Below are 144,179 nucleotides of genomic sequence, written 5' to 3'. Positions count from 1 at the left end.
CTCTCTTTCACCATACACAAAGATAAACTCAAAATGGATGAGAGATCTAAATGTGAGACAAGATTCCATCAAAATCCTAGAGAACACAGGCAACACCCTTTTTGAACTCAGCCACAGTAACTTCTTGCAAGATACATCCACGAAGGCAAAAGAAACAAAAGAAAAAATGAACTATTGGGACTTCATCAAGATAAGAAGCTTTTGCACAGCAAAGGATACAGTCAACAAAACTAAAAGACAACCTACAGAATGGGAGAAGATATTTGCAAATGACGTATCAGATAAAGGGCTAGTATCCAAGATCTATAAAGAACATATGAAACTCAACAGCAAAGAAGAAAACAATCCAAACATGAAATGGGCAGAAGACATGAAGAGAAATCTCACAGAGGAAGACATAGACATGGCCAACACGCACATGAGAAAATGCTCGGCATCACTTGCCATCAGGGAAATACAAATCAAAACCACAATGAGATACCACCTCACACCAGTGAGAATGGGGAAAATTAACAAGGCAGGAAACAACAAATGTTGGAGAGGATGCGGAGAAAAGGGAACCCTCTTACACTGTTGGTGGGAATATGAAATGGTGCAGCCACTCTGGAAAACTGTGTGGAGGTTCCTCAAAGAGATAAAAATAGACCTGCCCTACGACCCAGCAATTGCACTGCTGGGGATTTACCCCAAAGATTCAGATGCAGTGAAACGCCGGGACACCTGCACCCCGATGTTTCTAGCAGCAATGGCCACAATAGCCAAGAGTGGAAGGAGCCTCGGTTTCCATCGAAAGATGAATGGATAAAAAAGATGTGGTTTATGTATACAATGGAATATTACTCAGCAATTAGAAACGACAAATACCCACCATTTGCTTCAACGTGGATGGAACTGGAGGGTATTATGCTGAGTGAAGTCAGTCAATTGGAGAAGGACAAAAATTATATGTTCTCATTCATTTGGGGAATATAAATAATAGTGAAAGGGAATATAAGGGAAGGGAGAAGAAATGTGTGGGAAACATCAGAAAGGGAGACAGAACATAAAGACTCCTAACTCTGGGAAACGAACTAGGGGTGGTAGAAGGGGAGGAGGGCGAGGGGTGGGGCTGAATGGGTGACGGGCACTAAGGGGGCCACTTGACGGGATGAGCACTGGGTGTTATTCTGTAAGTTGGTAAATTGAACACCAATAAAAAAATAAATTTATTATAAAAAAATAAAAATAAAAATAGCCATAGACTATATATAAACAAATGTGCATGTGTCAGAAGGTGGGAGAGGGACAGTAATTTATCCCCGAAACTGAGAAGGCACTTTGATATCAGAAAACAAAGCAGGCAACTCTATACAGTTTACACAGAGTTTTATTCAGGGTGATTTACTGATGGGGGCAAAGTAGACGGAGTGGGAATCAGGCAGACGAACATTCAGCTACAGAGTTATTCTCTGCAAAGTCTGGACTTTAGTCCACAGATTTTATAGAGCAAGGGGATGCACAGAAGGGCATGGTAATGAGATCATAGGGCTTGCCTGCACCTACTTGACAGCTAACCTTTAATTAGATCTTTGTGACACCACCTGTGCAGCAGAAAGGGGAAAGACTTTGTCATCTCTAACAGATTCATGGGAGGCCAAAACAAGCTTTCCCCTATCCTGACCTTGGCAGGCATTTCTAAGGTAGGTATATGTTAATCTCCGAGGGACCTGGAACACGGAGCCCCAAGAAAGGTCATTGAGCAAACATGAATAAGGTGGAGGACCAAAGATATAGTCAGTATTATCTGCACACCCAAAGTATGATTGTGTTTCAATAAAATTTTATTGACAAAAACAAATTGGGGGTCAGTTTTGGCCTACAAAGTATCGTTTGCTAATCCCTGAACTGGATCATAGGATTTCCAAATCTAGGAGGGTTTTGCGTAAGACAGTTTTGCAATCCGAAGAATCAAATACCTTTTAGATGAAAGCTCTGGCTGAGTTTTAAAAGAAGCTAGTTAAAACAAACAAACAAAAAAGCTATTTAATTTTAGGGGTAGTTAGGGGCACCTGGGTTGAGCAGCTGCTTTTGACTCAGAGCATGATCCTGGAGTCGGGGATCAAGGGACTGGAGTCGGGGAGCATGATCCTGGAGTCGGGGATCATGATCCTGGAGTCGGGGATCAAGGGAGAATTGGGCTCCCTATAGGGAGCCCAATTCTCCCTCTGCCTATGTCTCTGCCTCTCTCTCTGTCTCTCATGAATGAAAAAAAATCTTTTTAGAGGTAGTTAATTCAAATAAAGAAAAAAATCAACCTATGCATTAAATCAAATAGAAAATGTAACATAAGCCTCGCATGTTTTAAATATGGCTTGAAATTATTTGTAAATTCCAAAAGTGCTAAAGAGGTAAAGATCATGAACAAGTGTTGTAGAAAACAATGTTTTACCATGACGTTATACCTAACTGCTGATGGCCTAAAGTGCTTTAAAGGAAATTTTAGAATGAATGTAAAGGTCAAGACTCATAGTTTACGAGATTTAGGGGAAAAGTAGTATATAATAGTATAGGTAAGTGTAAACTAGTTTCCATTAGCTTTTTTTTTATATAGTGTACACTTAATACCTCACTTCTTTTTTTCTTCTAAAACCATTCTTCAATCCATGGTGCCATTTTACTATAGATGACATCTAAGATCTGAAGAAAGAGAGTATTCCTTTCATAAGGAAGTTTGCTTCAACAACAATTCTGTAAAAGTAGAGTTAAAGCTTACGAATGCATTGATGTTTATCCAGCACTGTTAAAAGCAGAAAAGCTGATTCTGGCATACGTGAGTATTTTGGTGCCTAACACAGTAATCTCAGTAATGGAAGAGAATACTCTTCCAAGCTTAAATAAAATATTCCATAGAATATCCCATAAAAGAAAAGAATATCCCATAAAATAGCAAATCTTTTATCAGATTTGCTATTTATTAAACTACCTACTAATTACTCATATGATTTTCCAGATAGTAGAAAGACAGAAATAGATCATGTTCCCATAATCTTCATTAATAATAGTAACTACTACTTTTTGAAGATTGACTATAACTCTAGCCCCATAAAAAACACTTTCTGTGAAGTAAGTCATGACAATTTGATCAAATGGGGCTATTATCTTCGTTTTATAAATGGAGAAACCAAGGCTTAGAAAATTGTGTAAGGTTACACAGCTAGTACGTGATGGACCTTAATTTAAATCCAATCCCTGATACCTATACTATTAACCGCTGCTTATTCTTGCCATAGGAGAGAAATAACCACCCACAAGAAACTATTTAAAAGTTTTTTGATGTGAAAAAACTCAGCTCTCTTGAGCTTGGCTGATGTGAACCAGTTGCTAAGACTATAAAGTTAGGAACATATCTTTGAACACCAGATGTCCCAACACTGTGAGTGCCAAAAGACTGACCCGCAAACTTTCTCCTCAGTCAAATATCTACCAATTTTCATTATTAGGGGTTGTTTTTAATGTTTATAAAGGGTAAATAAATACAAGGTATATGTGAGCATAAATTCTAGAACCAATTTGCCTGCACTCATATCCCATTATCCCTACTTACCAGCCACATGATGTTGGGCAGATTACTGAAGCCTGAGCTTACTCATCTATAGAGAGGATTAAATGAGATCATCTATGTAAAACATTTGGTATAGCACTCGGAACACAGTTAATGAGAAACAATCAGTATCTTTAAAAAAAAATCATTCAGGTAGCTGATTGGCAGTGTTCAAAAGCAATCTTTTACAAGTTACCCTCTACCATATCAAGGCCAAAATGATTGACTGCTTTGTTTTGAGTAACAGACCCACACCTACGGTAGAGTACATATAAAGGTAAACATTCTGATTTTTCAAATGACCCTCATTTTCCCCTTGACATGTCTAGTAAATTTTAGACTATATAGTAAAATGCAAGGTGGCCTTTCTAAATGGCATTTCAAACATAAAACCCAAAATTAAGGATTTGATAAGCCAACCCAGTTTCTGCCCACTTAATAACTGCTCAGTCATTTCCATCCTAAGGTTCATTGCAAGATGCTTTTCAGTACTAGAATTATTTAAATATGTTGGAAGCTATCCCTCAGGACTCCTTGCTTCGGTCATGGAAACCAGAAGATGGATTACCCAGCTGAAGCCACATAAACAGTGTTCTGCAAACTTAGGCCGTGCTTTTAAAGACTAACTGAGAAGTGTGCAATACTACTCCCAGCCCACCGTTTACACTACAATGACTCCCCCTGATCACATCACCTTATTCTAAAACCACATGGCAGCTCTATCATATACGCGGATGAATGTTTTGTGAAAATGGTAATAAAATGGCTGTTAGTGAAACCTGACAGCTTTGAGCTTTCGAAGTCAAGCTTCCAGATAAATACAAAATTAACCAGACTCCTGCTCTAATCTGAATCAGGCCTTTATGTCTGATGATGTCTGTTTCTGATATCTTTTTTCTAAATATATGCTTATAAATGCCAGTTAGAACATATGGGCACTATTGCAAGTGATGTGTCTTTCTCGCCTCTCTAAAACATTATAGCCTAATCCTGAGTTTTATGAATGAAGCATCACAAAATTATTTCACAAATAAAGACAGAGAAATGATGGAAGAGCCACGTGGCATTTGAAGGTGTCACATTTTTTAGATTCTAACCAGATCCCTTACAATTAATTTCCGGCTCTGAGTAGGCCACAATGCAAATATTATTACAGACCAAAAACTGCAAACTCAAATAATTGCCTTCTCAAAAAATAAAATTAAAAAAATAAATAAATAAATAAAATTAAGAAAAACTATTTAGGACGTTTTTTTCCTCCTGAAGATGTTTATTAGTATATAAATTTATTAATATTAAAAAGGTGCTTTAGGTAGATTTATCATCTACCGCAATTTTTAATTTACTTCTGCTGTGTTTTAAGGTTTCCTTTTTCTTCTTTTTCATTATAAATATTCTCTGGAGTATCAATTACAAGTAGTTCAGTAGATTCAATGTACTATAATAAGTATTAATGAAATATTTGCAGCTTATGACACTTTCTATGCTTCTGAAAGCACTTTCATGAATAATATTATCGATCACTAGACTAGCAAAATTTCACTCATCCTTTGAGGCCCAATTTAAATCCAACCTCCTCCATAAAATTGTCTCTAATCAACCCAGCTTAAAAGACACCTAATCTCTTTGAGTACATATTTTCTGCCCATGCATTTGTTTATCTTTTATTCTCTATGACCATCAATGACTTAATTATCTGCTCCTTTGTACATCTGTTCATCTGCTCATTCATCCATTCATCCTTTAATAAATGTTTCCTAAGTACATTCTACATATCAGTCATTGTATGACAATCTGGAGGTGTTAAATTGTATCTATCATGATTGCTTATAATAAGGGTATCATGTATGATATGACAAGAGAGCTAGAGGTCAAAAAACCAAGCTTTGTTCAGAGGAATCAAAGAAAGCATTGCGGAGGAAAAGATGCTGGGACAAGGTCTCTCAGGATGCATAACAGCTTGCCAAGTAAAGAAGAGATCATTCCATATAAGACAGACTAGAAAGTCATAAAATGGGATGGGGGTTTTCAAAAGTGGACACAGTTTCATTGGCATTTCATCTCATGGCCCAGATCCATTACTTCCCAATGGCCACTTTCATAGAAGCACCAAGGCTTTCTCCGCTCAGTTTTCAAAAGAAACATAGTCACATAAGTGTCTGTCTGGAAAGGACACTGCAAGAGGACTAGAAGTTAGTCTTCCAAATGTCAGAGTGATTAAATGCCCCTCTAAGCAAGACACCCTGTTTAGACAGAATGCCTTTATGTGGAAGGCAAGGAAGGGATGAACTAATATTATTTGACACAGAACTATAAAATCTGAGCCTCCAGAAAAACATATACAAAAGATTTCAGGACCAGACACTAACCTTTTTGTGCAAGATGCATGCAATACCATATGAAAAGACATCTTGGTTTACCAGAAGGCTTAGATTATCCATGTAGATGGTTACCTAGAAAGTCCTTTATTTCACCACTTCCAGTTGGAAACTTTAAGTTTACTTCTTCTTTTATGGATTGAAGTCTACTAAATGTTCCTAAACCTTTGGGTAATCTGTAGAGATCTTACCTTGTGTTCATATTTTTGCACCTCAGTTACTACGGGATACTACCAAAAATGTATAAAGGAGATTAAGATGAATGGTCACTGACCTCAACAAAAGAAGTTGAATCCCTGAGGAAATCACAAATAAAATCCTATTGTGTGAATAGGAGAAAATAAAATTTGGAGAAATGGATTTCTTCTAATTTATTACAGATGGGCAAGGGAGAGGGAAGTGGAGTGAGAAGGTATTTCCACCATTAAGCTCCATCCTGGTTAGATTCAAAATATTATCTTTCATAGTTGTTTTAAGCTTTACCTGTAGTTCTGGTGGCAATATATTTTTCAACTAAAAATATAGATGTATCATCTGGCAAAGGAATTTTTGGTGATTGAAAAATGTACTTAAATAAAGTGTTTTTTAAAATATTTTTAAAGTCACATTTCATTACTTGCCAATTTAACTTTTTAACAGTAGAAGCTGTGTTCTAAGAGAAATAGTCCCAAGATAAAAAAATCTGTGCTCAAGTAATTGATTAAGGAAGTTCCCAAAATCCATGGAAGGGAATGGGGGAAAGAACATGAAGGAGAAGAAAGAAGGGTGCCATCTCAAAGATAGCGTCAGACTGATTCTGCAGATGGTGGACTGTGAGGTCTGCCTCTGACATGACAAAAACAAGAAAGATGGGCTTTCATAGCCCAGCACTCATTGAATTACAGCCACCTGAGGGCACATAGAGTTTTCCATGACTATTGTGGTAATCTGAGGGCAGGCCACAAGAAAAAGACAGTTGTTGGCTATTGGAAACAAAGGAGTATGTTTCAATAAAAAAAAAAAAAAAAAAAAAGACAACAGAAAGGAAGAGAAACAAAGAAATCAAGCAGAGAAAAGGAGAGGAAACGAAAAAAGAGAAGAGAAAGAAAAAGAAAAGGAAGAGAAGAGTAATAAGAGAAGGATGCATGAGATATAAATGCAGCACTTATAGAGGGTCACAGAAAATGAGAAGAATCAAGAAAAATGCCAGATATGTAATCTGATACCTATTTTAACTTTCCTTACCTGCCTCGCTTGTCACTTAGGGAAACTTCGTTATTAACCTTCTTAACCCCAGTATCCAGGGAAGCCCAAGTACTTAGATGGGGCAGAGATAAGTGCAAATCACTGCACTTTGTTCACATTCAATGCACCATTCTCCCTTTGGATACAACAGTGACACCCTAGTAACATACTCTGAAGACATTCTGTCCAAGTCAATTAGCACAATCGTGTAACATGTTTTGGTTGACTCTTGCTTGTCATTTTCTTTCGCATGCTTTCCGAGCTTGAGATTTTGTGACCCACGTTGGGTCCTCCTGTCATTAGTGTGAGATGAGAGATTATGCGTCTGTATGAAATAGGCAGGTATGTATTAGTTTGATTTCTCATCGGGGGAGAGAACCGTAAGGTAATTTGCATGCTCTGATGCTCCAAGATAACTTAAAAGTTATCTCTGCTTTCCTTGACATTGATGAAACAAGACGATACCCACAGGCAATGGCTCAAGGTCACACTTTGGATTTCCCTTCATCTTTGATTTCCCTTCATTCGATCCCTGCAAATTTATATTGGTGAAATGAGCTCACTTTGTACTGAATGACCCATCTTAATGAATACTGATGCTGTGTAACTTCTCATATGTGTAGCTCTGTCAGACATTTATATGACAGTCTCTAGTGGATAAAACAGGTTAGAATATAATAGTTCTATGAATTCCTTTCTGCCTGTGAAGCTAAATATTCCTACCAGCTTCACTGAGATTCAAACATTCTGATAAAGATCTGTGCCTCAAATCTTTTCTGTCATCTATATCCTCAAAGCATATCTCTTGGTATCACTATGTTTTAACACATGTGAAAATGCTACATTATATGTAAAGTTTTCAATTAATTTAAAGCATTTATTGTTATGCACATCAAAGGAAGCAATCAAATAAAACTTGAAATCAATTTTATTTTTCAAACTCTTATATTAAGAAAAAGTATTAGTTTTTCATTTTTTTCAAAAAATACTTTCATGTACGTTGAAAAAAGAAAGTAAAACTATATCCCATTCTCATTGTCTGGCAAAAACACCACTAAAGATTTCTGTGCCTGTAACAAAGCCTCATGACATGTGCTTGCAAGAATATGGATATATCTATTTTTTTTTAATTAACTTTTATTGGTGTTCAATTTACCAACATACAGAAAAACACCCAGTGCTCATCCCGTCAAGTGTCCACCTCAGTGCCCGTCACCCATTCCCCTCCAACACCCGCCCTCCTCCCCTTCCACCACCCCTAGTTCGTTTCCCCAAGTTAGGAGTCTTTATGTTCTGTCTCCCTTCCTGATATTTCCCAACATTTCTTTTCCCTTCCTTTATATTCCCTTTCACTATTATTCATATTCCCCAAATGAATGAGAACATACACTGTTTGTCCTTCTCCGATTGACTTATTTCACTCAGCATAATACCCTCCAGTTCCATCCACTTTGAAGCAAATGGTGGGTATTTGTCGTTTCTAATTGCTGAGGAATATTCCATTGTATACATAGACCACATCTTCTTTATCCATCATCTTTCGATGGACCCCGAGGCTCCTTCCACAGTTTGGCTATTGTGGCCATTGCTGATAGAAACATCGGGGTGCAGGTGTCCCGACGTTTCATTGCATCTGAATCTTTGGGGTAAATCCCCAACAGTGCAATTGCTGGGTCGTAGGGCAGGTCTATTTTTATCTCTTTGAGGAACCTCCACACAGTTTTCCAGAGTGGCTGCACCAGTTCACATTCCCACCAACAGTATAAGAGGGTTCCCTTTTCTCCGCATCCTCTCCAACATTTGTTGTTTCCTGCCTTGTTAATTTTCCCCATTCTCACTGGTGTGAGGTGGGATCTCATTGTGGTTTTGATTTATATTTCCCTGATGGCAAGTGATGCAGAGCATTTTCTCATGTGCTTGTTGGCCATGTCCATGTCTTCCTCTGTGAGATTTCTCTTCATGTCTTTTGCCCATTTCATGATTGGATTGTTTGTTTCTTTGGTGTTGAGTTTAATAAGTTCTTTATAGATTTTGGAAACTAGCCCTTTATCTGATATGTCATTTGCAAATATCTTCTCCCATTCTATAGGTTGTCTTTTAGTTTTGTTGACTGTATCCTTTGCTGTGCAAAAGCTTCTTATCTTGATGAAGTCCCAATAGTTCATTTTTGCTTTTGTTTCTTTTGCCTTTGTGGATGTATCTTGCAAGAAGTTACTGTGGCCGAGTTCAAAAAGGGTGTTGCCTGTGTTCTCCTCTAGGATTTTGATGGAATCCTGTCTCACATTTAGATCTCTCATCCATTTTGAGTTTATCTTTGTGTATGGTGAAAGAGAGTGGTCCAGTTTCATTCTTCTGCATGTGGATGTCCAATTTTCCCAGCACCATTTATTGAAGAGACTGTCTTTCTTCCAATGGATAGTCTTTCTTCCTTTATCGAATATTAGATGACCGTACATTTCAGGGTCCACTTCTGGGTTCTCTATTCTGCTCCATTGATCTATGTGTCTGTTTTTGTGCCAGTACCACACTGTCTTGATGACCACAGCTTTGTAATACAACCTGAAATCTGGCATTGTGATGCCCCCAGCTATGGTTTTCTTTTTTAAAATTCCCCTGGCTATTCGGGGTCTTTTCTGATTCCACACAAATCTTAAAATAATCTGTTCTAACTCTCTGAAGAAAGTCCATGGTATTTTGATAGGGATTGCATTAAACGTATAAATTGCTCTGGGTAACATTGACATTTTTACAATATTAATTCTGCCAATCCCTGAGCATGGAATATTTTTCCATCTCTTTGTGTCTTCCTCAATTTCTTTCAGAAGTGTTCTATAGTTTTTAGGGTATAGATCTTTTACCTCTTTGGTTAGGTTTATTCCTAGGTATCTTATGCTTTTGGGTGCAATTGTAAATGGGATTGACTCCTTAATTTCTCTTTCTTCAGTCTCATTGTTAGTGTATAGAAATGCCATTGATTTCTGGGCATTGATTTTGTATCCTTCCATGCTACCAAATTGCTGTATGAGTTCTAGCAATCTTGGGGTGGAGGCTTTTGGGTTTTCTATGTAGAGTGTCATGTCATCGGCGAAGAGGAAGAGTTTGACTTCTTCTTTGCCAATTTGAATGCCTTTAATGTCTTTTTGTTGTCTGATTGCTGAGGCGAGGACTTCCAGAACTATGTTGAATAGCAGTGGTGAGAGTGGACATCCCTGTCTTGTTCCTGATCTTAGGGGAAAGGCTCCCAGTGCTTCCCCATTGAGAATGATATTTGCTGTGGGCTTTTCGTAAATGGCTTTTAAGATGTCGAGGAAAGTTCCCTCTATCCCAACACTCTGAAGGGTTTTGATCAGGAATGGATGCTGTATTTTGTCAAATGCTTTCTCTGCATCTAATGAGAGGATCATATGGTTCTTGGTTTTTCTCTTGCTGATATGATGAATCACATTGATGGTTTTACGAGTGTTGAACCAGCCTTGTGTCCCAGGGATAAATCCTACTTGGTCATGGTGAATAATTTTCTTAATGTGTTGTTGGATCCTATTGGCTAGTATCTTGTTGAGAATTTTTGCATCCATGTTCATCAGGGATATTGGCCTGTAATTCTCCTTTTTGGTGGGGTCTTTGTCTGGTTTCGGAATTAAGGTGATGCTGGCCTCATAGAACGAATTTGGAAGTACTCCATCTCTTTCTATCTTTCCAAACAGCTTTAGTAGAATAGGTATGATTTCTTCTTTAAACGTTTGATAGAATTCCCCTGGGAAGCCATCTGGCCCTGGACTCTTGTGTCTTGGGAGGTTTTTGATGATGGCTTCAATTTCCTCCCTGGTTATTGGCCTGTTCAGGTTTTCTATTTCTTCCTGCTCCAGTTTTGGTAGTTTGTGGCTTTCCAGGAATGCGTCCATTTCTTCTAGATTTCCTAATTTATTGGCGTACAGCTGTTCATAATATGTTTTTAAAATCGTTTGTATTTCCTTGGTGTTGGTAGTGATGTCCCCTTTCTCATTCATGATTTTATTAATTTGAGTCTTCTCTCTCTTCTTTTTAATAAGGTTGGCTAATGGTTTATCTATCTTATTAATTCTTTCAAAGAACCAACTCCTGGTTCTGTTGATCTGTTCCACAGTTCTTTTGGTCTCGATATCATTGAGTTCTGCTCGAATTTTAATTAACTGTCTTCTTCTGCTGGGGGTGGGGTCTATTTGTTGCTTTTTCTCTAGTTCCTTTATGTGTAAGGTGAGCTTTTGAATTTGAGATCTTTCCAGTTTTTGAATGGATGCTTGTATTGCGATGTATTTCCCCCTCAGGACTGCTTTTGCTGCATCCCAAAGATTTTGAACGGTTGTATCTTCATTCTCATTAGTTTCCATGAATCTATTTAATTCTTCCTTAATTTCCTGGTTGACCTTTTCATCTTTTAGCAAGATGGTCCTTAACCTCCACGTGCTTGTGGTCCTTCCATACTTCTTGTTGTGATTAAGTTCTAATTTCAAGGCATTATGGTCTGAGAATATACAGGGGACTATCCCGATCTTTTGGTATCGGTTCAGACCCGATTTGTGACCCAGTATGTGGTCTATTCTGGAGAAAGTTCCATGTGCACTTGAGAAGAATGTGTATTCAGTTGAGTTTGGATGTAAAGTTCTGTAGATATCTGTGAAATCCATCTGGTCCAGTGTATCATTTAAAGCTCTCGTTTCTATCCATATCCTATATCTATAAGTTTTCTATTTCTAGCCAAATATTGGATGATGCTACACATACTTTGCAAATCATATTACCACTGAATAATATATCATCAACAGCTTTTAATACCCGTCCATAAGATCAACTTTATTCCTTTTAAAATCTTCATGGTAGTGCATGAAGTGGAGATACTATAATTGCCTTTATCTAGTCCCTATTCATGAACATTTGCTTTATCTATTAAAAGAAATTTACATTATCTCTAAATGCTTGCTCCAACAAAAAATACTCCAAACACCTTCTTTGCACCTTTACACTTACAAGTATAGATGTCTAAAATGGAATTGCTCGGTGAAAGGGTAAGCACATTTTAAATGTTGAGAGATATTGCTAAATTATCTCTCAAAGAATTGTACCAAATTCTACCTCCCCTACTGGTAAGAGAGAATCACCTTCAGCCCTTATCACTATAAAATTATATTAATCTTTGAATTTTTTCATTTTGATTGTCTTTTCTAGTATCTCTGTGAATTTCCTGTTCTTCTTGCACATTTTAAAAAATTGGTCATTTGTGTTTTTCAAATTGATTTATAACATGTTTAGAATATTGTTTGGGAAAAAAAAGAATAGTATTTGGAGAAGTATAATTTATACACATTTTATCCCAGTTTCTTCTTAATGTTTTGCTCTAATATCACTCCTTGTACAGAAGTTTTAAATCTTCAATCTTTTTTTCTTTTATGGTTTTGGGGTTTGTGATTTTCCTTTTTAATCTATATTCATCTCTAAATTTTTAACAAATGTATGTTTTCTTCAATGAAAATCACAGTTTTAAAATATTTTTGCATAAGATATGAAATAACAATATATTTTTCTCTTTCCAGTTGGAGAAAACCCATTTACTGAATTGGTCCAAAACCATTTATTGAATAATTCATCATCTTATACCAACTTGAAATATCGCTCATCATACAGAAGAACCTATTCTAGAAGTCATTCTTATACTATTTAATAGTTGTAAATAGTATGCCTTGTTGACATTATTCGATATTTTTTATTTATATCCCCCTTTATTAATCTTTTAAAAATTGTATTTGTCTCTCCTGTTCCAATACTTACATTTACATTACTCTCACATTTCTCTTTTGTGTTATTTATCTTAGCCAATTGAATAAAACTTCCAGAATGATGTTAAATAGTGCTGCCAGGAAGTGAGCTGCCAGGGTTTAATAGTGCTGTTAAATCTGTGCCTTTTTCTTAACTCTAACTGGACAACCTCTAATGGCTCATTGTTTTTGTTTGTTTGTTTTTTAAAGATTTTATTTATTTATTCATGAGAGACACAGAGAGAGGGAGAGAGAGACAGAGACACAGGCAGAGGGAGAAGCAGGCTCCCTTCAGGGAGCCCGACATGGGACTCATCCCAGGACCCCAGGATCACACCCCTGGACTGAAGGCCGCACTAAACCGCTGAGCAACCCGGGCTGCCCACAGCCCACTATTAAACACAGTGTTTGCTATTTTGAATGGCCTTTGTCTTTGTCTGTCCAGTAACTCCTCCTATCCTCCCAGCATTTTGGTAATAGGCCCCATCTCCTGACTCTATTTCTGGAAATGTGTTCTCCCTTGAGACAATTATAGCATCCATCCCCTGGACACACTGATTGGTTTAAAGATGAGCACATGACTCATGCTCAGCCAATAAAAAGCCTTCCCTAGAACTTTTTCCACCCATACTTGCAAGGGAAAAATCTCTCTAGCTTTTCAAGTAACAACACCAGAGGTATGTGAACCTGATATTGCTGCCATCAGGATTTATGTCACATGTCAAATCCTGAAATAAACTGACAAAGATTGAAGCCCACAACAGAGATGAAAAGAGAGAGAGACTGAGCACAAGCTATAATCATTTGTTCCTTGAGCCAGCCACATCAGAAAGAAGATCATCTCCACTCTTGCTCTCTTCAGGAAACATGTATTCTTAGAACTATTTCAGAAAATCATTTTCAGTTAGCGCCCATAAATACTCAGTATCATCCTTATCAAGTGAGTGGTTCTCAATCCTAGATGAACATCGGGATCACCTGAGTAACTTTTTAAAAATACAACATTCCCTCCCCACACCTCCCTGGAGTTGAGGCCTGAGTGTCTGAAGTGTTAGAATGACTTATACATGATTCTAAGTCTAAAACTTTAGAGACTTCTCTATTTTTTTCTGGACTTTCCCCCTCAATTGTATCTCTCAAGTCTTATTTCTCCTTTTGTGGAATTCTTTCTATAGTGAAATCATTTTATTGGTCTGGAATATTTGCCTTTTCATACATCTATTCTGATAATCTGATTCTCCTTCTTCTTCGTAAAATCTACTTTTTTCTGGTTCCAGAAGTTTAAATATCCTTATAAACTCCATTATATTCCTAAGCTCTAACCTAAAGATCTATTGCATGTTAGAAGTCTCAGTTGGTAACAAATTCACAAAATTTTCATTTTGGAATTCCCCTTAAATTTTCCTTACTCCAATTTATTGTTGCAATCTCAAGGCAGCATGGAGATAACTAACTCTCCAGCCTGTTCATCTACTGGGTTTGAGTCTGGAGCTCTACCTACCAAGAACCTCCATCACCCTGGCAACCCTGTTATACCTACCGGCCTAGAAGACCTTGGGAAAATCATTAAATTTGGTTCAGCTTATCCATCAGTAAAATGAGATCATAATCATTACATTACAAATTTTTATAAGATGAAAGGAGATTGTAAATGAGATTGCACGCATAGAGCATGTACATGGTACATAGTTAGCGCCCATAAATACTCAGTATCATCCTTATCAAGTGAGTGGTTCTCAATCCTAGATGAACATCGGGATCACCTGAGTAACTTTTTAAAAATACAACATTCCCTCCCCACACCTCCCTGGAGTTGAGGCCTGAGTGTCTGAAGTGTTAGAATGACTTATACATGATTCTAATGGATGTCTGATTTATGTAAAAACCTCATATGAGCCAACCAGTTTCACCTTTCCAAAGCTCCAATTTCTAGAAAGATCTTCCTCTCTTAGTAAGCTGAATTTAACTTCCTACTCATATTTTTATTTTGATTAGATAGAACAGTGTGAGAAATAGAGAAGTAGATAGAACAAAAGATAACTTTTCCTCCTTGAAAGTCCAGCAAACACATGAAAGCATTTTTTTTCTCTCCTCCTGTGTCTTTTCTCCTCCTGGCTAAACAGTCTCAGTTTTTCAACAACTCTCCTATAACATGATTTTAAGTGTCTTCGTCTTTCTAACATGCTAAGCTTTGGTGTCTAGAACAAAATGCAGCACTCCAGATTTCTTCTGATCAGCTACAAGCAAAAGCGTACTATTACCGCCCTAAGTTGGCATTCAGTTTGATTCATATTGCTGAGAGGTTGGGAGCAAAGTGCTATTCACCACCTTTGACTCACATTGTGCTTATTGTCACCTAAAACTCCCTATCATTACCTACAGAAAGATCCCCTTCTCTCTCCTTGCACCATGTCACCACTTCGGGTAGCTGTGGTTCTTGATCCATGAGGAAGATCTGATATTTATCCCTTTTGTGCATCCTTGTGTTAGATTCAGTCTGTCCTGCTTCTTATTTTTTACTTAAATCCCAAGCTGATTACCCAATGCAATTGCTACATTTCTACAGATTTATGATATCAACACTTTAACACAACATTAGTGAAAATATTGAAGAGGACAAGAATAAAGTGAGAGCCTGGCAGGATCACTAAAAAAAATACGTGGTTTGTTTGTTTGTTTTGTTTTATATATGTGTCACTAGACTGAGAGGGAGACTCTGAAGTAGAGTATCTGATTCCAATGGCAGCTTCTCTACTTGCTAGTGGCATGACTTTGGGAAATTTTCAAATTTGAAAGGACTTTTTCAAATTTCCTGGGCCTCAGCAACCCCACCTATAAAATGGGAATAAAAAAAATAATAGTACCTGACTCCCAGGGTTTTTATGAGGATTCAGTAAGTCCTTTAGGTAGAGCAAGAGCTGATCACTGGTAAAGTCGGGAAGCATTGGTTAGCGGCATGCATTTAGATTCAGGTTGTGCTCCCACTTTCCATTTAAGAGTCATTTGAGCATAAGCAAGCTATCTAACCATCTCCGAACCACAATTTTCCTCTGTGAAATGAAGATAATAATCATACCAACTTCACAGGGTCATTATGAGGATTACATGAGATGCTGTGTGTAAAGCACTTAGCCCAGGACCTGGTAAGCAGAGATCACTAAATTAAGTGTAGCATCACTGCTATTACTATTGTTGTTATTTATAATATCATTCGGTTCTTCTATTCCTGTGCATTGTTCTTTCCATTATTTTGTGCTACCCAGGTCCTTCTTTTCAAGACCAAACTACTTGGCCATCAGTGCCTAAATAAATCTTTGTTCTTTTAAAGGAAATAAAATAAAAATTTTCATATGTAATCTCCACCCCAATTTTTACACCTTTCTCTACAATGGACTTTTAAACATACTGCTTAGAATGGCATTTCAAAGAGTTAATGAATCCTTGAAGCCTTTTATTTTTCTAGTTGTGTTTCAAGTTTCTTTTATTACAGGTAGAAATTCATGCTTTGACTTTAGAAGAGTGCTGCTGTTAATTCTGCAGTCTTGAATGGCCCTTGAAATAAGGCTAAGTCTTCTCGCAGTGTTATTATTGCAGTATTCTCAAGTTAGAAAAAAAAAAAGTCAGTGGATTCGAGGACACTTACCAACACCTCTTATTGATTCTCTATCTGAGGACATATGAGTTTCACACAAAATCTCCACTCAAGTGCCAGATACAAATGAAAGTTCTGATATGGGGAAATAATGATTGATGTATTCGATTACTTGCTGGGAAGATCTTCCCTAGGGCTCTCCTGGTAGGCATAGTAAAGAAGAGTGGTTGTCTAAGCTCCACAGCCATTTGTCACACCTCTGCTTGCTAGTCCTGACTCCTGCTCATGTTACTAGACCTACATCTGCAGATACTCAGGTTCAAATTCTCCTCTCAGTAATTATTTCCTTGGTGCCTGACTCAAGGTTGGCCCCCATCCTTCTGCTACAGGGCTCTGTGGACTCTCCTGATCTCAGAACTCTCATTCCTGTGATCTTTTCTTGTAGACTGACCCACATGAGCCTGCAATCTTTTCCCCCATCTCTCCCAAAACCCCAGACACATGTAATCTTTTTTTAAAGATTTTTTTAAGATTTATTTATTTATTTATGAGAGACACAGAGAGAGAGGGGGGCACAGACATCATCAGAAGGGAGAACCAGGCTCCATGCAGGAAGCCCCATGTGGGACTCGATCCCGGGACTCCAGGATCATGCCCTGAGCCAAAGGCAGATGCTCAACTGCTGAGCTATCCAAGTGTCTGACACATGTAATCTTGAATTCTATGAACTACTTGGTTGTCTATTACCTTGAGAACTTGGTATAAATACAGATGATGGACTTACCAATTCATTCAGCGTGTGTGCGGTATAGAAATCTGTCTGAATAAAAAGCTTCCTAGCTAAACCTAATGCACATTTAAGTTTGGGAGCTACATTTTCCATGTCACCACTGCATCAGTTTTATGGTTCAGATCATGCCAAGCTCCTGCCCAAAATACTTTAATATTCCACTGATGCCTATCAGTTAAATTCAAAATCCCCAATCTGACATATAAAATCACCATAATTTGGTGATAATCAAATTTATATATTATATAATATTATATATTATTTATGCTATAATCACCAACAATTACCTACTTTTCTTTCCATCACTGCCTCATCCTGTACCATTTACCCCAGCCAAACCCTGCCAAGATGTTCCACAGATCTTGGGGCCTCCGTGATTTAACAAAGACCTTGCCCTCCACGTGGAATACTCTCATCCTACCTCCATCAGCTACCGACAAACCTTCACATCAGAGCTTCTCTTAGCCTTCCTCCTCCACCTTCACCCTCAGATGGAATCTTCATTCAGTCAACAAGTACTTACTGAGAAGCAATCATGTGCCTAGTGGTGAGGAAGTCACTGGGGATACAAAGCCTCACGAAAAAGAGCCTTATGGAGCTTCATTTTAGCTGATTATGCCTTTGAACTGTTAACCACACTTGATTTATGCTTTCCTTATGACACCAACTTTGAATATATTATTTGTGTGCATGTCCTGTGTCCTCTCTGAAACTGTAAATTCATCTATTGTGCCCTGCAGCATCTGCCATAGGGCTGTACACATGGCTGGTGCTCATCAAAGTGTTATTGGACTGAATTGAATTCCTCCACAGGGATGAGCACAGAGTTGATGCTCAACATTGATTGACATTAGGCATTTCAACTACCGCAGATTGTTCTCTGCAATAGAAAATATGCTTTATGGATACCAAAGCAGAGCAAAACAGGCAAAATATAAATGTGTTTTCCCAAAATATCCTTAATTCCTGAATAAGAAGTTGGAATACTTTGAATTACCCTTCAGAGGAAAGTACTGAAATAATTACAAGCCCATGTATGATTTATCAGCGTCGTTGGTGAACCGCGATAAGAGACTATGCACAAGGTGCCCATGTCAGCTTAATTCTCAGGAATAAAGCTGAAGAGTTTCCTTTCTTGAAACCTCAAGATAGGCAGACCTAAGAAGAAATCATAGTAATAAAAAAGCCTTGGAGGTATGTGACTAGCCTCTAAATTCTGCAATAAATGTGCTTTGTCGAACATTAGTGTCAGCGTGTCATAACGTCAGCTCATTCGATGTGACATAACTCCTGTAAGTCTTCTTAAAATGTCAAAATACAGGCTATAGCTCTTTTTTTCCTGTGGAAGAAATAGAAAATAGTAATAAATTTCTCTGCTGCATGCAGGCTCCTGGACAGGTCTGTTTCCTGGCTCCCAGGCTGGTTGTCAAGTGGTTATACCCCTGAGGAAAATGAAATGTTGTTCTGTGGGTATCCAGTGACTGGTCTCCTGTATTTACTAAAAGGCTAAAAGGCAGGATTCCCAGTGACAACCAAGGAATGGAGGCAGCGAAAACCTGGGGAAACTCTCCTGTTCAGAAAAAGCTTCTCCTTACATGGTACTTCCATGCCCAGTACTGTGTTGGGCAAATAATAGACAATAAACGCTCAATCATAGGTGAATGTTGAATAAAGTCTGGTTTCTTATCACTGGAATGTACAGAGGCTGGAGCTGATCCTGAAAGGATACCTTATCAACCTAGGGGGCTTGGGGTGCCTGGGTGGCTCAGTTGGTTTAGTGTTTGCCTTTGGCTCAGGCCATGATCTCAGGGTCCTGGGATCCAGCCCTACATCGAGCCCCACATCAGGCTCTGTGCTCAGTGGGGAGTCTGCTTCTCTCTCTCCTTCTGTGCTCTCTCCCTCTCTCTCTCTCTCATTCTCTCTCCCAAATAAATACAATTTAAAAATAAATGAAGAAATAAAAAATGAATCTATGGAACTTACCCATGGGAGCATCAAGTGATAAGGCTTCAAAAGAAGTCCAGAGAAACACAATTCAACATACACTGCCAACTTTCCTTCTCCAATCTCTCTGGCAGTATCCAGTTACACTAGCGTAATTGTAAGCGTCTCGAGGGCAGGGCATACAACTTATATATCTTGTGTAGCCTCCATCGCTCTTACACACTGCTGAACATGCTTGATGCATGCTTATTGGCTAATTAAGAGGAGGAAACGAACAGGCAAGAAGAAATGTCAACGTCAATGCATGTAGCAAACCCACAAGCTCAAGAGAAAATAAGAGTTGGACTTCCAGTGAGGCCTTGAGACACACATGCTTCCCTTCTGTCTGTTCCAGCTTCTCCTACTGAGTCCCATCTCTGCTGTGTCGCCGTTGGGGTACCAGCACTGTGCCTGATGGCAAACAGAAAATCAGCACACCTTAGTGTCCTTTCCCTGTCTCCTCACAGGAAGCTGACTTTTTCTTCCACCTATTGGATCTTTTTCCTGCATAATGAGCCCATCTTTTTGGCTGGCTCCTCCGTTTCTTGAAAGCATAGGAGGCCACCTCTTGCCACTTTATTAACCTCCTATATCCTTCAGGATAACTAACAAGAAATTTTTTTTCCTTTTCTTGTTTCTTTCCCACCCAAAATCTCATGACTCAAGGAGAATTCTAAATCAATCTAAACAGATTCAGATAATTCCTTCAGAGACGGCACACTCAAAAGCGTTCAAAGTCACATAAGCCTTTCTGAGAACAGGTGTCTCTTTAAGAATAGTCCCAACTACATTATACTGACGTTGTTGGCAAGATTGCAAACTCTGGTGGCCCAAGCCAAATCCTCACAATGGGCTATGTCCTCAACTTGCACTCCGTACCTCGACTAGCCAGGAGATGTATGAAGCGAGCATGGTACATCAAGATAGTGAAGTAGCTACCAGACTTGGCAGGAATTTTCAGGGTATGTAGCTTAGTGAAAAGACTCTCAGATTGAAGAGCAGGTCCTGCTTTCAAACCTGACAAGTTGATTATTAACTTAGTGACCCAGGCTAAGTCACTTCACCTGTGTATAATCCTCTTATTTCAGAGTGAACATGTGTCCCACAAATTTTCATAGACCAAAAAAAAATTTTTTCATAGACCTTCTGAGAATTTTTTGAGTTACTATACATGTAAATGCTCTGAAATGCTACCCACATATAAGACAATGGCTTCACTCTGATATTCACAGAGATAAGGCAACAATCTTACAACTGAACTCTTCCTTCTGTCCTCCCTTCCTTCCTTCCTTCCTTCATTCACTCAATCAGTCAACAAATATCTTCCAAACACCTGTGTGACAGGCAATATTCTAGATGTTGGAGATAAAGAAGAAAACAAAGCAAAGTCCTCATGAAGCTTACATGCTAGTGTAGACAGATAAGAATTAAGATAAATTATATGAACCAAAATGAAGCAATGTAGACGGTAGAACCTGATTTTGGTGAGAGCGTATGCTACTGTATATAGGGTGAGCAGAGAAGGGATCTCTGATACAGTGACATTTGGCCAGACCTCTGAAAGAAACAAGGGACAAAGCCATGGGAACATCTGGAGAAACAGCATTCCAAACAGAAAGGACAGTGCAAAGGTCCTGAGAAGGGAGTGTTCTCCGTGTCCTCAAGAAACAGGATGGTGGTTTGGTGTGGCTGGAGCCCAGCGACTGAGAATCATAGTGGTCATAGAAGCAGTCCAGTGGTAAAGGGACAGGAAGCACTCAAGGTATGAACTCAATATGTCTTGGGTATGAGGAAAAGGTATTGGAGAACTTCCAAGAGAGGAGAAACAATCTGTCTGTCTTTTTATTTTTTTATTTTTTAAATTGTATTTTATTTTAAGATTTTATTTGTTTATTCATGAAAGACACAGAGAGAAGGCAGAGACATAGGCAAAGGGGAAAGCGGGCTCCCTGCAGGGAGCCTGATGTGGGACTTGATGCCAGGACTCCGGAATCATGCCCTGAGCCAAAGGTAGATGCTCAACCACTCAACTGCTGAGCCACTGTCTTTCTTTTTAAAGGGAATTCTCTCTTTAAAGGGCCAATCATTGAGAGAGCAGGGATGCAAGCAGAGAGACCAATTAGAAGCATTTTGTAGCAATGTGGCAAGACTTTATGACAATTTGTACTAGGGAGGTAATGGTGGATATATTTTTAAGATAGAGCCAAAGGATTGTTGATACATTGGATATGAGGTATTAGAGAATAACACAAGTAAGGAATTATTCCAAGTTAAAGGCAGGTTTTCTTTTGGGAGAGAGATGTGGAAAGGGGAGGAATCAAAGAGATCTAACTTAACATTGTTTTTTTCCTAAGAACTTAATTATCAAGGTCCTAGTATATGTGACTTAATTTCTGACCTCAGAGGAACTCACAGTCATTTGGGTAAGCAAGACCCAAATGAGGAGTGGGAAAAGTTAAGCAAATGATATTTAAACAGAGAATTACAAATCTCACAGTTTAAAATATCTGTGCCTATTTTTGTTTTAAAAAAAATAAGCAGTGCAGTGTCTAATGAAATGATCTCTGACTGGTTTGTTGAGGCCAAGATTAAAGTGAGCAGTTGGAGCCAGATAACCACAGCAGCCATAACAAGATAATACCAAAGTTTGCTTTTCCTAACTTGGTTTGGTTTGATAGACCTGGGTTCAAATAACAGCTCCATCATTTATTAGCAGTGTGATATTAGGCAAGTGCCTTACATCTTAACTAATTACATCTGCAATGACCTTATTTCTAAGGCACTGTGGCTTTGGACTTCACCATATAGATATTGGGGAACCCAATTAAATCCACAGCACAGTTGTAACTGCGTGCTATTCTGCTCACTTTCTGTGTCCGGAACCTTGGCTTCCTCCTGCTTTCCACTCCTTATATATACGGTCCAGTTTTCTAACCAGTATTTAATAAGCCCATGCCCACATGTCGCCTACAGCAGAACTCTGTACCCTTATCACTGCTGACTTATCACCTTACAGTTCAGGCTTGTGCTCTAGAAGGAAGTTTTCTATTTGGAGAACATCCCAGATTATAAAAAATAAACAGAGCAACTTGTCTTGAGGACCCTTTGATGACCCACTCATCATTCCTACACTCATGGCTTTGCTTGTGTCTCCTTACTCACTGACCTTTCCTCTTGGCAAACTGTCAGACAGTTTCCCTTTCTGAAGCTCAGTTACCCCCCCCCCCCCACCTCAGAGGATCTTGCACACAGGCCATGCATAGAAATGATGAGCACAGGCAACCATGGAGCAAGGTTAATGAAGAGCAGTTTTAATTCTATGGCCATCTCCACTCCCCTCCTCTCCATTTATATTTTCAACATATGGTTGGCTTTTTAATGTCACTTTAATGTTTTCTCTTGTATTTAATTATTTAAAGATTTAATAACAAACTGCTGAGAATCAATTGCACACAAGGGACACATTTCTTTGAATTCTTGCTCCTTTTTTTTCTGCTTTTGCATAAAAGTTCATTTAAGTCACTGGAAACTAAAAGCACAAAGCTAAAAGGGGAAAAGATGAGAACAACTTAAATGCATTCGGGAAAGGATATCTGTAGGTGAAATCAAACTCTCAGCGACACCTGGTACGTGTCTCTTATCAGCAATGGGCAGTAGCGATAAACAAGGAACCCCAAAACAAATCATTTTGATTCCATTTTCTGTCTAATAATATTAAGCCAAGGATCTTCTTTTTACATTAAATTCTTTTTGAGATTGATTCCAAGTGTTAAGGACAAGGAAATGGAAGAAGAACTGCCATAAGACTCTAGTCCTCTTGATCAACAAAAACTAAAATTTTAAATATCACTTTTAAAATCTTAAGTAGTTTGTGGTCTAATATTTGGGGATCTCTTTTCCCCATTTCCAACTATTATCTGGATGAGCTAATCCATTTAGGAAGACATTTCTTCTTAACATACTCTACTTGTATGCTTTGAATAACCAAGTCTGCTAGACAGTGTGCCAGGTACTATGGATCCAACCAGAAGCAACGCTAACTCCCTCCCTGCCTTCAGAGCCTCTCACAGTCTTCCAGGGGGAACAGAGGTAACGAGAAGCCAGTTAGAACGGGTGTGCTCTGATGTGGGAAGTAGGACACCGTGGAGGCCCTGAGGAAGGCACCAAAGCCAGTCTTGGGGAAAATGGGAAACGCTCCCCAGAAGAAGAGACAGTTATTGTGAGACCTGGAAAATCACTAGGCATCTGACTGATGAGGTACAGTAAGAAGGATAAATTATGGACTTTATGGAGAATCCCCTACTTGAGTCACTTCCTACCTATGTATTTGAAATAAGAATTAGAAATTAAGCAATCTTTTTTTTTTACATTTTACAAATAACACTGGAAACTTTTTTTTTAAGATTTTATTTATTTATTTGACAGAGAGAGAGAGAGCACAAGCAGGGGGAGCTGCAGGTAGAGGCAGTGAGAGAAGCAGGCTCCCCGCTGAGCAGAGCCCAGATGTGGGGCCATCCCAGGAACCCGGGATCATGACCTGAGCCAAAGGCAAACGCTTAACCAACAGACACCCAGATGCCCTCACTGAAACTTCTTCTAGAGGCAAAAAAAAATCTCAGAGACTTCTTTGGAAAAGGACCCTCTGGAATTCCTGCCAAATGACTAGGTTTGATGTTCTACAAGCTTGCTCAGGCCAACACTGCTAAGAAGAGAAACCCAAGTCTGCATCTGCTGACCATGCGCTTCTCTGGAGCAGAACCCCTAAAACTCTTGGAATCCCAGCTTTTGGACCAGCCACAAAGGAGTCCAGAAAACATTCGAGTGGAATCACGCAACTTCTCCTGATTTTGAACTCAGGTTTCACATCCCTTGAAATTCACTCTTTGCCAGATTCCTTAGGCTCTCATATTCCATTTTATACCTATTTAAAACTGACACCTATTTGAAAATCAAAATGCAATTAAAAGTCTATACCAAAGAATATTGCATGCCATTGTGATTTTTTCCCTGGCTATAAAAAGGTCATTTCAGTTAACTTCCTTGTATTGGGGGGCATTGTTTATGAAATATATAATTAAAAAAATTTTTAAAGTCCGTGAGAAAAGCAAACTTTATTTTTTTAATGTTTAATGATGTTCCTCCAGGATCCAATTAATGAAAAAGCTTATTATCTTGAGAACTGTGACAAATCTTACCATCCTATCTCATAATGCACCTATTTTTTTTAACCAAAGGAGACCAAAGAAACATGCTGTTGGCTTTGCAAAATGTACCTTTCATAAACATGTGTTATTTCAAAATAATATTTATTCCAAAAAGATTTTTTGAACACCTACTATGTGCCAGGAGCTATCTCAGAGGTATAGAAACAAAACAGATGGAAACCAATCAACAACAACAACAACAACAAAAGTATATTTTACTTGGGGAGGGAAAATAAATAAATAAAACAAAGTATACAGTATATTAGAAAGTGATCAGAACTGTCAGGAAAAATAAAGTAGGTCAAGGAACAGAGAAGGCTGGGATGGCATCGCTCTTTTAAACAGGATGGTTGGCAGGTGACGCTTCAGCAGTCCCTTGAAGGAAGACTGAGAACAAGCCACGTGGTTATCTGTAGGAGGAATGTTCTAGGCAAAGGAAACACCTCGCAGAAAGGCCCCAGACTGGCCCAAAGTGTTCCTGGAACCCCAAGGAAGGTAGTAGCTAGAGTGGAGTGAACAAGAGTAAAGGAGGGTCAGATTATGTGGGACCCCACAGGCCTTGGAAGGACATGCTGGCTTCTACTCTGGGTAAGAGGGGAAGCCCTTGCAGGGCTTTGAGGAGAGGCATGATGTGCTCTGGCATCGCTCTGGCTGCTGTGTTGAGGATACAGCACGGGGTGACAAGAGTGAACACAGAGAAGAGGCAACCACAAGAGGTCAGGCAACAGAGGATGGTGGCCTGAGCCAAGCTGATGGTGGTTGAAGTCGTGCCCAGAGACCAGACTTGGGGTTAATTTTAAAAGCAGATCCAATACACATTGCCCATCAGTTGAAGTCAGGGAGACCCTGAAATTTTTGACTTGAGCATCTGGAAGGATTGAGCTGCATTTCACTGAGCTGAGTAGACTTCAGATAGGGCAGTTTGAGCCAATTTTTCTTGGAAGAACACAAAAAATAAGCCAGTATGCTTTCTTATATATCTCCTTAAAACTATGGTGTAAATTTTCAAATTTTCAAAAATGCATTTTTCCCTAGTACAGATTGTTGTAGATTAACAGCATACTTATCAGAAAGAATTTACTGACAAACTTACCTGAGGGGAAAAATGAAAAACAAAACAAAACACCTCCTTTAACACAAAGATGATTTACTCTTTCTTTATTCATTGCTTCTGCCCTTTTGCCATTTGTCATTTTTGGCTAAAACTGAAGAAATGCAGACATTTTCCTAAACCTAGAAATTTCTCTCATCACTTGGACATGGGCATTTTCAAAGCTCACTAAGGGGCTTAGCCTGGCCTATGCCTTCTGGAATAGAAAAAAGGTATCCTATCGCTGGTCCTACCTTCCCAATTGACCTCAATTTTACTGTTTTCTATTCCCTCTAATCCTACACTCCTCTTGGAAAATAAATCTAAGGACTTAAACAATCCTTTGTTTTCTTGCAATCCTTTTCTCCAATTCCTTTCCCTGATTACTCCTTCCACATTTATTCCTCTCTTTGTGTGAAATTGTTGTGCCTGAAGTATCCATTTACTTTTATTTTCTGAAATAAAATTATTTTTTTAGACTTCTGTTCATCAAGTTCTCTCATAAATCTGAAAATCAACATCAACATGATCTTTATCATCTTGTTGGAAGATGTTAACAAGAACCCAGACCACATAATAAACTGCAGCAGAGTAGCCTAAAAATTCCATCAAAGGAATAAGTTGTCCTTTGAGAGACTAAGGCAGCAAGAAGAGTATTGGAGAAAGGATCTTTGGGTTGAGTAGGGGGTTAAATAATAAATTACTACTATTTCAACTTTATAGATAATATACTTGAGTTTCATATTCCCTATAGGGTCATTGTAAGGATCATTTGAGACATATGTAAACAGTATAGACCAGAACCTGGCAACTAAATATATTTAACAATTGGTGGTTGTGCTTGTGTAATAGAAGTGGCAGCAATAGTAGTGAATAGTTAGAAAAAAGAGGGAGGGAGAAAATGCAGAAACACAAAAGAAAATCTAATATATCTTATAATATCTCTCCGCAGAGAAAAACACTTCAGATTTTGATATCTTCTTTTGGTCTAGATGAATGGGTGGGAAAGAAGCAGGGAGGGAGAGAGAGAACAGCAAGAAGAGGGGGAGGGAGGACAAAGACATGAGTGATGGGCTTTGAAGGTTTACTTTTTGCCGTCATACTTGAATGATAAGTTAGTGGATAGAGGGTCCTCAGTCCAAATACATTTTCCTTCAGGGGCACTTCAAGTGGTTGAGTGTCTGACTCTTGATTTCCACTCAGGTCATCTCAGGATTGCGAGGTCCAACCCCACATCAAGCATCAGGCTCCATGCTGGGTGTGGAGCCTGCTTAAGAACCTCCATCTCCCTCTCCCTCTGCCCCTACCCCCTGCTCCCCACTTGCTGTACTTTCTCTCTCTCAAAAAGAAAACAAATTTTCCTTCAAAATTTTGCAGACATTGTCTCATTATTTTTTAACATCCTGTGTAACAACTGAACATTCTGCTATTAGTTTGATTCTTGTTTTCATAAGCAAGTTTTTCTTTCCATTTACTTATAGGATTTTCTTTTAATTTTTGTTCAGAAGTTTCATAATCACATTCTTAGGTGTATCTCTTTTTCCATTTGTTTTAATTTTCTACCTTCTCTGTCAAGTCTTTGTTCATATCAGAAAATTCTTCTATTTCTTTTCCTTGCTCATTTCTCTTTTTTCTTTACTCCTTTTACTATAATTAGACATATGTTGGATATCTTAGACATATCTTCCATATCTCAGCAGAAGAGGCAATCATTTTTGTACCTTAGCGATAACGAGGTTGCTAATCATAAAAAAATTCGACTGCAGGAGATCAGGAAATGTGAGCAAAGATAGAGCTTGCCTCTGATCCTAGGAGTTACTTATCCATTGCTTTGTTCCATTTCTTTCCCTGGAATCAATACCCATGCTGGGTTTTCTCATTAATCAATTTCCTCATTTGTTTAAAGAACTGTTCCTGCATCGCTCAACTGCAGCAAATGCTGATTCAGCCTCTCCCATGGAGATGGGAGCAGTTGGGTCCATAGGCCTTTTCATAATCACCACCCTGACCATCCTTTGGCTTATTTCTGCTTACAAGCTTAAATCTCTGATTTAGGAATTTTTCTTGAATTCAGCTGGGAAAATTCACTCTTGAATGGCATCCAATTTCATTTTTATGGGCCACAGACACTCTATCAATCCAAGTCCATCTGCTATGTGTCTTCCAGAAATTCTTTAGCATTCCAGGCCTGCTAATGGTGCCCTTTCCAAGGACTGCCAAAAACAAGTTTGTGAGTTTTTTTTTTGTTGTTTTTTTTTTTTTTTTTACTGCCCAATGGTATGCAGTGGCTCTGCCTTTTTTGGGTTTCTAATTTCACTATGGGTTTATCCTTCCTTTTATTTTTTTTTCTATCATTTCAGTAGGATCACGGAAGGAGAAAAGGCAAATGGATTTTCTTAGTCAGGCATCTCGAACTAGAGTTATTGAATTGTATTTTAATTGTTCATTTATATGTTTGTCTATTTGCAGTATATTATAAGCCCCTGATGCTATATTACTTCATTTTTATATACCTGCCCCGACACACAGAAGATACAAAACAGAGGTTACATCAGGAATAACTGAATAAATTAGGTGGAATGACTATAAATGAATATTTTATTACATTATGTATACATAAGTAATAGAAGAGTCATCTCTTGGACTTGCTGTAGAATGATATGAGAGGAAATTCTTGCCCTGTCTGTTGCACTTCTATTGTGCTATGCAGAGAAGGAGGCTTTATAAAGAACTCAGAACTTTCTGGGAGCTCAAGCAAGGTTCCTAGAGTGGCTGGGAAGGAGGGAAGATGAGAAGAAGAAGTTGAGAATTAATTCTCAACTGCTTTACTCAACCAGTGTTTATAAGAGATTCCATTTCTATCTTGCGCCTCCTGCACTACTAATCAACACTTCTCCTCTCTGAATTCATACTTTGCTGCATTTCTCTGGCCACAGTTTGGTTTTCTACCCCACTCCTTTGATGTTAAGTTACTTCAGTGGCATCCAGCTCTAGCTAAGGTCAGTCCTCAGGGTGGATTCCTTTTACTGTCCTTCCAGGCTGCATCACAGCTACACCCATCCCAGCTGCTTAAATAAGAACTGACACATTTGTACATATTTTCCTCTAACTTTTCTGAGTTTTATATTTAATCCTAATAAAATTAGTAAAATTATCCCCTCTCTCCCTCAGTCCAGGGATAATTGGGGAGCTTAATGCTTCATCATTTATTTTCAGAGGTTCCAGAAAGTATAAAGAGTGCCCAGTATGCAAAAGCCATGGTGACTATGAGCAAAACAGATAAAGAAAAAGTTAAGGAATTGAGGTTTCCTAAACTATGAGCCATTTGTCCCATTGCCCCCAAACCAAAAGAAATGATAAAGAAGTCAAGTCAAAATAATTAAACCTGGTTTTTCAAATTACATATAACAAGTAAAGAGAGCAACAAAGATTAATGTAGCGCCATACAGCAAGGAGCTTATCATAGAATAAATTTACACATTTTATTGTTAGTCATTCTAGCAGCTAGTAGAGCCAACTGTTTCCTTCTCTGAAAAAGAGGTGCCTCTTTCAGGTCATTTTGAGGCATTGAGCTTAATGAGCTGGAAAGCATATACTGTGAATTTCTACTTGCATTGAAGTATTGCATGTGTAATTCAGGATCGAATCTTGATTTATTGTTTAGATTTGTGAAAATGGGCCAGTTTGGGAGGATAAATGGGATGCATGATAAAGTAGCAAGATAAAATAAGTAGCTTATTTCTCTTATTTCACTTATTTTAAAGTAAGTGAGAGAAAATAATCATCAAGGGTAAAGTCATCATCAAGGGTAAAGTCACTGGAGACAAAGTCAAAAGTTTGTTTTATCATATGCACTTCTTCTGGGTCTATGATGATCAATAAATTTGGGAATTTTCAGATCTTAGAAAAAGGAACTCTGGAGAAGCTGACTGGGGCAGAAGCTGACAAGTTTTCACAAAACCTATTTCCTCTTCTTCTAGGACCACACTGAGCCTACCTTTCCCAGCCACCTTTGCTTTGAGGCATAGCCTTGTTCTAGAATGTGCATATCACCACTTTCATTGTAGAACCACAAAATCTTCCTATGGGTGATTCTTCCCTTTCTGTCCCCATCCTCAGGTTGAATGTGGAGAACTCTGAGGTCCTAGAGGAATATGGAACCAGAAGATGGAAGGAGTCTGGATTTCAAAAGGTCAAGTGTTAACAAGGAAATCCGATAAGAAATAAGAAATAAGAAATCACACAAATAAGAAATCAGACTCTATTGTGTTTAGCCACTGAGGATTTGGGATTTGGTTGTTATAGCAGCTAGCATTAGGCTTACTGACTTATAATACTCACTTATAAATTACTGGCTAGACTTTCAAAATTATAATTGGTCACTATGGCAAAGGAATTTCAAATAACCTTAATGACTATGGAGGTAGAACTAGAGCTAAATCGATGATGGCAGGTAAACCATAAGCCTGGAATGACAAGCATCTTTTAACTCACTTCAGTGAAGCTGGACTCTTCTGAGTCTTCCCATCATATAGAAAATCATACTTCCTCAGAGGGCTTCATTCATCAAATTAACCTGAACTCACATCCCTGTTACCTGTTTTTCTCCATAGAAACAACCACTTTTCATTTTAAAGGATCTTTGACAACTATTTGTCAATTTATTTTCTGTCAGCCTCCTTGAATGTCAGTTCTATGACAGATGAGAACTTGCTGGTCCTGTCTCTCCTTAATACCAGGAATTTGAACACTTGATCTATAATTAGACACTCAGTGGTAATTTTTTTGAATTAATGAATGACTCCTGGTGAAAAAATGACTCCTGACTGAAAAACTTTGTATCATTAGATTCTTCCTCCAGCCAACAAATATTAATGTGCCTTAAAGCAAGTATAAGACATTAGTTGGTGTCCTCAAGGAGCCTACGGTCCAGGTGGAGAAAGATGGAACATGACAGAAGCACGACAATAGTGAATGATAAATGCTGAACCTAATTAAAGTGTTAGAATCCAAGTGTTTGTAGCACTTCAGAGCAAAAGAGCAAGTGGCTGAGAAAAATCTCATAGAAAAAGCATCTTGAGTCAAACCTTAAAGACTTAGTAGAAATTGACAGCCAAGACCAGGTATGATGTGCTTACCTTCAAGGAGTGGACAATGAGGTTCACAAGATATTTGTCAAAGTGGAGAGAGAAATCATTAGAACATTCATCTTCATGTGTATTCACTTTTCATATTAAAAAATGATACTAATACTATATGAATTAATCATATTATGTATATAATTTATAAAATAAGCATGCATTATGAGGGCATGCTTATAATCAGACTGTCTAAAGGTTGCTTATATTAAGAGGAGATTTTACCGAGGAGATGTGAGCAAGGCATGGGTGCAAGAATGTACAAAGGGGCATAACTGTACGTAGGCTGGATAGCACAAAGAGCGTGTAGAAGGGAAGTGTCAGCTCAAGTTAGAAGAGAACGTTGTAGTAAAATTATAAGGAGCATTCAATGTCAGTAAAAGCATTTATATTTTGATTGTTTATTCGTCCTCAACACATTCCCCCCATGTGTCTTCTCCATGATCACCTCCCTAAGAGAAGTTCCCTTCTGTTAGTCTCTGGGTGACTGCACCACTACCTAACTCATCTTCCCGCTTCTATGCCGGCCCCACCTCACCAATGTCTGCTCCCCACATAGGAGCCATCGTAATATTTTTAAAAATGTAAAGGAGAACATTCCACTCCCTTACTCAAAAGCTTTAAATGACACCATTGCACTTTTAATAAAATCCAGGGGCACCTAGGTGGTGCATCCTACTCTTGGTTTCCATTCAGGTTTGATCTTGGGATCCTGAGTTGAGCCCAACCTCAAGCCCCACCTGGACCCCCTCAGGGAGCCCTGTTCAGCCCAAGTCTGCTTGTCCCTTTCCCTCCCCACAGCCCCTCTTCTTCTGTCTCTCCTCACCCAGTTCTCTCTCTCAAATAAACAAATCTTTAAAAAAAAAAAAAAGAAGAAGAAGAAGAAAATCTAAATTTCTACCATTTCTATGTGATCTTTCCTCTGCTTATTTTTCCATATAATCATATATCACTCCTGCCCTGCTCCCTGTACTTAAGCTGTATCAACCCTTTTAGTCTCCTGGTACATGCAAACTCTTTCCTTCCATAGCTTCATTGTATTAGCTGTGCCCCCTGCTTGGAGTGTTTCTCCCTACGGATGCATGACCCATCCTTTCTCATCATCCAGGCCTCCTCTGTGCTAGGTATTTTCATACGTACATATCATTAACTTTATCCTCCCCACATCACAGTGGGTATAGTGAGAAAGGGTCAACTAAATTTAAAATGTACATATGCATATATATGCATTGATTAGTTTACAAAGTACTTTAGCATGGGTCCATTTGATCCTACCCCATTCTCTCAAGAAGAAACAGATTTGTAGAAGAAAGGAGTGTGATGAGAAAGATGATGATTCACTGAAGTCACAGAGATTGCAAGAACTAGATCAAGAATTCAACTAAAGTCTTACAAATTTCAATTGAGAGAGTGTTTGGTAAACTCAACTAGAAAAATAAAATAAAAGGCTTCAAGGATTCATTAACTCTTTGAAATGCCATTCTAAGCAGTAAGGCAAAGACAGTTTCAAGAATATGAGGAAAGCCAACAGCATCTGAGAGAGTCAGCAAAGAAAAGAATGTATTGATAAGAAGGTCAAGAGCAGCCTCTGGCAATGTGATGAATCAACCAACACATTTGTTGAATTAAAACATTCATCAAATTCCTATCATGTGCAAAACACTGACCTAGGCTAAAAGCAGTACAGAGTGGTTCCTATTTCCTAAAATGGGATTTCCGAATAATGGACCAAAAGTCAAATTAAATGAGGACAAGACACGATGCTCTGAAGGAAAAAGAAAAGCACACTCAGGTCAATTCTCTGGGAATCTGGCTGCAAAGGGAGGAGACACCAGTTTGGTAACAGGAAAGAGGAATAGGTCAAGTGAAGGTCGTATTCAAGACTCAAGGCAACAAGCAATTGACGTTGTTTTGTGGCCTTTTTAGCCTAGATTAGGAAATGTACATTTTTACCACAGGCTTCCAGTTATCAGCATTTCCCTGGTATCATCAAAATAACTTTTCCTAAGGGTCTGTTCTAGGAGCAGATGTCAATATTGAAAGTTCAGTATCCTGCGAGGGCTGATGTTGACTCACAGAAAATACCCTTTTGATGACTGATGCTTTTGCTACCTCAAGTTGGCAGAATGACACATCGACCCAGAGCCTCCCAGGATTTGGTTGATCCCTGGGAGTAAGATGAGAGCTTGGAAAGCCTCATGAATAGCTCTGATGGGGGCAAGAAGCGTTTGATAGAAGCATGTTTGCCTTCGTGTACTCCTTGGCACTCTAGAGACCTAAAAGTGGGAAAGCAACTTCCCAGAGTCTATTCACTTACTGCAGAACAGTGGAAAGATGCTCTAGTTTAACACAAAATACTGCACCATCAGATCTGAGTTCAGTTTATGGTGGGTCCCTCCTCAGTGCTGTCTTTTTTTTTTTTTTTTTTTTTAAGTGCTGTCTTTAAATGCTGATATCTGCAACTGTCCACATTCTGCTTTGCAAGGCATTCCTCAAAAACCTTGGCATGTGAGAAGGTTGGGCATGGTCTCAAATAATGAGACAAATTAGGTAACTTTCTATTACTTTCCTAGAAGAGAAGAAAATGTGACAAGGAAAGAAACTAAAGCTAAAGGCTCGATACGCTGAGGGGATGGGGTCAGGACAAAACAAAAGTCAGCCTATGAGGTAAGAGGTCAATGATGGACTCAATGGAACAAAACCAGAACTACAGTAGGTTAAATCAGCCGATTTAGAAATTGTGCTTACTACACTAGTTGAGGAAAATATTAAATAATCCTTATAAACTAAAGGCAAACATAGAATTCCTGGGGAAGCTCAGTACTCAAATATCATTTCTCTCAATCCGGATCTTGCTCTAAAAGTCCTGTAATGGTGCTGCTTCCTGATTCTGGCCCAAAGCCTTCTTGCTTATGCGACATTCCTACAACCTTTGGTTTCAGATCCTTCCTCTATGGGGCTGGGAGGTTCTCCTTAATGCTCCACAGTTACCATGCTCATGTAGCACTACAAGGGGATCCATCTCAGAGGAGGAAGACTGGTGAGGACCCTTGCCATATATTCCAATGTTTTTTTTTTCTCTTTTTCTGAGTATTATTGCCCCTCTATATAAGCCTCTCACAAATACCCAGTTGCTATCATCATCTTGTTCCTTTTTTCTTACCTTTTTGGTTGTCATATAGCATTCTCCCTAGCATTCTCCAAGAAAAAATAAATAAATAAAACCCAGTTGCCATGAGAATAACAACCAAACACTCTCTCAATTGAAAATGAATCTGACGTTTCTCCTGGTCTATATAATCAGCCTGAACCAATCATACTTTGGAAAACAGTTATAACCCACAGATGCTAAATTGAGGGCTTGCCTTTTTCTTGAAATAGTAGAGACAAATAAGTTGAATATATTATTTTAATGGTCTAGAAATGACTACATCTAGGTTTCATACTGAGAAAGGACAGGGTGTACTTCAGTGGTTCTCAATCCTGGATGCATATCAGAATTATCCGTGTGGATTTTAAAAATTACCAATACCCAGGCCCCGCACCAGACCATTTAAATCGTAATATAGGTTTTCACACTATCCAGTAGTAGAGCATTGATATGAAGCCTTTTGTAAGCTGAAAAGGTACAAAGTAAAGCAATTACCAATACTTAATATGGAAAATTTTTTTGAGCATTCCCAGGCCCCTCCAAAAACTTTTGTAGGCTTTTCTGATACCCTAGCACACATCTTGCTAACAGATGCACAAAATAAATCTAGATAAAGCACAGATGCTCACAGACACAGTTCAAAGCTGTGGTGGCTTAATGCTGAGATGCTGAGTATAGTTTCTGGGGAAGGAGATGTGTGGCTCCGCTCTCACTGCTCTGGTGTACACGGCCTCTATCATGGCTCACTACAAAATAAATGTGGGAGGCTGAGGGACATTGATACCACACTCAGAGGAATGTAAATCTAAGAATTAGATGCTGGCCTCTGCTCCACCACTCACGCTGGTGGAGTTTCTTCCTCCACGCAGTTTGAGTTTCTTCCTCCATAAAATGTCGACGGCCCTCTTCTCTCTATTCCCTTCTTTCACTTGGACTAACTACAAATATCATCCAGTTTTAAAAAGTTTGTCATTTTTAAGGCCTACAAATGACTCAGGTGGGATTATTTTGGCTTCTCAGATCATAGAAAGATCTCGTGACAAAAGGCACTGAAGTGATTAAGGATGATAGACACAAAACAGCTGGTAGGCAGCCAGGGGATTAACTGGGCTGGAAGAAAGAGCCAGGCTTCCCAAATGTCAACCCTCCATGGACTTAGGAGGAAAATAATAAGAAAGGAACCACCCAGTTTGTTGACAAAGCAGTTTAGCCATGGAGGAGTTCTGGTGGAACAATATTCAGGGTATTGGTGATTCCACTTTTAAATTTTCAGCTCTACCCTTCACAGGAAATCGACAAACTTGAGAACCTAGCCTTATTTTGTGTGAATGCTGTATCCAATACACACCTGTATTCAGTTATACATACTCGCATATGTCCACACACCTATGTATCTATTCAAATATAGTCACTTATGTCTTATATCCATAAGAAATGAATTCATATGTTCAGTGCAACTTTTCAAAAAACAAATACTTGCCAAATATCTGTTGATAATGTAAATATTCTCAATTTACAGACTGAGGATACAGCATGTACAAATCAGTAAAAGTAGCTTCTCAATGACAGCTTCCATTGTAGTGGAGAAGAAAGACTATCAACAAGACAAGTAGACACTGATCAAGACTAGACAAATTGCAGGAAACATGTACCAGAAGTGTTGGGGAGGGGGTCTGGTTTTAGATGGGAAAGCAGAGAGATCATCCCACATATCTTATTTGGAGTTAGATGCAATTAACTTCAGTTTCCATCTGTGAGACGAGGCTTGTTTGCCTTCTTCTCCAGTTTGTTGGGAGGATTAAGCGAAACTGTGTATAGTCCTTGATAAGATACCTGGCAGGGAGTAAAGGACTCAGTAGAGAAAGTGAAAGGAATAGTGGGGACTGGATAGCTGTCCCAGAGTCAGCAGCGGGTCAATAGTATTGCTAGACACTAAACTCAGAGCTTGAGACTTCACATCTCAGCCCTGCAGCATTGTGTTCACAGAGTGGTTCTGATATGTAAAGTTTTGGCACTCCCTCCATATCTGTGGGGCAACTGCGAGGTCTACAAAGGCGGAGGTGGACTGTTTGGTCTCACTCTAATCCGGGAAGTAGTACGGATTCAAGTAATATTTGTAGAATATTAATTCGACTTCCTACTCTAATCTCTAAAGGTAACCCTCGAAATTCAACAAATATTAGCCGTGGGACTGCTGCACCTCTGTAGGTGTATTTGGTTGTACAATGTGTGCTGAATGAGACTCAAATATGTTTAACTAAACTAATGTTTTGTTTATTGGTTTAGTTTACTTTAGATTATATGAGATTAAGTGGATTTCCAGGGTTGAAATAAGAATACAAAAGGTACATTTTAAATAGGCGTTTGCCTTTTTTCAAGCTCTTGTCCTTCACCATGGCATTGTGATGCCCAATCTATTTTCTCTGTTTGTAGGGATGGTATTTTAATCACTACTCACGCTGTTCCCACTGCTGAACTCTCTGCCCACTCTTCTACCTCCTGTCGCCATCAGAGACACCATCCTTTTGATGATCACTAATGACACTTTAGGACCTCAATCCTGTCCTTTCCTCCTTGGCTTCCCGGCAGCCTTTGAACCCTGATGACCATATCAGTCCTCCTTGAAACCCTCTCTCCCCCTGGCTTTTAGAAGGTTGAACCTTTTAGAAGGTTGAACCCGACATGCTGTCAGCTCCGAGAGAGCGTAGCCCTCATTCCTCTTCCCGTCTCCCTTAGTTAACCTGTTGTTATTTTAATCATCACGCCAATTATCATCTTTGTAAGGGATGCCTGTAATTCCTCTCCTGGTCATACTCCATGGTGGCTTCTAGGTCTACATTTATATGAACAAGACATTTGGGAGGCATGTTTCTCTGTTTTCTCTACGGAGTACATCCAAAACAGCACTCTTTATCCTCAGGCCTTTTATCCCCCACCATCCTTTCTTTTGCTGTGTTCTCAAGCTCTGCTCCTGGCATTGCTGTCTCTCTACATGCCTAGGCTTAAGAAGGCCACACCCATGACCACTCATTCCTGTCCCTTATTCTCATATGGATGCACCACCAGATCCAATGCACTTTGGTTCCATGATGCTTCTTAGATACCATCTCTTTCTTTTAACTCCTTCTCTTGTGGTTGACATGAACTCTAACCCACGCCATTGCCTTATAGCAGTTCTCAGCTTCTTCTCATTCTCCAGTCCATCTCCCACACTTAGGCAGTTCTAATTGTGTTCCTCTCCTTCTGTTGCTTCTGGAATAAAGCTCAAAATCTTAGCATTTAAACTTTTAACAATCTGGCCCCAAATACCCTTTTCCGTTCAATTTCCTATCGTTTCCCCTTTCATGCTCTGTTTTAGCTACACCAAATCATTCCCCATTAGTCAGACCTACTCCTCTGGTGTCTTTGCTTCTATTCTATTGTACCTTCCACCTGGAATGCATGGTCCCCACCTTGCCCTACCACATCCTTCGTCTCTTCCTTCAAGGTCATCCTTCAGAAACTTTCCCTTGGTTCTCCCACACAAAATAACATTTTTCACTTCTATGCTTCATTACCACCTTATCTGCTCCTTTCTCATAGCTCTGTTGCACTATTTTCTAGTATTGTTGTAAGTGTGCATGTCATACAGACATTTATCATGTGACTACATGACTCCCTCCCTGCCACTCTTCATTGTATTGATCTCATATACCCTCTATGACTGACTCATCACTTTGGTTATTGCTCAAATGGCCACCATCATCCCCCGTCAGCACACCTGACTCCATTTTGCAACCTAGTACAATCTCAGGGAGAGCATCTGCAAATGCTTAGCAGTGTTCACCTTAATAATGAGTTTCCTTTGAGAAAAGGTGAGAAATTTCAGTTAATGTGTCATTTTTACATCTCCCATTTTCATTTCACTTAAAATTGCTAATCAATGCTTTTTAATCACTACTTTTCCCATCAACCTCGAGACCCAACCATCCTCCTATTCCTTAGGCTAAGATCCTTAGAGCAGGGTCATGCTGCAAAGAAGAAGGGTTGCGAGGTGGGGGTGGGGTGGGGGGAGGACACCTCTCTTAGAATCGCTTTCTTTTGCAGTTAGAAATGCATGCAGCAGCCCTGCCTGACTGATTAGCTTCAAGGCTGAGAATTCAAACAAATTCCCCTGCCAGAGAACATTATGTGTTTACTTAGCAGCTAGGAGAGTGTTTTCTAAATAATTAATTGTGAGCTCAAGATCTTCCTGAACTGTACTCAGTTCCTGGAATCCACCCTGAAGGATCGTGTGTGCTACTTATTCATAACTGTCACTGTAGCTATAGATCTGCCTCTGTATGCTTTTGATTTTTCTTTCTGTTTTTCTCTAAAGAAAAAGAAAATGAATTCTCAGCCGCAGTATAATTTTAAAGATTCATTTTGATTAGTCAAAAATGGAGAATATGAAAAAGCTTTTCCCTGGGATGCTAATCCTCCAAATGCTTACATTTGAATTTGTCCTTGGCATGCTATTTTTCACATTCCTGCTCACTAGGTCTCAAGTCCTTTGCCTGAGCATGCTTTCTATCTTTACTTTTGTTTGGGGGCTTAGGATATCAGACTACAAGTGGTACAAATTTTGAACAAAGCAGGCCTCAGTTCAGGGGAGATTTGATGGGTCATATCAAAGCATACCCGTGCAAACGGCAGGAAAAATATTTTCCCACCACCTTCTAAATTCACCTGGGCCAAGTAAAACTTACAGGCCTAAACCAGATAATAACTTCAAATTAGCTTTATGATAAATAAATACTCTTAATCTACCCAGAATTATGTGGGGTTTTTTTTCGATATTGTATTGTGGCAACAAAATATGTTGTTAGGACCTGCAAGAATTACTGTAACAAAACAAAGACTCATAATTGATATAAAAGACACAGGAAAAAAAAAAAAAAAAAAAAAAAGACACAGGATATCAGTGATGCTCAGTTGCCCAGAAATGAAAATGATACAATTCCAGAACTGTGAGTGATCATCAAAGCCAGCCTTCCTAGGAAACTGAGGCTCAGACAGGTAAAGGAGCCTGTCCAATTATTTTATTGGTATTAAAAGTTGATGAAAGTCTCATGACTCACTTAAATCATACTATTAAACCAAACCACATCTAATATTACACATATGAGGTAGCCTGTTGAGATTTGCCCAGAGTTTATCAGAGAAGCCAGATTTTAAGAAAACAAAACAAAACAAAAATCTCATCGACTGTTGAATAAAATCTCTTATTTGGCATGAGGATGGAATAGGGATGATATAAAACCAAATCAAAGTAATCTCGAGCTTGAAGGCCTACCAATCATGTATTAAAATAAACAAGAAATAAATTTGCTACCAAATGGTCTCTCTTTGTTCTCCATCTTAGCATTTCTTTTCTCTTTCTTCTGCTTCCAGGCCCTTTCTTTCCCTTTCCTGCTAAAGAATCCAACCAAAATTAGTCAGTAGCTCTCAAACAATCTAGTAGGGAGACACCTGCCATTTTACCTTTCGTTAATCAAAGGGCAAATGTGAAGGGTTGCTCAGAGCCAGCTTCTGGAGATCTCTGCCACAAGTGTGTTCTCAGGGTTCAAGAGCTGTCAGTGCATCTGGCAGCCTTCTCTTTGCTAGAGACAGAATCAATCTGATTATGTAAGTATTTTGAATGGTTGCTTCAAGTGACTTAGTTTAAGTAGTAGGTCTCCATGAATGAACTGTCAGAGCCCAGGTATGAAAACCAAAGGATCAGATCTTGGCCAAACTTCTTATCTCCACGGAGATTGAATCATACTAATTCACTCCACTCACTGACCATGTGCTGCCCAGTGTGGCCTTTTCTCACCGCTGAGCTTTGTCCAATCAGCTTACTGTGCACTCTTCTAAGGCCAAAAGATCCCAATTAAAAAATGATACTGGTGTTTCGTTTTTCTATGTACTATTCAACTTTTAAAATTTGTCCCACAAAAAAAAGAAAAATAAAAAAATAAAAAATAAAATAAAATAAAATTTGTCCCACAGTGAGACGCATGCAAAAATGATACTCCTACTGCTGTTCCCTTGGCAGGACCCAAATCCTGGTTTCGGTTATTTGCCCTTTTATTCCTCTTCCCCATCCCAAACCGGGGGTTTTCTCTAACATTACAATGCAAAATTTCCAAGGCCTGGGTCTTTTTTTTTCTTTTTTTTTTATAAATTTATTTTTTATTGGTGTTCAATTTGCCAACGTACAGAATAACACCCAGTGCTCATCCCGTCAAGTGCCCACCTCAGTGCCCGCCACACAGTCACCCAAGGCCTGGGTCTTATTCAACTTCTAACCCTTGCCCTACTGCAATGGCCAATAAATAGTAAGCATTTGACGTGTTTGTTGAATGAAGAAATAAATCAGAACACAGAATCTGCTCCCCCTTTGGATCAATGTCTCTGGGTTTCTCTGGGTCTATCCTACTTTGCACACAGGACACTTCTCTCATCTCTGCGCGCTTCCTGTAGACGTTCTCACTCAGTTTTACAAGCATCTTTTGGCTGCAAATTCTCCCTGCTTTTGTAATGGGGCTGGACATAGAGTTTTTTCCAGCTGGATGTTTTTTTCTGAGGCTACTGGGAACATTTCTAGTGAGTATATCATTAGAGTGATTTTTCAGTGGCTAACCAAGCTGTCGTAGGCATTTAGCACTGCCAAGGAGTAAAGCTCTTTGACACAACTCGTCCTTCTTCTTTTATTTATATAAAATATTTAAATGCTTCACTGTGCACTTTAAATAGCTCCAGAAAAGTGTGACCAGAAGCAAGCCAATAGAGGAACTAATGAGGCTTTGTTTGGAGAATGCAAAAGTTTATAATAATTCTGGAAACAGATTTCTGGAGCATGAGATGTTTTCAAATTCATTATTGCTTCAAGAACAACATGATTCTCTACTTGAGCAGCTTGGACTGTTAGGAATAGAATTAGTGAGAAAGGCGGCTTTATTGTTTTTTCATTACAGGTGGCAGATCATTTTCCTTTTATACTTGGGAACTCTCTTGCCTTTTGTGAAATGTGATCAGTAGATTCAACAGTTTGGGGTATTTGGTTTCCAACTTTGAATGAAAGTAAAGTGTGAAGAATTAAATCTGAGAACTTCCAGCAACCGTTAATCAAGAGGTAGGACTGCTTTCAATAATATTTTTAATCCTGCTTACACCAGACCTATATTACAGGATAATTGATTGCTCGATTTTATCAGTCTGGGGAGTCTGGAAATACTTTGTTGTATTGATTAAGGGCTTAGCATTTCTGTGCAATATACCTGCTTGCATGTCGGGCTCCTTGCAGGAATAAAGGTGTTACCATCCCAAGATAACCTGATAAGTTTTTTGCTTTAATTAATTTATGCATTGATTCTAATTTTTTATTAAATTTGATAAGGAAAGGGGTTGGGATGGAGTGTAGGGTCTCTCATAAAATTCTTCTCTTGTTTGAGAAAGAACAGCTTTTCCACCTATTATAAAAAGTACCACACACACTCTAGATGGATTTGCGGGCTGTAGTCATGCCAGCTATTGGTCTCCATGACACAGTCTGTGAAATGTTACTAGAGTGGAAGGAAGTTTACTGCTTCCTTTGATGGAGAGCCTACGGAAAGTGGGGGAGGGGAGAGATGCATTCCCAAATGCCAGTGAGAATGAAAGTCCCTGAAAGCACAAGTTAGAAGGGTGTGACATAGTTTAGGATGGCCATTAACTCCTTAGAAATCACGTCAAGTATTCATTGAACATCACGGGCTATTTAAAAATTGTGGGTCTCTGGGGCAACTGGGTGGCTCTGTCGGTTAGGAATCCAACTCTTGGTTTCAGTTTCCGCTCTGGTCATGATCTCAGGGTCATAAGATCGAATCCTGCCTTGGGCTCCACACTCAACAGAGTCAGCTTAAGGTACTACTCTCTCTCCTTCTGCCTCTCCCCACCCCTTAAATAAATAAATAAATCTTTAAAAAGAAATAAAACTATAGGTCTGTTTATTCTGGAAATCTGTAATGTGAGGACATTAGCTCTAGATGGAGTACCAGGGATGGAATCATTAAACCAAACCCCTCACTTGCTGTATGAGTACATAGAGCCAAGAGAGTTCAATGACTTAGCCATGCTAAATTGAAACAGGGAGACAACTATAATCTATTTGCTGCGAATCACATCCAAGACTGTGGATGTGGCTATAAAATCTCTACACTTGGTTAACAGTGCTAAAGTTTATTCTGTGAGTACCATAGGCTTATCTTAAGAATTCATGCCAGCTATTTTAAACCTAGTTCTTCCAGCATAGGGAAGAAAAAAATTCCAAAGGTCCTATCTAGCATGCATGTACACAAAGCAAAGAAAATATTAGTTTTCTCTCTTTGTGCATTTGTTGCAGTGAGAAAACTTTGTCCTTTCTGGATCTCCCGTGAAATCTTGGGGAGATGGTATATTAGTTTTCTATTGTTGTGTAACAAATTACCACAAGTTTAGCAGCTTAAAACAATATCCATTTATTAGCTCACAATTCTGTAGATCAGAAGTGTTGCACAGCATGAGATCTCTGCTGATGGTGTCACCTGGTGTTGGCTGAGCTAACATGGAAGCTCCAAAAAAATCTGCTTCCCAGATAATTGTTGTTGGTAGAACTCATCTCCTTGCAGCTATAGGACTGAGATCCCTGTTTCCTTGCTGACCATTCATTGCCCAGAGGCTACTTTCAGCCCCTGGAGACCACCCAGATTCCCCACCGCCTCCATTGTCAAAGCAGTGTGGCCTCCTCCATTGTCAAAGCAGAGGCGGTACCTCAAATCCTTCTCACACTTTGAGAATCTGACTTCCTCTTCTCTGACCAGCTGAAGACTTTGTTTTAAAGGATTCAGGTGATTAAGTAAGACCCACCCAGAAAATCTCCCTACCTTAAAATCAACTGTTTTGTGACCTTAATTACATTTGCAAAAATCCCTTCACAGGAGTCCCTAGATTACCATTTGACTGAATAATTTCAAGAAAATGTATACATATCAGGTACCAAGAATCTTTGTAGGCCATCAGAATTCTTCCTACCACAGATGGCATGGTGCTACCCATCCAATGTCAAGAATGATGCTTCCTTTCTTCCTTAAGACACATTGCCACCCAACACTGAAGATTCAAAGACCCAGATAGATTATTTTTACTTAATATGAGCTCAACTCCAAACTCATATTTTTATATTTTAATCTCTATAGCCTAAATTTAGGGGTGAAATTGGTATGACCATATGCATCCATGTTACTGAGGAGGGTCTCATAAATCTCATCAGATTGTTGAAGGGTTTGGGACCTTCCACTCATTATGATCCTCTTACTTCCACCAGAATATAAGTAGCCACTGTTTTAATCCTGGAAGTTGCTTGTCATTCTCCCCATAAAGGAGACGTGAGCAGTCAGTAGAAAAACCCAGGGTTTCTTCTCTCTCCCCAAGCGTTAGAAATAATTCACTTGTCAGCACTTTTGGTAAGCCTACCTCACGTCTGGCTCAGGTTGCTTACTGCAGAATGATGTCCCCATTTCCTTGTACCCATGCAGACCTTAAGACCTCCATTCTGGTTTGTGCCTACAGACTCTGGAATTTACAAGGATAAGAGGCAGCTATCTTTTTTAGCCCCAACTGACTCTACTCTTGCAGCTGCCTCATGAATAGAAGGAGTTATCATTAGTAGCAGGAGGAGGTCATATGTGAATCAGCCTGGCTAAATTTGAATCCTGCCTCCAATATTACTCACTGAGTGACCTGGGGCAGATTCCATAACTTCCTTGGATTTTGGTCTCATCATTTTCAAAAAGGGATTTATACTAATAATATTTACAAGGTTAATGGGAGGATTAAATGAGATAATACATGTAAAGTTTTTAGAAGTCACTCAATAAAAATAAATAAATAAATAATATTTTAAAAAGTCACTCAATAAATGCTAGGGTAGGTGTTTTATCATACTATTATTATTGTCATAATATCTCAGCTCTTATCACAAACTCTTGCCTGAAGCAAGGTATATATTTACTGGCTGTCTGGTGGCTTGGGTTTATTCCCCCATTTCTCCAAGGTGCCCTCTGCAATTGTCTATAATACACTATCACCCTATTTCACAGCACAGTGATGAGAAAAGGAGAACTGATAGAAAGCTCACAAAATCTACCACAAAAGCCTCCTCCTGTGGCACTTTATGCAAATACAGTCACCAACACACACCACAGATGCCTGAGAAATAAAGTCGGAATTAGTCCTAACCCAGGATCATAATGCAATAAAAGAAATAGGCACAAAACTTTGGAAAAAAAGGACATAGATAGAAAAGCAAATTATTTGGTCATTGGACAAATCTGGATTACAGCCAGAAATAATGATTGTGATGCAAGAGAAAGGAATGTAATATTGAAAACCAAGTAGCTGCAGAAACCTCTAGTGCTATAGATTGCCTTCTGTCATTCAGTGTAAAACAGAAAACAGCTTCTCAACAATATCACGTGAGGGGGGAAGTGACTGTGACCTGAAGCTGTGATCTCTAATAGAGTCCTCAGTCCTTCTGGAAAGCCATAGAGAAATAGCTTTAAAAATGGGATATGAAATATTACGTGGAAACTTAATGAAGCAATATAAATAAAAGACCAATTTATTTTTAATAAGATATTACATTGTTGTCTTCACTGTTTAAAATCTTTAAAATGTCAACAACTCAACAACGTCTCAGTAAAATAATGCAAATTTGCTCTTTTCACAAGACAATGATGTTGAAAATTAAAGGATGAGGTGATAATGTGGGAGCTGTCATGTTCAACCAAACTCATTTGGAGAAAAAACAATGTCACTCCACAATAACAAACCCAGAGTAGGTCTCTATCCAGAGTGGCGGGGAAGCCTCCAGCTTTCTCTGGGCGTCTCAATCACCTGCAATAGCCAACAACATCAGAAGTACTGCCTTGTGTGCAAAAACTCCATTTTTGCAACTTCTGCATTGCCAATAAGGCCTGATCCAGATGCAGTTTCTTGAGATCAGAAAATTTACAGCTATTCACCCAAATCTTACGTGCTCCAAAACTTACCACCACTGCTACTGCTCCCATCAAAGACAGAAGTTTGATTTCCCTATCTGCTGACTTTGCTTGTCCTAAGAGATGGCCATTTGCTCCTGTTGCGTCAGGATGATCCATTTCTACCCAGAAGTCCATAGTCTTGCACAGGTATGGAGGCTGGTCCAGCTGCCCAGGCTTCTTTTACCATAGATATGAATTATCTTCTGGAATTCTCTAGCCACTCAATCTGTGTCAGTATTACTCTGGATCTTTAGCTATATTTTGGTAACTATGGACCTCAATGATAAGGGAATTAGGATGTTTATCACTCTGCTTGCCCAAAGTACAGAGAAAATAGAAGGTTTTAGAAGTCACCAGTCCCAAGAATTTCCAAAAGCCATCCACGCAAACTCCATTTGGTTTCAAGGCCTGGGACTAATCCTCTGTGGCTGGAGACTCCACCTCCTAAGATTAAGGCTGAACCATAGGAGCCATCTTTCCTTTTTCATGAAAGGTAGCATACGTTGGCAGCTAATCAGATTTTTCTTTTTAAGACTTTTTTAAAGCAGTTTCAAGTTCACAGCAAAATCAACAGGAAGGTACATAGGTTTCTCACATACTCTCTGCCCCCAAACATGCATGCTCTCCACCCCTACCCGCTATCAACATCCCCCACCAGAGCAGGAAATCTGTTACAATTAGTGAACCTATATTAACACATCATATTCACCCAAAGTCTGTAATTTCACATTACAGTTCATTCTTGATGTCATAATACTATGGGTTTGGACAAACGTAGAATGACATGTGTCTATCATCACAATATCATAGAGTATTTTCATTGCCCTAAAAATCCTTTGTGCTCAGCCTATTCATCTCTCTGCTCCCCCCAGCTCCTGACAACTACTGAACCTTTTCCTGTCTCCAAGTTTTGCCTTTTCAACTGTCACACATTTGGAATCCTAGAGTACGGAGCCTTTTAAGATTGGCTTATTGCACTTAATAGTATTCAGTTAAGGCTGCTCCATGCCGTTTCATGGCTTGACGGATTGTTTCTTTTTACTGCTGGATAATATCCCATTGTCTGGATGTACCACAGTTTACTTATCCATTCACCTACTGAAGCACATCTAGGTTGCTTCCAAGTTTTGGCAAATATAAATAAGCTGCTACAAGCATCTAAAATATGCAGATTTATGTGTGGACATAAATTCTCAATTCCTCTGGGTAAAAACACAAGAAACACAATTTTGATCATATGGTAAGAATATGCTTAGTTTTGTAAGAATCCGTCGAATGGTCTTTCAAAGCGGCTATACCACTTTGCATTTTTACTAGCAATGAATGAGGGTTCCTGTTGACCCACATCCTCACCATTATTAGGTGTGGTCAGTTTTCCAGATTTTGCCCATTCTAATAGGTATATAGTGACATCTCGTTGTTTTAATTTGCTCTTCCTTGATAACATATGATGTGGAGCATTTTTTCATATGTTTATTTGCCATCTGTTTATCTTTTTTGGTAAGGTGTCTGTTAAGGTATCTGTTAAGGTGTCTTTGGCTCATTTTTAATTGAGTTATTTATTTTCTTATTGTTGAATTTTAAGAGTTCTTTGTATATTCTGAATAACAGTCCTTTATCAAGTGTATCTTCCCCTAATATTTTCTCCCAGTCTGTGGCTTGTCTTCTCATTCTCTTGCCATTGTCTTTCCCAGAGAAGTTTTTAAATTTTGATGAAGTCTAGCTTATCAAGTATTTCCTTCACTGATTGTACATTTGGTATTGTCTCTAAAAAGTCATTGCCATACCCAGGGTTTTCTAGGTATTCTCCTGTAATCCTGTAGGAGTTTTACAGTATTGCATTTTATATTCAGGTCTATGATCCATTTTGAGTTAATTTTTGTGAAGTGTGTAAGATCTGTGTGAATGTCCAGTTTTCCAGAAGTATTTGTTGAAAAGACCATTTTTGCTCCATCGTATTGTCTCTGCTTCTTTGTCAAAGATTAGTTGATCATATTTATGTGGATCTATATCTGGGCTCTCTGTTCTGTTCCATTGATCTATTTGTCTATTCTTTCTCCAGTGCCACACTATCCTGATTATTGTAGCTTTTTAATTAAGTCTTAAAGCCAAGTAGTGTCAGGCCAACTTTGTTCTTTAATATTGAGTTTGTTCTTCTGAGTCTTTTGCTTTTCTGTATTAATTTTATGATCAATTTGTTGATATCTACAAAATAACTTGCTGCAATTTGGATTGGGATTGCAGTAATCTATAGATCAGATTGGAAAGAACTGACATCTTGACAATATTGATACCTTCTATTCATGCACATGCAATTTATCTCTATTTATTTAGTTCTTCCTTGATTTCACTCATCAGAATTTTGTAGTTTCCTCATGTAGATCTCCTACATATTTTGTTAGATTTATACCTAAATATTGCATTTTGAAGGTGCTAAAGCAAATTCTATCATGCTTTTAATTTCAAATTAAATTTATTTTCATTGCTGGTATACAGCAAAGCAAATGACTTTTGTATATTAACCTTGTATCCTGCAACCTTGCTATAATCACTTATTAGTTCCAGGAGTTGTTTTCATCAATTCTTTTGGATTGTATATGTAGACAATCCTGTCATCTACAAACAAAGACAGTTCTGTTTCTTACTTCCCAATCTGTATATCTTTTACTTATTTAATTTTTTGGTCTTATTGTATTAGCTAGAACTTCTAGTATGATGTTGAAAAGAAGTGGAAAGAAGGGACATCTTTGCCTTATACCTGATCTTAGTGGGAAAACTTTTAAGTTTCTTACCACTAAGTATGATGGTAGCTGTTGGGTTTTGGTGAAGGGGGCGCTACTAGATATCCTTTAACAAGTTGAGGAAATTCTCCCATATTTGTAGCTTCCTGAGAGTTTTTATAAAAAATGGGTATGACTTTTGTCAAAGTTTTTTCTGCATCATTGATATAATCATGTGATTTTTCTGTTTTAGCCTCTCTATGTGATGGATTATAGTAATAGATTTTCACACGTTGAACCAAACTTTCGTATCTGTGATAAATCCCACTTGATCATGGTGAATAATTCTTATTGTTGGATTTAATTCAGCTGAGTAGTTTTATCAGCCTATTTCTTGCTTGTAGAATGTTGGAAGTCCAAGAGCCTTCCTTTATTTCATACTTTCTTTTCTTTTCACTCAAGGCTAGAAGAGATAAAAATTTCTTAAGAACCCTGTGAGTCTCCCCCAGGAGTATTCACTCCATTAGACTACAGGCTGCTCCAAAGATCTTTCCTGGATAATGCCATCTCTATTTCTGGCTTCTGCTGAGTGGCTGAGGAATACATGAGTCACATACCTAATTTCTTCAAAGAGCCTTCTGTGTGACTGAAATTCTGACTTTCTGATCCTCCTGCGGCATTAGCAAAAGGTTGTCTGTCCAGCCATACCCTTGGCCTTCTTTTCAAAGCCTGCTTTTCTGACATTGAAATCCCTAATTTAGCATCATTTGAAATAAGGATAGGCTGAGAACTTCCAAAATCATCAGGCCCTGGTTCCTTTCACTAGCAGAGTCATTGACATCCATATTTCTACTCAGTACATCCAAGGCAATCTAGACTCTTCTTATCATGCTGTTTTTATCAAACTTCTTACAGTTGTTGCCCATTGCTTGATTCCCAAGTCATATCCATATTTTTGGGAATTTATTTCAGTAGCATCACACTTTCAGATACCAATGTCTATGTTGGTTTCCAATGGTTGTTTTACCAAATTAACACAAAGTAGCTTAAAACAACATAAATTTATTATCCTATTGTTGTAGAGGAAGAAGCCTGAAATGGGTCTCACTGCACTAAAATCAAGGTGTCATCAAAGCCATGCTCTTTTCTAGAGGTTCTAGGGGAAAATCCATGTTCTTGCCTTTTCCAGCTTCTATAGGTTGACTGTATCCCTTGGTTCATGCTCCTCTTTCACCGTCAAAACTAGCAATGTCCAATTTTGTCTTTCTCATATTGTAACACTTGGACTGTGACTTTTCTAATCTCCTCTTCCCTGTTTAAGGTTCTTTGAGACTACAGTGAGTGCATCCAGATAATCCAGGATAATCTCTTTATCTCAAGGTTATCTCATTTACAAGATTAATTCTATCTGCAACGTTAATTCCTCTATACATGTCCACAGGTTTCAGCAATTAGGATGTAGATATCTTCATGGGGCCATTATTCTACCCATCACACTTACTCTATTTCACTTAATCCTTATAACAATCCTATATATGATTGTATTTATTATTGTTATTATCGTTATATTGCTGATAAGAAAGATTGAATCACATGTCTAAAGCAAGTAAGTGTAAAGTCTATTACACAACTATAGTTCTATGGCTAAGCATGTGTAGATATCTCTCTTAGATAAAACTAAGACATATGTCAAGCACTATGTTTCAGATTTTTCCAACATACCTCTAAATATTCGTGTCAGTCATGAATATCATCAGTGTTTCTATTGGTGTTTGGGTTTAAAGGAGACCTAAGAACTAACAAGTTACTACAGTATTCCAAGTAGCTGGTTCTCATAGGAATAAGTGATACAATGAGTAGATGAGATGCCCCTCAACTGCTAGAAGATTCTATTAGTAGAAAACAAACTAAATGGACAATTTGAATGCTCAGATGGAAGGGTACAAAACCAGAAGAGTCAAAGACAAATTAGCCAAAGCAACTATTTGGTTAAAAAATGAGTCTTCTGAGTCACTGTTTTTCTGGTACTTCTGGTACACTGTGGGGGAAGTTCTGGCAAATTTTTATGTGTTACTTAAGCAATTTCCCAGTTTCCCTTACTTTTTTTTCTTTTAAAAAATTCTTACTTTTTTGTGTCTCTTCTGAACCCTTTGTAACAACAACAAAAAATGTTGGAAGCAGACTCAATGTATCGTGCCCCAGTTAATACCATTTTCTCAGAGCAAAGAAATAATAGAATTTAAACCAATGAGACGAAAAAACAGTTTTCAACCAATTTTCACATTTTTATAAACACTGGTAATTAATCAAAATCGGTAAAATAGTTTGAAAAATACAGATTTTAAAGAAAAAAAATCAAACTGAAAAAAAATTACGTTCCTTTTAAGATTTTAAATATTTGTTTATTTGGTTATCATAATACATTGTTCACCACAGAAAAGTTAGAAATATAGACAAGCAGAAAAGCATTTACATCCATAATTTCACTCTCAGAAATGGCTATTTTATTAACATCATGGTAAGTCTATTATAGATTCTTTACTAAATTATGTTATGTGTCGTATATATTATATTAGTTATAGCATATTATTCATATGCTATTCTCAATAAAATCATACTGTAAAAAACCTTATAAACTGATTATCAGGCCTAGCAACAGATCATGAAATTTCATGCCACGATATATATTTCTGAAGTATTCTTTTTAATGGCCACATAGTATTCCATCATATAGACATGCCTTTAGATGTAGTTTTATTTAACCAATTTCCTATTGTGAATTTAGGTTGTCTCTACCTGTTAGAAAATAATGAGAAATAGGAATAATCCCTGGGAAATGGATTAGCAAAAAAATATGTAAAAATTTAAAAATCTAAAAAAATGTACAAAATTACTGTAAAAAGCACAAACTATTGCACTTGAAGACACAATGTTCACAAAACCTCAACCATAATAAATCAATGTTGTCAATAGATAGGGAGAAAATCAATCTACAACTTCGAGTATTTATTCTTTGACCTATTCTTTTTACCAATTACTATCTGGATCATTTTCCCCAAAATTAAATTGCTTTAACTAAATTATTTAAATTGAGCCTGGTTCAGTGAGGAGGCTATTTGGTTATTCATTCCATCACATGGTTTTTCATCAAAGTTAAAATTACTACTGAGAAATGTGCCTCTGATGAAAAGGGAAAATACTTTCCGCAAACTCAAGACAGAAAATGAAAGAGCCGAGTGTGATGGCATTGGGAAGACGTAGAGAGAATGCAAGGGATTAGTTAAGTCAAAGAAACAAGTATCATTATTGTTTGGAAACTGCCAAGATCATATTAATCTGAAATATGAAAATAGTACTGGCAGTCATACTTTGGGTTTACTTCACATCTTCAAGTGAGACAGCTCCACACCAAAGTCATCCACATTGGCTGCAAATTCTGGCAAAAATAATACCACCCTAATCCAAATTATGAATTAATCTCCCTGCATCATTTGTCCTGAAATTTTAAGCAGACGCTGAACCTTTCTCTTTTAAAATCCTCCATACTGTGGAATTACATGATAAATTCAGGAAGCATCAACTGTAATTATAGATTAAAAATTATTTCTAAATTATTCACCAGCTGCCTCTCTTGTTGCAACACTAGTTTAGTTAAAATGTGTCCAACAAGCTAATACCCCCTTGAAACCCTATTAGAAACACTGATACTTTATAAAGATGTGACACTACATCTTCAAAACCTTTTTGAAAAGTAATTATTTCCTCTAAATATCAATGATCAAATTCTTTCAAAATGATAAATTCAGTTTTTCTCTATTATTCTAAATGCAGATTACCTATAGTGATTTAATTTAATTCAGTTTATTGTCCAATAGAATTTAATTTGGCTGGACCAAAAAATTCATTGCTTCATTCAAAAGAAATAATTTACTTTTTTTCTTCTTATATATAAACCTTATTTTTTCAGTCAACACTTATGGGTAGTTACCACATACTGGGCACTAGGGCTATGAAAATGAAAGGATAAAAAAAAGGGAAGAAAAAGAAAGAAAGAAGAAAGAAAGAAAGAAGAAAGAAAGAAAGAAAGAAAGAAAGAAAGAAAGAAAGAAAGAGAAAGGAAGGAAGGAAGAAAGAAAGAAAGAAATTTTGTATAAAGCCCAATGCCTTCAGGACTTAAAACAGTGCCTAAGAACAGTAAATTCTGGATTAATATCAGATAAATAGAAGATAAGGGGAAAGGGGGAAGGGAAGGGAGGAGAGAAGGAAGGAAAGACGAGGTTTCTTCCCTTAAGAACCTTCAAATCTCTGTGTGAAATTACAGAAAAGCCCTGGGCTGGGAGGGAGACACCTGGGTCTCCATAATCTGCTACTTACTAACCACCCAGAATCTGGGGGTTATCTCTCTTCCCTGGGCCTTAATTTCCTGAAATGCAGGATTTGTGCTCCACTTCAGTTTAATGTTCTCAAATGTTATAAATAACACTTTATCCACAAAAGTGACCTTGCATTTTTCCTAATTGCCTTTGGTGCACGCACAGTCAGCCTACAGCAGAAGTTCAGCTCACCCTGGTCTCCTGTCTGCTCCTCACAAAGAAGCATCTGACCTAAGGATGATCATTGTCACCTTTCAGCCCTAATCCCATAACCAGGGATAAATGCTGTTATCCCCCTTTGACCACATCCTGGCCTTTCTCTTTTCTCTGTAATGAAAGAAAAAGTGGCCAGTTCCACTTTTTCCGGGGAAAACAGCCCAGTGCATGCAACTCGGAATCAAAGAGACCAGCCAGAAATTCAGCTCTTCCCATAAAGGTAAGTGTACTAAAGGGGCTCAGCTGGGCTGGACCTGCATAACATCTTTCAGGGGGCCACCCATAAATCTGCAGTGAGTCTCAGGCCAATGAGTTTGGATCGTAGGACACAGAAGAAAATAAAATCTCCTGGTCTGTCCTGCTGTGGTAACAAGCTCTAAGGTTGCTAATGTTGCTTTCCTGTCTCAGCCTGGGTTCTTCTGGGCTCCCATGAAAACCCCCTTGTGTGATAATTACTACTTTTTGTTTCTTCAAAATGTCATAGAGCCTATTTAGCCAATAGATCACCTCATGCAAGACAATTTCTCCTTTAAATATTGCATTAATCATTTAAATGTCGAATGATGTGAATTATTACCTTGGCCACAAAATGGTTTTTCCTCTTGGCTCTTTTTATTCCTTCTCTTATTACAGAAAAGCCAAACCAATACTTCACAATGGACACTTATGCCATGACTTCAGGGTCTAAATAATATTCCTTTGTTTCCACCTGTCATTCAAGATGCATACTATGCTGTAGAAGACTCCCCCGTCAAGCCCATCATGGACATGGCCCACCTCACTGTGCCCAACAGGCAGCCAAGACTCTAAGGATAGTTCACAGCCGAGGAGAGGGAGTGAAAGGAGTCCAGGGTGGTGTATCCAAGACCTAGATCTGGTCTAGCGCTGTCATAGACCAGCTGAGCAACCTGGGAAAGTCCATTGGTCCTCTAAATTCTTCTTTAATATGAAGGAGTTATAAAGATCATCTTTAAGCTCTGAAACTCTGTTGTCATCAGACTCCTTACTATCCAAAGTATTTTAGAGAGAGTTGGGAGTAGCTGTGGCAAGAAGCTTACGTTATAAACTCTGGTCAACAAAGGACATGATGACTCCCAATACATGAGAACACTGCTTGGTATTGGGATACATGGAACTCCCTTTCTGATATTAGGCTGGCAATGCAGCAAATGCTCAAGTCTTTGGAGAAGATGTCCTTATCTCAAAACTTAGGTCTGTCATTTAATATCACCTTAGGTGAATTATGTAAATTATCTAACCTCAATTTCCTCACTTACAAGACAAGTGTGCATGTGTATATTGTCTGTGATATTGAGAAGGGGGACAGTGTCAATTTTGAGAAAACCTCGCCATGTTACTGTATCTGATTGGCCGTGTCATGGGACTGTGATTATATGAGTCTGAGTCTGTGCCACAATGACTGAGTTTCTGTATCACAGAAATTTCTGTGGCATTCTTCACATCTTTGTTTCCTTGGGTAAGTGAATGGGTTTTTCACAGCTGTGTGGCTGAGGGCCAGTGAGCTTATATATGATTTCTACCCTAACTGCCTTACAGAGCTGCTGTGAGGATAAAATGAGATGATAAATATGAACAATTTGCCATATTTTATAACTTACAAATGGCTTACCCACATGACATCTGTTTTTGACATTCTAACAGCTGAATAAGGTGTTTTATTACTTTTATTAATATTAATGTATAGATACAGGGGATTTAGAACTTAACTGATTAACTTGACATAATTCAGCTAATCAAGGGGAGAGCTATACTGAATGTAGATCTTTATCATGGCCAATATTTCATTCATGTTTTTTTCCCATTATATACCCATCTCCTTGCAAAAAAGAGGTCTATTGTAAAGCACATTACCAATGTAAGATGTTGTTGATATTAAGGAAAACTCTGGAAGGCAAGCTGTGCAGCTGTAATTTCCTAGATTATTTCTTGGCTAGTTTTCCTAAGTAATTGCATTATTTTCTACTTCTTTACCAATGAAAGGTAGTCAAAGTTGATGGCAAAGTCAGGGAGGAGTCAGTTTTGAATGAAAACTGGTTTTTAAAAAAATTGCCTGAAACACCCACGCTGCACGTTCTGTGGTTGATTGTTGTAATGTCTGCTTAATGCTTTCGGTGTATGGAGCCTACACCTGGTCTACTCTCCGACCAACACTTTCTCCAGCAAATACCATAAAGGCCTCATCTTTCCTATACTGAGATACCTCGACAGAGTCAAAAGCAGAATGGAACATGAGTCAAGAACTGCTTCTCCAGGACCAAGGGTGGACTTTTCACTGAGCCAATGTCTTCTTTCTTATCACCTTGGTGGTCACTTGTTCAGAGGAGGAACTGTTCCCCGTAGTCATGGAGTCTAAGTTACCTTGTCCATCAAAAAGCATAGCAGCTGCCTTACAGAAGTAGTATGAGTGCAGAGTGGTTTACATGATAAACAATAGTTATTTTAAAACAGACATTACTATAAGGAAATCAGTTCCATGATTTTTGTCTTTTAGCACAGAAATCCCATCAACTGGGCAACCAGCCAAAGTCACTTCCATTTTATATTCTGACAATCATTTCTTAAACATTTATGGGGAAGGGGAATTAATTAATTAAACCGTTTTCACTGATAAATATTCTGAAATCAAAGGGACCTATCTTTGAAATTTATTTAAGCTTCATACAGCTGTTTAGGCCTCCCTTTGGAATAATGAATAAATTCATTTCTGTTATTACTTGGCATTAAGGATGCCTTTTTTAGGTGCTACTTATGCATGAGAAGCTAGCTTTAGGTCTGTTCTGAAGAACAATTTAATTCATAGGCTTCAATAAGTCCCCAGGCAAGAAGCTAACATGTGGCTATTATTATTGTTATTAAATTCCATTTATTCAACACATAGTCTATGCCAGGTTCTGAACTAAATGTTTTATACACACCATTAGTTCATTTATTTATTGAGCACCTAGCATGTGCCAGAGGCTATAGTAAATAAATTGTTGAGAAGCCAGGATTCTGATCTCTGCATAATAACATGCCAGATTTTTTAAAAATCATGAATTATGGTTTTCCTGGGCCTTATACTCCTTCCCATCCATACACTGAGAATAATAAAAACTATTTTTCTTCCCAGGACAGTTATAAAGATCAAAAAACACAATAGACATGAAATCCTGTGAATAATTAAAAAGGTTTCAAAAATATAAAAGTTAAAAAGACCACAGAAATGTTTGGTTAACAAATGTTTTTGCTTTGTTCATTTATTTGTTTCACTACATTCTGAAATACTTTTTATATTAGCTAGGATTTTATTAGACTGCCTTCCAGAGAAAAGCCAAACTAAAGTGGTTTAGCTGGAAAACACTTATTATTGCCAGATAACAAAAAATATGGGGTAGGTGATATGAAGTCCAACAATGCTGCTAAGAACCCAGGTTAATTCTATATTCCTGCCATTTCTGATCCTATAATGACTGCTTCACCTCCATGATAGTGCCTACATTCCAGGCAGACCTCTCATGAAGTTTTGTCAGATAATTCAGGAAAAGTTCTTTCTAGCTATATTTAGAATCCAAGAAACAAATTATATCTTCTCCCACAGAAAAATGGTCAATTTATTAATATACAAACAAAATGGAATAAGATCTCCTTTAGAAAGAGAATAGGCCACCCTTTTGAGGTTGTTGTAAAGAAAGAAACTCATATGATTATTGTAGACTCAAAGTTCAAAAAGGAAATTAGATGGGTATGTGCTTGGAAAGTTTCTCTAGAAGTCAAATTTTCTAAGGGAGACAAAGGGGAGCTAGAACTTTGGAAAAATCTACATCACTCATACTGTCAGAACAGGAGCAGAGGAAGAATGAAAAAAAAAGACAAGGAGATTAAATAGAATAAGGATGCCATTTCTCTAAGGAACGTATGTTAGTTAAAGTTCCCCAGAGAAATAGAACCAATAAGAACCCTGGAAAGAGTTGAGGTGTTAGTTGAGTCTAGAGGCCATCAGCCAGCAGAGTTCCCTCTTCTTCCAGGGAGGTCAGATTTTTTTTTTCTTAAATCCTTCAAATGATTGGATGAGGCCCACCACATTATTAAGCATAATCTGCTTTACTCAAGTCTACTTATTTAAATATTAATACCATCAAAAATAAACCTCATTACCCAGGTGTGTTTAAACTATCTGGATACCCATAGCCTCACCAAGTTGACACATTAGATTAACTATCACAGGGATTATTGAGATCTTAGAAAATAAGCCAGGCAGATATGAATTGCAGGTTATAATTTTACCAGAGTGTCAGCACTTGGGAAATTATTGGGAGCTATCCTCCAAAAACTCAGAGAATCCATATTAAAAAAAAAACATCTATTGAATTTTGAGATAGCTATATCTAGTGCTTATGGAAAATTTGGACAGAGTTGAAAGGATAAGAACAGCATGATAATAAGATACTCAAAGATTATTATAAACAAAATAATGGCCACCCAATGAATCATGCCCTTTTTTGTTCATTTCTATTTGCTATGTCACGTTGCTATGCCTCCCATCCAGAGAGGAAGCCCATTTCTTCATTCCTCAAATCTGGGATTGTCTAGTAACTGTTTTAGCCAATAGAACAAGGCAGAACTAATGTCATGCAACTTTTAGAGCTGGCACCTCCTACTCTCCCCCTCTTAACACTTCTTTGAGATCACTGTCCTGGAAGAAATTCAGGTATGTGGAAAGAAAGGTCCATCTGTCCCAGCTATGGCATCTGAATGCAGTCTCCAGAGGCCTGCCAGCTTATGAGTGAGCCCAGACAAAATTAGCCAATGAACAGTCTGACCAACCCAAAGAATTATAAAAAATAACAGGCCATTTTTGCTTTAAGCCATTAAATTTTGAGATGGTTTATTGTACAACCATAGAGAACCAGAAAATAATTGCAATTCATTTTCTTCATGGCTGCCTGGTACTCCACTGAACAACCTCACAATTTTTGAAAATCCATTCCTTTCTTGATAAACATTTGGATTGTCCCAGGTCATCCCTTACTGATAAAAAAAAAAATGTGACTTATAAACATTTATATACATTTAGTTCAACAGCTACAGAAATCCAAGAATTTCTCCAGAATATACCCATAGGAGTAGATTTACTGTTGTGGATATGAGCATTTTCAGTGTAATTCTCAAAGCAGTTATCAACCATGCAGCAATGAAATATATAAAACATAAAAGAAAAGGCTTGTAAATATACTAATTAAAGTCAAGAACTTTTTCACTAAAGATGACATAAAGGAAAAGATAAGCAACAAACTGGAAGGAAGTATCTACCTGCATTTAATTAACAAAAAATTAGTATACTTAACACATAAAAAAATCATGAATTGGTGGGAAAAATACAAACAACTTTTTGGGGGCAAATATGAACAAATTTATCAAAGGAGAAAAATAAAATGACCCATAAATATATGAAACAAGTACTAGAAGGAAGTAGAGAAATGCATTTCATAGCGAACCCAAAACACTTCTTTGCCATTTTAAAGGGGGTGGTGATATTGGTGGTCTATATATTAGGCTATATATCATAATTGTCTACATAATAATTTTATTTCTTAAACATTCAAAACTAACAAATCTGGAATTGAAATGGTGATAGAAAAGTATGTTGAGGAAGGTGCAGGGAAAAGTAACACTAATTCTGCTGGTAAGAATTAAAATTAAAACCACTTTTCTAGAGATGGACTTGGCAATATATACCAAGAGCTTTTAAAATGTGTATACTTTTTGAGTCAGGGATTTCATTTCTGGGAATTACCAGACAACTGTAAGGCTATTTGACCTAAAAGTGTTGATTATTGCATGCTTTGACCATACATCCTTCTAAAAAAAAAATGTACACCAAAGCATTGACTGTGACCATCTTATTCATTTCCTTCCTTCCTACTTATCTTCTTTCCCTTCCTTTCTTTCTTTTTCTTTTTTCTTTTCTTTCTTTCTATCTCTCTTTCTTTCTTTCTTCTTTCCTTCTCTTTTTTTCTTTCTCTTTGCATTCATAATCTTTCTACAATAAAATGGATAATTTTAGAAACAAAGATATACTTTAATGTGAGATAATGAACAATGATTCCACTGGATATCATCATCACCATATGTTTCTTCTATGGGAAGGGCCAGTTCCATGGGAACAGCTTGAAGATGCTGATTCATGGTTAAATATTTTGCACTTACTGTCATAAGTGATTGTTACTGGTCAGAAACACAAGGTAAGGGTCAGCCCTGTAGTTAGACACTGGGGAGATGTTGATAGTCTTAACTGAGCTGGTGGTCCATTTCAGGACCACCATGGTCGGATCTCCTGGCTCTTCTATTCACAAGTGCCTTGCTTTGCTCATGGGATGTAGAAAGAAATGCCACATACTGTTACAGGTAAAGTGAGCTATTTGATGTATTATTCAACATCAAAAATTGTTTTAATGAGAAAAACATTAGTGGTTGCATTTGCTTATTTCTGTTATTATGTTTTGAATTAAAATTCTCTGATAAACTTATTACAGTTTTCGATTGCTCAATGCAACTTTATTATTACTGACTATTTATTTAGTAATGGCTTCAGAATAGATTCTATTTGTAATCTGCAGCAAATAGGATTTTAATAATCAAGAAATTGTTACTTTTATGCCATGTTAATCATTAAATGGAGCCAGGAAATAATAGAGTTGAATCAGATGAAAATATTAAATCTTTACCAGGAGCCTGGATAAAACCATTTGATCACTTGAGGTTTACCTATGAGTTAACTCATTGTGAAAAGATAATAAATGATTTAATTATTCTCCACCTGTTAGAGATTCAATTAACTGCTATTTAGGTTCCATAACCACAGACCTCCTCAATTACACCATTCTCAATACTATCTCTGTATATTGCATACTGACACTATTGGAAGGTAAACTATGATTATCTAAAGAGGGAAATAGCATGAATCCTACCATAGATCCATGACATATCTGCACTATAACTTTCATTAACTCTAGTTCATTTACTCAACATTCATTCAGTGGTATCAAACAGTGGATCCCCTGAATCCCCAGGCACACTTAGTCTTCCACCCTTAGCACCCCTCAGGCACTCTCTGCACTTACCTTGCAGTGTTGCAGTGATACTTTTACATGGGTACTTCTTCACAAAATGATGGGTTCCTTATCGTCCAGGACAATGTCAAACACATTATGAAGGACTGAGACAAAATATATTATTTAAAGAGAAAGCTGACAGCTCCAACCTTTACTCATTAAGAAAAGTGACATAGTTCTAGTGGACAAAAAGGACTTTTGATTTTTGTAGGATGGAGAAAAGGTACGATTGAAATAGCAAGACCTCTTCCAGTGCTTTTGTGTTGTTACTCAGTAGAAACTAGTGTACACATCTCACTATTTAGTAGGATGCCCTAAGTGTATCTCCACATATTCAAATGTGTACTCCAAGCAGAGGGATGGAAAATAGGTTGCTCAACATAATGCAGTGAGAAGAATTAGGTTTTTGTGGAGACTTTAAAGGTGGGGGGAACTCCTACTAAACTGAAAACCTGAGAGTCTAGAAAATGGCCCTCAACATATCTGTGGTGAAAGAGCAGCTTTTTATTATTTGCTTGTTTTTTTTAAAGAGAGTCATAATGCTCAGTCATCATTGATCAGTTGTTTGTAAATGATTACTCTCAATTTCTGTACTTACCTCATAGCGGACTGATAACAGACCACACTTTGAGTAGCATTGTCTAGAGGGTGGGAGACTGAAGAACAAGAACGTCTAATATTCAGTTTTAAGTTGTTATTGCTAATTAATATTCTCCCTTTACGTCACCAACTTTTTAAGTTGTGGTCAACACATTCACACTTTGTAAGAATGGGTTTTGTTTGGGTTGTAGTTGTTGGTTGGGGATTTTGGAAAACAAGGAAGGCATTCAGTTTTGTGTCTTGGTCAGTGAAAAGCAGAGACAAGAAAAGAAAATAGATGATGATACAAGTTCAATGAGACCAAGAAATTGAAGCCACAGCGACCTTGAGAATGCAAGCTCTGTAGGTTGCTGACTTCCTGAAAAGATCACCAAAAAATTTATGGATCAAGCAAAGCCACATTTATTGCTCATTGTAATAAAGATCATTACCTTACAGAGTATTAGCAGCGTCTTGAAAGAGAGAGTACAAAGAGAAGATATTTATAAGGGTCTGGTTTAAGGTGGGTCCTTCAATGTGAGAGTAGAACTGGATAGAGTTAATGATTATAATACTTTAGGATTGGTAGACACAATGAAGAGAGGGTTTCAAAGGGAGCCATGAAGAGTGAACTTTTAATAAACCCAGGTAAATGATCTATTGTTCACAGAAGGAGGCTATGTACCCGATGAAAACTACTTTGATAGTCTACTATTAAAATAAAAGGGTTGGGATGCCCGGGTGGCTCAGCAGTTGAGCATCTGCTTTTGGCTCAGAGTGTGATCCCGAGATCCTGGGATCAAGTCCCACATCGGGCTCCCTGTGAGGAGCCTGCTTCTCCCTCTGCCTATGTCTCTGCCTCTCTCTTTCATGAACAAATAAATAAAATATTTTTTAAAATAAAATAAAATGGTTTTGGAAAGTTCATGAAACAGACATCCTACTGGGTGAGAATTTCCTTGAAAGATAAAGTCAGGTTAATGCAGAGAGTTGAATAGTAAGGTCATATCAATATAGATATTAAGCTACAAGTTTCAGTTAGTTCTGAGTTACCAGCAAATGCCAACCCTGTAGAAAACACTAGATTTTTCAGAGGTTTTAGAACGGGAAATTTGATCTCATGTGATATTTAGGTTATATTTCATTGAGTGTATATATTATCCCTAGCAGAAGCACTGAAAAGCACATAGTAGGGACTCTACAAATACTTATATAAAAATAGTGAATAAGTTAAATAAATGAGTACATCACTCTAGTACTGTTTAATTCAAAGTCTGAAAGCTCTAGTTTTCCTAATGTTGTCTGTCATAATGACATCTTATTTCAGCATAATCTGTTTTTAAAGACTTCATTTATTTATGAGTGAGTGAGTGAGTGAGTGAGTGAGTGAGTGAGAGTGCACAGGGGAAGGGGCAGAGGGAGAAGCAGGCTCCCTGAGCGGGGAGAGCCCAAGAAGTGGGGCTCGATCCCAGAACCCTGGGATTAAGACTTGAGTTGAAGGCAGACGCTCAACCAACTGAGCCACCCGGTGCCCCGTTTTGGCATAATCTTATGCTAAACTTCAAACATGAGCACACAAGCATATCAAGCAAGTGACCCTAGACTCACTGGAATCTTACACAACTCGTCCTCAGCTGGTTGGAAATCTCATCTCCCAGCAGCCATGTGAAACCTGAAAGTGACCACTTGCCAAGAAGTGCTGTCTCTGCCACAGGAGGCAATCAGAACTCGGAACTCAGAATCTTGCCTGATGTATTTGGTGTGATTCCTCCCTTTGCGTCCTTTTAATTTCTGCTTGGAGACACTCATTGACCTTGTAGAAGACTAGTAGAGAGACTCCTTACTAGGGAAGCAAGAAATTTAGCTTTGTTTGAAACCTTAATTTATTGGGCATTTTTTCCTCAGTGCTAAACAATTTTAGTAGAATCCGAATCCAGAGATATAATGGAAGGCGGACTGTTAATAAAATCCAAACTCCATTGTCAATGAGATTGCAAAATTATGTGTTTTCTCCAAAACTGTGGTCCCAAACTACATACAATTAAAACTTACAATAGTTTAATTTTAAAATGTAGTCTTTAAAAACTATAGCATATATATTGCAGCTAAATGCTCCTGTATTTCAAACAAATTAAAACATTATTAAAACATTCTAAGAACAATAGTATGACGTATTTGAAACCAGAGCTGCCCCCAGAAAATCTAGAACATTTGGGTCATGAATCCAACTCTCTCTACCCACACCGTTTTGATTGTGTACTTGCTCTCTAATTCTATTTTAAAATTCCCTTAGGCATGTATTTGAAACTAACAGCATTTTTAGAATGTAAACTTCACTATGAGGGACAGGGCATTGCTCATTTATATGGACTCATTTACATACTATGAATTTGGTCAAATAAGGGCATGGGATTTGAGCACCTCCTGGATATCGGGGGGAAGTGTGCATCTGAGTCAGCTCCCTTAAAGGATTGGTTAGGACAGAGTAGAGCTGCAAGCCAATAAGTCCTGGGAGAGTAATGGTCAAAGAGAAGCAGAAACATCCTTGCCCATACATTAAAGGCACTCCCATTCCCTGAGTTACAGAGGTAGGCTGAGATGTCATACTGTCTGTGAGTTGGAACCTGCCAGTAGTATTTTTAGGTCTTAGTCACTGAAATGCTATGATATCTGAGCAGGAGGGGACAGATATCTCAGTCATGTATTTTTAGAATATTTTAGTTTTGTTTTTCTCTCCAGCTGAGCTTGGGCTTCCAGCCTGATAGTCTGCATTTAATATGTTCTGTTGGAGTATTCAGTTCATTTATTTTTAATTAAAAAGTTATTAAGATTATAAAACTGTATAAAGATTAAAAGCAGACAGTACAAATTACATATATGATGTGGTGACATTAAATATTCACCTACCCAGCTAATCTGGGTAACTTCAGAGTGAATAGCAAAAAATAACTGTGGCCTCTAACTTTGTTCTTTCCAGGTTCTCAACACTTGTCCCTGAGCACCCTTCTCCCTCTTTTGTGATTCATAAGTAAAGGCTTCTTCCTGGCCTGATAGACTGCTTCTAATTGAGCCTTGCAAAAGAGTAATATCTTATCAGTCTATCAGTGTGGAAAATGGGGGGAAAGGGAGTGGAGAGTCAGTTACCTTTCATAATCCCAGACAAAAACCAGTTTCATGATACACAGAGCCCACAGAAAAAAATGCCACAAGGGAGCCTGGAAATGATGTTACGCTCAGTGCACACTAAGAAATCTCCAACAGTAAGTTCTAGGACTCACAGGAAAGGTGATTTTATGCAGAAGGGCAACAGCACTACACTGGCTCTGGCATGACTCTTGTCCTTGTCAGTAGAAACCAAGAATAGGACTACCAAGGACTCAGAGTTTGCTAGAGAAAGAAATTCCAACTCAAAAGTACTTTTAAGTTCATGATCTAGTTCACCTTTAGATGATCTCTTGAGTTAAGAATAACAGTTAATTGAGCAAAGTTTTAAGAGGTGAAAGGGTATGTTCAAGGCCATGGTGGCGAGGTGTAGATGGTAGAGGAAGCATTGGAACCAGGCTCCAAGATTCACAGTCTTTCCACTGCACCAAGCAAGAAATTCTAGGTGATATGTACATACATATATGAATGACATATATGTATTTGTCTGCGTGCGTGAGTGTGTGTGTGAGAGAGAGAAAAAAAAGGTCAGCACACTTCTATATAGGATATACAAACACTATACCTTCCTACCTTTGTTTTACACGTACAGTTATTTGTATTAGTTGGTACCTCAGTTAAGCACTTTTATAAACCCAGCACTTTATCCACCTTGAGATTCTGGATTGGCCAAATTTACCATAAATAGATCATATCAGATTGCTTGTAGAGGTTTCTTAAAATCAAAGTTTATGTTTTGTATGACTGTTTCTATTAAAGAGAATAAATGAAGAAGAAAAAAAATATATCCCTTTCCCCACCCCTAAATGTCACTCATTTAGGTAAAAGGCAGGCAGTCTGAAAAATAACATATTTCAAAAATAAAGTTGATGGGAAATGCGGACATCTACAAGAGTGTAAGAGAATAACCGAGGCAATCTTTTCAAAGAAGGAGAAATAACAGTAAGTCTCCTCTAGGTTTCTGATCTAGCAGAAGAAATCTCAAACTGTGCCAGTGGTTTGCCTCAGATCTGAATATGCATTTTTATTAATTTTAAAGCACAGAGCTAGGGGGAATCCCTAGGTGGCTCAGTGGTTTAGCGCCTGCCTTTGGCCCAGGGCGTGATCCTGGAGTCCTGGGATTGAGTCCCGCATCCGGCTCCCTGCGTGGAGCTTGCTTCTCCCTCCCCCTGTGTCTCTGCCTCTCTCTCTCTCTCTCTCTCTCTGTCTAAAATAAATAAATAAATAAATAAATAAATAAATAAATAAATAAATAAATCTTTAAAAAAAAAAAAAAAGCACAGAGCTAGATATGTTTTCATAAGACCCAGGGGCAGCAGCCAAGTACAGGCTGTGGGACCTGCAGTCCCCTGAGGCCCAGGAGGGTCCCTACTGGGATGGCCAGTGATGTCATTGCAGACTGGTCTGGCTGTGCAGCTTCCCTCTCTAATTCTCTGGCCTTCCCAGAGCATCTGTGAGCTCCCTGGGCTTGAGTACATTCCTTTTCTGTTTAAACTGTCTAGGCTAACCTTCATTTTTAAAGCCCTTACACAAAAAGACATACACAAAGTGTACCCTCCACACAATGGCTAGCGTGAGATTTCCATGTAAATAGCAATCCAAAACAATCCCGTGATAAAACCCTCAAATAGCCTTCCTGTTGCTGTGATGCTACAGCCCCGACTCCTCACCAGGACTGTGCACCCAGGCCTTGACTGCAGAGCCTACATCCCCACACCACCTGCCCTACCTTGTCTCCTTCCCTACTCCCTGTTAACCACTCCACTCCCGCCATACAGGCCTCTTTCTGTCCCTCAAACATACCAGATTCTGCCTGTCTCAGGGCCTTTGCACTTGCTGTTCCTTCTGTTTCAAACACCCCTTCTCCAGAACTTCACATTGCTCCCCCCCTTTTACCCTGAGATCCCCATAAAATACTGACTCACAGAGGGCTTCTTTGACCATCCTAAACCCTCTCTGTTACATTCTCCCATTTATCTTCTACTTCCTATGTGTCCAGGAAATTATTTTATTGATTTATTCCCTGTGTATTGTCTCTTTCCTCATACATGAATGTAAATAAGATGAGGATAGCAACTCTGTCTTACCTCCAGCATTTAGAGCTGTGCCAAGAACATAAAAAATACTTAATAATTAGTCACTAAAAGATTTACAAAATACTTTTCTTTAAAGATTTTATTTATTTATTCATAAAAGACAGAGAGAGAGAGAGAGAGAGAGAGAGAGGCAGAGACACAGGTAGAGGGAGAAGCAGGCTCCATACAGGGAGCCCAACGTGGGACTCAATCCTGGGTCTCCAGGATCACGCCCTGTGCCGAAGGTGGCGCTAAACCACTGAGCCACCCAGGCATCCCTATAAAATACTTCTGAATATTTTTATGAGGTTTTAATTTTAAAACAGATATTATTTTCTCCAAAATGTAATGAATTCTCTTTTGGGATAACTTGGAAGATGCAAAAGATTACAAAGCAGAAAATACATATTGACTTTATTTCCACACCCAAGGATAAGTCCTATTAATAATTTGATGTGTTTTCTTCATGTATTTTTTTCTACAGAGCCGTTTTTCATAATTGGGATATATTCTATACTGATTTGTTTCCTAAGGCTGCTACAACAGATTACCACAAACTGCAGGGCTTACAATAACAAAGATAGGCAACTTTCAGAATGGGAGAAGATATTTGCAAACCATACGTCTGATAAGGGACTAATATCCAAAATATAAGGAATTCCTACAACTCAGTAGCAAAAGACACAATCCAATATAAAAACAGGCCAAAAAAACTTGAATATACGTTTCTTCAAAGAAGGCATGCAAGTAGCTAATGAAAAAATGCTCACCATCTCTAGTCATTAGGGAAATGCAAATCAAAACCACAGTGAGGGGCATCTGGGTGGCTCAGTCATCTAAATGTCTGCCTTCGGTTTAGGTCATGATCTCAAGGTCCTCGGATCGAGTCCCACATCAGGCTCCCTGCTCAGCGGGAGCCTGCTTCTCCCTCTCCCTCTGCTTGCTGCTCTCCCTACTTGTGCTCTCTCATTCTCTCTGATAAATAAATAAATAAATAAATAAATAAATAAATAAATAAATAATAAAATCTTTAAAAACCAGCAATGAGATATCATCTCACATCTGTTAAGACAGCTATTATAAAAAAGACAAGAAGTGTGGCTCGGTCAGTGTCCAACTTTTGATCTCATCTCAGGTCTTGACCTCAAGGTCGTGAGTTTCAGATCTACATTGGGTTCCACACTGGGTATGGAGCTTACTTTTAAAAAAAGAGAGATAAGTATTGGATAAGATGGGGGAAAACTGGAACCCTCATACCTTATTGGTGGGAATGCAAAATGGTATAGTCACTATGGAAAACAGTTCCTCAAAAAAATTGCAAGTAGAACTAATGTATGATCTGGCAATCCCACTCATGGGCATATATCCAAAGTAATTGAAATGTGGATCTTAAAGAGATATTTGCACTTCCATTTTCATTGCATCATTATTCACAATAGCCAAGAGATGGAAAAAACCTAAATGTCTATTGATGAATTAATGGATAAATAAAATGTAGTATATACATACAATGAACTTTTATTCATCTATTTAAAAAAAGGAAATCCTGTCCTATGCTACAACATAGATGAAACTTGAGAACATTATGCTAAGTAAAATAAGCTAGTCACAGAAAGATAGCTACTTTACAACTCCACTAATAGGATCTAAAGCATTCAAACTCCTAGAAACAGAAAGTAGAAAAGGTGGGGCACCTGGGTCCCTCAGTTAGTTAAGCATCTGCCTTCAGCTCAGGTCATGATCCCAGGGTCCTGGGATCGAGGCCCATATCCAGCTCCCTGCTCAATGAGGAGCCTGTTTCTCCTTCTCCTTCTGCTCGCCACTCTGCCTACTTGTGCTCTCTCTCTCTCTCTCTGTCAAATAAATAGAAGAAAGAAAGAAAGAAAGAAAGAAAGAAAGAAAGAAAGAAAGAAAGAAAGAAGAAAGAAAGAAAGAAAGAAAGAAAGAAAGAAAGAAAGAAAGAAAGAAAGAAAGAAAGAAATGAGAAAGGTAGTTGCCAGAAGCTGGAAGGAGGGAGACTGGGATGTTGCTGTTCAACGAGGACAGCATTTCAGTCATGCAAGATGAAGAAGTTCTAGAAATCTGATGTACAACATTGTGCTTACAGTTCACAATATTGTACTGTACATTTGAAAATGTGTTGAGGGTAAATCTAATGTTACATGTGGTTTTTTACCACAATTTTTTTAAACCCCAAAAACAGAGATTTATTCTTTCACAATTCAAGAGGCCAAAAGTCCAAAATCAGCAAGGCCATACTCTCTTGAAAGCTCTAGGGCAAAGTCCTTCTTTCCCTCCTCCTAGCTTTTGGTGATTTCTGGCAACCATTAGCATTCTTTGGCTTGTTGATGCATCACCCCAACCTCTGCCCCTGTCATTACATGACCTTCTTCCCTGTGTGTCTCTGTCTCTGTGTGTTCACATGGCTTTCTGTAACAACACTTGTCGTTGGGTTTAAGGCCTACTCCAATCTAGCATAATCTCATCTTAATCAATTACATCTGCAAAGACTCTACTTGCAAATATGGTCACATTTCTGGAGATCTGTCTCTGGTAGGATTCACCTCAATTTTCTTCCGACTTTACCCTTGGCCCCTATATCAAGCTATACTTCAGCGATGAAATGATCTTGGCCCCACTCAGGCCTTCTATCCCTGATCCTCTCAGTGAAGCACCTCTAGCTCCAAGGACAGGCAGGTTCTTTGTCATCAGACTACCTGACCCTAAATTTACCAATTTCTCCTTCATCACCACTAGAGATTTCTTTGATCTTAGCCAAGGAAAGTTGACCCTTAAATCATTTCCTTTTATTTTTTTTTAATTTTTATTTATTTATGATAGTCACAGAGAGATAGAGAGAGAGGCAGAGACACAGGCAGAGGGAGAAGCAGGCTCCATGCACCGGGAGCCCGACGTGGGATTTGATCCCGGGTCTCCAGGATCGCGCCCTGGGCCAAAGGCAGGCGCCAAACCGCTGCGCCACCCAGGGATCCCAAATCATTTCCTTTTATTAGCTTTATTTACTTACTTGAGGCATGTCCACCACAGAGATTCAAAAATTGTTTCCATTCTTTAAAAAAGGTGCGCTTCTTTACATGTTGTTCTGCTCTAGGACAGCACTTGAATATAGTTTCTTATGGGGCCTCCTATTGTGGATTTTTTTTAACTACCTTATCAAAGATTGGCATAAATTCTCTTTGGAAAGCTTGTAAACTGTTAAGCATACCCTTAAATATCTGGGATTCTACTTCATTAGAAGAACAGATAAAACCAGAATATACTGAGCTAAGAAATGCTCAGGCTATCTCCTCTTCATATTTCTGGTGTCCTGATTAGCCTTCTACCAGGAAATATGATGCAAACAATATGAAAATACATTTAAAAATACAACAATATTAAAAAATTTTTCTCAGCACCATTAAAGATTTCTGGTTAGAAAAAAAAATTTTCTGGCTAGGACTTTGCTGGGGAAAGCTAGTTCTTACAGTAGCAAGTACAAGAACTCAAGGATGGGAGAAGAGACTAGTCAGTTGGTCATCATGAGATCTGAAGAAACTTTGTGAACTAGGAAAGGAATGAAGGGGTGGTCGTGAGATCTCTATTCAGTTTAACCGATGTGCTATTATGACGTTCCCAAATTTCCCAATATGAAGGAAGTGTGTCATTGAACTGGTTTAGACATGTAAGGACTATTAGAAGAACATCTGTCTGAAAGGGACCAAGTAGAGTGCCAGTAAGGGGGCAGGGGTGACAACATAGAGTTTTGATAGTGAGACTTAAGGTAAGTAACATGCAAAATATGAAATCTCTGGGTGGCTTGTGACAGTAGAATACCACTAGATCCAACAAGCTTTTAAAGTCCTACAAGAAATTAAATCTTCCCATAAAATGAAGACAGACTGGAGAAGACAGGCTATTAGGCTTAACAAATATCACATATTTGAGAAAATAGAATACTATACATGTTCTAGGTAAAACTCTTAGACAAGACACCTAGTGTACTTGTTATAAAAATGCCAAAATTATCTTCAAGCCATAAAAATAGTAAAGAATTAATTTAATGACGAGAGTTTAAAAAGAGTTGCATTTGGAACTTGCCATTGCCAGTATTGAAAATTGTACATTTAAGTGTATTTTTTTTTAAAAAAATGTTTTTGACCATTTCACTTTAAAATTCTAAAGAGAAGGAAGTGTGGAACAAATACCTTTGTACTTCCTCAGGCACAACAAATATGACATGATCCTTTTTATCATTCTTGTATGCCTGTGGAAAAATTCAAAACCAGAAATATGATTCAATTTAAGAACCTTTAACCTTACTTCATGTGATGCTGTGCTGTTTGTCATTAAGACAGTTCTGATTAAAGGTTTATTGGCTCAATAGATACTCTATATTATATATTACTGTTTTAAAAAGAGCAAAACCAACTCATTAGTTAGAAACCAGCAAAGCATGCAAGCGCTTTGTTCAACTGACAATAAGCAAGAGAAGCAGTGGAAATTTACTGCTGAAAAGCATTATCACCAAAAGATATTCACTGAGCTGACAATTTTTGACATTTCCCATGTTCCTTCTGAAAATATTTGTGTTAGAATCAGACCTTTCAACATCACCAAATACCATCTGATTGATTTCTGTGAGAGTTTTTCAAACTCTGGAAACTGAAGCACAAGTAAAATGGCCAAAGTTGCTTTGAATCCACACCCCAGATCCAAACCACACCAAGGATCCTGCTCTCCCATTAGCCTGCCCCACCACCAGCACCATCAAGGCTACACATGAAGGAGACCCTGACCTTGTGTAGCCTATGCCGTACAGAAAAAGACAGAGAAAACAGAAGAGAACAATCAAGTGATGTGACTCATAAAAACAGTAACACCACTAACAAAAACAGCCTTGTTTCTGACTGGAGAGGAATGATGGGGTCCCCCTTTTTCCCTGATAGGGAAACTCTCATGATTACTCCAAACTCCATGTTCTCTGTGGAACCCTTTACCTTCACCTGCTGCAGTGGCCTTCCTATGTGCCAGCTACTGGCCCAAGTGAGGCAGCTCATGGGCTAACCCTGCCTATGCTGCATTTACCTCAGATTTCCCCTCAGGACCTGCTGCCATTGCCGGAACTCAGCCTTGCCGTCACCCCCGTTACGCTTCCTCTTATCATGACTCCTACTGCCTTCACTGAGGTCAGTGAAGCACCATTAAAGATTTCTGGTTAGAAAAAAGATTTCTCAGCACCATTAAAGATTTCTGGTTAGAAAAAAAAAAAAGATTTCTGGCTAGGACTTTGCTGGGGAAAGCTAGTTCTTACAGTAAGACCCCCTTCTATGCTCCCAGACAGCATGCCCTATTTCAGTCTGGGTTTGTCTTTTCTGCCCACAGAACTTGGCCAAGCACTATTATATTATAAAGGGCTTATATAATAGTTATTTTGCTGACATAGGATGTGACATAACATCACTAACAGAAGAGAAGACTCACTTTACTGCAGCCTCAGGCCTGACAGAGCAATGGAAGGCTTTGGAAGAGACTGCTGACACATCGCCTTGGAGATGATGCTCTGTAAGGATGGTGAGCATCCTCCAGGATGCAATTATTCTCTAAGACATAGGTCAAAGAAACAAGGGATGGGAGTGGTAGGGGCTTCTCGTCGCCATTCTTAGTGACCTACCTGGGAATGTGTGCTTCCTAACCCTCCATCAGTAGGCTCTGGGTCTCTAGAAGTTCTAGGTCCCCAAAACAGAATATCTCTAACCAGAGGACATGGTTAGAATCTATTTACCTTTAAGTTATGGCTCCCCACCCCAGTTTTATTGAGTCCTTTGTGCCAGGATACCAGTAGGCAAGGAAAAATGCCATTAAACTGGCAAGGTCAATAACCTTGATCACAATAAAGCAGGACTGCTTTTATACACCGGGGCAGGGAAGAACACAGTTGGCACCCAGGTAACCCACTAGGCATCTCTTGGTACTCCCCTACCCAATTTGGATGGAAAATGGGGAAATAAAGCAGCTACAACCTGAGAAAGTATGGTGACCAGGGGTTCAGAACCCCCGGGGATGAGAGTCTGAGTCCATCTGCCAGTTAAGCCACATAAAATGGCAGCAGTGTTCACCAAAGATGAGGGAGACCTAAAATGGGTGGTAGAGGAAGGAAGAGATGAGTTTTTGTTGCAATTTCTGGACAGCCACAGTAGCAAGGAGCTGAGCTAGAGCCCCTAACATTTTCCTTTTCAGTTTCATAAGGAAACAAGAGTAATCAGAATTTTGAAATTGTTCCTCAAGGAGAGGACCTTACTGTATTAAACAAGTGGATCCTAGGGATGGGTCACGGTAAGTGGAGGGCTGTGCCATCTAGATCTCCCCTTCAACACTGAGGCACCAGTTCTCTTACCTTCTGATCTGTGTCCTGATGACAGATCCAGAATTGCTGTCAGCCAAAAGGAGATGCCTCATCTTGCAGTAGCTTCTATCCAGTGACTGGGCCATGCGGGATTTCAAAGGACCAGCTCCTGATCTAGAAATGGAAGGGCTCTGGAAGGCAGTCCTCAGGCCAGAGCTCCCGGAGGGACTTTCTCAGGCTTCAGTCACATCATGCCAATCCGATGTTTTCCTCTGCCCAGCTGTGCTCCTCTCACTCCTTTACAGGTGCTGTTCAGCACTCCTCTCTACACCTTCTGTACTCAGAGCACAGACTCTCTTCCTAGGGGAACCCAGTCTATGACAATTGCTTTGAGCCTTGGTTTCTGTACTTGTACAACTTGCAGAGTTGCTATGAAGATTGATGAAAAGCTACCTGCAAAGCATCAGCATAATGCCTAGTTCATGCAATAGTCACTAAGTGTGGGTTGTTGTGGGGTCCTATTCCAGATTAACTTTTGGTTTTCATGTCAATAGTGACATTGCTATCACTAGAATCTAGAAAGCCTGTCCTTTGGCATTTCCTAAAGCTGGTGCTATAAGAGGGCCTTCCTATTTGTCCTCTTTTCCAAATGTAGTTGTTCATCTGCAAGCCTGAGTCTCCTGACTTCAATCTAAGCCTTTGAAAGATTTTGTGGTATCTGTGTCCCTTTCCTTTGGGGAAGCTAGAAAACCCTAAGCCAAAAAGAAATGAAGGAAAATTACCAGACCTAGATCTGAGGGAGAAGTGATTGTCAAATTATTTCTAACTTGATGTAGAGCATGTTTGAAGAGATTTGGGGGATCTATTATTGACCTCAAGAAAATAAATGCCCGGTTCTGGGTATTCCATTCCTATACTGAAGCCATGGAGTTGTCCTTGGAAGGATAACAAGTGGGAATTTCTCTATATTCTTTTTAGTGTGCCTGAGTTCTGGTTAAACAACATATTCTGCTGAAAATGGATGGGCAGCTGACCACTCTTCTCTCCGGTCAGCCTTCTATCTGGAAGGTGGGCAGGCTGATAGAGTAGAGTAAGCTGGCTGTCTAACAGGACATTCTTACATCTTGCCATTAAAATAAAATTATTCTCATCACCCTGTCCAACTTTCTGCATCAATCATTCATCAATTTAATTTCTCCTCACTTTCTCCACAGGGCACGACATTTCCTTCAGCCTGCGATCACTCGATGCCCATCATTCCTAAAGTTGTCATTCTTTGACCACTGCAAACCCTACAATGCTTCCCTTTCCTAGAATCCCATGGCGACTAGAGGTTGTACATTGAGCATGCAAATATATTTCTTTTATAATTCTCTCTTGTTTTAGATATGCTTGTTTTGTCTCTCTAGTGAAACTAAACTCCTTCAAGGGAAAGATTCATATTCTGAGTGAACTTAGAAAGGATACTGTAGGAGAATGGTAAACATCTCCAGTGAGTATCTTCAATGGATATTGGTGTCGTTCTTATCATAAAATCAAATATGGAATCTGTTCATCTGGGCAAAGTAAAGGCCTAGACCTATACCCTTACCCACTAAAAGGAACCAGAGCTCCTGGAGAAATACCTGATTCTAGAGCTTGGAGAAAGAAAGGACAAATAAGCCTGGAACATCTTTCTGTCTTAGAATATAAAGATGCGCTCAAAGAATAATGGGGAAATACCAAAATAGAGGATCCAGTTTGAGGGGATCCCTCGAATCTAATAACTGAGCATCAAACTGAATGTTCATATAATAAATTATAAATCACTGAGTAAAATAAATACCCATGAGTCTATACCGTAAATGATCTATCTTTGCCCATTCCTTGGTCAAAAGGTATTCTGATAGGTTTTCTTCTGAATGTTTTATAGTTTTAGAATGTATGTTTAGATCTACAATTCATCTCAAACTTGCTTTTGTGCATAGTATGATATAGAGATCAAGGTTCATTTTTTCCCGTATGTTTATCTAGTTCTTCCAGCACACTTACTGGGAAAAAAAATCAATTAACCATATATGTTTGTGTCTTCTCTGGACTCTTCAGTTCCATTTCTATCTCTCTCTGCTGCTGCTTCTACTGTCTTAAGTGCTGTGGTTTTATAGAAAATACTGAAATCTAATAGGGTAGTTTTTCAAGATGGTTTGGCTCCTTCTCTTCAGGGATATTTTATTTCAGTTTCCAGCCACCTCAGCATCCAAAGGTTTGCCTTCTAATTCCTTAGGTCAAGAAGATTGTGACTTTCCCATAAGCCTCATGAGGACAGGAAGAAGTGCCTTCAGGAGAAGAGCCTTATATACGTGGATCTCACTCAATGTCGTTTTCTTTATTCAGGGGTTGAACCCCTCTAGTTCTTGCTCACTTTTGGTGGTTATCTATCTATCTATATCTATCTATCTAGTCTCTATACAAAGAGAGTCTGTAACAGTTTTCAGCAGGAGAGTTAGTTTAATGCAAGCTACTTGGCCATTACTGGGAGACCTAACCTCTCCACTGATTTTCAACACTAAATGTCAGGTCTGTGCTCCATCAGCACAGGTCTAGCCTCCATCAGCCCTACCAGGGAATTTCTACCAGATAGGAGAGCTAGGAGCCATGCTCTGTCATTCTCACATGGCATTTTTGCCATGCCTCTGACCAGGTCTCCCCTGCTGCACCCCAAAGCACCCAATTGTACCATGGAACTGTTGTGCACCTTTGGCCATCTGGTTCCTGTCTGTGAAGCCTCATTCAGGACAAATGGAGACAGAAGCAGAATCAGGGAAGCACCCATAAACATCCTGAAGAAATATGGAAAGAAGAGCAGGAAACTTAGCCATACCTGAAGGTAAACAGGTGGGTGGAAAGGAGGTCCTAGGGTTTAGATCAAAATTTTGTCTTTTGGGGGAGCCTTTAATTAACATCTGTGGAAGCTGAAGAAAGACTTTTATTACTCTATTGACAGTGTCTCTTTGTCCTCCTTGGGACTACTAATCCCTTAATTGTTCCCAGGGGAACCAAAACTATAATTACGCTTCTAGTTATCCTTGACTCCCTGGGCAGCCCGGACATCACCATCATGTCAAGCCTCCCTTTCCTACCAGGAATTCTTTTGTCTTCTGCCCCTTCAAAGGCAATCATTCTTATTTCTGAACTACCTCTATTACTAATGTTTTTCAATTTCTGTAAAAAGCAAAACTACTTATTCTCTAATGGAAAGGAAACTCATCCTTCTTTGGAAATTGTGCTTTTCTTTGAAAACTATGTAGCCATATCAGTGGGAAGGGCATGAAAAAAAAATCATTATGATCATCTTCAACTCTATGCAGTTTAGTAAGACGTGAAGAGCCTCAGGTTATGCAACTTAGGGAAACAGTTTTGTTTATCCCAAAAAAAAAAAAAAAGATAAGATAAGCCCTAAACAAATCCAGCTTCATGCTTGTTTTCTGACCTTTCATTGAACAGTTATCAGTTGTCACTTTAGCTTGCAGACTGACATTAAAAAGGATAAAAATATTGCTTTCTTAGTGCAGATTCCTATTGACACAGCTTTTGTTCAGACTATGGTGCTCTGACACATTAGACCAGAAAATGGGACCGAAAAAAAGTCTTCTGCTTGTTATCATTTTTAATATTAGCAGCAATTATTGATCCACATGCTCCCTCCCCTTCGCTTCTCACTATGGGATGGGATCTGCATGGATTATTACATCCAACTAGATCATAGATTCTGTGGGTGGGGAACTTGTTTTAATCCCCCACAGCACTCAGCATACTCCTAGGCCCATGAAAAGTACTCAGTAATTCTTTTTTTTTTTCTTTTTAATTGAAGTGTAATTAACATACAGCACAATATTAGCTTCAGGTGTACAATACAATGGTTCAGAAAATCTATACATTACTCAGGGCTCATCATGATAATTGTACTCTTAATTCCCTCTCCCCACCCCTTTGGTAACTATCAGTTTGTCTCTATATTTAAGAATCTGGTTTTTTGTTTGCTTGTTTGTCTCTTTTTCCTTTGTTCATCAGCCATAGAAAAGAATGAGATCTTAAAAAAAAAGAATGAGATCTTGCCTTTTGCCACCGCATGATTAGGCCTCGACAGTATAATGCTAAGTAAAATAAGCCAGCCAGAGAAAGACAAACATCATATGATTTTACTGATATATGAAATTTAAGACACAACACTCATTGATTCTTTTTTTATTGTATTGTATAGTATGAGTGTTGTTCTATGTTAATATTCTATATTCAACCTCTGTTTCCCCGAGTGTCAAGAATCTACACTAATTTTGTGCTGGTTCTAGGTCAATGTCCTAACAACAGACAAAAATAAAATAAAATAATAAAACAAAAAAAATTAGCAATGTCTTTTTTCCATGGGTTTTGTAAATACAGTGGGAAAAGCTTTAGTAGTTCTAAATAATGGGTTTTATCTTAAGCTTTTCTTATACTTCATAATTAAGTTGCAGGAGATAAGACCCTTTAGCACATTCAAATCTATGTAATAATACTTCACGTTATTATAACAGCAGATTCTATTTCAGAACATTTCATACTAAGAAATTGTTGATGAGTATGATGTCACATGTTGTGGTGATTAATACCCTAAATATGTTTGACCTGCCAGGATTTACTGAATAATTTCAAACTCTCTTTTGCTCTACATATGCTACAAACTAACATAGGGCAAATGACTTGGGGTGGAGGGGGTAAAGACTCTCTTAGCCGTAGGTGAGAGTATTATCCCCTTGGGGAATAATAACACCTGTCTGGCCTGACTCTCAGATTTGTTGTGAGGGTCACACGGGATAATGCATAAGAAAATGATTTGTCAACTGCAAAGATTTGCACAAATGTAAGTTGTTATTATGATCTGCATCTTACCCAGGTCACAGCCTTACTGGGCAAAGATACGTTCTAAACTTCTAGAATAAACATTTTAAACCATTTCTAAATCTGCAGCATGCAGTGTGAACATGTCTTTCTTTGCCACAGATCAGTGATGATCCTGCCTAGACACTTATTTCATCTGAGCAGCCCTTAAATAAAAATAACTAATTGCTGATCTGCATACGGCATATTCTTCATTGCTATATAGAGCCTCACAAGCTAGTAACAGATCAATTAATCAATGGTTTTTCAATTATGGTCTGTCAGCAGATAAACCTACCAAGCCAATCAAGAGTATTGCAGGCATACAGTTGCACAGGAATGAATTTTGCAGCTGCTGAGCCATTTGTCTTGAAAGTAAAGGGTGAGAAATCATTGTTTTACCTCTTCATCTCTGCAAGCATCAGAAGTTTTGAACTGATGGAAGGATTATGTTGACAAAGGCCCAGTAAGACCCTTGGAACCGTGCATAAACTCTGATGAACATGGGTCTGGCACAGAGAAACAGAAACAATCTGAGGAGGGTCCTCACATTTGCCTTTTCCCTGCACATCAGGGAAATGAATCCCACTAACATTCTCTACAAGATCCTATTTCTAAACCTACATAAAATAGTTGATAATAATGTCACTGCTCTTGCGGAAGGCATGATGTTCCAAGGTGAATATCTTTGTATGCTTGTGTTTATTTCATTTTGATGTTAGGACACTGAGACAGTTTTCATTAAGCATGGAAACCATTGTTTTAAGTAAGGAAGAATTTTAATATTTTGTTCCCCTAACAAATATCCCTCATTAACATATTTCACTTAATACTGAATCCCACCTCATTTTATTTTACTTCTCATTTTCTCCTTCTCTGAAAGAGAATATTGTGAGAGAACAAACACAGGGATCTGACTGCATAGACCAATCTGGCCTTCCCTGTACCCAACACCTTTGACACTCAGGACTCTTAAAGGTCTATTTTCCCTTCTGGGATCTGAAAAGCTTAGTGTACAATGAACCTTTCCTTAGGAAGCTTATTCCAAGTAAGTTTTCATTTCTGAGGTAGCAGGTGGCAGATCCTGGGTAACTGGCATGGATTTATGAGACCCTAGGAGAGGTGAAATCATGAGTCCTCCATCTGCTTCCCCCTTTCCTTGATTATTCTATCCCATTTTTGTAGATAGTTTAATCCGTGTCATAATATACAGCTGGAAGCAGATTTAGATTGTGTTTCCACCAGTGATTTTTCAGTCCTTTCAAAAACTGTCAATATCTGGATCCCCTTCTCAGATATTTACCTGGTTTGGGGTGAGGCCTGGGTAGCAAATCTTTAAAAAAAATATCCCTGGGTAATTTTAATGTGTGACTAACAGGGTTGAGAACCACAATCTAGAACGCAACATGTAATGAATCTTAGAAAAACAAACTTTTCTTGGGAAATGCTATGGCATATAGAAATTAATGTTAATATTATAAGCTGTTGCATGGTCACATGTTTCCCAAATGTTGCAGGTAAGGACCTTGCATTGATGCATTCCTATGTATCCTGTTGCCTTCGTGGAACTTTGGGAAAATTGTGCATAGGAAAGGATGAGAAAAAAATTAATCCACTTTTGGAAATTGAGAAGGAATCACAGAAACTCCCATGGATGTACAAGGCAGAAGCTGCCAAAAGTGAGTTAGATTCTAACCAGGCTGCTGAATGAAGTCCCTGTGGCTGATTTTGAGAAGAATAAGAAAAAGAGAAACAAAGGCAAAAATGAGTTATTGGGACTTAATCAAGATAAAAAGCTTTTGCACAGTAAAGGAAACAGTTGACAAAACCAAAAGAATGGGAGAAGATATTTGCAAATGTTTCATCAGGTAAAGGGTGAGTATCCAAGATCTATAAAGAACTTATCAAATTCAACACCCAAGGAATAAATAATCCAGTCAAGAAATGGGCAGAAGACATAAACAGACATGTCTCCAAAGAAGACATGGCCAACAGACACGTGAAAACATGTTCAGCATCTCTCGACATCAGGGAAATACAAATCAAAACCACAATGAGATATCACCTCACACCAGTCAGAATGGCTCAAATTATCAAGTCAGGAATCAATGAATATTAGCAAGGATGTGGAGAAAGGGTAACTCTCTTACACTGTTGGTGGGCATGAAAGCTGGTGCACTCTGGAAAACGGTATGGAAGTTCCTCAAAAAATTAAAAATAGAGCTACCCTTGGGCAGCCCTGGTGGCTCAGCAATTTAGCGCCACCTTCAGTCCAGGTCATGATCCTGGAGGCCAGGGATCAAGTCCCATGTCGGGCTTCCTTCATGAAACCTGCTTCTCCCTCTGCCTGTGTCTCTGCCTCTGTGTGTGTGTGTCTCTCATGAATAAATAAATAAAATCTTAAATAAATAAATAAATAAATAAATAAATAAATAAATAATAAAAATAGAGCTACCCTATGACCCAGCAACTGCACTACTAGGTATATACCCCCAAAATACAAATGTAGTGATCCTAAGGGGCATCTGCACCCCAGCAATGTCCACAATAGCCAAACTATGGAAAGAGCCCAGCTATTCAATAACAGATGAATGGATAAAGAAGATGTGGTATGTATATACAATGGAATATTACTCAGCCATCAAAAAAAATAAAATCTTGCCATTTGCAACAACATGGATGCAACTAGAGGGTATTATGCTAAGTGAAATAAATCAGAGAAAGACAATTATCATATGATCTCATTCATATGTCGAATTTAATAAGTAAAACAGAGGGAAGAGAGGGAAAAATAAAACAAGATTAAATCAGTGAGTGAAACATAAGAGACTCATAACCATAGGAAACAAGTTGAGAGTTGCTGGAGGGGAGGGGAGTTGGGGGTTTGGGTAACAGAGTGATAGACATTAAGCAGGGCATGTGATGTAATGAGCACTGGACGTTATACACAGATGATGAATCTTTGAACTCTACCTCTGAAACTAATAATACATTATATGTTAATTTACTGAATTTAAATAAAAAATATTTTTTAAATTACCACAAAAGAAGAATAAAAAAAAAGAAAATGGAAGAGAAAGTCATTCTGTATATACCTTGAGTGACCAATTTCTTAAGGGTAACAGAAAGAAGAGATTCATTTGGTGGGGCTTTAATTTCTCCATGAAAACAAGGGATTAACTTAATAGTCAAGTATGGGAAGCTGAGGGAGTTGATTAGTTATAGAATAAAGGTGATATTTTGCCGTAGGGTAATTTAATTCTGGAGAAAACAAGCAAAAGATATTTATGAAGTTCTGTGAGAATATGAACTGTTCATTTACTTAACCTAAATGAATATACAAAAGCAATGTTGGGTTAGAGCAGTAGTTTCTTAAAGTATGTGCAAGACACCTTAGACTGTGATTGCCTCAGGAGGGGTTGGATTAAGTCATTGGATTAAATAATTTCTCTTAAGAGGAACTCAAGATTTATATATAGTACAAATGCAAAAAAAAATCAGTTGTCTCATATAAGACAAGAACAATAACTGCGTTATGGTGCCAAGTGCTAGTGAAGTTTTCAGTGAAATGAGCAGCAATCTCTACCTTTTTTGAGATGTCTCTCTCTCTCTCTTTCTCTCTCTCCCTCTCTCTCTCTCTCTCTCCCTCTCTGGCTCTACCTTACTCTAGCTTACATTCTTACTCTTTCCTTTTGGTTTGCTTTGTGTTGCTTTTCTCTACTTTATCTCTTCCCTTATGCCTGGCAGGATTAGAGCCAGTTATACAGATTCTCCAGAAAGAAAAGCATCCTCCCTTTCAACTCGTCAGGTTTTAGAGTTCAAGAGAGAATGGAGGAAAAGGATGAGTGATTTGAGGCTCCTCTTCTGTAGGCTGAAATGAGAACTTTCTTTCTCTTGAATTCATCTTTCAGGCCACCCAAAAGATCATAAAACTCCAATCTAGATGAAGGTGGCCCTGGGGAAAGGCATCAAGAGATCCTTGGCCTCCTCTCCTGGTCAAGGCTTTTGGGATAGACACACAAATGGAATCGCTGAGGTTCTCATTTTGTCTCTTCCAGTTCACTGCATTTGGAAACAAGTTCTTCATGACAGGAAACTGGAGAAGTGTGGCTGAATCCCCAGCTAAACTGATTATGGAGCTTCCTCAGAAAATCACAGTATCAGCAGTGCTGTTTGAAAATGCCAAGACTGGGATCTTGGCCATTTCCAATTCTATCCATGGGACATGCAACAATTATCAATCAATGTTGGGGTCCTCTGCTTTCACTAATACATTCTTATCTCTGCTCTTTGCTCATCTGGAGTTGTTGAGTTTACTAGGACTCACGCATTGTATTGCTTTGATGGCTATATCAAACAAATGTTGTGACTGGTCTTATCTGCCTGTTGTAGTCAGCCTGCTATTTCAAAGCATGTATTTAAACCGCATTTTTTTTACCTTAAGAAAGCTAAAGACCGGGTGGCCCGGGTGGCTCAATGGTTTAGTGCCGCCTTCAGCCCAGGGTGTGATCCTGGAGACCTGGGATCCAGTCCCATGTCGGGCGCCCTGCATGGAGCCTGCTTTTCCCTCTGCCTGTGTCTCTGCCTCTCTCTCTCTCTGTGTCTCTCATGAATAAATAAATAAAATCTTTAAAAAAAAAAAAAAAGAAAGAAAGAAAGCTAAAGACCTTAATTTTCATTAAAGTGCAAAATTCTATATATCTTCTCCTGTTTTACCTGAGATCATTCTGAAACTCTACACAACCTCTGATGTTGACTAAAAACTTAATAATGAAAGGATAAATATTCTCTGTAGGTTTCAAATTGAGAACTAAAGCTAAGAGGTCATTGAGCACTGATTTCTAGAATCAGATATCAGACTATTACTGTTGCTTTTTTTTTTCCTTACTAGAATGCTGGCTTATTATAAAAGGATATGACTCAGGAACAGTCAGGTGGAAGAGATGCAAGTTCTGTGTATGTGCGAAGGGGTTTAGAGCTTCCACGTCCTCTGTGGCACTTCCACGTGTTCACCAATCCAGACGCTCTACTCTTCATTTTTAAAAGTCAATTTTATTTTCCTGAATTATGCAGTAATAATAGGGTGAAAGCAATACTTTGTTGTTTTGTTTCCTTGTTTGTTTTAGGAAGCTCACATTTTATTTAATTTGTCATTATCTACCTCAGAGTAGAATAAAGGCAGATATTTTTCATGGCACTGTAGACTAAATTACAAATGAATGGGAACATTAGCAAATGAGAACATTGCAGTTATTTCATTATAACGTGATTGAATTTCCCTCTCCAAATGTTTGTTTTGCAGCCCAGCTCTCCAGGAAAAGGGCACAGAGGCCATTTGGGTAAGTTCAGTGGCCCAAACTTTTCACTTCTTATCAACAATGGTGAAAATACAATCACTCCAGACCAAAAATGAAGTATAAATGAAAGGTTGGAAGATATAGTTCTTAGCAGGTACTCTTGAAAAATTACCATATTTCAATGCATCCCAAATTCAGGGAGTAGAGTGCCAAAAATTATAAAAGGTCAGATTTTCCCCCTGCTTGTCAGATAGCAACTCAGCCAGCCAGTTTGGCAGATGCTGGCGGAAGCTATGAGATGCCCGGGTCAGAGACAAGGAACTTTCTATAACTCACAGCACCACGAGCAGCTTGAGCTTTCTGTGTCTATCAGTGCTCCAGGCGGCAGGGCAATATGGAACAATCGAGGAGGATATTACGCAGGTTGTGGGTTTGCATCACAGCTAAAGAATCCCAGTCTTGTATTAGTCTACAGGTAAGTAGGCACATCTGCTCTCTGCTCATACAGAACTCAACCTCTAAGGCTGTTCTCCATACAAACATCCTTGAAAAGATCATCCAACCCAAAATGCTGCCCACACTTCTGCTAACAAGACATGCAGAGAGATCCGTGAGGAACAGTCCTCCCAGGTGAAGGTTACTATGAAGCACCCCATCAGAGTCTGTTCTATCTAGTTCACGTATCAATGGATGACGGCATATTTGTTTGTTCCCTAGTAGTCCATCTCTTCCCAATTAGACTATGAACTCCTAGAGGGAAGGGATAGTCTGGTTCATCTTCATATCTCTGTGGCATAGCCCAGAACCCTGGATCTCCTAAGTGCCTAATAAATGTGTAATAAATGAACAAATGATTGGGATCACATGGCAAAATTTACTTTATGATGTACCTCAAGATGTAAAATATGTCAGTTTAGGGAAAAATTGATTCTAACCTTCATTCCTTGTTATATTTAGGACTAAACTGATCTTTAATAGATATGGGTACCCATGTGTGCCAAAGCCTCAACACAAAAGTTTTCATTAAATTTTTCTTAAAAGCTATTTTATGAGTATGCCTTAGAATGGAGAGCTTTTCCCAGACAAAATGGTTAATTAGTGTGCTGTGAACGTAGCTAAAATAGTTCCTTGGCCTAGGTCTCATCTCAGTATTTATGGAATCCTCTTAATGGCAGGCAATTAAATTGAGTAAGTCTTATATGGTTTTGTTGAGCCACTGAAAGTGATTACTAAGAAATACTGAAATTAACCACAAGGAGAGGAAGTAGGAACATTTTAATATCTAGTCCTCAAATTTTGACCCTTGCCTCCCAAATACAGTGCTGTTCTGTTAAATTTATTGAGTTTCCATTCTTGTGGATCATCTTTAGGATGTATGGGTGCTCATCATCATATACATAAAATAACAAAAATAATGACATGGCAGGTCTTAAAATAGTCTTCAAGTTTTAGGGCAACTAAGGAAGCAATGGAGGAGCTTAGAGGCAGGAACTCAGAGTAACTGCCAGGGCCCTGGCCCAGGGAGCTGGCAGGATGGAGATGGATCTAGGACAGGAGTGAAGAGGACACCGTATGAACCCATGGCTGTATCTGTAATGCATTCAATGGACTGACAGACACAGTAGCATTCATCCTGGAGCCAGCAAAATTCAAGCTGGCAAAGGGCAGAAATTCCATTTGAAAATATCGCCTTGACTTAGAGTAGATCTATGGTCAGGGTCCAGCACCTCTGTTTTCCTATTAGGTTGGGTTAGTTAAATAATCTGTAAAAATGCCTGTAATGATACCCATCTCACAGGGCTGCTTTAAGTATTAAGGGAATTAATACATGTGAAAGGGTTCCATATGCCACGATATGGGTGGTGGTTATTATCATTGCTAGAAAGACATGGTTTAAAAACAATTTGGTTGAATCAGTACCTTTGTACTGATTCACTTTGTACTGTCTCACTCCAGGTCTTCACTGAAAAATAAAGCAGACAATGGATTTTGGTAAAAATGATCAAATGACCACCAAACAAAAAAGTGAGAACCAGTCAGATATTCGTCTACAAACATTGTAATAGCCACAAAATGTCTGGGGATTCACTGTAATGTTTGAGCTATGTGATATTCAGATTGTGGAGCAGATAGGCTTCTAGAACTATAGTGGGATGAACTTTTTTTAAATTAATTTTGAGCAAGTGTGTACTCCTGAAAGCCTGTCATCCTACACTAAGGCACCAGTTTAAAGCACAAGGCCCCTCAAAAATGACTTATCTCTCCTGAGACTTTCTTATTATTTTAGCCTTTCTCACCTCTGCTGAAACCTTGGGAGCACACAAATGAGAGAGCGTAAGAAAATAATGTAAGTCTCCGGGTATAATTATACTTCAAAATATAAATAGCATTTTTCCATTAATACAAGTGGAAAAACTTTGTGGAGATACTAAACGATTATCACCTTTTAAATAACTTTTCCTAATGTGTGAAATAAACAAGGTATAGGAGTTGGAAAAGAATTCTTTGGCTCATCTAAAAAAAAAAAATTCTGCACCATTTGGTACTTCTCCAAGGATATAAATTATTCTTGGGTGCTTGGCAAAGGGCCTAGCACATAGTGTATGATTAATAATTGTTGAATGGAGAGGCAGCCCTGGTGGCCCACTGGTTTAGCGCTGCCTTCAGCCCGGGGCATGATCCTGGAGACCTGGGATCGAGTCCCACGTCGGGCTCCTTGCGTGGAGACTGCTTCTCCCTCTGCCTGTGTCTCTGACTCTCTCTTTCTCTGTGTCTGTCATGAATAAATAAATAAAATATTTTAAAAAGATAATTGTTGAATGGAGAGTAGAAAGAAAGGAAAAAGAGGAGAGAATGAGGGAGAGAAGAAGGAAGAAAAAATAAGAGAAAAAGAAGGAAAGAGAGGATGGGACAAAGGAAGAGGAAAGAAGAGAGAGAGGGTGAAGGAAGAAATGGAGGGAGGGAGGAAAAGAAAAAAAGCAGGGAAGGAAAGAATGGAGGGAGGGAGGAAAGAAGGAAGAGAAGGAGAAAAAGGAGGTAGGAAGAAAGAGGAAGAAAGGAAAGAGGAAGAGGGAGGAGGGAGAGGAAAAGGATGAAAAACTCCTATCACATAGAATGTTAGAGAAATGCAAACCTAAGTTACTGATCAAGAAAGTTAGAACTCAGGTGTAGAATGACCTGGTACGTCATAACCTCTCTCATTATGGTCAACACCTAAACATCTGCCAGCGTCAGAGCGGGGCATTCAACCACAGGACCTTTGAGTTGGCCATTTTGATATCCCTTGATCTCTGATTGCAAAGAATATTTCTTACACTTACCGCATCCCTGAAATTCAACTAATTCCTTTCTCCCACTCTACCCTTCACCTCCCCCCTGCCCTACCTCCCACTCCATAATGAGTCTCACCCAATGCCTGAGCCCTACTCCATTCTGAAGCCTCACCTTGTCTCTGAGCCTGAGGGAAAAATGTTGAGTGAGATGATCAGTTAGGGTGAGAATCTCAATTGACCCCATTGCTTAGTAATTTAAAAATTTAAATGTTGGGGCACCTGGGTGGCTCAGTGTTTGAGCATCTGCCTTTGGCTCAGGGTGTGATCTCGGGGTCCCGGGATCGAGTCCCACGTTGGGCTCCCTGCGTGGAGCCTGCTTCTCCTTCTGCCTGTGCCTCTGCCTCTCTGTCTCTCATGAATAAATAAATAAAATCTTAAAAAATACAGTAAAATAAAAACTTAAATGTTAACATCATTAAAAAAAAAAAAAAAACAAGTTTATTAAACTGTCCTGACACCAAAATGTTCCCCTTTCAAAATGGCAGTGTTAAATTAGCTACATCCAGTTGTCTTGCACTACGGTTGAGGGGCGCTCATTCTACTGGGGTCATGCTTTCCCCATCGATGACTGTCCCATCTTTCATCATCATTTGGGAGAGACCTTGACAATTTCTAATTTACTTCTCCTTGAATCATAATTCTAGACTGGTGCCAATTTAATTGGGCCTTTGACTCACAGAAGGTATCATTTCTCTTAGTTGACCAAAGCAAATGAGGATTGATTGTTTCTTCTTTTCTTTTTTCTTTATCGCGGAGTAAAGAATGCACTCTTCCCTCTTATAGGCTCTTACTCACACAAATACACCTTCATCTGAAGTCTTGAAATGAAAGCACTGACTTTACCAAAACAGACCAGCTAAGATACCTAATCGATGAGTTACAGACTATTCTTCATGCTTACATCCCTCAACCATGTCCCCTCTCGGCCTCATTTGTCAGCTGTGTAATTGTGTCCTTTGATGGTCTCCATAATCTCCAGATGCCCTCATCTTTCTTTTACCACTCAATGTGGCACCATCAGGTCTTGCTTAATCTCCTCTAATGCATATTGACATGCCCTTCCATCACCTTCCAGGTTCTTGAATCTCCTCTTTAGCCCTATCCCCAGACCTAAGAGCATAAGCCCAGCACCACTGGTTACCTCCTTTCTGGGTACTGTGGTCTCCCGATCTCTAAAGTCCCAGTTCTCTTAAATCTTTCTGATATTTTCCCAAGCTTTTCAATAGCTAGTCAACGTCTCTTCTTCCTCTGGTCTATTCCTCATTTTCACTTCCATTGAGGATTTCATTTACTCGGCAAAGTGAATCGATTGCCTACTGCACACAGAATCCTGCGTATAAAACTTCCATCTCCCATACCAACTGTGACAACAAATTCCTATGCAGCATTCATACCTAAACTTGCCATTTCCTTTCTCTGTTTGTTTGCTTTGTTTTTGTTTCTTTCCAAAATAAGCCCAGACCATTAAACCAGTGAAACTCAGACAAGCAAGTCTTCTCCCACAGCAAAACGAACAACAAAACAACAAAACAAAAACTAAGAAACAAAACCGTACAGTTACTCAAAACTAAATCTGTCAATGTGCCTGGGGATAGAAGGGAGGGTAAAATCGTGGTTCAGGGGCTGGGGACTGGGATGGGGCTGGAGCAGGAGAGAGTTGGAGTCCCGCCCATGAGAGTGGGGCCCCTATGTCCTACACACTCTGCTGCCAGGTGGGAAGAGGGAGGCAGGTCTAGCCTCCAACTGTGTGTGTTGGGGGTGAGGGACTCGCTCTCCATGTCCCAGAGCCAGCTCACCCTGATGCATGGTGAAGACTGTTGGCTGCCAGGAGGTGAGGATCCTATAAGAAGGACACCCTGTCCCGTTGCAAATGAGGTGACCCTGTCCTTCCCACTTCCCAGGACAGTAGAAAGGGGACTAGAGAAGCTCTGGGAGATTGAGGGACACGAACAAGGCACAGAAACATGGAGGGGCCTGGGTGGGAGATCAGTGTTAAACCTGCCATTTCTTGATTTATATACATTTTGTGGATATAGGGCCAGTTACAGGAAGAAGGCCCTAGTCACAGTGACAGGGATATTCCAATTCACTGGAACCTAGCTTTGTTAGTGTGGCAAATATATCACAAATATATGAAAGTAGCACTGTAAATGCAAGCTACTTGCTGGAAGAGTGAGGAATGTTTGGGGCATTGGGGGAGGAAAAGTCAGCCTGAAAAGACGAGTCCAACCCACACATTCCTTCAGAAATATCTTTACTCCACAGTAGAATATAAGCCGGAGCCAGCTTTAAAGGTCAAAATAATTAGGAAAATAATTGACATCATACTTTCATTTCACCATAAATTCCCTAAATCTGTGATTGCCAGACTGCTTTTCAAATTCTAGTCACCCAGGTCTTCTGAGCGTAGTGGAGGACAATTTTTAATAAAAGGTTTAAGAAAAAAGGAAAGAAGGAAAACAATCAGAACATGAGAAAAAGACTTATGGAAATCTGGTCATAAGGTTTATGCAGAAAGACCTTTATTTTGGATTGTGCTGTGCTGACTTGTGTGATAAATTCAGTTTATGATCATCTCAATTTAGGTGATTTCCATTGTCTCCTGAAGAGTACTCAGCAGCTAAACTAATTGCTTTTACAGCTCAGGAGGAAGAAGGTTGAAGTCAGGTCTCCTCCTCCAAATAACTCCGAAAGTCAAAAACAAACAAACAAACAAAAAACGGAAAATAAAAACCCACTTCACCAAAAGGACAATTTGGGATGTATAAAGGAACAGTCTACTTTTGCTGAGTTCACAAAAGATTGATTTAGAGCGCGAATGTGCAATCGAGCAGCGAGCCAGCAACTTAGTGAAATTGCTAGTGGCGGCCGAGCGCGCGCTCCCCGCGGCCCCGATGCGCCCTCCCCCGGCGTCGGTGCGCCCTCCCCCGGCCCCGAGGCGCGCTCCCCCGGCCCCGGTGCGCGCTCCCCCGACCCCGGTGCGCCCTCCCCCGGCCCCGGTGCGCGCTCCCCCGGCCCCGGTGCGCGCTCCCCCGGCCCCGGTGCGCCCTCCCCCGGCCCCGGTGCGCGCTCCCCCGGGCCCCGGTGCGCGCTCCCCCGGCCCCGGTGCGCCCTCCCCCGGCCCCGGTGCGCCCTCCCCCGGCCCCGGTGCGCGCTCCCCCGGCCCCGGTGCGCGCTCCCCCGGCCCCGGTGGCGGCCGCAGTGCCACACTGCCATCTACAGGAGCTGCGCGGCCGGTCCCGCCACCCGCGTACGTCGCCCCGCGCCTTCCACCCTCCGCGAAGGGCGGTCCCCGTGGGGGGAGGGGCGCAGGCTGTTTAATTAACACCGGCGGGGAAGGGCGGGGAGCCCAGGGGGCACCCGGGAGGGAAGGCGGTTTCTAACCTCCACGGGCCGCTTTAGAAACACGAACTGGGGCGGCCCGTGCGGGCTCCTTCCTGGCCGCCAGGCAACCAGCGGGCTTAGCCGGAGCGAGCGTCCCCACCTTCCTGCCTCAACTGCTCCCCACATGAAGAGTCCATTTTCTTCCAAGAACACGTACAGCCACGTGCTTAGGATTTCCTTTGGAACGAATTTTAAAAAGAAAAAGACACGCTCGTATACTTGGTGTTGGAAACATGCTTAGAGGTTTGCATCTTGGCAGCTTACCCCGAGGTGACGCACACGGTGTGGGTGCCCCCGTGGGGGCCTGGGGCTGCTCGCCGGTGATGCCTCCTGCGGAGCAACCAGATTATTCTGGAGCCCAGCTCTGGGGAGGGCCAGGGTTTGTTCATCCTGCTACTTCCTTGCACAGAGCAGGACAAACTTCCTACGCGGCCAGGGGTGACCAGAAAAGGTGACACGCGCAGGAAAGGCTGCGTGTCCATGAAACAACCGCCCCGGCCTCGGTCAGCGGCCTTGTCTCTTCTCCGGTAGTGAATCTGCATGTGGGTTTGAGGACTCAGAGACAGAGGGGTGCTACCCCACCCCACATCCTCTCCCTTTTCTCCACGCAGACCAAAGCCCCAAAGACAGTGGTTTTAAACCATTTCAGAAGCATGTTGAAAAGGATGCGGAGGGCGCAGACCATGCGCGATTTCTTTCCCTGCTTTCTGGTTCATCAGCTGCGGTAGCGACACCGACTTCTTGAAAATGATATGAAAATCAGAAGGATAATTAGAGCTCGTTTCTACGTGAGGCAACAGCCTGAAATTTTCATCGAATTTACACAAATTAGAGAAAAATCAAAGTTGGCGTTATCTCCTCCTGGAGTTTCTTGTTCGTGTTGAGAGGGTCGGTTTTCCCAGCGGGTCTGGGTTGGGGAAGTAGAGGAAGGGCACAGTGTCATCTAAGTTTATTGCTGCTGCTTCCTACTCGTGTTTTCCTTCCCTCTGGTTCATCCTTCTATTTTTTTAATTTACTTTATCTTGCTCTATTGTTTGCATCTTTGAAAGGAACTCTAAATCTTTTGGGGGATAGAGTGAGAATAAAAATAAACAGGTACATAAATTTTGCTGCTGCAGTTTATGACCATCCTTATACTTTTCACTCTTGATCTGTCCTGAATCCTATGGGTCTGTTCAGATGGGCAAAACCGAGTCAAGCGATTATGAATCCAGTCCTTTCCCATGACTGACCCCACATGGCCCAACGGGTGGCTTCCCTTGCCCGGGTGAAAGGCCAGGTGGGTGGCCAGCTTGCCTTCGCCCTGGTGCCAGGAGCTTTAATGGGACCTTCAGAACCAGGTCTCTTCATCTGTGCATTACTTTCCTGAGGCTGCCAAAATAAAACACCACAAACTGGGGGGTTTATAGCAACAGGAAGGCATTTGCTTAGAGTTCTGAAGTTCAGAAGTCTGAAGTCGAGGTGTTTGTAGGGTCATGCTTCTGATGTTGCCTGCATCTCTGGTGTTCCTTGGCTTAGAGACACATCACCCCCAACGTCTGCCTCTTGTCTTCACGTGACATTCTCTTCTTTGTTTCTGTGTCCAAGTATCCGTCTTCTAAGGACACAAGTCACTGGATTAAGGGCCACTCTAATTCAGTGTGACCGCATTTTAGCTTGATTATATCTACAAAGAGCAATTTCTAAATAATCACATTCTCAGGTACCAGATGGATATGAGTTTTAAGAGGGGGCTGCATTCGACCCAGTAGAGGATGTATAACTCGAATAATGTACCTTCCTAAGAGAACTGTTGTAACAAGGACACAGGACTCTGCGCCACCAGCTGAGCACGAATTTAATGGTAGCTTTTATTAAAATCCAGCCCTATCTTCATTCCTCATAGCATTGTCTACCGTGGTGAATACTCTACCGAGAAGGCTCAAATTGTCTAAATTGTCTTTTTTGTTTTTTATTTTTGTATGTTTCTCTTTCAAGAAAGCTCTGTTTGTTTGCTTTCAATATTTTGCATTGGTGTCCAAAAAATATGGAGGTATTATAATTTACATATATTAAGCAAAATACTTCTTTACAGAAGACAAGGGGCTACACTAATTATTTGGCACTTGTGGTAGGAAAGCAGGTGGGGTAGAGGTTATGTCGCTAGATGCCTGCTAGAGACTAGAAGCATCTGCTTTGGGGCCCAATAGCACTTTTCAGGTTGATTTCCCGGGGGGCCTCCTCAGGACTCCATTCATCCCCACCTCCCTATTCTTTTCCCATTGCTTCTAGAGCCCCTGGGTAGTGCACTAATTCTCCCCCTCCCTCAATAAACCAGAGAAGCTAGGGAAAGCTTACAGAAGATAGGGCAACGCTAACATGAAAAGACATGCTCAGACACAATTCAGAGCAACACTGAGTAATTATTCGACTTGAGCAGACTCAAAACAGAACTGCCACAAAGAGAGAGAGAGAGAGAGAGAGAGAGAAGGGATTATTCAGTCCGTTTGATGCTCTTGCTAACCTAACAGCCTTTCTCACTTTCATGCATGCTCCAGAGAAATTTGGCATGAAATACGTTCTGGATGCTCATTTAAAGAGTATCAGGTAAAAAAATAAATAAAATAAAATAAAATAAAAATAAAGAGTATCCAGTAAAAATAAATAAATAAATAAATAAATAAATAAATAATTTAAAAATAAATAAAGAGAATAAAGAGTATCAGCTCCAGGCTTATCATAGTTCAACAGAAAATCTACTTTTAAAATAGTTCAGTGTGTGTCGTTTCCTCCAGTAGGTGTGTATGCCTGGCCGGGATGAACACCCTCTACATTCCGCACACAGCAAGGGCTTCCACTCTTGAATCCTGGAGGCCACTCCTGGGATTCTTGATGCAGACCATGTTGCTAGCAATGCAGGGACGTGCACTGGTGTGTGTTACCAGCGTGTCCATAAGGTTCATGGGCCACACAGAGGACCTTTGTAAACATGGTCTCTTCCCACCATACACTTGTTCTCTGAATCAGAGGCACACGTGTGGCAAGAAAAACTAGAACATTCCTCTTTTACGAGGGAAATTTAGAACCAAAAGTTGACATTTCCCATCTGCGTGGCATTGGAAGAGTCGCTTAGAGCTAATACAACCTCTTGTAATTTAAGCCAGGGCCACACACTAAAACTAGGATTTACAATTAAGCAGTGGTAAGATTAGAGTTACTTTAAGAGGAAGAACAGTCTTTCTTCAAATGAGAGACGACTATATTGTCTCTGACAAAGGTGAGGCGCATATCTCAAATAAATAAACCAAAGTGAATCATCCTCTTGGCTGTGGCCGATGAGAAGGCCAGGATGGAATTGGAAGGCCTCACCCTCGAGCGAAGGAAACTTCAACCTCAGATCCTCATTAAGCGCAGGGAGTGGCTGCGAGATGTAGTGTTCTAGGTGGTTAGGAAAAGCCAGGTTGCCGTCAGGAAGCATTTCCATGTGAACATTTCTGGAAAATTGCCTAAAAGGATCTAAAGACAGGCTGTGTCTCCAAGGCTTCAATAATTCGTTGCGAATTCTTTTCTTCTTTGCTCACTTGTCTACTTTTCTATTCATAATTTTGTCTTCACTTTCTAAAAATAAGTGCCTAAAAATCAGATTAGCAAAGGTAGACAGCCGTGGCTGGAGGGTAATGTAGGGAAAGAGATTTTTTCCTACCATCAGGTATAGCACAGACCATGTAAAAAGATACCTAAGTGTATAGGAGGTGGTGACTGAGAAAAGTGAGCCTTCACCTGCACACTCTTCTTTCAAAGGCCATTAACAGTAGACGCTCTTTGATGGACCAAGGGTAAAGGAACAGTCTCTTTCATACTCAGCTCTAACTGATCCTTCATATAAATAAAACAAAAATAAAAGACTAAACTTCTACCACAGGACTTGTGGATGAAGCAGGAGAGTCTCAGGAAGGGACGGTAACTGCTCCCGAACTGCTGTATGGGTCTCCAGTAAACTTGGGGTTGGGAAGACTTAAACTGATTTGCCATTGGCTTTGGCATCAATGAGAGCCTTTCATGGCCCTGCAGCCAAGAAAATATCAAAGCAAGAGAAACATTAAGAATGAATTCCTGGGGCCCTGGGGGTGGCTCAGTTGGTTAAACAAATGAATTTTGATTTCAGTTCAGGTCATGATCTCAGGGTTGTGAGAGCAAGCCCTGTGTCGAGCCATACATCAGGCTCTATGCTCGGCATGGATTCTGCTTGAGATTCTCTCTCTGCCTCTGCCCTTTCTCCTCGTTGCTCTCAAATAAGTTAATTACATTTTTATTTAAAAAGAAAAAGAATGAATTCTTTATCCCTCATTTTCTAAAACATATCGACTATAAACGCCTCCTTCTGAGATTAAAATAAGGACTCTGCTGCCCCTCCGTGGTACACTTACATGATTAGAGCACATGCTCTCCTAGTTTCAGATCAAGAAAAATAAGACTGTACAAAACATCTAAAATTTACATTACAACCCAGGTGGGGATAATGATGAGATCCCATAATACAGGAATGTATGGGTTTTACTCTAAAGAATAACTATAAACATTGTGGCTGTTTATTGTAAAAAATGAATAAATTTCTTCCAACAATGGGTTTTATAAATGCATATGCCAATTCTTCTAGTGAAATAATACTGCCTAAAAAGCAGGGACCCTGGGATTACATTGGGACCCCAAGTATTTTCATGAGAAAAAAATATATATGTTACACTGTTTAAAGCCTTCAGAGCCTCTAGGGGGAGGAAGTTGTGCAATGATGCTAAAGACCCAGTATGGAAAGAGAGAGGAAGGAGACCAGAGATATCCCTAGAGAACCAGGAGGATGACAGGATGGTCAAATCAATTTGAAAATTCCTTATATTTAATTAGACTTTTTTAGGACCATGGCCTTGGTGTTTATTCATTTTTCTATCTCTCCTATAAAATTTATTACAATGTTCTGTGCATAGTAGAACTTTAGTAGATATTTACTGAATTAATAAATAAAATAAAACAGGTTAAGCTTCACTGTATAACACTAGATACCAATGAATTAGGTAAGACATTCTTAGAATCATCTAGAAAGCTCTTTTAAAAATATAATGTCCCCAACTACAAACCAATTAAGTATTAAGTCTCTGGGGTTGGGATCCAGATATACATATTTCCCAAAACTCTTCCGGTGATCCTGATGGAATCTACAAAATTGAGTGATCTCCTAAGATCTCTTCCAAGACCAGGATTCTGTGGCTTCTAAAACATTATTAGATTCTTTATATGATATGTTGGTACCAGGTGTTTAAAACTCCTTCATCTATAGTCAGAACCAGCTACACATTTGAAAGACTCAATGCGAATGAAAATGCAGGGATCCTCTTGCAAAATTATTAAAAATAATTAATAATAATTTTGAGATGGCAACAACCATAGAGCTTTAAACAAAGTGTGGAGTTTCTTATGAGGACAAGACTCTGTGTGACTGCACTGGTCACACACCCATGAAGCCAGCCCTACCTGTAGCACCTAGCCCAGCCACAGGAAACAACAATCTCATAACCATTATTTACATCACTACTACAACTCTTTGTTCTTACACTGCCAGAGAGATGAGGTGACCCTCATTACACTCCTTCCTGCTTCATGAAATTTTAAGAGATAAAAAGGGTATTGGAAGTAATCTGGTCTAACATTACATCAAAAGCAAGAATTCCTTTCAAATTGCCTCTGGTATAGTAAAAAATCAAACAAATCACCTAATGACCTAGAAAAAAATGACTTACCTTCTCATTGCCTTATTTTCCTCTGTAAATGAAGTCAATGATGCCTGTTGCATCCTGTTGCCATGAAGATTAATTGAGATGTGTCACACAGATGTGTTATTTTCCTGTGGTCCACCATGTTTGCTCTGAACCAATTTTAGGGCCACCTTCAGCACTCATTGGTTTGCAAAAGACATAAACAAAGCCACAGCTCACTAATAAAGAAATGTATATTTTAAATATGACGTAGGAATATAAAGAAAAAATATTTTGTACAGGGCACTCCACAACATAAGTGTCATGGGATCCCCTATTAAGCATCTTCGTTCTCTGAAAGTTTTTTTCCCTGACAGCCACCTCACCTCACATTTTTTCTTCCTTCCAAAAATTGCTCTAACAAGTTCCCCCATGCTTCTCCGTTATTTGAAATATTGAGCTCTCTTCTTAGTTTATAAATGGAATTCAGAAAAAAAAGAAAGAAAGAAAGAAAGAAGAAAGAAAGAAAGAAAGAAAGAAAGAAAGAAGAGAGAAAAGAAAGAAAGAAGAAGAAAGAAGAAAGAAAAGAAAGAAAGAAAGAAAGAAAGAAAGAAAGAAAGAAAGAAAGAAAGAAAGAAAGAAAGAAAAGAAAGAAAGAAAGAAAAAAGTTTAAGCAGTTGAACTACAACCATCTACTGCTTCTCCAGCATGACCACATCTCAACACCACCCAAAGGCTTCTCAAAAAATCCCCTCACCCAGAAAGATAGCAGGCGTTTAGAAGAGTTTACAGCCATCTGCAGCCAAGAAAACATGTTTCCTATATTTAATTATATAAGTAAAGTGACTAATTCACAGTAAAAGTTAATTCCCTCCTTTTACCCACCCTCCTCAGTATTACTGCCCAGACACTTCCAGTAAGAAGGGGGCTGACTCTCTCACATTTATTAGATTAATAACATAATAAATTCATTCTATTTTTTAAGAGCTCTATTTTTGGGAAATTCTCCCTATTTTGAACCAAAATCTGCTCCCCTGTAACTTTTGTCTGAAGTTTGTCATTTCCCCTGGGACAAATCAGAGCAAGTTCCATTCTTTTGCAGAATTGCAACTTCTCCCTCTGTAGATTTCTTCCCAGTTCATTTATTGCTCTTCCTGCAACCAGCTTCCCAAATTCTGGACTTACTGTCTGCCCTCTACTGAACTACTCCAACGTTCCCCTTTTAAAAACGTGGTACTCCAAACTAAATACAATCTCTAAATGTAGTCTGTGATGTACTGTATGTGGAGTGTCAACAGATCAATTCTTCCCTTAATCTAGGCACATTCTGGTTAAATATTTAATCAAAGCATCTCTTGAGGGGATCCCTGGGTGACTCAGCGGTTTAGAGCCCACCTTCGGCCCAGGGTGTTATCCTGGAGTCCCGGGATCGAGTCCCACGTCGGGCTCCCTGCATGGAGTCTGCTTCTCCCTCTGCCTGTGTCTCTGCCTCTCTCTCTCTCTCTCTCTCTCTTGAAAATAAATAAATAAATAAATAAATAAATAAATAAATAAATAAATAAAATCTTAAAAAAAAAAGGAAGAAAGAAAAACATCTCTTGATTTCCTCAGTTTCTTGGGCAACCCTCTCAGGAGACTCTTTGGAATAGGACAGGGGTATAAGAGGAGCAGTGGTGCCAAATTTTTTGCTTTAGCCACTAACTGTGCCAGAACAGGCCACTAAAATGTCAGCAATCAAACGTGGATTGGCTGTGACTCAGAGCAAAGGCATCAAGTAGCATTAATTGAAGTAGCAAAGGCTCCAAATGACAGACTCCTTACTCTAAAAGCTACAGATGAACCCAGAAAATAACATCACACTCAATAATAGCTTGCCTACTCCTGTCCCCTCATGATCTCCTGCTATCCCCCAGGCACTGTGCTGATGTGGTCTCATTCTCAAGCAGCTTAGAATGTAATCATGGCAAACAAGTAAATGAAGAATTTATTTGACTGCCTACTTAGGCAATGACAAATTGAGGTGAGGGTCAAGAAGGAAAATAATAGAATATACTAAGACACAGGAGAAACGGAGGGAACTATTTTAAGAGCAGATGATGAGAAAAGGTGTCTCTGAGAAGATGACATTTAAGTTTTGATACCTGGTAGAATTGAAAAAAACAGCCAATCAAGAGCAGATGGGGAGAGGTTATGGCAGCAAAGGGCAGGGTGGGTTACAAAGTCCAGAGGGAGGAAATTTTGGTGTGTTTGAAGCAGCTGGAAGGATGTCATTGTGCTTAGAACCTGGTGAATGAGAGGGAGAGGGGCAGATGAAGGGACAGGAATGGAAAGCTGGGTATGGACCAGTTCACACAAGCCCTGGATAGCCATGGGAAGAAGACTGGATGGGACAGAGTCAGCTCTATGAAAAGTGATGAGCTTTAAAGAAAAGAGTAGGATAATCTGATTTAGGTTTTAAAGAAACCATATATGATCATAGCTGGTTTGGAAAGGAAAAATTGGAAGGGAGCAAGATAGAAAGTGTGGGATTAATTTAAAGACAGCTGCAGTTGGGCAGAGACGGTTGGTGGCTTGAATCTCAATGGTAACAATGAGAACAAAAAGGATGAGCAGTTTTGAAAAATACATATCAAAACTTTAAGTCATTTGACCTCGGTATCCATAGACATACCTAAGAGTTCTTAAAATGTGGTCCCCAGACAAGGAGCATTAGCATCACCTGGGAACTTGTAAGAAGTTCAAATCTCAGGCACCACACCAGACCAACTGAATCAGAAATTGAGGCCACCCATTTCAGGCTCAGCAATCCAGTTCACCCCATTCAGGGTCAGCAATCTAGTTCTGACAAGTCTTCTAGGTCATTCTGATCTATGTTCGAGTTAGAGAACTACCATCTTACCAAGAGGAGCTCATTAATTTGGGGCTTTCTGAACACAACAAAACACGTGTAGAGAATTACTGAGCCAATACTATGGAATTAAAATACATTTACTATGTTCTTAATACAACCTAGTATGACAGGCTGCAAATATTATAGTTGTGTTCTGAAATAAAATACTAGCTCCTATATACTGGGAAGCTGAAAACTTGGCTAGTAAGGTGAAGAAAATTCTCTTCTGGTGCTACTGGGATATTTTTGTCTTTATATTATCCCAATTATACTGATACTCTTGTATTTTCCATGACACGTATTAGGATGTTGCTTCCTTGTATCTAGTCCTCAGTTTTTAATGTCTTTTTATGAATTTGTTCAAATATTTCATTTATATTTGGATTCCATGGAGATTCCTCCTTCCAATATGTTCTTAGAAATGTCAGTTGCGTGCTTTGTTAATCATGGGGATAAGATTTTTGGTTTGCTTTAGTGCTTTCTCTCATTCTAGGGAAAAAGAGAAGTTTCATTTATTCTAGTAGGCAGAAGTCACCACCTGACATGCTAGAAATTAAAAGTGGCTGTCCCCTGTGTGCAGCACTGTGGCACTTCCTTTGGTATACCATTAAACATCCCCTCAGAAGCCCTGGTTTAAGAATGTCATTATTATACTATACTGATAACACTGTTGAGTGGCCTAATTTTTAGTGATTAGCATAGATTACTAATAATCACATATTTATAACATTACCCAAAGAGTAGTAATTTGAGCTTAAAGTTTGGAGGTGCCTGGCTGGCTCAGTTGGTAGAGCACGAAATTCTTGACCTTGGAGTTGTGAGTTCAAGCCTCCCATTGAGTGTCAAGATTAGTTTAAAAAAATCCTTTCCCACTGAGTTCCAAGTTTGCAGTTTGGGCTTGAAGAAGCCAAAGGCATTGTGATGGATCTTGGAGCCAGGAGTTAAGGCAAAATGAGAGAGCTGATTGGAGTATGGAGACCACTGGGGAGAAGCAAACCCACGAATTTCCCAGTAAGAACCCCAGGTCTAGAACAGTGTCTGGCCAATTACTAGGTCTTGAAAAACTAATTATTTATTCAGCCTTGAAAAGGAATGAAATTCCAATACATGCTACACCATGGATAAACCCTGAAGACATTATTCTAAGTGAAATAAGCCAATCACAAAAGGGCACATATTGTATGATTCCACTTACATGAAATCCCTAATGCAGGCAAACTCACAGAGATGGGAGATATACAGAGCTTCCTGGGGCTTTGGGGGAGGAGGAAATGGGAAGTTAGTGTTAATTGGTACCAAGTTCCATTCCAAGATGGAATTGCAGGGACCAGGGGCAGGGCTTCCCAAGATGGGTCTCTTTGGCATGAAGATTATTTGAAGTTAAAGCAACCAAAGCCCAGCAGATTCAGGAAAAACTCTTTAACTCCCTCTCAACTGCCTAGAAGAGTTCAGATAGAAAACATGCTGCAGGAAGAGAGCTACCACAGTAGATAACTACATTATATGACGCACTAGCAGCTGTACACAGGGAGCAACTTACCAAGGCTTATTTGATCCAAGTCCTCCATGTCCCATTGCTTCTGAGTGGCCCAGCAAACATTTGTTTACAGAATATTTGCTCTTTTTCATCTTCTTGTGAATTGCATTCCTTCCCTTTGAAGTCGCAGACCCCGCCCCCTCTCCTTGGTTCAAGATGGCATGCATACCTCAGTTTGCCCATGTTTGGAATTTCATGTCTGTGTAGATTACCTGTATATATGAAATTAGGTTTGACTTTCTCCTGTTAATCTATCCCATGTCAATTTGATTCTTAGGCCAGCCAGAAGGACCTTCAAGGACAGAGAAAGTTCCTCCTCCCCAACAGAAAAATGAAAACATTCTGGAACTGGATAGTGGTGATGGTTGCAAATATTGTGAATATGCTTGAAGCTCCTGAGACATACACTCAAAATGGCTAACATAGTAAGTTTTATGTTATGCATGTTTTACCACAATAAAAATTTTTAATTAAGAGTTCAAAGGAAGCATTGAATAAATACTTGTTTACTGATACCTCCACAGGGCTGTAATAAAGATGAAATAACATGACATATAAAATGACTGCAAATACTCATTATCATTGTAATTATTGCATATCCTGAAATCATTATGCTTACCCCCTGCATTATCTGAAGACCTCAGAGTTGAAACACAAGAGGTCTGTATTTAGAAAGCAGGGTTTATTAGCAATATGATTATGCAAATATTACCACAAGTATTACTCATTAGTCCTTGGAACTTCTAGACCACATGCCTTCATCCTTGGTCTATTAAATACATTGGTTGTTAGTGACTAAGTGACTATATTACATAAATCTACTTCATATGTTCATCTCAATCCACCAAGGGAATAAAAATTTTATTGTGTGATCTCTCCATTTTTTTTTACACCAAGTCTAAGCAGTCAATAAAATTTAAAAGCTAAGCAGTTTCTAATTTGGGTTTATGCATTTTCTGTAAACTGAAAAAAATCCAGCAGAGAAGGATTTTTATGCATAATACAAAACCTGCATGGTTTTCTCAGAAGGGGGCTGCATACCACAAGATCTTCACTGCTCTAGAAAGTAAATGCAATTCCTGCTCTGTAACTGCCAGCACACCCACCTGCCCCTTCTTTCCTAATGAGACGAAATTATAAAGGAGAAAGCAATTTGCAAGTATCCTCCCCTTCACTGATTTGTGCTTCTACAATGTGTGTCAAATCCTTTCTGAATTCTTTTTGCTGCATATTTGGGAAGACATTTAGAAAAAGGTTTTGGAGTGCTTCTAATCTTCTAAATCAACAATAAAGAAAAAATAAAGCAAAGGTCAAGGTTTTGATACACTGCTTCTAAAATACATCCCAACCTGAGTAAAATGCCATGAAATCATCTGTCAGAACTGACTTTCTTCTAGAGACTACATTCCAAGAGCGTGAAGAGAGCTGGAGTAGCTACTGATGGTTTTCTTAGATTCCAATGCACCTTAATCATATTCACAAGACTGTACTTTTTCTCATCACTGCAGGAACTGACGGAATTTTGTGACAATTATAGGAAATGCTTTCAGATGGCCCCTTCTATGAATTATGAATGTCTCACAGAACTCGGTGGTAAGTGGAATAGCCTTGTTCTCCACAAATGCAGGGGCTGATTAGGAGGTGGCCTTTCTTTGTTTCCTTGCCTTGGAATTTGACATTTCTTTGCAAAGAGTTATAGAAAATAAATTTCAATAAGATGAATAGGTTCTATTAGTTGTAAAAAATTACTTTAACTCATGAAGAGTTGTATTTCTATTATTTTTTAAAGAAGATTGCACAAATTTCAGATTTTTCTTCTCCTATCTTTATGTGATAGTGATAGGTTAATGAGGGACTCTTTTTAGGTGCTAATAAAAAAAATATTCAGTTGATTCTCATTATTCCTTGTAGTTACATTCATAAATTTGCCACAAATACTGAATCAGTGAATATTGACTCATTGCTTCTGGGGGAAATACAGGGTTAGGTTCTTACAAGACTCGGCTCACAATTTCGTCAACTGAGCCATGCAAAACCCTATTGTGTGTGTGTGTGTTTGTTTAAAGATACTTTAATATATACCGGTGATTCACTATCATCAGACTCACGGCCAACTGGACTATAACTTATGCCTGAATGAAGCTTACCTGACACACATATTTTCTCTGTTAGGACACAACACAGCTTTGCTGCACTTCAGAATTACTAGCCAACACTTCAGCACTATGCTCAGAGAGCATTTTAAACACTGTAATTGCCAAAAAAATAAGCACAAAAATGGGGCGTGGGGAGTGCACCAAATAGACCTCAAAAAGGACAGTTGTTTACAATGTGAAAGTTGAAACAAGAAGACAGAGGAATACCTTGTTTGACATCATCTGGGAATTTATGCATCAAACAACTCAAATTCTTCACTGCTCTGCACATGTATGTGAATGACCACAAAAGCAGCACAGAGTATTGATTTTGGAGTTACAAATAAACTTCAGCAAGAAGGTTGAATGCACAAATATGAAGCCCACCCATAATAAAGATCAACTATACAAGTATTCATCTGAGACATCTCTCAGCTTGGAGATCATTTTTCATTTCAAAACAGTGGTCAGTTGTTAGGACACAGTGAGGGCAGCCCACCTAGTTGCTGTGAGATTTATGATAATGGTTGTGTCTCTATTTCCAGAGTCTCTAGATAGTGTTGTACTAAAAGTTACCTTACTCGTTTTCCTTTGTTCTGTGGGTTCCCCATGAGTGAATTTTGTGTGATGGAAAAATTGGAAACTGTCTAACCTGATAGGGATGACCAGGACTGGCTGGACTGCCTGATATTCATGGTGGAGGCAGCTTCTGGTTGGAAGTTGGGACCATGTCCCAAGACAGGCTGACACAGAATCCGTGTCTTGACATTATAGGGTCCAGTGAGTTACTCAGAAAACCACCCAGGGAATCAAATTGAAAAATTACAGAGAACGTAAAAAATGAGAGAATGAGGCAGGAGTTGAGAGGATATATAGCCGGAGGCAAAGCTTTAAGGAGCTTACAGAGTGACTATCAGCATTGAGACAACAAACACAGGGTACTGGAATTCCCATCCTCTGAAGTGTGTAGTATGTGAGTCCCAGACTAGAAGGAGATATTTAGAAAGAATCGTGTAAAACTGAAGACAAATACTATCTAATAAGCATAAGTCTTGATCATGCTTAATAAAATAACTTTAGGAAATACACCCTATATTTTGGAAGGTAAGAGTTAACCACAGACAATGATAAAATTCATATAGCTAGAATTAAAAATCTCAAAATCATCTGTCCAACCCTTAGCATCTCAGCCACTCTAAGCAGACACATGTCTATTTTATTCCTAAGTATAATGAAAAAGTGGAAATTCTTAAAGTATTCATTGGTAGCTAATTTTTGTGGTCTTATTGCAATAAGCCCCCATTCTTTGAATTTGCTTTCACTAATGATTGAACACTACTCTCATGACATACAGATGGCCATCCCAAAATTTCCCAGGAATTATTCAACTCCTGCGATAAGTCACTTGAGAAAGGTCAATAAAGGAATTTTCTATCAAATGAATGCTTTCTCCACTAGAACTCGGGATGCAAAATTCTCTTTCTCAACCAGACAATACAGAATGGGGGCACAGCTCCTCCCTGTCATTTTTCTAAAGTGTCATTGCTCTAAAGTGTTTTCTAAGTGTCCCCTCCAAGACAGTTGTATTGTGTGGTAATTGTGTGCTCATATCTTTGGTTTCCCTCCAGGTCCCAGCCTTTCCAAGTGGATGAATTATATTTTGTCCTGTTCATCTCCAGCACCCATCACAGTGACAGTAAGTGCTCAACAAGTGTTTTATGAAGGAATGAATGCAGTGATATGCCAGGTCCACCTTCATCTACGTGTGTTATCACCTACATTTTGGCTTTATTTAAATTACAAAGAAATGGGGATGGGGTGCAGATCCAATGATTTCTAAGGACTCATCCGGTTTTAAAGTTCTTTGAACATCCTGTGAGCATCAAAGTCTATCAAGGTGACTTTGCTGAACTTCTTTTCCAGGTTAGATGCACATCACGTACCCATATAAATGAGTACTGGAGCCCTACTCCCTAAATCTGCTTTGGCAATCTGTCCTCGCCCATGGGAGGCTTCTTCCTTTGACAGGATGATGTCCCAGAGATTATCCCACCATCCAAGGAGATTCTGAAATAGGTAACAAAGGCCTATGCTCTGCCCCCAAATCCCACTTTATGATTCTACTATGACACTTCATGGTGGCTACTGATTGTTCTGTGCCCTCTTTACTTCAGAAATAATGTTATAGAATTCCCAGTATCCTAAGGGCACCCCAGTGCCAAATAGACACTCATGCTAGCATTATCTGAAATATAGAAAGAGTACTTGATTTGGAGTCTGAATACCAGTGTTCAAAGCCAAGTTCTATCTCTTTGGACAGGTCATTGGTTAAGCTTTGAGTTTCAGTTTCCTCATCTGTAAATTGGAAATGATAACTATACTATGATGAGGTACAAATAAAAAGGTGAAATGCGACAAGATTAGATGAACTAAAAAGTTATGCACATATAAGTTAGTTTTGTTATCATAGCTTTGGTCACATGGGCTTTCTGCTTGTTCCATAAATGTATCAGGCTCATTTCTACCCCAGGCCCTTTGCCCTTACTGTTCCTTCTACCTATAGAATGCTATTTAGCGGTTCTCTTCCTGGTTAATTCCTACCTCAGTCATGTCTCTACTCAAATGTCACCTTTTCAGTAATAATCTCATTGACTAGTCTCACTAAAGTATCCCCCAGGCCTCTGTCATTTTAACCTGTTTTATTTTTTCCTGATGGCATTTACTGAGTATACTAAGCTAGTTTGTCTATTGTCTGTCTCTCAGAGTAATACAAGTTCTTTGAGAGCCAGGACTTTGCTATGTTCCTAAAAACTATTAATGACCCATGTGTAGTAGGTGCTCAATAAATATTTGTAGAATGATTGAGTAATATGCAAACAGAAGTATAGAAATAAAAAAAAATCTCATGATGAGATGCAATTAAAGCCAGAGAAGTAATGAAGATGAATAAGAAAGTATTTGATCTGAAATTGAGCCCTAAAGCAGAACTTTATTCTATGAATTTTTCCATAAGCATAAATTAACCAACATCTCAAATATATATGGCAAATTATTTAAGGACAAAGAACTTATTTTATCTCTTCGTACACTCCCTCTCCCATTGCCAAGCAGAGTACCTAGTGAAACTAGATAAAATGTTAGTTTATTTGTTTACAAAGACATCAGTTCAATGCAATGCCCCTGACAACTTACTAGGGTATTGATCTAGTATTAATTCAGAAGAAAGATAATGGCCCCTAGACAAATTATATACATTGTTTATGTCACAATTATATTTCTTCATGATGTCTTGCCTAAATAAAACTAATGCTTGTAAAAATCTGTTAAAAATCACAGCCTGAGGTAGAGAGGAATGCTCAAGAATCAAAATTTATGGAAAAATATCTGTCTCTTCATGGATTTCCTCTGTTTCTTTCTCTCTTCTTGGTGTCACAACTCTGCAAGCTCAATAAAGATGGTGATAAATTAGGGGAGGAGAGATGGCTGGCGGAATGATTGGAGGAGGAGAAAAGAGAACAGAATGTAAGGAGATGGGATCCACGTGAGAGCAGATGGATATGGCAGGAAATCTATGAACCGGGAAGATCTTATTGAATGTGTATCTTGTCAATGACCTATTTTAATGAAAGCCAACTGCACAAAAGTACCTATAAAAATCTTGCAAATTGTAGGGAAAAAAAATCAAGGAGTAGTTATTTTAGCATATGCATATAAAGTCCTTATTAAAGCATTAATTATTCTTTTTTAAAAAGATTTTATTTATTTATTCATGAGAGACAGAGAGAGAGAGAGAGAGAGAGAGAGAGGCAGAGACACAGGCAGAGGGAGAAGCAGGCTTCCCGCTAGAAGCCCGATGTGGAACTTGATCAATCCCCGATCCCAGGATCACTCCCTGAGGGGAAGGCAGACACTCAACCACTGAGCCACCCAGGCATCCCAACATTAATTATTCTAATCAATTTACTGCATGTATATGTAGCAAATACTGACTGTGGGCATGCCACTACCAAACTACAGAGATTTTATTTTATCTTATTTTTATTTTAATTTATTTTATTTACTTAAATATTTAGGAATATTTGTATCATATTCTTTGAGGGCATGACTAGGACTACTGTTCACTTACTCAAATTTGTCCATATTTACGTAGCCAAATGTATCAGTTTATTTCAACATTATTTAATAAGACTTTTGAAAAGACATTTTGAAAAGTTGGTGCAGGGGACTCAAACTATATGACTTTTTTTCTTGTCCTCAAAGCACTTACACAGACAGGAAAAGAAAACAGGTAAACAAATGAGTATGTCTAACCAACAACTGTATGCACTGTCATCAGGTTTGCATTGTATACCTATGTTTGTGTTTTATATTTATGTGTAAAAAGGAGCTGAAGAGATGCCAGCGGATACTCAGAGATAGTTTCAAAAAGGAGATACCATGTGTATCTTGAAGGGCACCCATCAGAAGAATAAAAAATGAAAGGACATTTCAGGTGAAGGAGAAACCAGAAACAGAGAATAGGTAAGATCTCTTTCAGGTGAGTGGACAGGAAAAAAAAAAAAAAAAAGATCTGGTTTCAGAACTCTAAGAAACACCAACATCCAAGGCTTAGACCAAGTAAAAGGAACTATGACTGATAGTTGTTCCAAATTTTCCATCCCCTCTTCCAATTAGGTTGGCTCTTGTGATTGGCTAATGGAATATGAGAGGAAGTGGATCTAGGGCTGATGCATGAAATCACCTTGCTTCCCCTGATTTCCTTGTCTCTCAGCCGGATACCAATGCCCAAGGCTACATGAGCCATCCTGAAGATGTCAGACCCTCCATCGACTTATCTCCCCAAATAGCTCTTTGAAACAGAACCCCTCATGCCCTGATCCAATCTCTACTACCACCGCCTCCATAGACATGACTAAAAAATAAACTTGCTATGTCAAGCCATCCATATTTATTCTAAGACCTAGCCTAGCATAGTGAATTCAGGGAAATTTATTTCAAGTTGCAGCATAATACTAGTAATTAGGGATTTCCTCAGCTATTTGAAGGTACCAAGGTGAAAGGAAAATTACAGCTGGCCTTTAGGAAATTTGCATGGATAGGAATCCTAGGAAATCTCCTACTGATAATCAGCCCTGGCTACAACACGAAAGCAGGCAATTTGCAGGAGCTCTCTGAAGCTGCTGTAAATCTCATGACTGTTGACTTCTCCATGCCTGCAGCTGCCACCAGAGAAAAACAGCTTTTCCTTTCTTCTGTCTTCCAAATTTTAGGCAGTACTTCTTTTTTGGCAGAAGCCAACCCAGAATCCTCTTGGAAGAAGAATTCAACAATTTAATTTAGCTCCTGAGATGCAGAAGAGTTTGGAAGGAGACCAGGATGACACTGAGTTGATAACAATCAGGCACAAGATGCAAGGAAGGAAGGAAAGAAGGTAAGAAGAAAAAAAGGGAAAGAAGGAAGGCAATCCTTTTATGGACTCCAAAGGAGCGGGAATTTAAGAAGGAATGGTATCAATGTTGCAGAAATACCATATAGGAGGAGTACTTAAAATAGGCTTTTGGAGTCACCAAAATGGTCACTAAGGATGAGCAGGAAAATATCTCAGTAACATAAAAGAGTAGGTGCCTGACACAGCTGAGAAAAGGTAGGACATTTGGATCAAAAATATGGAAGGAGGGATCCCTGGGTGGCGCAGCGGTTTGGCGCCTGCCTTTGGCCCAGGGCGTGATCCTGGAGACCCGGGATCGAATCCCACATCAGGCTCCCGGTGCATGGAGCCTGCTTCTCCCTCTGCCTGTGTCTCTGCCTCTCTCTCTCTCTCTATCATAAATAAAATAAAAAAAAATTAAAAAAAAATATGGAAGGAAAGACTAAGTTTTAGAAAGGATGCCAATTTACATAACTAATAAAAGAGAGAATTGCATCAAAAATAAGGAAGATAACAGGAAGTTTGGGAAAAGGAACTAAGCAGTGTGAATGAAGAAAGATGGGAAGGAATTTAGGTCCTTATTTTGAAATCCAACAGAGATTTCAAAATGTGCAAGGAATATATACAGAAGGGTGTGAGAAGAAGCAGAGATCATCAGGGCTGGACAGGACTTTGGGGAGTGGCTATGCCAAGTTTTTCACTCTACAAGTAAGAGAATAGAGCTCTGTGTCAGCCCAGTGAATTGCCAAGTTTGCAAACAGAAAATAAAATACAGAAACTAGACTCCAGCTGGAATCAGGGGTTGTAGTGAACCAGACAGAACGGACTCAGCTCTTTGCCACCACTAGCCCCTCTCTCCCCACCCAGGCCTAGGATTAAGAGAAATTTTCCTATGGCTAAAATTAGTGGGAATAAGAAGATAGAGCCTTGTGCTACCCTGTTTCAGGCTGTCCTTTAAAATCAAACCCAACTTGTCAGTCTCAAGAGCTGGCTTATCACTACATACTCACAAGAATGGCTAAAAGTAGAAACACTGACAATGCCAAGTGTCTGCAGAGATCTGAATTAAGCAGAACTCCCAAAATTTTACTCCTAGTTACATGCTCAGAGAAATGTGTGCCAGTCCACTAAAAGACATGAACAAGAATGCCTATAACAACTCAGCTCATAACAGGACAAATCTGGAAACAATCTAGATGTTCATCAACAGTTGAATGGACAAATAAATTGTTGAATGTTCAGATAATGGAATACTAAACAACAATGAAGAGAAAGAAATATTGGTATACACATCAACATAGGTGAATCTCAAAAACATTACACTGCACAATAAAGCCAGACATAAAAAAGCACATGATTTGTGATTCTAATAATACGGAGTTTATGAACAGGAAACACTACTTACAGTGGAAAAAGTTGGAAAGTGGTGGTTATTTTATCATTTTATATGGCCTACTTGAATACAGACAATATGTGGAAATTCTCAGCCTCTGCAGCCAACTAACCCAGCATTTATAATACAGAAGACTCATGGAATACGTAACAGAAGTAGACAGTGATGGGGGCCCAATTCCAAGGCAACTTGATATTCTAGGAAGCCATTTTTTCACAAGGCCCTAGATTGTTGATGAATAGTGTTAGAAATAATCAACACTGAATGCAGGGAGCTTCTCTTTAGTAGACTCTTGGCATGGAAGAGTTTCTTCATGAAAGCATAAGAGATTAGAGAAAAGGTGCAGAGGCATGCAAATTGGGTGATATGTTACTGAGGCCACATTTCTAAGGAAAAAAAATCCTGCAGTGAAGGAAAGAAAGAGAAAGAAAGAAAAAGAAAAAGAAAAAGAAAAAGAAAGAAAGAAAGAAAGAAAGAAAGAAAGGAAGGAAGGAAGGAAGGAAGGAAGGAAGGAAGGAAGGAAGGAAGGAAGGGAGAAAGAAAAAGAAAAGAGAGAGAGAGGAAAAAAGAAAGTCACATAGCTGCTAGCCACTATGCCCTGGAACACCCCTGTTTTGGAAATACCTCCTTCCCTCTCCATTTCATGCTCATTACCACCTGCAAGGCATCACCCTATAGCTTCCTCCTCCTTCAGGAAGACTTTGGGGATTAACAATCCTGAACACTTCTTGACTCTGCCTCCTTCCAATATCTCTTCTTTTCCCCTTGGTGACAGGATCTTTTGTCATTGTTTACATGGCCTTTCATATGTATGCTTTGTAAACAGCACTGTGCTTTCTTTTCCAGGAGGTTCTCCTTCTACATTCCCCTACAAAATAGTGCTAGACAAAAGAAGTGCTCAATGAATGTTAGCTAGAAATGTGCCTATCACATAAAAGGTGCTCGGTAAAGATTTCCTGAATGAAAAATGAGCAAACATGAATGAACAGCATCTCACCAAAATCCTGACTAAAGGTCTCTGTTGGGGCCTGGAACAGTCGGGGCACTAAGAATAATGGAGTTTGATGGGTATTTGCAGAAAGTATCTCATTTATAATATAAATTCCAGTTGAAAAATAAATAAATAAATAAATTCCAGTTGACCATTCTCACTTTTGTTGAGCTAATAGCTTTAGTTAGATCAAGAGTGTTGTTTGATTTGCCTTTTAAATAGTGCATAAGCTTGCTTCAGATCTGTCTTATCATAATCTACTCCATCAAATTCACCTTTTCAGGATTTATGATACAATAAGATCAACAATGGCTTAGAAAACAAACACTGCATTTTAGTTGTAAAAGCACACCAGACTGGAGTATCTCCCATGCGGGTCTTCGACCACCACCAGCAGCGTCAACAGCAACAGCATCACGACAGTAATACTGACTCATACCCTTTACTGAGTGCTTACTAAGCCACGTCCTAAGCCAAGTGCCTTAAGCCCCATTTGGTTCTCACAAAAATTTCTATGAAATTGGTTAAAATACCTACATCCATATCACATGAGCTTTCTGAGCTTCAGGTTTTTCACCTCCAAAGTCAAAGTGTTGAAGCAAAGAATAAGCAACTTACAGCCGATTACCACATGCATTTCTAAGGCATTTTCCTAAGGTTTATTTAATATACCATTCAAGTTATCCACATGTTGAATTTCATGGGAATAGCCCTGAATTTACTAGAGACTGCCCTAGTGGCCAACGGCTTACACCATGACATCTGGAAGTATGAAAATCAATTTCCAAAATTACTGCAGCGTGATGGGGTTTCATTGATGTTTTCTTGAGACGACCGAGGGAGGTGGCTCTATCACAAGGCTTCCATAGCTCCTATCTTTGTTGGAGACCCCTTGGCTCTTCCAGGTACACCTCTTCACCTCTGACACCGACAACAGCCTGCCCCCCATTGTTATTTTTTTTAAGTGAGTCTAGAAACATTAAACAGAACCATAACTGATGGTTGGTAAAAACCATAATCCCCTATTGACATTCCCTCTCAGGCACTCTCTTGGGGAGCCCCTGGATCACCCCCCCTCCCCACCTGAGGCTCATCAGCACCATGAAGAGCCGGCACGAAGAGACCTCTGGTTAGTGTGCTACAAATCCAGGCCTCGAATCCTTATCTTCTGACCCACACATGATGTTGTTTCTACTATGCCACAGAATGTTCTGTATGGGCTTTTACATAGGATTCTTGGAGATGGAGAAACAAACACAATGCAACCGTGCAAACAAGAAACAGCATGTGTCATGTCCTTGAGTTTTTGAAAATTCCCAAACTCTGTTTTCCCATCCCTGTTTTACAGGGCATGTGGATTGAATTTAGTTACTGCTTGGAGCAGTCCTCGTGCCCATTATGGTCATGGTTCAAAAACGCCTGGGATCACTTTCAGAGGTTTACAGCCCTGTCTCCTAGGCAAAATCCGAGAAAAACAAAAAAGAAGGAATTAGCATTCACGGAGTGTCCAGAATGGGCCAGGCACTCTGCTTAGCACTTACACTATCCCCAAAGGAGAGATCGTCCCCATTTATTTTATGAGAACACTGAGACACCTGGAATCGAAACCACTGTAGTACACACAGCTTATATGCGGTAAAGCTAGATTTTGAAATCAGATATATTTGATACGAAAGCCCCCAGAACAGCCTCTCCCCCGCACAACCCAGGATAGGAAAACCCAACAAACTTGAATACGTACAATCTGCATCCCCATCCCCTCTCTGCTGGGAAGGGGATTGTTCAGAGCAGCTCTGCTCCTGTAGGAGCACCAGGTGGCAGCCATGGTGAGGAAGGTGAACCTAGTATCTCAGCCTGAAATTCTTCCTGTTTGGTGTTATGAAAAGAGACAGCTGGCTTTCTGCCAGTCTTCTAGAGAAGGCTGGAAATTCTTGGTTGGATGAGAAATGGCCATAGGTCAAACTAACAGTTGGCCGTGGTAAGGGTAGCCAAGGAGCCATGGATTGGAGAGGATTTGTTCAAGAGGCTGCAATGGCAGGCCTCACGGATGGAGGAGAGGTGGAGCACAAGACACAGGGACCAAAGATAACAAGCAAGGGAGGTCAGTGAGGTCTCTCTGAAAGGCCTAGAGAGGCTGAGGCCATGCAGCCGCGTTAAGGGTCCAGGGCCTAAGGTGGAAAAGAGATCCGCACCCTTGAGGAGCAGAAAGGAAGCTAGGATGGCAGCGTGAGAAAGCAAGAGAAATGCAAAGAGAAGAAAAAGAATTTAAGGAATCAGGTCATGTGGAGATCTTTCAGACTTCTGTAAGAAATTCTGAGTTTAATCCAAGCATACTAGAAAGAAGTGTTAAGAAAAGGTAAGAAAATGAACTCTCTTCTGGAACCCTCAGAAAGGACCGCAGTCTTGCCAACATCTTAATTTTAGACCAGTGAGACCCGTTTCAGACTTCCGATCTCTCAAATTTTAAGATAATAACCTGGTGCTATTTTAATGTGTTATAGCAGCAATAGGAAATTAATACACGTATTAGCTAAATTCCGGGCTTTTTTCTAGATTACACTATCTTGATTGATTTCCTACCTCTTCGACTCATTCTTCTTGACTTCCTTCTGAAGTTCTTTCTCTCCTTAATCCCTTAAGTATATATATCTATCCAACATCTGTTTTTTCTCCCATTACCAAATGCCAGCTAAACACCTCCCCATGGACATTCCACTGGCACCTTCAAGTCAGCAAGTCCAAAATAAAAATGGGTGCTTCCTATCAAGTAGATTGACTGTAAATCTAACGAGGTTTACACTTCAGGCTGTTCACAGGTCTTTTCTGAGGACTTGGGAGAAGCCCAAGAACATGTTCATATAGTCCTATATTTCTGGGAAATTTGCAAAAGTAAGATATTTTAACCACCTTTGGTTAAGACCGTTCTCTCTTTCCAGTATGACTTGAGTGCCATCACACTTTCCCTCATGTCAAGTGGTATTCAAATGGCCTGGGGCATTTGGGGATCTGACTAAGGGAAGATTGCTGTGTGTTTGTTTGTTTGTTTGTTTAATGGGATTCATTGATGTGGTTTGCAATCAATTAGGTATATAATTACGTTATGGTGAACCATCTCAGAAATATTCCTATTGTCTACCGTATGAACTCGCATCATGACACAAGGTGCTGGAACACAGGACATACATTAATATGAATGAGTCCTATCATACCTGCCCCTAGAAATATGTGCATAATGAGGAAGACATAAGGGTAAAAATGTACAAAACCAGAAGCTAAACTGTGGAAAATTCCTCCAACCATAAGACAGGTTAAATTATAAGCAGAGTTTGATTCTCATTGATGTCTAATCAAAATGGAAGTTCTTGTCTGTTAGGAAATATAATTTAGTGAATAGAATTAGAAATACATTTTCTTTTTTTTTACTTTTTCCCTTGGGCATTGCACGGAATAGAATTTCTTATAATTCCTATAGTTTAAAACACACTTTTTACAGTTCCACAAACAGTGAGACTGTCAATGAAGTTTCATGGCTTATAAATCCCAATTAATTTAAATTAATTTAATTAAATATTAATTTAAAAATATTTTGATTAAACATGCTGGACAAATGTTCCAATTACCTTTTTCTTCTCCCTCTGGATAGTACTACAAAATCATTGCCAGAGATTCCCATAAAGTGAGAATGTCTGAAACCGAGTATTTTATTTTTTTCTATTATGTTTTCTCTTGTTCAGATATTTTATAGATAACCCAATAGGCTTAATGGTAAATTTTCTCAGAGTCCAGATATCCCCTATACATATAATTCTCCTTCCTGCTTCTGCTAAATTTCACATGTGTCCCATCAGTAATGTCCTACAAAACTATTCAATGACTAGTTGGTCTCAAGAGGTAACTGGCCCAGAAATTTGGCTGGGTTGAATCATTATGCGCTTCAATGGGATGCCAACTGAGTTTGTATCTTACTGCAGAATGAAGGAATTGTACTGACTGAGAAGTTCTGCAAATGAGAAGGGTAGGGGAAATCACAGTGTATGTAGTGAGAACATTTTTCTATTTCCTCGAGAGGTGGTTCCAGTGTCTGAGAGGTTCCACTAACAATGGAGCTCAAAGGCCGAGCTTGTTGAAATCCAAGGATCTAACCAATGCTGTTCTAGACTCTATTGACTAAAGTACATACAGCCTTTCATTGCCTAAAACTCAAGACACTTTGACCAACCTTCTTATGGATCAAATTTACACGTCTCCCCAACACTTTTCTTTCTATGTCCAACACTATCATCTTCAGAGTAAGCATTCCTCCAAAATTGATTTCTGGAGAACTTCTCCATCCCTTTCTTTGAAAAAACAGGGATGAGGGCATAGAATTTCTAAAAAGAATCTATTGGAGTAATAAAAGATGTAGGTTTTCTCAACTCAAATTGCATTTTTACCTGTGAGATTATTTTCTTTTATCCTAATTCATACTAAGCCATACCTTCTTTGTTTTTAATTCATACCACCACAACCTCCTAAAAGATTTAAAGGCAATTAAAACAATTTTCTAAAAGGACAATTAAATCCCCAAGTGAAAGGATTAGAGACTGCTATTGAGTATCGATATGTTCATAGCATTGACTCCATGACAGGTAGAACCCAACATGGGCCCTAAATGAGACACCCCTCTTCCAAGCTGTGATGGTAGTGAGTGAGGGATTTGCAAAATGATTTGTCCAGTGGCTGTTTTTCTAAAGCCTCAGAGAACACAGCTGTCAAACCGATATAGCACATCCTGACCCCACCAAAATGACACAAGATGTGGAAGGAAAATCTCAGAAAACTGAACTGTAGCAACCAAACCCTTCATTCACCATGTTCAACAGCTATGACTAGGGAGGACAGCTCAGTGTCCAAGCGCATCGCTATTGAACACATTTCTGATTTAGATTTGCATTAGAATCATGATATTCTTGCCTAGAATTTCACTTATTTGGGGCTCTTTTCTTCTCGCTTAGCGTTATAACGCAATTCAGCTGACCTTTGTTTCTTGAAGTAAATTAGAGACAAAATTATTTTTTCCTGCTTAACATTAATAATATGATATCTATTTAGCTTTGCTACTCTGGCAAACCCGACTTTTAAGGGGAAGTACCATAGTTCTAGTGGGTAATTAATAGTTTTCTGTTTCTGCCAGATGTGTGTACGTGTGTTGTGTACACGTGTGTGTGCACCTGTGTCACAGAATTTGAATTTGGTTTCCAAAACAGCAATGCACTGTTTCATCTCTTCTGTGATGCCTCTAGGGATTAGCTAAAGGGCCACAATTGCTAATAAAATTTTACACCAGTAAACTTGGCTTGAAGAGCTGCTGTAAAAGCCCCACTGATTGTCATAAGCATTCATTCATAAGAATGCACACTACCGAGCATATGTGGGACAGGATGTTTTGCTATGCCAAAAGCGAATTTTCATGCTGTTGAATTTATGCATTTCCCGCTGCTACTCAAAAGGCTTGTCTGAATGTTCGGGCAGGGGAGAGTGCTCTCTGTGGAAAAATGTTCTCTTCTGTTTGTGTCAAAAGGTCTGACCTGTACTCCAGTCCCCAATCAGAGGTAATTTGCACACTCTCTTAGATAATCTTCCAAAAATCCAAGAGGATAGAGTCCTGGCTTATTTTTTGCTTAAAAAGAAAAGGGCTATAAAAAGAATATTAGGAAGGGAGAAAATGGTCTTAAAATGGAAACCAAAACAGGCATTTGGGAAAGATAAATGCAACATCCCCTTCACCCTCAGGAAATGAAATTTTTCTGACAGGGTCGGAGACTCTGCTTGGCAAACCTTCTTAAATTAATTACCTTCTTGACATTTTAAAGGAAGGTTTCAGATTGTAAATTTAACCCAGACAAAGCATTCTTTTTAATCTTGTCAGTATGCAAACTACTTTGCACTGCAGTCTGTGAATTATTTATCAGAGGAACGACCCCAAAGGGCGAAAGGAAAAAGCAGGCATATTTGATCTGAGATCCACAGCTAGATGCAGTTCTTTGCCTTAGATCTGTACCTGTTGCAACTACTTAACTTTTTTTTTGTTTTTTGCTTTTGATGTTTTTAATACCCTGAGCATTCTTTGTCTCCGAGAGGAAGACATTCGGTGCCATTTTATAATGTGCTTATTAAGATGAGTAAAATATATGCCGCGGCAGGTTTTATATGGCAGCCACAGTTCAGGTTGGTGGGGAAAACAACAGGGCTTCTTTTCAATTTTCTTTCACGTTCTATATGCTAGACAAGCAGCATCTCAGCCTACTCCTGGGCCCATGTGAAAGGGAGCCTGCAGGGACCAATGGTCAAGGAAATTAACTCTTCCGGGTACCAATAAACTTGTGTACATAAGATTTCAACAAACATTTTACAGATTAGTTTAGCGCTTAAAGAAAAGTGAAATTTGCAATGCCTAGAAGCTATAAAACAAAGTTGTGGCTTTCGTTCTAAAATTGGGTGTTCTTAGATTAAATGCTTTGGGATCAAGAACACCCATACAATGGGACATGCTTATTAGTTCTAAAGCATTAGGCCATAGACGTGGTACTAGAAGAGCAACAGGGCACATAAAGTAATAGAGAGCAGTTTCTGCTGCCTCCGAGGAGAGAGTTTGCAGAGTGATGGTAAACTCCACTCTGAAAGACCTTTCCCCTGGCTTTGGTCTTAGCAGGTGGGATGTATGCATAGGGCACAACATCTCATCTGAGAACTCTTCACATGCCCTGCCACTATCTCTTTTCAGGAAATTCCTGGGCTGCCCTTCAGAAAAAAAAAGGAAGGGATGCAACTTTGTCTCTTTTCCTGCCACATGTGTTCGTTTCACTTTGAACAGATAGCCCCAGCCCATCAAAAGACTGGGGCACCTTTGGTAATTGTAAATAAAAACTCCCAGCATGCACAGCTATGTCTTCATGAGAGACTCTTCTCAAAATTAATAAAAGGCACACATGTGATAGTTAAAATAAAGCTAAAAAGCAGACATAATTTTTCATTTAACTCTTAAGAGCATGTGGGGCTGATTTATTCTCCTTCGGAATGCTGCTTTATTATCATAAGAAGCTACCATTTATTGAGTAATTACTATGCTCTGTGCTCTTACAACTCACCTATAAGGAACATTTTATTGTCCTGTCCACACTTTTCCTTTAAAAAAAGAAATATTTATTCATTTATTTTAGAGAGAGAGAGAACAAGCAGGAGGAGCATAGGGAGTAGGTGAGAGAATCTCAAGCAGACTCCATACTTGAGGGTGGAGCCTGACCCGGGACTCGATCTCATGACCCTGAGATCATGACCTGAGCTGAAGCCAATAGTAGGACACTTAACCAATGGTACCACCCCAACACCCTTCCACACTCTTCCTTTTTTTTAACAGCTGAGGAAGCTGAAGCTTGAAGGGCCATTAAGTCTTAAGCCAATGGTCTTGCAGCTTAGCTACCTGAGATTCAAACTCAGGTCTTCATGACCCCAAATTTCATGTGCTGTGCCTCTCTAATAGTGAGATGTGACCCTAATTCCATTTAATTGCCTGTTATTCTTCTCTTCATGAGTGTTTAAATCTGGTAGAAGTGTAATAACCCTAACATAGAGGGCTGAACAAAGAACTATACTTTATAATTTGGGGGGTCATGCTAGAAATGTTTCAAACTTGTGCTTGTATCTTAACAATCTATTTTCTAAATAAACTATTGTGTGCAGTTTACATAAACCAACAAATGAAAGACAGCATATAAATCTGAGTTTCAGCAAGTATATTTTCCAGAAGAATTACATAGGTACCTGCCAAGGATATAGCATGCAACCAGCAACAAGTAAATTGATGTTTGTTAGTCTGTGCTTTCTCAGATATGCCAGGGATTTACCTACTTAATAGGACTTATAAGAACAAATCCCCTGAGCATGAATTAGAGAGACTGGGCACTCTGAGGCTTATCCTTTCATAGAGCTGTCACACATACTAATTGAAGGGCCACGAATGTCTTGTTCACTTTTTAAAATAATTCATCTTTCATTCACCTCTTGAATAAGCACCAAATGGAGAGCACTGGATCCTCTACAACAAGGTCATCTTCCCTGGGTGAAGCTGAACAGTGAGATCCAGACCCAGGGAGGATGTCGTTTCAGAGTCATGGCATGTCAGATTTTCAGAGCTGGAAGGAAAGGTAGAGGTCAGCAGAAGTCCAAAATTTTATTCACAAAGAGATGAAGAGACAGGTGCAAACTTGTCTGAATTAGAGCAAGGGCCAACTAGACCACATGTGTCTTGAGACTCCCGAAGGCTTTAACTGGAGACAGAATTTTTTATTTTAATATCACCTGGATTAGTCAGAATTCTCCAAGGAAACAAAACCAACAGAAAGAGAAAGATGGAGATGAAGAGAAAGAGGGGAAAAAAAGAGATTTATTAAAAGGAATTAACTCATGTGATTATGGAAGCTGACAAATCCCAAGATCTACAAAATGGAGATCCAGGAGAGCCACTGCTCTGGTTCCAGTCTACATCATGGGCTACTGGGCTTGAGACCCAGGAGATCCTATGTTTCAGTTCAATTCTAAGGCAGGGAAAAAAAACCAATGTGCGAATTTGAGGGCAGTCCGTTAAGGAGGAATTCTCTCTTATTCAGGGGAAGGTCATCTTTTTTCTTCAAATAAGTCTTCTGTAATAGGTCCCATCAGATTGGACACATAAAATTAAGTATCATTTCACCTAATCTGATGACTGTACTCTATTAATTCACATTTCTGTTAAGAGTTAATTCTCATGTTTAAAAGTTAAAAGAAAAGCAATTCAGATATTCAAAAAATACTGCACTTATTATCAAAGCATATCAAAAGCAGTATGCTTTTGTTTACCTATTAAAAGGTTATCAGTTCAGTGAAGAAGTTGCTTTACATTTAACAAGATCCTCAGTGACATTTATTGGCTCTTCCAATGTTTCGATCTCGATATTGAAGTTATCATATTCTCTAAAATGCAAGAGCAAAACTCACAGAGATAAGTAATACAATAAACCTTAAAGTCTAATTAAATTTAATGTTTATTTAGACAATTAAATCACTTAGGCCAACATATAGTGAAAATTTTGGGTATTGTAACTTGTTTTCTAAAGGATATGAGATGCTGGGGAGGACCTTTCTTCAATCACACAAATGTAATGATCCATTTTGTTCGGTATTCCATGAGCACTCGATACCAATGGAGATAAAACAAGTTTGTCATCCATTTATTAAGTAAATCCATACAAATGGACATATATTTAAGATCACGTGGGGGTAGTTTTAAAGTATATCCACAAACTCTTTCCTACTTCCCCCTACAAGAGGTAGAGTTTAATCCCCCACCCCTTGAGTGTGGGCTACATCCAGTGACTCACTTCTAACAAATAGTTTACAGCAGAATTGGTGGTATACAGCTTCCGAGATTAGGTCAGAAAAGATAGTGTGGCTTCTACCCTCCTCTGTCTTGGATTGCTGTCTCTGGAAAAAGCCAGCCATAATATCATGGGGGCTCAGAAGCAGCCCCGTGGAGAGGTCTGCGTAGTGAGGAACTGAAGCTTCCTCCCAACATCCAGCAATGAGCTGAGGGCCCCTGTCAACAGCCATGTGAGGGTTCATCATAGTGGACATAGGTCCCCCAGCTCTGGCCAAGCCTTCAGATGACCGCAGTCCCTGCTGAGGCTATTTTTGCAACTGACTATAACAGGAAAGACCCTGAGTCAGAATCAACCAGCTAAGCTTCTCCCACACATTTGAACCACAGAAACTGTGAGATAATAAAAATGTGTTGTTTTCAGCCACTGAGTCCGGGGGTAATTTGTTATATAACAATGGATAGGTCACCCATGTGAACTCTAAATTGCCATTATCCTAAGACTTTTCATCTACAAATTATCATCCATTTACAGTATATTATATTTATAATTTATAGATCATATATTTAGGGGGCCAAAATAGATTTACGTGTGTATCTGTGGAAATAATATAATTTTAATATTTGTAAAACCTTCTTTTTCCCATGTGAATTTCACTCTGAGCACAAGTGATAGAATTGTTTTCAATATTTTGTTGAAAAAAATTGCTCTACTACAATAGCAGAAGCTTGACAGTTGTGCTAGAACCCATTTTAATCTCATTCCCTTTTTTTTCAGTTGCAATGTAATAGTTTTATGAGAAAATATGAAGACGGTTAGTACTTTCATTCTTTTATTTACAGAGTTCAAGCATAAGTTGAAAGCACAATTAGTTCTTCTAAATAAACTCCCTACTATAAAAAATAATTAAACATTATCTATACCTATTCCTCCAAGATTAAAAATCATACTCCCTTTTATATCAACTCATTTTTTATTTTTTTTACTGATCCATTCATTCTACATTGATTCACTTTACTGATCTTTTACTACCTGTGCAACTCTAGATTTTTGTTTTCTAGCTACTTTCTATTTTCATCTCTTTCCTGATATTTTTTCCTACTCTTTCTGCTGGCACCAGCCCCTCCCTTCTCTTCAACTGTACTTATAAGGTAGCTCCTTAAAATAAAATACAGTATTGTTTTTATCAGCTTCCAGTTATTTCAACTGCACATTCCTTCGATTGTTTCTTTTTCCTTTATCATGCTTTTGATACCTAACCCAATGGTGGCACACAGGAAGCCCTCAGTAAAATTATGTCGCATTGTATTTATTTCCTTCTCTCAATGGTTCTAGCCTCCTAGGATCTTACTCTCTGCTTTGGGGAAGAGCTTTATCTGGAACTAACCACAGCTGCAAAGGAACATAGAGGTACAACAGACAAGTTGCAAGAGGTTATAGAAAAAGGAACTAACAAAGAAGAGACATGGCCATACCACTCTCATGGCTTCTAAATACATTCCTAAATACAGGGACACAAAATCATTGAGTCTCCTCTTTTTTCTATTTTTCCTTTGACTATCCTATGGGCAGGGTAGACATATATATGCAGTGTCACTGCCCTCTTTCCATAAAGTTTGAGCTTAAGGTTTGCTCATATCTGCCCAGCCAGCTAGGTTCATTATTATCTTCTACTTGAATGTACATTTCTGCATCCTTTAGAATTTCAATGTTCCCCAAATGCCCACTGCAATATATTTTTTCTCACATTTTCTATGGTCTATAATAGAGTTGGCATATAGATGGTTGGATGGTTTTACCTTCTATATATGTATTTGTTCATTGCACTTCCTAATATAGCATTCAGTATTTATTTTTCATCATTAACAGTTGACTGCTCTGTTTCAAATATTTGAGAAAGAGAAAAAGTGGGAGAAAAGTAAGTGAGAATTACTGATAACTCAGGTTTAGGAGTATTAACAGTAATGATTTCTCCTAGAAAATACAAGAGTGAAAAGGATGGCCAAGATATACAGGGTGGGATCAGGGGAGAGGCTGCACCCTCTACCCATTACTATTTGGTAGCTAATATTAGAGGGGTCTTTTTGGATAGTTTATTCAGATTTGCTCAGCTCTAGAACTATATAGACACATAATGACAGGGTTTGGTCGAATTATTTTCTCTAACCTGTCTTTGCTGGGTTATTTGTCTCCTCTAGAACTTGTTAGATGAACAACTTTCTTACACTCTTCATCTACACAAAATATTTATAAACTGTGTGAAATAGAAAGAAGAAAGTGAGAGAGTAAAAGCCGGTGTGGAGAGCAAATATGTAAACCTTTTATTAGAATAGATTACATTTGTGTGAATGAGAGACAACCATAAGGCAGTAATACAGTGGGCTGGCTTATCGTTTTACTTTATTTAGAAACTTGTATTTTGTCTAAAGGAGTGCCAGTTTCTAGAAGGAGAAGAAACAAAGGGAAACCGAGCCAAAGAGAAGACATGGGACTGTGGAAGGGCATATCATCTTTAGAGAAATTTAACATGGCTAGAGTTTGGTATATATGATAGGCAGTCGTGAGAGTAATGATTCTGACAGGATATATTCAGACTAGATTGTGAAAAATTTTGTGCTGATTCATTCATTCAAAAATATTATGAGGGCAGCCCTGGTGGCTCAGTGGTTTAGCACCACCTTCAGCCCAGGGTGTGATCCTGGAGACCTGCGATTGAGTCCCACGTCGGGCTCCCTGCATGGAGCCTGCTTCTCCCTCTGCCTGTGTCTCTGCCTCTCTCTCTATGTCTCTCATGAATAAATAAAAAAAAATCTTTAAAAAAATATTATGAAAAATACCTACCGCGCACACTGTGCTAGATGAACAAGACAGTCACAGGTCCTGCCCTCACGGAGCTTGTGATCTGTGTATGTCATTGTTTGAACTTGATCGTCTATGGGGATGGCTTATTAGACTTTATTGGATCATTACTCGAACAGTTGGAGCTTGAGATTTTCCAGGGACTCGTAGACCAATTAGAGATCTGTGGTAATGGTAACCGAGATTTAAAAAAATAAGAAGAAGAAGATAAGGGGTTAATAAGACAGTAATGAGAGGTGTAGAAGAAAGGTTAGAACTGGGGTACATTTTGGACTTAGAACTAAAAATTAATTAGGTACATAGATATGAGATAGAAGGGGAAAAAGTGAAAGGAATCCCTGAGGTTTCCAGTGTGGAGGAGAGATTGAGCAGAACAGACAGGATTGAAGGAGGAACAGGTTTGATTTGGAAGAAAAGGAGCTCACTTCCAAATCTATTAAATTTAAAGGGAACTCCAGAACTTCTTTAGGTATTTAATTAAACTACCCTAATCTTAAAAGCTACCCTTTCCCTCCTATTTACTTTTTACCTTTACTGTTCTTGACCCCAGAACTTTGGGAAGGTTGGGAATGTGATCAGTGTGTGGGGCAGCGGGGAACCAGACCTGGATGTGTAAGCCTAGGTCCTGGAAACACCAAAACCACAGATGGGAAGGAGGAATCTGTAATTGGGTGTCTGATTTACATGACGTCAAACAGCAGATTGTTTGAACTATTTATTTTATTGGATTGCAGTTTTTTAATTGGCTGTGCAAAATTATGGTTTGCCATATAGTGTGCAAACATCTTTCTTCCTCATAACATAAAAACACCCTAAAGCTACTTCTGGCAAGGCCTACAGGGGGGGCCGGCTGATTGGGTAGATGAGTTCATGTGGTATGAGCTCAGAAACACCAAGAAGGGAATCTACTCAAATTATCTTCTCCAGAGGCTAAAATTTCAACATGAATGGATCCATTTATTTGGCCCAAACACTATCACCCTACAAACATGCCACAGTGCTAATGCATGTATTATGGCGGGGACGTGCATTCATATTTAGATGTCTTTATTCTTACTCTTTCCTGTCTGAAATAACATTCCCCATGTAATTTATCTCATTTTTCAGAGATAGTTCAATTGTCACTTCCTTCCACATATTTCCTTGAACTTCCCCCATGTGCCTGCCCAACACACACACACACACACACACATACACACACACACACACACACACACACTTTCCCTGAGATAACATATTTCACCCTTCCTAGGTTCCTATATCTTCTATATGTGCTTCTAATATAGCAAATATCATACTACACTATTATTTTGAGTTTGGGGATCTTTCTTCTTCACTGTGGAATAAGCTTTTTTAAAGATGGGAACATAGGGGCACCTGGATGGCTTAGTCGGTTGAGTGTCCAACTCTTGATTTCAGCTCAGATCATGATCTCAGGGCCATGGAATTGAGCCCTGTATTCAGCTCTGCACTCAGCAAGGAGTTGCTGGAGATTCTCTCTCTCTCTCTCTCTTTCTCCCCCCCCCCCCCAGCCCCTTCCCCTCACCCCCACTGCCTTCTTAAAATAAGTAAATAAATAAGTCTTTTAAAAAATAAAGATGAATATATTCTTATCTTATACATTTTCACACCCCTAATGTGCAGCACAATGAATAATAAATAGTAGATAAATGTTTATTGTTGAATCCAAACCAGTATAACACCCCTAACTGGGTACCCCCAGGGCCCAGCTAAGATAGTAAGACAGGGATAGGAAACAGATTTCAACTTATCAACTCCAGTAAATTGCTTACACTGCCTGGAGCTTTGGTGAGGAAGGAGGCCATGATCCTTTCTAATCTCAATGTGAAAGAGACATCTGCCATGACACAAGAGGCAAGAGTGACAGCGTCATTTTTTTCTGTCCCTGAACTAGGTGTATTCTCGGTAAGGTAATCATTTACTCACTCAACAAATATCCATCATGTGTCTGGCACTGTTGCTGAGCACCAGGGGACAGAACATGAAGATAATGAACATATAGCTCCTACCCTCAGAAATCCCAGAGACCTGGGAAGTAAATGATGTGAAAACAGTTGTAATTTACCCAATTTGATTATAATAGTTATATAATAATAATTTGCTAGATAGGAGGTAAAGATGATTGTAGTAAAAAAAAAAAAAAAAAGAGTATATATGTCTGTTTCCTATATTGCCCACAGTAGACAGCATGGTGACCAGTGCTCAAGAGAAATCTAGTCTCCAGGATGGGTGATTACGTACATGGCATTATTGTTTAAAGACACCATTCGTTCATTTGAAAGAATGTTTAGCAAATTCCTACAACATGTCAGTCCATGTGCTAGACATTGGACAGACTCTGGCAAGTAATATAATCTAAAAAAGAGGGCAAAAAATAAACTGGTAATCACACAATAAAATGTATAATTACAAATTATGATCAGTGAGAGCCCCAATCTGTTTCTTCAGTCATTCTGAACAGTCTTCAGGGTGCAATTTTGATCCGTAGGTTGACTCCTTTACTGAGATCGAAATTCATTAACCGTTTGCATAAATATTCCATTCTGCTTTTCTCCATCATAGTAAAGAAAATTACCAATTAGTCTCACATTTTCAATGCTTGTGCATCAGTCCTCCAGAGCCCAGCCACCTCCAGGGTAACCAACCTGCGCATTTCTAGACAGTAAACCTGTGGGCCTAATCTGGATGGTTTTGATCTCAAAAAGTCAGTGCTGCCCAGAAGGACATTACTTCAATAGCCAATCTTCCTCTCGACATCTTTTAGATGTTTTGAAATCTACATTTCTAATAAGCCTAACCTCTTACCAAAACATCACCAAAAAAAAAAAAATTCCACTAAATTTTATTTGCAAAACTTAAAAGCAATAGAAAATATCTCTAGAATGAAGAGAATATATACCTATATTTGACTGACAATGCCCATTAACTAAAAATCCATTTATATTAGCTAATATTCCTTTTACCATAAAACGCTCATGGTCTCCAAAATTTATTGAAAACTATGCCCTAACATTTAGCTTTGTTTCACATTCCATTTTGCAAGAAATCATATTTCACAAAATTTTTCACATAACTTGTTCTTAGCTTTGTGTTGTTGTTTACATTTTAGACAAATTTATATTGCCTGTGCTCTCTATCCTTTTTATAGACCCACTGCTACTGCCCATACAAGATTCCATCTGGAAGCCTACCTATACTCAACACTATTATACTGCACTAAAATAACTCTTCCTTTATTTCTTTTTTGTCGTGAGTGTTATAAAAAGGGGAGTTAAGTATAAGCAACTGAGGATCATAGCCACTTGGGGTTGTTTGCTTGCCACCAAATTGAGACTCCCTCTTGGTAAAGAAATAGCCTCTCCAACATGTCCTAAAAGTCCCTTCTGGAAAGTGCCCTTCACTTAAAGCCAGAGTTCCAGCTCCGCTGACACCTGGCTGTTTGACTCCGAACTGGTCAGTCCTTGCAGTAGGATCTAGCTCCCTTTTTATACCTGTTTCAGAGATTTGTCTTAACATGTACAGAAGTGCCACATAAGCTATAAGTTACTCCACCGATGCAAGTGTGAACTGAGAGCTCCATTTCCTCGTGGGCAGTCCTGTCACACGGACAGTGATGTCCAACTAACATAGAGAATGGAGCACAGGCTCAGCCAACGAATAATGTGAATCTGCATTCAGTCCCTGCATGGCCTTGCACAAATAATATGCTCCCTCTACCCTTGGTCTCCTCTTTTGTGCAATCAGGCATAGGTGCCAGAGCTGGGCAGGGGCTAGTACAAGAAATGTGTGATTATCCAGACAACAGGCTGATGTTGAGTAAATGTTAGTTTGTTTTGCCAGTGGTTTTTGGTTTTGTTTTATAACTGCAAGTAGTGGTCTCTGCGATAACCCAGAACAACCCTAAACCCCCTTTCACATGGCAATCCTTCAAATGCGGGTGGGAAGCTCTAGAGCCGTCCCATCACTTTTTTTCCATCAAACAATTCTTCTTTCTTAAATCGTTCCCCCTCCCAACCTCCCATCAAGACGTCTGGGTCCCTCCCTGCTCCACCCATCTCTGGGCCTTCTCCAGCCTGCCAGTGGTTCCCTACAAAGAGAGCCACCCCAGGTTGCCTTCCCGGCTGCAGCAGTTTCTGGTGGTAATTACTTCTGCTGCATCTGTGTTTACCTTAGAACCTGTGGCTAAGGTAATTAGCTGGCAGCTGGCTAAGCCTTGGATAATAATGTGCCTGACATTTTAGGTATCTCTTTTCTAGAGATCTTTTTTTTTTTTTAATACTTTCTTTCACTTACACAGTCAACAGACGATAATGGCAAATCATCCCTATGTGGAACACAATCAGGATTCATTTGCATCTGGGAGGAGATCTGCTTTTTTAAATGTGGCTGAGTTCAAAAATGACAGCTTCTACACTTAAACAGTGTTTTTTGATTGCAGTCTTTTTTCACTTATTCATCAAACATTCATGGAGGTCCTGCTATGTGGAGGGCCCAGCGCTAGGTGCTAGGGACACAAACGCAAATATGACATCATCACTTTCTGCAAAGATTTTGAAATTTGGAGAGAGGCAGGCATCAATCAGGTGTCTGTGCCAAGTGCTGTGAGGTTGGCAGAGGGGGAGTGGGTGCTCAGGAGGAAACCCATGAGCAGGGCCTTTAATGGAAAATAAGTATGTAAATGTTTACGGGGCATATTGGAGGATCCAGCCCAGAACTTGCTTCCTAGACCGAGGCATGTACACAAAAGTATTAAGGTCTCCTATCTTTGACCCAACATGATTAGTTGGAAATCAAAAGACAAAACTAGGGTAAAGCAAGCAAGGCACCTGAGTACAGGACTTAAGAAGGCACCGCACATACAGGGTTGCCCAGAGGCCTTCAGAAGAGCTACCCCACTCGCACCAGCCGGAGGGGAAGTGCCTCCTTAAATTTTGCACCCCTAGGCACTTCCCTTGCCTCACCCTAACCCCAGCCTGGATATATATAAGAATGTGTGTGTGTGTGTGTCAACAGGAACTATACATCAACAGGGCAATGCTAGACTCTTCCACGTATTTATTGATTTATTTAGGCCCAGAGGTGATCAATTGTGTAAACAATTCTTACACCTCCCCCAGCAATAAAGCTTGTGCCTGACCTCCTCTGACCTGATCAGAGGAGCTCACATTAGGAAGTGAGCTTTCTTTTTTTTTTTTTTTTTTTTTTAATTAATTTTTATTGGTGTTCAATTTACCAACATACAGAAAAACACCCAGTGCTCATCCCGTCACCCAGAACCCCAGTCATTCGACATGTGATGTTTTGTAGCCATCTAATGTCTCCTTTACACCTAAAGAGCTATTTATATGTAGGTGTCCTAAATTAAGTTGTCTGCAGAAAGAGGGTGATTGGATACAAAATCTAAAAAAAAAAAAAAAAAAAAAAAAATAGCTAATGAAGCTCTTTATTCTTACGACTAAAAATAAAGGTTTTAGGGAAGAGAGAACAAAAGGACAGGTCTAGAAGCAACTCCCACAGCAGGAGGAGGGTGTTGAGAGTCTGCTGTGCCCCAAGTCTGCGCGTTGAGACATGAGAATGATTTCAGTGGCCCAGGCCGGGTAAACGTGGATGATAAAATCTCACAAGATAAGATTACTGAAAGAGTAGAAATCACACAATTAGGTAATTGCAGAGCCCACCCGAATGATATTACTGGCAGATGTGGATGCTGTGGAAATGTCTCTGTGCCACCTGATGGGATAACAGATATAATACTTCATTTCTACTCTGTGCCTAATGCTGTGCCGTAATTGCCCGACGACAACCATGTGCGATGTCCCTAAGTTTTCCAGTTCACTCCGTGGAACGTCAGTGATTATTCAAATTTGACACTTTTCACAACCTGTTGCTTAACAGCTTCAGTGCTCATTAACCTATCGATCATATATATACAGGGGATTTTTTTTTTCCAGAAAATTGTAATAGCTTTATAGCTGTACTTGACTTACCCCTGTGCGCCTTGCCCGAGCAGTGCCCACCTTTCTCCCCCTTTCCCTGCACATCCTCAAAGCCCACCCAGGCTCGAGGCCTTCTGTGCTACACCCTCAGGACTCTGCTTCCCTGTCCTAGACTAACCTCCCTGCAGGAGCCAGCATCGCTCTTGCTGACCCTGGTGCCCCTCTACACAGTAGGATGTCTGGCACACAGTAGTTCTTAATAAGTATTTGTGGAACAAATTATGCAGGGATGAGTATGTTGTTACATATCAGTGGATAAGGGTGCGTGTCTGTGTGCTCTCACCTCAGCAGCCCAGGGTGATACTTGAAAACCTATGTAGAAAAAAAAAGAAAGAAAGAAAGAAAGAAAGAAAGAAAGAAAGAAAGAAAGAAAGAAAGAAAGAAAGAAAAGAAAAGAAAAGAAAAGAAAAGAAAAGAAAAGAAAAGAAAAGAAAAGAAAAGAAAAGAAAAGAAAAGAAAAGAAAAGAAAACCTATATAGGATCCTGTTCCTCTGATCAGAACTTTCTGGAAGCTTTTCATCTCATGCAGAGTAACACCTCCCTGCAGCCCCAGACCATGTCATCCAGCTCCCAAGACCTCTCTGGCCCCATCACTTCTACTTTCCTCTGTAGCCCAGTGATTCCTTGCTGCTTTCTTTTTTCCATTTGACATACTAGGCACGCAGCCTCATCAGTGCAGTTGCTAGAATTCTCCCCTCAAGTTTCTCAGCATTAATTTGCCTCAGTTCTGTACTTCTCTGAACCTTTGCTCAAATCCTACCTTTCCAGGGAGCCCCCCCGACTACTGGCCTTCCCCATATGTGCGCTGCCCCTTCATCCCCATAACTTTTATCCGTCCAAAACGCTATGTGATATACTTGATAATGCTAAGTTTTGTTGACTCTCTGTCCCCATTAAAGGTTGAGCTCTTCATGGCAAGGATCTTTGCCCATTTTGTCAGGTGATCCATCCCATGTGCCTAGAACCACGCTTGAAACATAAATGTTTGTTGAATTAATGATTCGCAGATCACAGCTGAGCAAGTGCTGCCAAGTTTAACTTAGTATTTCATAAATGATGAAATGATGCATCATTTTCTTGCCTTGCTTTATCCCAACAACTTTTGGTGACAGGTATTGTTGTTATTATTATTCTCATTTTTAGTTGAAGAAATTTCACCCTGAGAATTGAGTGGCTTGCTTTTTGGCCACAAGGTGAGTTGGTTCACCCAACCTCCATATGTACCTCCTGCTATTTGGAGATTTTGGAAAAATAAAAACTACATTCCCTAGACTCCCTTGCAGTTCAAGTTGAATTCCCAAAGAGATTGCAAGCAGTAGTGAGGGGGGACCATCCTTATGCATTTTTGTCTGTTTCTGCTGGCCTGCATGGCTCTGTAAGAGCATTCTGGTGTCACTTCTCCAGTTTTCTGGTTGTTGAGAAAGCATGTTGGGGATCATAGGAGATCATAGCAGCAGCAAGACTTCCCAATTTGGTTTCCTAAGCCCTGGGTCACATGATGTCATTCTTCAGCTCCCTGGGCAGAAGAGGCACTTGAAGCAAGAAAACAGAAATAGCTACACCAAGGTCTTGATCCCACCTGGTTCTAGTGTAGCCTCAGAGGTAGCAGCTTCTAGAACTTCCCACAGTGGGGCATTTCTGCTTGGTGCTCAGAATCAGAACTGGAAGCCAGTTTATAACATACTCCTCTGTCCTTCCAACAATTTTGCAAGCCTCTACTTTTGTATATTAAGTGTCTCTGTACTTAAAATATCTAAAGTGGCTTCTATTTTTATTCTGTAACTGATAGGGCCACAGATTATATCATGAAAACTAAATTCTCCTTCTAGTGCCTTTTGATTCAACAAAATATTTCCTGAGCACTCATCTTTGGTATGTAGGACACTGGATTAGGTCCCTGGCACGAATGTAAATATACAAAAATGCATAGTAACTAGATCTGTTGAGAGTTAACCCATTTGCAGAATTTGGGAATCCCTGACCCTTTTCAAATCCCTCACAATTCAAGAGAGCTCAAGGGGCTGTTTCACTTGTGCTTCCAAATGCAACTCCCTGTTAACCATCAGCAGCTTTCTCCATCCCGTGATCAGTCCTGACCACATGAAAGTAGCCTTGCTGTTCCCAACACAGGTTAAAAATGGAGAAAGTACCAGAGTGAAGTTGTGACATCCACTGCCATCCACAAGAAGTGGTTTCTCCTTCATTTCACTCTCCAGGGGAGGGAAAAAACTCCTCCCTCATCTGCCAATTGATGGTTGTAAGATTTCACTTCTCTGAGCCTCAGTTCACTCAGCAGTAAAACAAAAACATTTACATACCTTAAATTCTGTTAAAACAAGATAATCCCATTTATGAGGGAGGAAAACTAACAAGTGCTACTGCCACTACTACTATCACTATCACCAAACCTGATACCTTCATGTTTCTCAGACATTCAAAGAATTCAGCTCTCTACCTTGTTGCAACACTCTGCTCAGAACCTTCTGGAAAGAGGTAAATGGCCAACACTATGCAGTGCTAAGTGAGAAGCAATCTGAGTAACACAGTCCTTGACATTCAAAATAGTCTCTCCACTGCTAATGTTCTTGGGCCAAATGAGTTTACAAACCTTCATCTTTCCTTCTTAAGAGGAAGAGAACCTTCCCAAATCTTCTTGGCCCCTCAGCTCATACACAGCCCCCTCATAAGTCATAGCCTACTACTCCCCTATTCCTCTAGATATGTCAGACATTTCTGAAGTCACAGAAGGCATACAGATTGGACATTAACTAATAGTCTTTACTGACACCTCTACTTTACATAGATGAATAAGCCATTGTCCTGCTCTCAGGAAGCCTACAACCTTACTATAAAGATGAGAAAAATAAATGTTAATTTTAACAAATGGACCATACAAAAGGATGGGATGGGATGTAAATAGCAATAGTAGGCAGGCAAACTCAGAGTCGAGAAGATTCTAATTACATCCTTCCTTTGTGCATTCCAACACTAGGATCATGAGCAAGCAATGGGGGCCTGCCAAGTCTCAGCTTCCTCACCTGAAAAATCAGATGTCTTTGAGGACTAAATGAAATGCCTGGGTAGGGCACTAGGAAGGTAGTAAGCATTGGATAAACAGAAACTTTTATTATTTTTCACTAAAGTGAATTCATGAAATCTTCTTGTGGAGTAGGGCAGACACTTACGGTGTCTTCTAGGTTGAAAAATCTAAATCCCATCACTAAAGGGAGACTAGCCATCATTTAGAACAAGGATAATGGAAGGGTTCACCACCTGTAAATCTGTGGGCCAGAGAGCCAAAAAATGTTTATTATTGTACAGGTGGCAAAATAACATCCATAGACCAACTTCTCTTTGCATATTGGTATCACCTTCTCAAAAAGACAGGGTATAGAATGCAATGATACACTACTCCTTTAGTTTATCAAAATGTATTATACAGTGAACAATACAAAATACTGACATGTTTATCATTGGTCAATATTTAGGCCTCGGGTAAACAAATTTAGATACTGAATGTAGCCTAAATCAATTACTCATAATTATTTTTTCTCATGATAATACTATGTTCCAGATGAATAGATTTCTTTTCAATGTAATCACCCCCATTTCCAACTACATTTTGTTTTGTTTTTTTAATTTTTTTAAAGATTTTATTTATTCATGAGAGACACAGAGAGCGAGAGTGAGAGAGGCAGAGACACAGGCAGAGGGAGAAGCAGGCTCCATGCAGGGAGCCTGACTTGGGACTCGATCCCAGGTCTCCAGGATTAGGCCCTAGGCTGAAGGCCTAAACTGCTGAGCCACCCGGGCTGCCCATCCAATTACATTTTGATGTTTGTTCTGGTATGTGAATTTTAATTATCAACTCCAAACTTGGTTACAATATTTAACCCACCACAATTTTAAATTTTTACCAGGTTTCTTTCCCCTTTTTATAGACACATAAGAAAGAAAAGCTATTGATGATTTCTGCCTGGGAGGCTCCAAATTAAATACCATCAGAGTAGGGAAGATGACAGTTAAAAGGATAGTCGTATTCTAACTCAGTCTTATCCACCTGCTTTCGGCTAAAAGTCTTCCTGCTGTACATCACAGTGACCCAGATCCTAAGGCTGAAATTCCAGGCCTGATACCAAAGCCCTGAAATAAAAATAAACAGCAAAGAAAATTCAGAGATTGGAGTTCGATAAATATCATCCACTTTATGGGAATAAAGAACTTCATGTTCCCATTAAAGAGCTTGCTTTCTCTCATGTCTTGGAGACTCCGTTTAACTTGCTTTGTTCTTATCACCAGACTCAAGACTTCTTGTCCAGTTGAAAGCTGTTCTTTCTTACCCCTGACTTTCAATCAGCCAACAAATCCTATTGCTTCTTCTTTTACCAACCCCCTCTGCCTAATTTTCTATAATTGTTATCTAAACTCAAGTTCTTTGTACTTTATGTCTGGACTATTGCAATGGTCCCCCTCCTATCCCCTTAACTTTCATCTCTGCCTTATCCAATTTGGTGGGCACATCACCACCAAATTAATCTACATAAAATATCACTTTGATAACTTCATATCTTTGATCAAAAATAATCAGTGATTCTTTAGAACCTTCATATACAGTGAATACTCAAATTTAGATTGAATATCTTAAATACATGAATAAGTAGATATATTCACAAGAAAGTTCTAGAAATATCTCCACTCATTTTTACCTTAATTTTGAGCACCTGCTATGTTTATAAATCCTCTGCTTTTTTAAATTGCTAATGAATCTATGTAAAAAATAAAAACAAATAAGAAAATACATTCTAAAAATGATATACTCCAAAGGAAGCCCCAACAAAGGAGGGACCAACAAATTTTCCCAAGCATTTAAAGAAAAATAACACCAATCTTCACTAATTTTTCTAGATCATAAGAAAAGAGAATACTTTCCAACTCCTACTTTGAATTTGGAAGGACTGTGACAACAAAACCTGACAAGGATGTATAAGAAAGCAAGCCAGAGCATAGTTTCACTCAGCAACAAATATGTAAAAATCCCAGACAAAATGTTAGCAAAATGAATATAGTAATAAAAATGATAATACATCATGATCAAGTTGGATTTACTCCAAGCATAAGAGGTTATGTTGTACATTAGGCAGTCAATCAATGTAATTCAACACATTAACAGACTGACTATAGGAGAAAAACTGTATGATTGTCTTCACATATGAAGAGAAAGCATTTGACAAATTTAATATCTATTCATGATAAAAGCTCTTGGCAAATTAAGAGTCAAAAAGAATATCCATAATTTAATAAAGAGTAGCTACAAAAGGCACACGGTAAATATATTTAACAGTGACACATAGAAACTTGGCGTAAGAATGAGACAAAGTTGTCTGCTATCCCCACTTCTACTGAGCATTGAAAGGAGGTATTAGGCATTAGGACAGGGAGAAAGAAGGGTTAGGAACTGAAAAGGAAGAAATATAACTGCCATCTTACAGATAAAATGACTGTATACATAGAAAATTCAAAAGATCTTCAGATAAATTATTAGATTTAAAAAATGAATTTACTAAGGTCACTGGAAATTCAATTAATATATAAAAATCAATTTTATTTCTAAATACAAGCAACAAATAAACATACAATGCCATTTTAAAATATTACTTAAAGTAATATCAAATATTTATGAATAAAAGTTAGTAAATGTAATGCACAAGACCTTTATACAAATAACCATAAAATGCTGTTAGGAAAACTATAAAAGACAAAATAGAGGAATATATCATGTTCATGGATTTGAATATTTAATATTGTCATAATGTCAATTCTCTTCAAACTTATATACAGAATTCATACAATTCGAACCAAAATTTCAGCAGATATTTTTGTGGAAGTTGATTTTAGAATTTACTTGGAAATGCCAAAGGCCAGAAGTATTCAAAACAATCTTCCTTTTAAGAAGGTTATATTCCCCAATATCATGACTTATTATAAAGCTATAATAATTGGGCAGCCGGGGTGGTTCAGCAGTTTGGTGCCACCTTGGGTCCAGGGCATGATCCTGGAGACCCGGCATCGAATCCCGCGTCAGGCTCCCAGCATGGAGCTTGCTTCTCCCTCTGCCTGTGTCTCTGCCTCTCTCTCTCTCTCTCTCTCTCTCTCTCTCTCTCTCTGTCTCCATGAATAAACAAATACATAAATCTTAAAAAAAATAAATTTAAAAAAAGCTATAATAATTAAGACAGTATAGGACAGTCTGTAGAAAGATAAATACATAAACCAAAAGAGAGAGTCTAGAGGTAGACCAGTATATAAATAGACATTTATAAGAAATGTAGCAATGCACATCAGTGAGGAAAGAATAGATTTTTTTTTTTTTTAAGAATAGATGTTTAAGTAAACTGATGCTGGGTCAATTTTACACCCATGTGAGGAAAATGTGAATCTTGACCCCTCATCTGACACCTATACCATTCCATATGAATTATAGATCTAAATGTAAAGGATAAAAGAATACATTTGGGAGAGGCAATAATATATAAAAATAATATTTTCATGACCATAATTTAGGCAGATTATATGGATCCCTCTGAAAACAAATACTCGCCATATAATAAAAGACTAATAACTTCATTAAAATTAAGAACTCTTGTTACATAAAAGATACTGTTTTGAGAAACAAAAAAAAAGAAAACCCCAATAACATACCTTTGCACACTAGAATGGCTAAAATTTAAAGTCTTACAAGATTAAGTGTTAGCAAAGATACAATGCAGCTGAAATTCTCACACACTGCTAGTAGGAGTATAAAACAGAATAGATGCTTTCAAAATATTTTGGTAGTGCTTACTAGAGCTAGACATACATATGTACCCTGTGACCTAGAAATTCCATATATTTACATATACTATATAGAAACTGTCACTGGTGTACACAGGAAACAAGAAACAAGATAGTCACTTCATCATTGATGGTAATTCTGATTAACTCCTGAAGAGCAGGAACTTTGATTATAACTGCTATATCCCAATTACAGTAACCATCATACATTTCCATAATAATATTTAAACAGTAACCATAACATTTAAATGGCATGTAGAATTCAAAACAGAGATTAATTACTATACCATTAAATAATACTGTTTCTTTTTCTTAAAGATTTATTTATTTGAGAGAGCAAGAAAGCAGGAGGAGGAGCAGGAAGAGAGGGAGAAAATCCCAAGTAGACTCTCCACTTGAGCGACGAGCCTGACTCTGGGCTCAGTCCCACGACCCACGAGATCATGACTTGAGCTGAAACCAAGAGTCGGACGTTTAACCGACTGAGCCACCAAGGTGCCCCTATAACATTGTTTCTTTACTAAACTAAGATAATCAATAATAGTCACCTCTTATTGAGTCCATGTAATATGTCAAATATTATGCTCTATACGTACAGTATCTTCTTTAAGCTTTGCTACAGCTTTGGAATATAAGGATAATTATCTACATTTTATGGATAAGAAAGATGAAGTAAGAACGAAGAAACTTTCCCCAAACCAACACATCTTTGAACTCCAACATGGTAAATTGCCTCCTATTACTTGTATCTTTAAACTCATTGAAACACATATTAATTGAGATTATTAAGGGAGGATGGCTAAAATAAATCAGCTATATCTAATCCAAATTAAGCATCACACCAGAGTATATCGTGAGATTCAATACCAAAAGAATTTTTAGTCACCGTTTAAATTTAACAAATAATTAAGTAGGATAATTATTTATGGAAGTTTATTTCAGTCCTTACAAAACTGAAGACAAAATGCTGTATTTACCAGTGGAGTACTGAATATCTTTTGATTGAAAAAATGAGTGTGTGTATATATATATATATATATATATATATATATATATATATATTTGGTATTCCTAGTTTACTAAATACTATAAAACCTATATGTTAAAAGACCAGTGTTTGCAGGGCACTGTCCCAGAAAACCAGATGCTGCCCATGAGGCTGTCTTCACTTGGCTGATTTCCTGCACATGCAAGCAAAATGGAGTTACCTTCCTTGACTGTTCTGGGACTTCCTGTCCCCCCCTAAGCCCCTTGGTGGGTCTGATAAATGAGAAGATCTGATCCTTAATTCACCTTGCAGGAACTTACATAAAACACAGTAAATTAGTATGAGGAAATGGGTATTGATTCTACTAAGGGAAATAACCTACCACACGTATGACGTCTACTGTTTTGGTTCTGCATGTTACATTTTACATGGGCCTGACTTACTCCTGCTGTACGAAGCTACAAGGATTTGAACAGGTTAAACAATTTATGCCATCAAAAATTTAAACGTTAAGTGAAACAGAGTGGACATCACTACTCTTCGGGAAGGAGAAGCGGAATCATTATCCTAATGCCCTGGAGCCCATAAGATGAAAGAAAAGCTGAAGCATCAATGATAATGACTTAGTTTCACTAGGAACAGAGATGGTCTCTTGTTGACAGCTAATCGAAAAAGAAGTGGTTTCAGACAAAATGTTGGTGAACATCCTCTGTATATTTAACTAAGATGGTTAGAATCAACGGGTGCATTGTTATGTTGTTAAATAATACTTTTGAAGTCGAGACAAAAATTAAGAAGGAAATACTTTACTGAAAGTCATTGTAAATTTTTAATTAGATCAGAAAAGCCCCAGTCCTGATGTTACTAGGAACTGTAACACACTTTTGCTGGTGGTGAATGATATGTATTAGAGTTAAGGGACCCTTACTGGGGCAGAGTTAATATTCAACTTGTGGACTTTGCATGGAGCTCCAGCCTGCACATCTCCGAAAGACATACTTAACAATACTAATTTCCTTTCCATGAAACTAAGCTTTAAAATTTATACTGCACATGAACAAATTAGTTCCCACATTACCTCTGAATATCAGGTCAGATTCCTAAATTTTGTTCAGAGCAGAAATCTCTATTTATGAGACATTTACAAGGCCGCATAAATGACAAGTGATGGAACTTAGAATTAAAATTTTAAATTTCCAGGGCCGCATCTCATAGCCACATGATTTGAAATTCCTGTGGCTTAATTCCATGTGTCAAGATCAAATGATCTTGTGCTATGTTTTCATAATACCTTTTCTGTGTATTTATGCATACCTTTCCTTATTCTAGAAAGGACTTAAAGTGACATGTTGAAATGCAACAACAAATGCATAAAATCTAAAACCAGAAGCTAAAGATGAGAAAGGGGAGTGGAAACGAGAAAAAGTAAGATAAAGTCAGAATTAAATTAGGTTTTGCAGTGTAGGAACCTTATGCTTGTGAGAGGGGGTATACGGATTCTGGAGCTTTGCTTTCTTGTGGCCAATGCAGAGATCAGTGTCCATAACATAAAAGTAAATATGATGTTTATAAGAAGCACACTTATTCTCATTCTAATACGAGAAAGAAATCACTCACCTGCACCCACATAAATAGACTGTCTGTAATATAATGAGCCACCATCTCGACAATATCCTGCAGGTAAATACACACATTTCACAGTGTAGATTCTTGAAAGTTCCTCAATCTAAATAGAGGGAATACATTGGAGTTTTAGGGAATGACAAAGAGAAAATTTCTTTACTTTCTAAAAATACAAACTTCTGGTGTTGTCCTTCCTGATTACTCAGAGAATATTACTCGTCAAAAAAGACCAAAGTCATTGCTTGACTGAGACTGTCGGCTGGCCTGGCCCTAATGCAATCACCTCTTATTATCAGTCATGTTTTTCCTTCCCTGAGGTTGTCACAAACAAAGGAGTCAAATGATGCTCACCCCTGCCAAAATTGTTTCTCCTGTCAGTCAGAGATAGGGAGGCTTAAAACCATAAGTGTGGGCAGACATGTTTTGGTTGTTTTGTTTTTTTGTTTTTTGTTTTTTTTTTTTCAAATTCCAGTCTATTAAAAGAGAATAATATTAGGGGGGGAAAAAAGCCCACAGCTGTTGGGGAACCATGTGATCGTGTTTCAGGATGATACTTCATTATTGAGGTCTAGATTGAAAGTAACATATTACAAGCTTGAATGTTCTAATATTAATAGAAAATATACACAAGTAAAAGCCACATGGAGATCAAAGTGTTAACTTTACTTGGGGGCTAAGCAGGTTCTCAACAGCTATCAATATACAGGCTTGTTGAGTAAACTGTGCTGACAAACAGGGCTTGAACCTGAGGACAAAGGTGGAGTATCATAATTTCTCTCCATTTAATTGGGGATGTAGGGCCCAAATTATTGGCTGGAAATGTTGACACAATGAGCAAAAATCTGGTTCACTGCCTGAAAACTGGAAATGAAAGGTGACTTCCCTGAGCCTGAGCAGAAACAATCCAAAAGGTCAATGAAGAGGCAAGAGTGGTTGCCTTCAACCCATCAACCACCCCCCCTCCCATTGATGAGTATGGTCCAGTGGATATACACTCTTACTAACCAGTTTTCCTATTCTTGCCTTCCCAGAGAAGACAAAGCCCAAAGTATAGATGGAGAGGCCGGAAGCATTTACTCTAACACCCCTCATTCACAGAGAAATGTCACAAGCTCCTTCATCCATTACAATGAGAGGGAAGGTGGATAAGAGTTCCCAACCAGGCAAGGCCAGCTTCATGGCTGTGTGACCAGTGCAATCACACAGGCAGACCTGTGCTCTGAAGAACTCTGCATTTGGCTTAATGTTCTGCTATTGCAGCCTTGAAATTCTTAGCAATCTTTGTACAGAGACTCATATTTTCATTTTCTATTGAGCTCACAAATTATGTAACTGGTACTGCAATAAAGAATTAAGACAATGATTACATTAGAGTGACAGTAAGCCAGGGGCAAAAATCATCTAGATATGAGGGAAACTGACACCAGGGTCGGTAAATGACAGCGAAGAAGAAATAGTGGTTAATGTAATCTGATGGCATGAACATCAAAGTGGAGTTAGGAAAGAGAAAGAGAAGAGTGCAAGGAAATGCCTTTCTCACATCCGGGTCCAATTCTTTAAGGACTGTAGGAGAAAAACAGCCAGTGCTTGAGAGGGACGCAAGAGAAGTGGTGCCTTCTGAGGACAGTAAATCTGACTGTGTGTGTGTGTACACACATTCACATCCAGTGAGATGAATCAAAAAGGAGGAATCCAGAAATTTTAAACCAGCAAATAATCACATAAGGTGAGACTAGTGTAAAATGTCGATTATATGACCTGCACAAGAATTACAACCCTGCGAAGAAGTAGGCCATGAATCTCCCCAGTCTTCTGGGATGAGGTTTTTTTGAATAGCCATGCTTGAAAAGTCTGGGAGAAACATAGGAGGCATGTGAAGCTTCCACTGAGGGAAAAGAATCTGATCCTTCTGCTTTACGGGCAAAGTTTGCCTTCTGTTGCCTCTGCCACCTGTGCTTCTTGCTGGCTATTATAAAAGCAAATCAGAAATCCATAAAATATATGAAAGACTAAGAATGAGGTAGAAAAATATTTTCATTGTAGCAAAAGTATTAGGAGATGCAATGGTAAAAGAGCTAAAGGAAGATAAAAGATAAAGACAGGTGAAAAATAAGTAGAATGCAAAAAATAAAAAATTACAAGTTTCAAATGTAAAATAGATAAAATTTCAAATAAAAATAAAAGATCAATAAAATTAAAGATTAACTCCTCCCCAAATTATTTTTTGTATTTGTTCATTGCTCAAAGCTAATAGATACTTAACTTCGTGCCAAAGCCGAGTGCAAGTTAGCATTCAGTGTTCTTCCCACCACAGGTAATAGGCAATGTTTTGTCTTCAGAGTGACTTTGATGCCACATAAATAAAAGCAAGCAAACATATTAAAAATGCAAAGAAAAGACATTACACAATGAGATAATAAGGCCAAGGATGGTTCAAGATATAAAAAATCAATCAACGTGATATATCACACTAATAAGATGAAAGGAAAATAAACATTGATTATATCAATTAATGCAGAAAAAATCGACAAAATCCAACACATTTTCATGATAAAAACACTTGGCAAACTAGGAATAGAAGGAAACTACCTCAAAATACTAAAAGACATTAAAAACTCACAGTGAACATCATACTCAACAATAAGAGACAGAAACTTTTTCTCTGAGATCAAGAATAAGGCAAAGATGCTTCCTTTCACTACTTATATTCAACATAGAACTTGAATAGTTCTAACCAAAACAATTAGTCAAGTAGAAGAAATAAAGATACCCATTAGGATGGCCATTATAAAAAAAAACAAACAAACAGAAAATAACAAGTATTGATAAGGATGTAGAGAGATTGGAACCCTTGTACACTATTGGTGGGAATATAAAATGTTATAACCACAGTGGGTAATAGTATTGAGAGGTGATTCCTCAAACAATTAAAAAATTAAAATCTTTTAAAAAATTAAAATTTGTTTAAAAATTTAAATTTAAGCTGGGGTGCCTCAGTGGTTCAGTTGGTTTAGCATCCAACTCTTGATCTCAGCTCAGGTCTTGATCTCAGGGTCTTGACTTCAAGCCTCATATTGGGCTCCATGCTGGGCATGAATCCTACTTTTTAAAAAATGTTAAATTTAAAAAAAAAAATAAAAAATAAAAAATGTTAATTTTAAGCAAATTTAATTAAAAACAACATAATCTAGTAATTCCGCTTCTTGGTATACACCTAACAGAAATAAAAGCAGTTTTGTTTTGTTTTGTTTTGTTTTGTTTTGTTTTGTTTTTAAAGATTTTATTTATTTATTCATGAGAGACAGAGAGAGACAGAGGCAGAGACACAGGCAGAGAGAGAAGCAGGCTCCATGCAGGGAACCGGACGTGGAACTCGATCCTGGGTTTCCAGGATCACACTCTGAGCCAAAGGCAGATGCCCAACTGCCGAGCCACCCAGGCAGACCAAATACAGATTTTTGAAGAAATGTTTGTACACCCATGTTCATAGCAGCATTATTCAAGATAGCTAAAACGTGGAAGTAACTCAAGTATTCATCAATGGATGAATGGATAAACAGCAAGGCCTACATACACGCAATGGAATATTATTCAGCCTTGAAAAGAAATTCCAGCATATGCTACAATGTAGATGAATCTTAAGGCCATTATGCTAAATGAAACAATCCAGTCACAAAAACACAAATACTGTATGATTACATGTATATGAGGTACTTAAAGTGGTTAAAATCAAAGGAACAGAAAGTTAGAATGGGTGGTCATCAGGGCTAGGGGGAAGGGAAGGAATAAAGAGTTCTTTGTTTAATGGGTAAAGAGTTTCAGGTTCACTAGATGATAAGAGCTCTGGAGATGGATGGTGAAGGTTGCACAACAGTACAAATATGCTTAATACCACTGAATCTACATTTAAAAGTAGTTAAGATGGTAAGGCTTATGTTATATGCACTTTCCACAATAACAATTTGGAAAAAATGCACTTGAATTTGAATTTCAGAGGGATAGCCAAATGGTTTTGTAGTGTATGTCCCAAATATTGCATGTGATATACTTATATTCCAAAATTTTTTGTTATTTGGAGTTTGACTGGATGTCCTGTATTTTATCTGACAATCCTTAAAAAAATAAGAAGAAAAAGAAAGAACGAAAGAAAGAAAGAGAGAGAAAGAAAGAAAGAAAAAAGAAAGAAAAGAAAGAAAGAAAGAAAGAAAGAAAGAAAGAAAGAAAGAAAGAAAGAAAGAAAAAGGGAAGAGAGGGGAGGGAGGGAGGGAGAGAAACAGACAGACAGACAGAGACAGAGAGAGGGAAATAAGGCAATCCCAAGAAATTTCCTAAGGATGTGTTTGCTATTGCTTCTGATGCCCCAAGTCAGCTCTATCTGGCTCAGCAATGTGAACACATACTGACCACCTAATCAAGGGGTAAGATTTTACTTTTACTTTAAAAAATATGATCTTTCCCGATATAAATATAAATAAGACCAGGATGGTTGATTTTGGATATTTGACTATTTCCAAGAACAATCAGACGTACCTGTATCTTGATTTTAATTCAGGATATTCTAAATGAAGAAAGCTTTTTTTTTCCCTTTTTTTTTTTTTTTACCAGAGAAATTTTGTCTTGAGAAGATGGAGACATCTTGTGTCCAAGCTCTTTATTCCTCCTTTGCTCTTTTGTAGCCTCTGCAAACACTTGTGCGATTTTACTTATATTAATGGACTTGGATGTGAAGGTTATGAGGATCCTTTAATACCGTGGAAATAAGCTGTTACATTCCGTACTGATACTACCTTCCAAATTTCTTCTCTCCTTCAATGAAACTTTCAGCTCTTTCACATACTAATATTTGCAGATAACTGCTTTATATTTCAATGTATTGAGTCATTTTCCCATGCCTCTCATTCTATTACGTTGATTTTAGTCTCAGCATTTTCTTTCCACAGAGATCGAGTTTATTGTTCACAATTTCTGCCAAGGTCATTTACTCTTAAAAGTTCAAACAGGCACTCCTACAAGACAGAAGACTTTCATCTTGACTCCTGAACTAATACACCGAATATTTTTTCCCATTACATCTACAGCATGCACATGCTGCCTTTTTAAAACATTTTTGTTTTGCACTTTATCTTGCTGCTGGAGAAATTTCTGCATGTTTCCTAAGTCTTCTGTTAAATTCCTCTTGATCATTTCCTTTTCCTCTCCTCTCAACATGATGCATGCACTCATCTCGACTCTTAGCCTTCGCATTAACAGTATCCAGTCATTTATTTTCATTTTACAACTGAATGTCCAGTAATAGCAGACATATTTTATAAGAGCTGGTTTTTCAAATCTCACGTGAGCCCCTGAAGATGCAAGTGTGTTTTTAATTCTTCAAGGCTTGAGATCTCCCTGTTTACAGTGAGAGCAAACAGGTTTTGAACGGTGGTGGCTTTTTGGATTTTGCCCAAATCAAAAATAGTAGAAATGACTTTCAAAATGAAAACAAGGAGGTTCTCCACTGTCCTAACTCGTTGTGCTTTCGTCCTTAACAATATTTTAGGCTACAAATAGCATGTCTTTGAACACTCCCACTCCAATCTCAAATCAACTATGTTTAGTATCACTTCATTAGATTTTACAGTCAATACCACCATTACAGACTTGATTAAATGAACTCCACTGGGTTCTATAACATTAATTATAGCTGCACAACTCCTGCAGCCATCAGAGAACATTCATTATGTATGACTCCATCCACAGAAGGAGAAATAGCTGACTATTTGGGTGATGCCTTTTCAGAGATCTATAGAGTCTTTTTGATCTCTACAAATATAAACTATTTGAGGAATCTGTCTGATAATAGAAAACTCCGAGGGATCATTTTACCCCTCAGATACGACAGCAGCAAAAGATAATGTGTTCTGGTGCTAGTGAATCCAATTTAGGTTTTGCATCCTTCTTTAGCTGTGCATGATCCAAAAATAAATAGTTTCCCCAGAATTAACCATTTTTCAATGTTTATTAAGTAGCAGTTATGTTTCTTACTCCGCACTGGGATATGCAAAGATGGAGAAAACATGCAAAGATAATGTCTCAATCTCAAGATGTTATGTAGGGTATAATATCAACTGTATGCAAAAAAAATGAAAAATAGGAAGTTTAAAGTTTACAGTGTTTTTGGTGAAACAAAAACATGTGGATTCAGAAATAAAAGACTGCTTGAACCCTCATGTTACTCTGTCTCCTGTCACTTTCCACATAGGAAGAGTTCGTGTTTATACCCAATTCTGGGGTGGGTGGATTCAAGGAACAAGTAACCTGGACATCCAAGACTACTTGGATTCCATAATAGTGACCTCTCTAAGATTGACTAATTCCTCCCTGATTGGGGTTTTCCTGCTTCTAGAAATGTTCTTAAATACAGGAAAGGCTAGAAGCAAAGAAATTTGTTGAAAGGAGACAAAATATTATGGATTTTAAAAATATGTAATTGGGAAACAACTAATTTAAAAACACATTTGTGTCTATACAGGTATTTATACCTGAAACATGCAGGCATGCTTCTTGGTTGACTCTCTGAGTTTCTAAACGCAATGTCAAATTCTGACTCTAAGTAGGAGATCATTTTATTTCCATGAGAACAATAAATTTTTCTCTTCAAGGAGAAGCTACTTGCCTCCAACTCATGAATTCGAAAGTTCTAAAGCCAGGAAGACACTATCTCTTCATTTTTCACGTCAAAAATCTTCTGACCATACCACTCTGGAGCTGCAGGATTTGGCTTGAAACCAGCAGAGAAAAACATTAATCCTTTCCTGCACATCATACATGGATCCCACTAACTTTCTGGAATTGGCTTCTGGTGCCAGTAGCCCCATAAGCCATAGCATTTAAGGAGGAATTCAAAGAATTCAAGGAAGAATTCATGCGGAAGGTAAAAAAGACTCTTTGCTCTTTTCAAGAATGCTAGTGACAAAGATTCTTTGCTTAACCAAACTTTAGTCCAGCTCCTGAACCTTCTCCTAGGCACATCTGTATACTTCTTTGTAGAATCTAGTTTTAGCAAGAACGCTGCTTAGTCAGTTTAAAGAACCATTTCCCCATTTACCCTCCTATCTAATTAGGTTCCTCATCCTCCATCACCCCCCAGGTAACGTCTGGTCACTCTGGCCTTTCTTTAGCATAAATGCTGTTATGTTGGTTTAGCCAGGATCTCCCTCTATCCTTGATGTTTCCTCTTGATACTTTCACCTCTGACTCTCACCCAGCTCCTTGGTTAAAAACTCCCACTTGCACAAGCTAGGTCTAGAGTTGAGCCCAACCCTTCTCCCCCACTGCAAAATTCCATTGCAGTGGTCCCTAGCCTATTGACATAATCTTTTTTTAAAGATTGTATTTATTTACCTGAAAGAGAGAGTGTGCAAGAGAGAAAAAGAGAGCATGAGCAGGGAGGAGAGGTAGAGGGAGAAGCAGACTCCCCACTGAGTAGAGAGCCAATGCAGAACTCGATCCCAGGACCCTAGGATCATGATCTGAGCCAAAAGCACTTAACCAACTGAGCCACCCAGTGGCTTGATCTTGAATAATGCTCACCTTATCATCTTAACAAGTGTTATAAAAATTGTTTTCTTTGACACTGGCCAAAAGGCAAATGTAATTTCCTCTACTCATCCCAGGCTCTGCTGAATAAAACACAGAGAATTTCAGACATGTTCTACTGCTGCTCCCTCATTTAAACATATAATATCCCCCAACCCAAGAGATTTCTTGCACATTAAACACAGTGTTATTTTACACCAATGTATTAGAATAATCAGATTCTTCAAAGAGGAACATCTGCTTATTCTGCATTTTTCCCAACTGCAGGGAGAATTATCTTTTTGTGAAGAGCTCTTTAGAAGTGCCCTTTTAAAAATGAG

This window comes from Vulpes vulpes, chromosome 16, assembly GCF_048418805.1.
Source record: "Vulpes vulpes isolate BD-2025 chromosome 16, VulVul3, whole genome shotgun sequence".
NCBI lineage: Eukaryota > Metazoa > Chordata > Mammalia > Carnivora > Canidae > Vulpes > Vulpes vulpes.
Note: the sequence above shows the minus strand (reverse complement) of the source record.